The 144,179-nt window shown below is 34.2% G+C and overlaps 1 pseudogene; it reads left to right on the forward strand.

The window, feature by feature from the left end:
• Positions 1–40,451: 40,451 nt before the first annotated feature.
• On the forward strand, positions 40,452–101,401 carry LOC114094754 (elongation factor 1-alpha 1-like; annotated as a pseudogene).
• The last annotated feature ends 42,778 nt before the right edge of the window (positions 101,402–144,179 follow it).

Genomic DNA, 144,179 nt, shown 5'->3' on the forward strand with positions numbered 1-144,179 from the left:
CTGTGGCTACATGCCTGTTATATCAGCAGCTCAGGAGGCTGGAGATATGAGGACCTACAGCAAGTTCAAAATCAGCCTCAGCAACTTAGCAAGGTCCTAAGCAACTTAGTGAGGTTCTAAGCAACTTTGCGAGAACCTGTCTCAAAATAAAAAAGGCTGTATGTGTGGCTTTATGGTTAAGCACCCCTGGGTTCAATCCCTGGTATCAACAAAACAAAACAAAACAAAAATGTTAGGCAAATCAAAGGAACTAAACAGAAACCAGTTTAATTTCTAAATATCCTATCATCCTGGAACACTGAAAATGGTCAACCAAGAGACTGTCACCTACCATTATAAGTCAATATATCCAATAGTTAGCCCCAGTTTGAATGAGGTCCTTACAATTATATGCATTCTTCGTGTTTTCATGGAACCAGTGTTATGGCTTTGTAAAATAAAGTGTGAATTTAACAACCTACAATTTTTTTTTTCACATGGGTTCAAAACAATAATCCTATAAAAACCTTAATCTATTTAATTTTCTGATTGAAATCCTTAAACTTTCAATATTGTCATAGTTTTAAAGGTAGTTTTAATTACTGAGGATACACAGATTTTAACATCTGGCAGCTACACGCAAGTCTGGTTGTTTCTCTACAATGATTAGATCCTCCATCCTTTCTGGAAAATTTGAACATGTAGTTCTCTGCTCCTTTGCCTCATTCATTCCTAGTACGCCACTCCTTGAAATTCATCTCAAGTACCCAATGTTTTGGAGAGCCTTTTTTAAGAATCAGATTTCCTTTTGAGAAGTAAATTTATGACCAACTTCAAATGAAAGCTTTCCAGTTATTTACCCCCTTCTGGATCCACTGTGGTATTTGAGCTAAGGCTATGCTCTGGTCTCAGTCAGTGACTGAGCATGATAAAGGAGGATGATAAAGGTCTAGATTTTACTCTGAGGCAGGACTCTTCAAAAGGGCAATCCTTGCTCAGGAGCTCCCTGGTAGAAGAGACATTGTCATCTCTGCATCTTGATCTGAGGCTTCTGCATGTCATTCCTGCTTCTTCTATTACTTCCTTACTGTTAGTCCCCAGTAAAATTCATACCATTCTATATCTGCCTCTAATTAGACATGACTGGCACACCAAAACATTGATGCTTCTCGTCTGTTGCATGCCATGCAATCATCTTGGAAGCACTCATCACATCATTTAAGGGTGAAAAGTGTGTGCATGTGGCCTATTGTATTACAATGCCCTTGAGCTCAGTGGTAAAATGCTCCTGGGATCAATCCCTAGTATTATCCCTCAAAAAACAAACAAAACAAAAGAGTAGCAAACAAACAAACATACAAAAAACCTTATGATTCACTGTTTGCCCCTAGATCAAGTCAGCTCTTTTACTGAACTTAGAATTATAATGGCCTTTTAGACAAAAACAAGAATTATTTCCTGGGTTTACTTACTTGGAAACATATTGCTTCTTAAAAACAGCACCAAACATTAGCAGCTTAAAACAATAAAGTTTCTATAGGTCAGGGATCTGAGCATGATTTCCCCTACCCTCTGACTTCAAGCTGCTCACAGGCTGCCCTGAAGGTGTCGGCTGGATCCATCGTTATCCCAGGGCTCTGCTGGGGAAGGCAACATTTTTAAAGTCAGACAGGTGTTGGTTGCCAGGATTCTGTGGAGGTTGTTGGGCTGAGGCTCCCCTTCCTCACAGGTTGTTGCCAAAGGTCAACCTTAGTTCACTTCATAGGTTTCTCCTTAAATATGTTCCAAGCAAAGAAATAACAGTAAGAGGGAGCGTGAGCAAGGTGAAAGTCATGGTCTTTCACAACTTAATATCAGAACTGAGGCTTTCCATGCCATAACCTGTTCATTAGAATTGGATCATTATGTCCAGTCCTCACTCAAAAGGAGTGGGGCATATAATAATGTGAATACCAGAAAGTGGAACTCACTGGGAGTTGACCATGTGCAGTGACTGTTCTTTCCATGGGGTCTCTCTTCAACGTCTCCATGATGCATTGTGCTCAGACTACAGCATTTATTGAACACTTGCTTAGTATAGGAATACTACAAAACTATAGCAAAGGTCTTCCTTTCCCATTATTCTTGTCAGCTGGGATATTATACTATAATACTTCTAATAATTCCTTTATTGATTCAATATAGATTTATTAAGTTCCTACTATGTTACTAAAATTGTATTATGCATTGGAATTTCTAAAATACATAAAGTATCAATGAAAAACTTCAAGCTCTATCAATTTTCAAGTATGATTTGAATTAATCCCATTTTATACTGGAAGTACATTTAAAAGCTTAACCCTATAATACAATTTTATAGAGAAGAATTATCTTTGGTTTATTATATTCCTCAAGAGTTATGCTTTTAGGGTAATGCAAGTTTTTTAGAAAAGGCAAGAAAAACACCCTGGTTTGAAAAGCATAATATTGTATAATTTTTTTTTATTTCTATAAATGTTTTGTTTATATGATAAAGTTAACTTCAATGATTTAGATCCCAGTTTACAATAATGGGTGAAGCCAGACATTTATAGTAAGAATATTCAAATGAACTAGACTAATACATGTTCATAAATAGTGGCAGTTCTACTCTCTTTTTTAATATAACTGATTGATTATCCATTAGCTTGCATTAAACTTAAAATATGCATTCCCTTTGAAAATTTCTTTTCTTTCACTCCCAATTGTAAAGTTATTAAATATATAGCAATGTATGAAAAACAACTGCTTTAAGACAGACCAAATGATGCTTGTGGTTCCTAGACATCCATCTGCTGAATTGTGTATCACATTCAAACACATTCTTAGTCTCACCAAGAGTTATGTGGGCTCAGTTCTTAGAATCATTCTGCCTCTGTCACAGTGAGAGGGCAGAGATCAGAAAGTTAAGGAGATAAGATGTAACAGATCAGTAGCATGGAGCAATAATGGAAGTTCAGGGTTGTAGGTGTAAATTATTGATGGTCACTGAATCCCAGATGGGAAAATGAAATGGTAGGACTAGCTGATATGAGATTTATTTGGGATCATCATATAGCTGTTGTTTGGCTCTTCTTTTAAAATTGGTTTCATGTATTTACATGAACATAAAATAATAAGTAAGTAATTGTATTGTCCAGAATGTTAGAAATACTTTCATTACTAAACTCTGTGGCAGGGATCCCTTTTAAGATGTTTTATCAAACCATTATGGCAGATTACATATATAATATTAAATTGTTGCATGGAACTACCAACTAGTGAGAAATGTTTGCTTTGCTGGTCTCAGATTATCAGCCTGGGAAACTTGGGATTTCTGAGTTTGGAAATGTGTAAGAGTTTACCAGGATCCAGAAAATAAGTGATATTAACTTTTTAGACTTCCTTAGACTAGAGAGGGAAAAAATAACTTAGGTATCATTCATGAGAGTGAAATTATTTTAAAATGGATTTTATTTAGTAGAATTTATGTTCTGTGTTCTAGTGTGGACAAAATTGCTACCTTTATGTGGGAAAGGCATGTGGCAATTTTGCCTGCCACTGGACAGTCTGCAATGTATGGAGACATTTTGAATTGTTTCTGCTGGAGAGGTTCTATTAGTAGTTATTGGGTAGAACCCACAGATGTTGCTAAATTTCCCCTAGCACATAGGACAGATTCCACAATGAAGAAAGTTAATAGCGCTAAATCCCAAAATATCAATAGTGCCAAGTTTGAAAAGCTCTGAGTTAAATGCAAAGCAGACACTGAGAAAAGAAGTGAAGAAAGGCTGAATAGAGGACAAGTTGGGAGAAGTATGAGGAAGGAACAAACAAGTTATTTGTGCAGGAAAAGGGCAAATGTCAATGAAGGGAATACCTGTGTGCTATTTCCAGCTGTAACTCAATGGAGGAAGTCTCACAGATATCTCCTGGGTAAATAGAAGGGAAATGTAGAAAGGAGAGATGCATAGTGTCCTATTAGTCTAAGGGTGACATGAGGAGATGTAGGTTTCCCATATACTCAGAGTGAACTGTGGAAGCTGGCTGGGAGGTAGGCTAAGAAGTCACCCCAAGAAGCACCACCATGGGATAAGGAGTTTAGCTCAGAGGAATGTACATGCTCTTCCCATAGAGAATTGGAGGAGACACAATGTGTACCATGGTTAGCACCCAGTCTATCTAAGTACAGGGACTTCAGCACATGGGCCAGCCAGGACTAGCTTTATAATGATTAATCATGATGGCTCCACCATCCCGAATGGGGTAGGTACCTTTATAAGACTTGTAGATCTTTTATAAAGAAACTCTTGCCTGACCATCTCTTGCCACATGAGGACATACTGGTCCTCCCTAGAGATGTAAGGGCAAAGTTCCAACCTTTTTTTCCTTCTCTTTTCTTTTTTTTTTTTAAAAATTTTATTTATTATAATTTGTTATATATGACAGCAGAATGCAATTCAATTCATGTTACACATATAGAGCACAGTTTTTCATGTTTCTGGTTGTACATAGAGTCACACCATTTGTGTCTTCATACATGTACTTAGGTTAATAATGCCCATCTCATTCCACTGTCTTTCCTACTCCCATGTCCCCTCTTTCTTCCCCTCCCCTTTGCCCTACCTAAAGTGTGTCTCTTCTTCCCATGTCCCCCCCATCCCCATTATAAATCAGCCTCCTTATATCAGAGAAAACACTGGGCATTTTGTTTTTTGTTTTTTTGGTATTGGCTTACTTCACTTAGAATTATATTCTCCAACTCCATCCATTTACCTGCAAATGCCATGATTTTATTCTCTTCTGATGCTGATTAATATCCTATTGTGTATATATACCACATTTTCTTTATCCATTCATCCACTGAGGGGCAACTAGGTTGGTTCCACAGTTTAGCTATTGTGAATTGTGCTGCTATAAACATTGATGTGGCTATGTCCCTGTAGTATGCTGTTTTTAAGTCCTTTGGGTATAGACCAAGGAGTGGGATAGCTGGGTCAAATGGCAAAGTTCCATTTTGAAAGCAGAGAATAGCCCTCCTCGGGCATCAGTCATCCCTTCACCTTGATCTTGGACTTTATAGACTCATGAGAAATAAATATGTTGGTTTTAATTTACCAGTCTGCATTTTTTATAGGTGCATAGATTAATACAGAACCCACTGCTTCTCTGAACACACTCTCTATGTTAAATGCTACTATTGGTTGTTCACATACAGGGACAAAATCCTATGAGTTTAAATGTAGGAAGTGGAAGAGAAAAGCCTGAAGACTCTTTAAGAGGAAAACAAACAGTGACATGGAGGTAAATCTTTGAACATTTACAAGATGCTAGTACAGTAGGTAAACATGTGTAAAGTGGCCCGAAAAATTCTTCAACAGGATTGAATTTACCTGAAAGCTTACACAGTAAGTTATCTGACAGAGGCTCAAAATTAGGCATGGAAAATATTTTGGTTTTTATACCTCTGCTAAATGGACAGTTGTATCTATGAAATACCATACCTGTTAAAACACTTCTAGTGCTTTTTATTTCTTGACATTGAATAGAAAACTGTGAGAGACAGGATCTTTGAAATGCCTGATCATTACTTTCCCTTCAAGTTACTGTTTCATTCCTAGAAGTTATATCCTTTAATGATGTAGAGGCCAGCTGCCAATAATTTACATTTTGGCAGAACCATCCCATCTCATTAATTCCTACTTATTCTTTTTATGTCAACTTAAACTTCTCTTCCACATGGAAACTTTCCATGACCATTCCAGATTAGGTTTAAAGGCCCTGAAATACATGTTTTAGGCACTTACCAAACATTTTTTATAGTTCTTTATTGAATTATTCATTTTCTTTGAGGGCAAGGTCATTGTTTTTGGGTTGCCACTGCCTATCCAGTGCCTAGTACGGCACTTGACACATTGCAGGCATTAAAGAATGTGGATTTCTCTACATCATTAAAAATCTGTTGAAATCTGCAATGACAGTCAAATTTTAACAGCTAATACTGTCAAACCTCCCTCCCCCCATTTCTCTACATTCAAAAACCTTATTTCTGCCACACATCTGCATATCATTTATGAAAATTGTTTTTAAAGAATCAACTTGGAAACTATACTGCTTTCTATTTCCTGGGTAACAAAATAAGACCATGATGTGTAAGAGTGGCAATGATAAATTGGATATGTGGATATTGGATTGTTATACAAAGCCAAATGCACTGCACATATGCATTGGTTTCTTTTGCATAAGACAGAAGGTGTGGTCAAACAATAAAAGATCATGGGTTTTACAAGTTGGCAAGTCCAGACAGTATGTTAGCTCCAGTGCTTCACAACTTATTGATATTAAAAATAACTTACCTGGATGTCTACTTCTTAATAGGCAAAATGGGACAAAATACCACCTACTTGTCTCTTTGTTAAATAACAGTTTGTAGCTCATACTTCTAATTCTGCATATGGGAGACAACAGCTGAACTAATTTCTTAAAGACACATGTACTGCCTGAAAAAGGCCCTGTTACCTTTCATCTTCCTATGTTCAAGCTCATTGTTGATTATAGTAATCCAAGTTATAATTCTTTCTCTTCTTTTGTACTCATGGTGTGTTATATAACATTTACTAGGCTGCTGGTGATTAATTTATGACCTTGTTTCACCACCCAAACACAAAATCTAGGCCATATCTTAAAAGCAGGGAATTTCCCTTGACAGATCATGCTAGTAAGCATTTAAAAAATGCACCTCCTCTGAACCCAGGGAGGCAAGGTCTGTAGAATGCCAGTATCTCAATCTCTCATCCTGCTTAAAGACCTGGTGCAACATGGAGTTAACCAAATGGAAGTGCTGATACAGAGGTATTTCATGATGAAACTTTTGACTAAAACTATAATTTCCCTGACTTTTAATCCCACCACTCTAAATTGGGGGCAAGAAAATAATTATGTATGGTCTTGAAATCAATTATTATATTAAAAAAATCAACTGGATACAAATCGATTATCCATTTTTTGATTAAAATTTCTGAAATTGTATTTCCACAGCCTTCTAGATAAAGTGCCAGCTCTGTGGTTTCAGGTAGCTTTCTGGGATCTGGTCTTTCCCTTTCTCTCCTACCTGAAAGTCATCCCCATTTTATACTATGCTCCAGCCATGTTGAAATACTTGTGATTTTCAAATAAACTGTTCTCTCTGACCCAACTCTTCTCAGTAAAGTTCATCACTTTCTCCCACTAGACCTTGCACTTGAGTTAGCTCATTTAACAAATATTTATCAAGAGCCTTTCATGTTCCAGTGACAGTAGGAGGTTCTTGGAAAGGGCAGCATTGAATACATGACCTCTTTTCTCAGAGAGTTTGAGATCTGATAAAGGGAACATGTAGATACATAAAAGCTGAAAGATGATACAGTAGAGATGCAGATGGCACACAATGGTGGAAATGAAAGATTCTGAAGACATCAGCAGATTTGGAGATAGATACAGGAGTTGACAGTTGAACTGAGTCCTAAATGAGAGTAATAGACTGAGAGAGCTGTGGAGGAACTTAGAACTGTAACACAGCCTGGAGTGTCAGGAAAAATATTTGGAAGAACTACAAAATAGCAGAATAGCAGTTAGAAGTTAATAATGTGGGTAGGAATCACAGGTCTGAGTCTGGTTTCTGAGTCGGGCTTCATTTTCTCTGTGTGTACATCCTCTAAGTTCTCTCAGACTCAATGTCCTCATCTATAAAAGCCATCAAAAACACTTTTCCACAGTGTCAGGAAAACTAAGTGAGAACACATAAAGCACTAGCTTGAACATTCTAAGAGGTCAAAAATATTACTTCTTAGCCTACACCATTATTCTGGAGGCTCTGACATTGTGTGATGGGAAGGTATATAATAAACATATAAAAAGATAGAGAGGCACCAGCCTAAAAGGTAGGTGTGCCATAAATTCTAGACAACAAAGTAGCTCTTTAAGGTTTCCACATCCCAATCCCAGAAGCTGTGAATGTTTGATTATATTGCAAAAGGAATTTAGGAGATATAATTAAGGATCTTGAGTTGGGCAGGGCATACTGAATTATCTGGGTGAGCTTCATGTGAAAACAGAGATTTAGAAGGGGAATATGGAATCAAGAGAGTCAAAATTAGAGAAAAACTCATCAGAAGTCAGGTTGAAGAAGGAGAATTTGAAGAGGGAGGAAAGCCCCATGAATTAGGGAAAACTGGCAGCCTCTGGAAGCCGGAAAAGGCAGGGGATCACAGTCACCTAGAGCCACTGGAAGGAGTATAGCTGTGCTAACATCTTGATTTTAGAACTTCTGACCTCTAGTATTGAGGATAAATATTTATTTATCCATTATAGGATAAATATTTATTTTTTAAGTCACTTAGCTTTGATGATTTGTTAAAGCAGCAATAGAAAACTCTAATGCATAGAAACATATTATGGACTTATACTTCATCCTATGATCGATGGAAATCCATTACAATCTTCATAAAGAAATCATGCTGTCAGATATGCAATTTAGAAACGATATTATAATTGCAATCAAAAATTTGGATTGGATTCTTGACAAAGTTCCAAAACATAGTTAAGAAAAGATAGCTTTTTAACAAATGGGAAAACAAGGCAAACTTTTATCCACAAGTGGTAGAATAAGACTAGATACGTTTCTCTCACCCTGCACAAAAGTAATCTCAAAATGGATCAAAGACCTAGGAATTAGACCCAAAACTATGCAGCTCCTAGAAGACAATGTGTGGTTAACACTTCAACATACAGGCACAGGCTACAACTTTCTCAATAGGACACTTAAAGCTCAGAAAATAATGTAGTTAGTAAACAAGATGTTATCAGCAGAAATTGGGATCCAATCCATCTCCCGTGGTGATGAAGAATTAACACCAGGGATGTCAAGGTAAGCAAGAGCTACAAGTTTTATTTAAAGGAGACTGAGAGGCTCAGAACTCCCAGTGTGGTACATGGAAGGGCCAAGAATGAAAAGGGTCTCTGGGCATAGGAGGAGAAGTCAACTAACCTTTTGTAACTCATTCTTCAGATTTTAATTGGTACTTGGAGCTCAGGCTGACTTGCATAATTATCTTTTGGTGAGAATGGAATCTATGTCCCTTTAGGGAAATAAATGTTGTTGCTTGACATGCTGGAGCATATTCCAAAGGGTGGCCTTAACATCTGCCCTCCTTATTAACCCTCACCATGTCTTCTTAATCTGACTGCCTATTTCCCCTACCTTAGCAACAAATTAAAAAGCTTCTCCACAGCTTAGATGTTATGGTTTAGATATGTGATGTCTACCAAAAGCTCACATGTGAAACAGTGTAAGAAAGTTTAGAAGTGAAATGACTTGGTTATGAGAACCTTAACCCAATCAGTAAATTAATCCCCTAATAGGGATTAACTGGTAGTAACTGTAGGCAGGTAGGGTGTGGCTAGAGAAAGTGCGTCACTGTGGGCAAGACTTTCGGGTTTATATTTTTCAGAGTAGGGACACTCTCTGCTTCCTGGTGCCATGCTCCCAGTTGATTTCCTCTGCCAACTCTTCCACCATATGTCCTGCCTCACTCTGAGCCCTGAAGAGTGGAGTCCACTCTCTGTAAACTGAGATCTCTAAAATAGTAAGTTGCCAAATAAACTTTTCCTCCTCTAAAATTTTTCTTTTCAGATCTTTGGTCACAAAGCAAAAGAGCTGACTAAAAAGAAGGAAATAATTGAAAATGTGAAGAGAGAGCCTATAAAATGGAAGAAAACATTTGCTAGCCACTCTTCTTACAGAGAATTAATATCTAGAATACATGTAGAAGTCAAAAAAATTTAACATCAAAAATAAAAAACAGGTACCTCAATTAAAATATGGGCAAATGAACTAAACAGACACTTATCAAAAGAAGAAAAACAAATGGCAAAAAAATGTTCAACGTCATTAGCAATTAGAGAAATGCAAATCAAAACTATACTAAAATTTCATCTTATTCCAGTCAGAATGGCTGCAAACAAGAATACAAATAAAGTAAATGTTGGAGAGGATGTGGAGAAAAAGGAACACTTTACACTGTTAGTGGAATTGTAAATTAATAAAAACACCATGAAAATAAGTATGGAGGTTCCTGAAAAGAGAAGGCATGGAACCACCATATAACTCAGCTATCACACTCCTTTGTGTTTATCTTAAAAATTAAAGACCTCATACTAGGGCAGTACATGCATACATTTGTTCACAGCAGCACAGTTTACAATAGCCAAACCATGAAATCAACCTAGGTATCTCTGAATAGATGATAAAAAAATGTGGAAAATATACATAATGTAATTTTATTCAGCCATAAAAAGGATGAAGTTGTATTATTTGCAAGAAAGTGGATGGATCTTGAGAATATTTTATTAAGTGAAATTAGGCAAACTCAAAAATCAAGGAATGCAATGGTGTATTCCTGTAATTGGAGAGGCTCAGGAGGCTGAGGCAGGAAAATTGTAAGTTCAAAAGAAGCCTCAGAGGGCTAGGGTTGTGGCTCAGTTTTAAAGCACTTGCCCAGCATGTGTGAGGCACTGGGTTTGATTCTCAGCACCACATATAAATAAATGAATAAAATAAAGGTCCATCAATGTCTAAAAAAAAAACAAGTCTCAGTCTCAGCAATTGACTGAGGTCCAAAGCAACTTAGTACGACCCTGTCTTAAATAACAACAATTGGTGATATTACTCAGTGGTTAAGCACCTCTGGGTTCAATCCCTGGTACCAAAAAAAAGTCAAGAAATTATGTTTCTTTTTCTTTCTCATACGTTAAAGCCAGAGAAGAAAAAGGGAAAGGAAGTTATATGGGCTGTGGCTCTCATGAAAATCAAATGGAAATCAGAAAAAAAAAAAAAAAAAAGGAACAGGGTGAAGTAGGAGGGGAGGGAAAGGGAAATACTGGGAATGATATTGGCCAAATTATATTGTTGATGTGCATGCACGAATAAGTACAAACAAATCCTATCATTATGTGTAACTGAAATGCATCAGTAAAAAGTATGGAAAAATTGGGATCAGAGATGAGCAATTCTTTAAGGAAGGAAAATCAGATGGAAAAATTTTTCAGCCTAGACCTCAAAGTAAGCAAGGTTGAATAAAAGAGCTATTAAGCAATGGAATCAAGTTTTATGATCTGTGAAGCTGATAGAAATTATAAGTCTATGGGAACAAATATACAAAATTCCTAATGCAAAAGTAAGAATGAGAGCAAATATTCATTCAGAGTGAAAAAGAAACATAAAAGCTTTTTATTTAATAAAGTGATAGATGCCACACCATGAAATTTTAGAAAAAGATCATATTTTTATAAACTGTTTAACACAACAGTTAATAGTGTTATTTTCCCAATCTTTCCATGTGCCATTCTGAGGCCTTGGAAAAGATTAAGCACACTAGAAGCCCTAAAGCTTAACTGCATTAGTTTAATAGCAAATTTGCTTATGAATTGAATATACAGAACTGGAGATTCAATGAATGGAGGAACAGAAAATAGTTGGGGGAGATGGTATGAGCACCTTGAAGGATGTTGGTTCCTCTCACATAGCATTCAGAGCATGATCATGCTGTAAGTTATCATCTGTCTGCTTAACAAACTGAATTCCTATAGCATAGATACTTGCATCCTGACTGGCACTGTCCATCTGCTCCAGAGCAACTTTTGAGTGAATGATTAAATGTTATAATATATGCAATTTCAACTGAAACTTGAATGCATATTTTGCATTTTAAACATATATAGCTTAAGTTTATGTTGTATGATGATATTATATAAAGACATTAGAGCAACTTTTTGTAAGGTAAAAATGCCTTACCACCACTGTACACCATGAGCTGTAACAGAAAAATATTTTTTATCACAGAAGTTTTTAATTTAAGAAAAAAGCCTCTAAATGTTCCAAATGACTTTATCCACAAAAAGTTATGTTTAAACACCAACAAATAATTATGAGTATATAAAGTCAATATATATATAATTGTAACGTAAAATAACTGGTAACAAAATTCAACTTGTTTGCAGTATTATATATTAGACTATGAGCTAATTATATTTTCCATTAATTGTTTGTTAATACATAAAGTCTTAGTTTTACTTTGGACCAAGTTCTAAGATTTTAAGTACAAAAATTCAATATATTATAAACTTTATTACATCCAATCTAAATGTATTTATTCCATCAAAGGTGACAATATCCACTCACAAAATATTGTACCAAAAAAATTGTATTCAAATCAGGTATACCGTCTACAATAAGCAGAAATTATGGCATGGAAATAATTATCTTACAGCCTATAGTCAAGTAAATACTTATAAGTCTAGAAAGTATAATGGATGAGAGCTAGAGAATAAATCTTTTCAGTACCAGCTTTCTAAAGCAAACTCAGATAATTAGATAACAATTTTGGTCACATATTTTGTTCAAAATCATTAATGCCATCTAGGTTTTTTGATATAGCATTGATGAATTTTAGTATTGGTAAAAGAATGATCCTTGCAACATATGTCTATTTGCATACACAAATGAGAGAGAGCCAAGAGTCACAGTCTTAGATGACCATGAACAAATCAGTCTCCACATGTCATCATGTCAGTTTCAAAGCAATAAAATAGCACAGTATATATATCATATCAGTCTGTAGCAAGTATAAGTACTTGCTTTTTTCCAACCATATACTATGTATAGGATACTGCTTTATGGTGTTAAAGAGGATAACATAATGTCTGAAATTTCAACAAATTCATTAATTTGTAGATCCAATTTGTTATACTCAAGATCAAATTAGGCACTTAGGAAATCATATAGCAAAAGGTTGCAATAGCTGTTCTTAATTTTTGCACCAATTGCTATTAGAATTTGAGACTATATATATTCATTCTAGAGTTCTAGAGTTTGGCAAATATCATTCATTGAGAGATGCATTTCCATTTTGAAATAGCCAAAAGGAAAAAAAAATGAAAGGCATTCTGATGAACAATGTGCCTGATTAAACTGCCTAATACTATTTCTGGTCAGATACAAGATATCACTCTAAGGAGTGATAAGGAAATGAGTCCGATTTTCTTTTTGTGGCTAGGAAAGTAGGTAAGGTGATTCTAAAATGGTTTTGAATGATGCTAGGTTCAGGCAAAATGTGCAGTGACTTCCAAGTAAATGATTTGAATAGGGTGTCTAGCACTTGGATGTGTAAGCTAATCATTTAGAGGTACCTATTACAATCTGTCCATTTTATCTATGATCCAGACTCATATAGTTCTTATATAATATTCCCTTTATATTAAAAATATCAAAAGCATGACTTCACATTCTATGAAGTATTTACTATATATTATCTTGAGACCAGAATAACTTGATTTAATTCCAATTAGCAATTAAATAATTGAATTCTAATTATATCAAATGAGTTCCAGATACTGAGAAATTGCTTAACTAATGTATAATTTATCCACACCAATTAGGGTTACATGATTATATTATGAACCTCACACTAATCCTGTTCCAGAAAGAAGGTTAAAACAGAAAATACTAAATAATAACCCAGATGATGATTTATAGAGAAGTTATGGACCTAAATTAAAAATTAAAAAAGAAAAAATATAGCTTAGTATTCAAATAAAACCCTGCATAGTTTAAAACTGTTAATTACCCTGAGGCGGAGATTTAATTCAATAAATAGAAACAGCCATTTATCTTCAGATGCTATGCTAGTGTATTATATTTCCTAGTGTGGTGGATTAAAATTGAAGTGTGACTGGCATTCTACACTGGTAATTGGAAGATTTTCTTGTCTTTTGTTATATCTAGCCAAGAAATCACTAGAGTGCTTAGGGAAAAAAAAAAAAAAAAAAAAACATAGATCCAGTCTCTCATTAAATACATGGAACCAAATATCTCCGAGAATTTTCTTCTTTTTTATAATCTTATATTTTGGTCCATAATTATTGTCATTGAATAATTTTAAATGAATTGCATGTTGGCTTCTTAAATTTCTAGGATTGTATATTTTAATGATTTTGTTTCTCACAGGATCTCAGAACACACGAATACAATTACTGAGACATATCTAAAAGTTACATTTTTCTGAGGTACAGAAATCTTTATGCTTATATTCATCTCTCATTCATTATTGTTTTAATAACAAATTTACAATAATTTGGATCACTTTATGAATCTGTGTCAATGAATAAACAAGATTTGGCTAAGAAATAAAATATTGATTACTTTTATTCTACATGTGCACTGTTTAGACAAAAGGAGTGTTCATTTGCTCTTTAAATATCATCTGACTGTTAAATCCCTGTTCACCTGAAAATAGGTTCACAATGAAATTTATACCTTCAGGGCAAGGTTGGAGTATTTTAACAGAAGTTTGGCAACTCTGTAATTTATGTTTGCTGCTTATGTAAATCAATTGCTATAAAAATAACCAATACTTAGTTTAGGGCTCCATTTTTATTGAGAGCATGAGTCACCCATGCTAATTGGGAAACATGCAGAAAAACAGTTCTTAAACTTCATTTTTAAAAGTTCAACTGTTTTCATTCACTTCAAAAATAATGAAGAATGTTTTACCAAAGCCAAGTCTTCTCAAAGTATAAAATAAAAATGGATTAGAGAAGAGAGTTCTCTCAGGGTCTCATCACCTTCGTCTCTCTTTTTCCTTCCTCAGTGGGAGCTGTTTTTCAGCAACCTTGACCTAATGCATTGCTGCTGAGTTTTCTTTCTAGATTCTGTTTCATTTTGCCCCAGTTTTTATTTGCTTATCACTTATAGCTCTTATGTTAAATATATATTTCCTTTAATGGACCCTCCCTCTAAACTTTTCAAAAGTCTTATTTATTTTTTATTTTTAACTTTAAAGTAAGTAGTTCCAGACCAAAAGATTCCCAGAAGTTGCCCTTTTTTTTAACTGAAGAAAACTGAATGTGAATTGTTTGAATTGTTTGAACTTAAACCAAGAAGCTTCAGGGACAGATTGTTACCTTTCTTCGAAATGTTTTGCAGAATCTAGGGCACTCCGGGTGCTGAGTTATCCACTTAAAGAACTCCTTTCTTTGCTCATAAAAAGAGCGGGCAAGCATTTATGAAGCTAATGCTGAAAGGCAGAATAAATCCTTAAATCCTCCTCAACTTAAGACTGTTGAGAAAATAGCTTACTGAGGACTTACAATCTTGTTTCTGAAACACCGCTCAATTTTCCCCAATGGATTGCTTTATTCATAATGTGAAAATTTAGTATCAAAATGTCAAATAAAGGGGAGAATATTATTTCATATAATCATAAACGTTAGCACACAAGAGGGAATGCATGTTTAGGTACCTAGGGCAGAATTCTGCTTTGGAACAGACTGATTAAATATGACATGTATTAAAAATTTCAAGTATGTACACATATATTTTACCCTTCTAAAACAGGTCAAAATTACCATGGCCTATTCAGAATGGTTAGAGGTATATGTATGTAGGTGGATAAATAAATACATGCATACATTATTTGTACATACATACATAGATACATAGGTGTGTGTGTTAAGAAGACTGAAAGAGAAGCACAGAGACATCTTGATCTGACTTGAACTTCTGTCCTTGTACATTATTCCCTTTTAAATTTATCTCTTATTATGCAAAAGAAGGGTAAATGTTGCAAAGAATCTCTGTGTCCTCATTATAGAACTTCAACAATTATCAATGATTTACCATTCTTGTTTCATCTAGTCTACTGCCAATTTTTTCTGGGAGCATTTTAAAGCAAATTCCAGGTTTCATTTGGATTGGCCTATAAATATTTTGGTCTCTGTGTGTATCTGATGAATAGGTCTCTGTTGAAAATGAAAACTGGCAAGTTTAGACATATCTGATCTTAATGCAAGAATCATATAATCAATCATTCATAACCTTGTTCTTTATTAAGTTTATTGGCATACTGAAGGTCTAAGAAGTGAGGAAATGTTTAACCTGTAAAACGACTATTATTTCTGCTAAAAGAAGAATATGAAAGGTCAAGCTAAAGCCTAAAGGCCTGCTCTGACCTTCCCAGTCCTCCTAAGTTTTCCTGCACTAACCACACTATCTATCAGGTATTTCCCCATTTGATGGCACAATAGATAGAGAGTATTGTGAGAAAGGAGGCGATGTTAATATTGGCCAACATGAAACATAACTGGTATTTTGAAGATGATGCAAAATATTTATTTTTCCTATCAAGTTATCTTTGAGTTCATATAACTTACCTTAGATGAGCAACAGATCTTCAGGTCTTAGTTTCCCTTCTTTATTTTCCTAACCTCAGTCACTCTATCCCAATTCCTTTCAGTTGTTTCTACCTTCCCACCCTTCCCCAGAGTAAATTTCTATTCTGTAATCATGCAGTAATACCTGGAAAGATTCATTCTTTGTTCTTCCTTGGAAAGCCTCTCGGATTTTAGAACAACGTTTAGTTTTTTAAAGATTATATTTTTTGCAATATTGACAATAGGTTGCCAAACAGTGACAAAAACCAAACCAAACCAAAATTTTAAAAAAATCCCACAAATCCAGTTATAATTAATGAAATAAAATTAAACTTACCATTAGATAACTATGTACAACTACTAGCCTGGAAAACATTACATAAATATGCTTTAGTCAGCTTTTTCACTGCTATGACTAAAAGATCTGACCAGAACAACTTTAGGGGAGGAAAAATTTACTTAGGGACCCACAGTTTCAGAGCTTTCAATCCATAGACAGCAGACTCTACTCTTCAGGGCTGAAGATAAGGGTGAATATCATGGAGGAAGAACTTGGCAGAGGGAAGCACCTCACATTATAATCAGAAAGCAACCATACAAGTATATACCCCAAAGCCACACCCCCAATGCCCCATCTATTCCAGCCACACCCCACCTGCCTTCAATTATCACACATCAAGTGATTAAACCACTAATTGGGTTAAGGTGCTCACAATTCAATCATTTACCCTCTGAACCCTCTTACATTGTCTCATGTGTGAGGTTTTGGGGGACACCTTGCATTCAAACCGTAACAAAATATCTCGTAGATCTAAAGTTTTTCTGCTTTAAGTGTGAAAAACAATCACATTCTTTTTAGAAGATATATTTTGCAGATGTAGCAAAATTTCAAAATACTCATAACTTTTTTATTGGAAAATAATCTGAGCACAGAAATCAATTTCATATGTTTATTGTCAATACAAGACCTTTATAAAGAATGTTTGCAATAATGCTTTCCATAGTTGTCAAGATTAAAATACAATTGAATATTTAATACTAAAGAATTACTGAAAAAATGATATGATTAAAATGTTTTATGAATTAGTATATGCTAACTATATACGAATTGACTTAAAAGAACTTCTATGAGGTATGGTTAAGAGAAAAAGCAACATTGAGACTAGTAGACATAATTTCATTTTGTCAAACAGTGAGTATATTCACAAACACATAATCATTCATATAGAATCTAGAGATATACATGGAAAACATTATGAAGGTGGGAGACAGGGACAACAGTTTCAGTGATTATATAAGAGGATGAATGGGGTAAGAAAGGAAACTCACCATAAATAGTATGGTTCTATTATGAAAACATATATATTTGTGAATACATAAATATGTTCTAGTGTGGCTATCGGAAATAATGACTATTTCAGGGCACTTATTCATTATAGTGAAGATTTACTGGTCATTTAATTAATGAGGAAGGGAAAAACAAGAAAAGGAAGGGAGAGTGGGGAAGGCTTGCTTGGCCATGTTGGTTGCCCATTTGAGGCCAATGGTTGTGCCTCCAGAGAGACTAGATAATGTTTGTGTGACCTCCCCTAATAATTCTTAACCTAATGGTGTGAGTGCAAAGAAGTTAAATGGTTTTAACATGAGTTTAGGTTTTGCCCTACACAGATAATGGAAGGCAAGAAATGCAAAGAGGTTAAGATCATTTACAACAAAGTGATTATAATGACAAACCATGGAATCTACTCTAGGCAAAGAATAAAATGTAAATGGAGGATAACTGGTAGAATAAACCCAGCAAAATCAATGATGTAAAAATTTTGATAAAGTCAATGAAAATTCACATGAGGATCTTGATTGAATTGGAAGTAAAGAGTATGTCAGAAGCTTGAAAGCATCCATTAGTTAATATTTATCTAGTATTCAGAAAAGCTTTAAGACTAGAGATTTGTAAAATTGTCCACATTTGTGAAAGCTGAAAACATGTTCTAACCTTCTCTCGCACTCTTCAACCTTTAGTGCCTTTTGAGAACTCCAGCATGACTACTGCAGTAGTCACATCACCCAGGTGACAGTCGTCATGTCATCCAGTACTCATGGCACACAAGGTGACCATAGCTAACTTTCAAGTTCTGTAGGATACACAAAGTCATTAAGGTAGTCAGCCTAGAATTTTATAGTGGTTACTAATGCCCAAACTGTTTTATAAATGACACTTGACACATTAATATATATATATATATATATATATATATATATATATATATATATGTTTTTAAACATAACTCTGCATACAAAATTTTTTTTAATTGTAGATGGGCACAATACCTTTATTTTATTTATTTATTTTAATGTGGTGCTGAGGATTGACCCCAGTATCTCACACATGCTAGGCAAGTGCTCTACCACTGAGCCACAATCCCAGCCCCAAATTAATATTTTTTGAGAAACTCCAGGTATGTTTGAGTTGACCATGAACCACCTGTGTCTAACTTAGCATATAAACACCTTCTTCTTACAGGCAGGCACAGTGTCTTAATGCTGAACCTAAGTCTCTAGTAAACAGTGCTTTGTGGAATCATGGGTTTGCCCCCTCTCTCAGCATCTTCCATCTCTGGAAGCCACTTCTTTTACGCTGGGCTTCCCCTAACACCTGACATCTTAGGATAGATTTATACTACTATATGGTGTTTGACCTTGCATCTCTGTATTATGAAACTGAGTGAGTCAGCACATTGTCCAAGAGCATTATTTTTGGAAGATACCAGTGCAAAAAAAAAAAAAAAAAAAAAAAAAAGCTAATATTAAGTAAACTATCTAGAGTAGGAACTATGAACTACCTATATAAATGCAAACCCAACTCATCCAACACAACTCCCCTTAGCCAGATTCCCAAATGCATGTGACTCCTCTTGCCCTATTTAGAAAAATAGGCAAGTGTAATGGAGGGGATGGTGAAAAAATAAAACTGTTTTTTACTGAATACTATCAAATATTTTACTTTTACAACTTTTAATGAAATATTTGGATTCATGCGTATTGTTAAAACTCTTCCTAGGGTGTTGAAAGAACCTCTTGCCGCGTTAAATAAAGCACATTTGAAATTTCTTATATGTTTCCCTTTTGTTTCTCAGGACTCTTTATCAGGGGATGTACGTGAGAATTAAGAGAATGGAAGTGTTAAATTTTTTAAATATAAAAATATTCATTGCCAACACAGATCCACTTTACATATGCATGTACAATATGTATCTCAATGCTTTGTGCTTAAGAGACATGATAAGATGGTAAAACATAGGAAGCCCTAGCCATGGACAGGCATCTTGCTCAAAGGCTTCTCTGGCACCAGTACTTGTATTTTCCTTTCCTTTGGTGCCCCAGGGATTTCTACCCTGGATTCACAAGCTACAAAGGGCGAAAGATAAACCTTTGCTTTATAAGGATACCATTTAAAAAAAAAAAAAAGGACTTCACACTGTTTTGATAAATATAGTTTAATAAAAAGGAGACAGAGAATTTGATTATCAGATAATGACTTTCCTAACAATTGCCTATGACTACATATTCTAGGGGAGTCTTTATTATGCTGTTTCCCACTATATGTGTACCCCCTTTAATTCCCTGTTTGCAGTAAATCTAATTCCAATAGTTCACCATTTCTTATTCTAATGAAATTCTTTATATGTGGCTTTCTCTGTCTATGGAGTAGTTCTTCCAAACAATTCCTGAAAGAGGGACCGATGGGTCAGTGAATGTGTTCATTTACAAAGTTTGTGAGATGGCCCAGCTGTCCTCCATATGTGACTTTCATAGATAGTTCATGATTATGTATTTTTTGAACAGTTTGCCATCTGGGCTGTTAGGTCACATACAAAAGTTAAGGTAAATGGTTGTAAAAGGGCCTAAAACAGCCCAAGAGAATTTTGGGTTTGAATCTACAACATTCTATATATACACAACCACAATGTTCCAGCTAGCCAAGTTTACCAGTCTGTAGGATCTTTAATATAGATGCAGCTTCTTAGGAAACTCAGTTCACAACTTCATCAGATCCAAAATGCTATTTCCCTAAGAAAACAGCAAATAATTTGTATTTCATGTTCTCCCAGATGTCAATTTTTATCTTGTTTAACTCCCAGTTTTTGTAAATATAACATACACATTTTACATGATTTCTACCATGATACATAAACTTTCTGAACAGAGCATTTAAAAATGAGATAAATATAAGGTTAACAATAAGAGGTTACGTTATATTATATTATAAATGTATTAAAGTTTTGTTATTACTGATTCTTTTGTGGTCTTCCAATATTATTTTTCTTTACTAAGTGGCTAAGGGTTGAGAGGTAAGATTAAGAATACATTATATCAGTGCTTCCTCTCCATTATTCAACTACTTCACTTTCATCTTTTTAGTTTCACCATGTTTCAAAAGAGAAGAATATGCAATAGTTCTAGAAAAGTGAATGTTTTTGTTTTTCAACAACAACAACAACAAAAAAAATCAAAAACTTAAAACAATTGCCTTTAAAAACACTGTCAGTTCAGTTACTAGAACACTTACCACGATGAAATTTATGGTATTTTCGGGTTTATGACAATGTGGATAAAAGTCAGTTCTCAAATTTGCCTTTATAAAAACTTAATCAAGTGTTTAATTATTAAGCTATCTTAACTGAATAGGGTAGATATTTGAAGACTAGAAAGGAATTTGTGTATAATTATTTTCATGCTCAAATACTTCCTTGCTCAGAATTGTACAGTTTGGGAAACTGGTTAAATCTCATTTGTTTTGAAATTAACTGCTGCATCATACTTTCATTGATTAATATAACTTATCAAACTCTGGAGGTGATGAATTAGTATTTATTTGTATCTGTATTTTTTGAGACAATTATTTAGATGAATATGTTATTTATTTTTTAAATTTTTATTAAGGTTGGACAATTAAAAGTTGGCGAGAAAAATAATATGTAAAATCACAAAATATGTGGAAATACTGCCAGTATCTCACTCCCAGTTGGAGACATTCTCTGATATTTCCAGTGCACTGAAAAGAAAAGCTGCAATCACAGTTCTGTTTTGCCAAGAGCAATGGAACTGTTAGTTCTTTTAAATGAGTGAACCTAAAAAAACAAATTAAGTGAAATTATTACCTTCTTCGCTAGCTGTCAAGAGTTGCAAAGTATTCATTACCAATGACACTTGGTGGAATTCTAAACCCACCCTCTTCAGAATAAGGTCCAACTTCCATTGAAATGCTAATGAAACTAATCAGATTGTTTCTTTTTGAACTTCTTTTTGTGTTTGAGCTTAAACTCTTCTTATCTGAGATGATTTCATTTGTTGATTTATTGTTTGTCAACTTTATATAGTCCCTTGTCCCTAGGGGTGAAAGTAGGCATGAGGGATAACAACACAACAAAAAAAGTTTATTTCAAAGTCTCTAGTTTTTTTCAAAGTGATAAATCTCTTAGATTTTATTTCCACCTGGATGGCTGTGAATTTGGGTGCATCAGAATGTAAAGACTAAATAACTAACAGAAGGGTTGTCAAAGGATTATCATTTCAAAGTTAGACATGGCAGAAGGCAACTCCTGCATATTCTGGGAAAATGGCTTTGCTTAAGCTATATTTAGATGGTAGAACTAGCAAGTAAGCAGAAAAAAAAGCTTTGCATGAAGGTTAATTTTCCTATTTAGGAGAGATACTATCATTTGAAACAGGTGAGATATGTTTCATGTGGTCATACTCATTTCATTTCCTAATTTTTTTTCTTAAATACTTTTTATTTTTATACAGACATAAATCTGCAAAAGGCAGTAAAGAGTATTAAAAGAAAAGAGGGAAAAAATCTTCAGACAAGGTAAATTTAACAGAGTTTATTTAAGCATTAAAAGATTCATGAATCTCGCAGGACTGAGACCTGGAAGAAGTTCAGACAGCTCCAACTAGGCAGAAAGCAGAAGGCTTTTATAGCCTGAAAGCAGAAGCAAAGCACTGTAATGAAATCAGCTAAGGCCTGGATGCACCAGATATTAGTTCCTTATATAACAAAGTTCTTCAGTTATTCTTCAGGAAAAGCCTCCAGAATCTACTCAAGGACAGTGTGAAACCAGCTTTTCAAGAATGGACATGTACAGGAGCAGCAGCTTGTCTGGTCAATGACCTTTATATGTCACAAACTCTATATCCCCCCCCCCCCCCCACTATTTGCAGATGACATGATTCTATACCTAGAAGACCCAAAAGGGTCTACAAAAAAACTACTAGAACTAATAAATGAATTCAGCAAAGTGGCAGGATATAAAATCAACACGCATAAATCAAAGGCATTTCTGTATATCAGTGACAAAACTTCTGAAACGGAAATGAAGAAAAACACTCCATTCACAATATCCTCAAAAAAAAAAAAAAAAAAAACTTGGGAATCAACCTAACAAAAGAGGTGAAGGACTTATACAATGAAAACTACAAAACCCTAAAAAGAGAAGTAGAAGAAGATCTTAGAAGATGGAAAAATATACCCTGTTCATGGATAGGAAGAACTAACATCATCAAAATGGCGATATTACCAAAAGTTCTCTATAGGTTTAATGCAATGCCAATCAAAATCCCAATGGCATTTCTTGTAGAAATAGATAAAGCAATCATGAAATTCATATGGAAAAATAAAAGACCAAGAATAGCAAAAGCAATTCTAAGCAGGAAGTGTGAATCAGGTGGTATAGCGATACCGGATTTAAAACTATATTACAGAGCAATAGTAACAAAAACAGCATGGTACTGGTACCAAAACAGGCGGGTGGACCAATGGTACAGAATAGAGGACACAGAGACTAATCCACAAAGCTACAGCTATCTTATATTTGATAAAGGAGCTAAAAGCATGCAATGGAGGAAGGATAGCATCTTCAACAAATGGTGCTGGGAAAACTGGAAATCCATATGCAACAAAATGAAACTGAATCCCCTCCTCTCGCCATGCACAAAAGTTAACTCAAAGTGGATCAAGGAGCTAGATATCAAATCAGAGACTCTACGTCTGATAGAAGAAAAAGTTGGCTCCGATCTACATATTGTGGGGTCGGGCTCCAAATTCCTTAATAGGACACCCATAGCACAAAAGTTAATAACAAGAATCGACAAATGGGACCTACTTAAACTGAAAAGTTTTTTCTCAGCAAGAGAAACAATAAGAGAGGTAAATAGGGAGCCTACATCATGGGAACAATTTTTTACTCCTCACACTTCAGATAGAGCCCTAATATCCAGAGTATACAAAGAACTCAAAAAATTAAACAATAAGATAACAAATAACCCAATCAACATATGGGCCAAGGACCTGAACAGACACTTCTCAGAGGTTGGCATACAATTAATCAACAAGTACATGAAAAAATGCTCACCATCTCTAGCAGTCAGAGAAATGCAAATCAAAACCACCCTAAGATACCATCTCACTCCAGTAAGATTGGCAGCCATTATGAAGTCAAACAACAACAAGTGCTGGAGAGGATGTGGGGAAAAGGGTACTCTTGTACATTGCTGGTGGGACTGCAAACTGGTGCGGCCAATTTGGAAAGCAGTATGGAGATTCCTGGGAAAGCTGGGAATGGAACCACCATTTGACCCAGCTATTGCCCTTCTTGGACTATTCCCTGAAGACCTTAAAAGAGCGTACTACAGGGATACTGCTACATCGATGTTCATAGCAGCACAATTCACAATCGCTAGACTGTGGAACCAACCCAGATGCCCTTCAATAGATGAATGGATAAAAAAAATGTGGCATTTATACACAATGGAGTATTATACAGCACTAAAAAATGACAAAATCATGGAATTTGCTGGGAAATGGATGGCACTAGAGCAGATTATGCTTAGTGAAGCTAGCCAATCCCTAAAAAACAAATACCAAATGTCTTCTTTGATATAATGAGAGCAACTAAGAACAAAGCAGGGAGGAAGAGCAGGAAGAAAAGATTAACATTAAACAGATACATGAGGTGGGAGGGAAAGGGAGAGAAAAGGGAAATTGCATGGTAATGGAGGGAGATCCTCATTGTTATACAAAATTACATATAAGAGGTTGTGAGGGGAATGGGAAAATAAATAAGGAGAGAAATGAATTACAGTAGATGGGGTAGAGAGAGAAGATGGGAGGGGAGGGGAGGGGAGATAGTAGAGGATATGAAAGGTAGCAGAATACAACAGTTACTAATAGGGCATTATGTAAAAATGTAGATGTGTAACCGACGTGATTCTGCAATCTGTATTTGGGGTAAAATTGGGAGTTCAAAACCCACCTGAATCAAATGTATGAAATATGATATGTCAAGAGCTTTGTAATGTTTTGAACAACCAATAAAAAAAAGAAGCATGTAACCTGTGAAGAGGCAAAATGATCGCTTACACCTACTCAAAAGCCCCCCAAATCTCCCCTTTCTCGCCATCCAAGCAGCTTCTCTTTTGATATTAATTCCCCCAGTACCAACAAACTGGGGAGACACATTTGAGGTCTTTTTAAACTCCTGGATCCTTGCAGGCTGACCACAAAATAAAGCTTTTCTTTTTTTCTTTTTGCAAAAAATCCCAGTGCCATAGTTTTACTTCATTGGCTTCCATGAGAGTTGGGCAGCAGGCCCTTGCTCAGCAACACAAGTACTTGATGAGCTACAAGTGGGCAGTTATCTTATATCTGTACAATTCCATAGAAAGTCCTTAGTTAGAGCTTAATTGGTAGTTTCTGGTTGGTTATGCTTAAGCTTTGTTTTATTGTTTGCATTTGGCTTAATTTTGCAGGAACCCAAGGCACTAGAACCTTCTCAGCATAATGGACTTTCAAATGTGTGGGGTTTTTTTGTTTGTTTGTTTTTGATTCTGTGGGTTGAACCCAGGGGCACTCTACCACTGAGCTACATCCCCAATCTATTTTATTTTTCATTTTGTTAAAGGATCTTGTTAAGTTGCTGAGGCCCTTCCTAAAGTTCTGAGGCTAGCCTCAAACTTGTGATCCTCCTGTCTCAGTCTCCTGTGTCCATTACCATGCCTGGCTCAATTATTATTATTTTTTTAACAAGACAACTAACTCTGATATCAGATCACAGTGATCAGCAAGCACAGAATCTTATCTATCTATCTATCTATATACACATATATTTATTTATTTATAATCTATCTAAATGTAAATATATTTATATATAAGTATATATATTATATATTTATCTGTATGTATATAAATATACATATATATGTATATCTCACCTATAGCACCAAGTAGATGTGTGTGTATATTATACATATATATATATATATATATATATATATATATACACACTAAATAACTAAATATTATATAGATCTAAATAACAGAAGGGTTGTCAAAGGATTACCATTTCAAAGTTAGACATGACAGAAGGCAACTCCTCTGTATTCTGCAAAACAGCTTTGCTTAAGCTACAGCACCAAATAGAAGTGCTGTACTGAACATGGGTAGAAATGCACAAGTTCATCAATATTCCAGGACTTCTAAGTATTCTAATTGGATAGGCAAAAAATTAGAATGTTGAGAATAAACTGTTGGTTATGCTGTGGATATTTCATATATACTGATGGAGTTTGAGTATCTCAATGTTTTGAAAAGTAATTTGGTAGAAATTGTTGTAAAAGTTTATGATTGTGGATTCAGAAATTTTGAAGAAAACTAACATATAGAAATCAAAGCATTAGGTTGAAGAATAAATTTTAAAATAATTACTGAAACATTCTGGTCCTAACAACATGGGCCCATCACTAAGAGTAGGTTGGACTAGATGATATCTATCCTAATGAATGCTATGTAGTAAGAGGAGTGGTCTAACTGTTGTATCTGGGAAGAAATATATATGTGAACATGTGTATGTGAATGTTAATGTATTATGTGAAATTTTAGATAAAAAGTTATGAAACAAACAGGAACATCAGTAATTGTTACTAGGAATGGCCTTTTAGAGGTTGGCTGAAAAAGATTTAAAAGATATGTATGATGAAAGTTGTTGGGTAGGGAGAAATCTGGGCTTTGGTGGAAAATTACACATTATTCATAGTGCACTCGTCTTGGTTATCCAATAGAAGTATGAGACTGACTTTGAGCTATTTCAGAATTCTAAATTATAATTTATGTTGGTATAAAACCTTTTGCTAGATATGGTCATTTTGTCCTGAAAAGTATCAATTTACTTGCCTTTCCTTATGCAGAAGGGACCAGTTTTTCTTCTATTTGCATGTTCACTTTATTATCCTGATTTGTAAATATGTGTTTTCTTTGGATTCTTATTTGAAGAAGTTGTTAACATACTGTCGTGTCCTCATTAATAAATTAAGTAAAATCTTTAACATGTTATTATGTATGTATGAGAATCACCTTTACTTGAAAACTATCCTTTAATAGACTTTTCCCATATTTTTCAAGTGCAGATAATCTAACACAAATACTTAATAAAATATATGAATAATGTAAAGTACTGTAGAGGAAGATCAATAATGTTATTGCCAAATGTTATGATGAGGCAGGATAGACCAGGACCATGACATTTTTACTTTTACTTTCTATTCTATTTATATTGAAATTTTTGTATTATGTATCATTTGATAGTTTTATAAATAAAAAAAAATGAATAGTAGCTAATCACTCCAATCAGATTATAGCTTCTTGAGAAAAAAAAAATTAAAGATTTTTTTTTCTTGCTTTCAAAATCTGGTGAATAGAGTGCTGACCACTGTATTAAGTGAGTTAATACTAATGAAAATATGAGATGAAATGCAACAATATTTAACCTTGTTCACAGATATAACAAAAAGAGTTTTAACTATTACAGAAACTCACTCCCCACATCTCCCAGATTGTTCAAAGGAAGGTTGTACAATTGCCCATGCTTTGGTCTTATCTCTGCAGTGCAGCCTCAAGCAGGCAAAGGCAGACCATTCTTGTCAATTTCATAAATAATTTTATCTCTACCATATTCATATGATTCACAGACACCCTACAGCGATCAAAGGTAAAGCCATTCCACTTTTTTTATTTCTTATATTGTGGTTTCAATGTTTTTAAATATTATATTTAGTTGTTGATGGACCATTATTTTATGTATTCATTTATATGTGGTGTTGAGAATTGAACCCAGTGCCCCACAGGTGCAGGGCAAGTGCTCAGCCACTGAGCTGCAACCCCAGCCCTGTGGTCTCCATTTTAATAGTAAATTATTTCTTTGTTTGGTACTTGTAGGAGAAATTTGAGAATAATGGTTAATAATATATTCTGTCATTTGAAGTATTTTAAAAAACTATAAAATATAGTGGTATCTCTATTTGCATGAAGTATATCCTCATCCATTGAAATTTATACCCATTTTTTTCCTCAAAAAATTGCTCATCTATTCCACTAAGAATTATAGATTTTATTGGGGGGCTGCCTGAAAAGGAGAGGCAGAGAGCAGAGAGAGGAGAGGAGGAGGGCAGAGATCTCATTTCTTAACAACTAAATATTGAGAACTTTGTATGTCCCAGATATTAATATAAGCATTGGGACTCAGAAGTAGAAGTGACAATATCTCTATTTGCTTTTCTCACTGGGAAGTGTAACATCAGCATCTTACTTTCTAACCTGTGACTTCTCCAATCTCCATCTATTCTGTTTCTTCTGTTGGTATTTTCCAAATTATTAATAAGAGATTTCTTAGTTTCTTTTCTCTTCCTTCTTTTTCTTTTTTTTTTCTTTTCTTCTCTCTTCCCTGCTCTCATCTTAAATGTCATCCACTTCAAGAGTCACTCCTGACCAACATTTTTTGATACCCTAACACCTAGGTACTTTCTGTCATGCTACCATATATTTTCTTATTGAATATCCTTTTGATAATGCTAATCTGAAATACAAATAATTCATATTTCACTGGCATGTTTGCTTTGATATTTGTTATCTGCATTCTCTATTAGTATATATGCTCTCTGAAGTAAAAAAAAAAAAAATCTTTTATTTATTATTGTTTCCCCAGTTCTTCCAGAATAAAATGTCAATAAATACCTCTTGACTTGAAATTACATTTTGGTGGGGGAAGGCAGGTAAATTGTATCAATATCCCTATAATCCATATTTAATTCCATAGCTGTAACGTCTACAAAAGGAGGAAGCTGTGAGATAAGAATAGAGCAGTGGTTTGTAAGGTGCTATCCTGGACCCGCAACACCTGGAAACTCATATGAATTCCAAATCAGAAGTGTAAGGTGGGACTCAGAAGTCTGTGTGTAGTAGAGCCCTTCCGATGACTGTGAAGCAACTGAAGTCAGAGAACCAGGTAATAAAAATCCAGGGTATTTAGAGCTGCACATTATTTCTTGTGATGTGTGTAGTCCAGCCCTTTAGATTGGCGTTGGAGGGTGGGATGCTGTGACTTGTCCTCATGGTGGTTTGTTTTCTTCATGGTAGTCTCTTCAGACCACAATAGGCTATTTATTTCCACAAGTCAGCAGTATCTACAGAAAACAAGATAAGAGGTCTGAGAAGTCAAAAGACTTGCAGATGATCTCACTAAAACATCTGGTGTAGGACTTTGATGGAAGCCTAATGATTTTTCAATCTAGTGAGTTCTATTCAGATAAGCTGCATGGTTATTTTTACCAAGACCTTGAAGATATTGGATCAAACACAATCCTAGCTATTTCCACATTTGATTCGGAGTACTTTTGTTCTTTGAATATCTAATGATATTTTTCTTGTGGAAAATGGTTTAATTAAAGCTAGCATTCAAACACATTTCCCCAGACCACAAGTTTCAAGTTTATAATAAAAGTACAAGGAAAACATCAGTGTGTATTAAAAAAAAAAAAAAAAAAAAAATCAGCCATTAACTGTGCCACTAACTTTAACCAGAGTACTTGAACTTTTAACAGGAGATTCATTTTTTTTCTCTTTCTCTCTCTCTGTTTATTGTGAACACAGGTGTCATAGTTAGGGTAAGATGACTACATAAAATTTTAACCTTTCAATAGATAGAAATTTAGCTCACTGCACACAACTACCTAAACAATTTTGCACACACACACACACACACACTCATACATACATGCACACACACACATATATACAAATATATATGTGTATATCTCAAATGCCTAGCACTGTGCATGAAATATAAATTTACATCATAGGTTAATTTAATGAATTAAATGATTTCAAAATAGAATAAATTATTCATTTATAGTTAATAAATTATGTGACATTCAAGAAATTTAACAAGCTTTTTAATAAAAAAAGAATTTTGCACTTTTCAATTTTCTATTAGAAAAATAACTAGATATTGTCAAATTAATTAAGTTGTTAAATTTAAGGAATAAAAATTTTTTACATTGATTATCACATTTCTCTTCATAAATGTTGCATACCTCTCTACTGGCAATATATGAGGATATTTTTGTTAAAAATGTGGAATAGGATCATTGCTTTTATTTTACCAATATAATGGTGGGGAAAAAAATTGCACTTCACTGACCTAATGGTTACTACTCTGATAGAAAAGTACAGTATTTTATTAGCCATAATCCATTACATTTCTTCCTTTTCTATCTTTTATTAATACTTTTAATTGATTTTTAAAACTGGGATGTCTGTTTTTTTCTTTGAAACCTCTTTATTCTCATTTTGTACCATAATTGTTAAATTATAAGATACATAGTTTTAAACTTATTAGAAGTTTGCCTTTTTAAAAACATTTTGATCTTGCTTTTTAGTGTATAGAAATTGCATTATTTATTCAAATCATTTACTTTGGTGTCAGTTGTAAGATAGACATAAAGACAGATCCCCCCTTGAATATTTCGTGCATTTTTTAGAGACCCTTTTATCTCATGTTTACACAGGTGCCACAGCTGACTATCTTCCATTTTTGAGGCTCTGATCTAAACTTGGAAAAATAACACTGGAAAAGTTAGACCAGGTACCTGATTTAATGAGGACTAGATCCAAAAAGGGAATAACAAATAAATTAAATGATTACATTTTATTAAACAATTGGAGTAGGAAATATTTTAATTTAAGAATTAAGCTTGGTATGGTGATACCTTCGTATAATCCTAGGGATTTGGGGGACTTGAGGTTTTAGGATGACGAGTTCAAGGCCAGTCTCTGCAATTTCGTGTAATCCTTTCTCAAAATAAAAATAAAAAGGCTGGGGGATTAGCTCAGTAGTAGAGGGCCCCTTAATTTACTCCAAAAGACTGAAAATCATAAATGCATTTATTACAGACTTAAAAGATCAATTAGGATAAAAAACAAAATTCTAAGGTGGCCCCCTAAGGTTCCCACCCTCTTGTGCATATGCCTATATAATTGTGAAGTTTTGAGTGTGGATGGGACCTATGAATATGATGAGATAATTGCTCTATTGATTGCACTACATTGTAGAAGCCTCCATCTTAGCCAACAAGAGAAAGGGCGTCCTGTTGAAAAAGAAAACTACCCAGTGGTAAGACAGTCACATGACTAGGACCAGTGTCCATTCTTCAGTTGCTGAGACAGCCCTCTGGCCATAGGAGGAAACAGGAGTCTGGTCCTGTAACTGGAAGAATCTGACTTTTACCAATCACATTAATAATTTAGGAAGAGATTTAGTCCTGCAATGATGAAGAGCAGGGAATTCCTGGCAGTTTTGAACAGGGGAGTCATGTGATCTGACATATGTCTTTAAAGATCTCAGTGTCATATACAGGGAGAATGAAATTTAGAGAGACCAGACAGCAGGAAGATCATTGCTGTTGAAAAACTCCAGGTAAGAGAAGTGATGACTTGAATCATAGCGTTTGCAGAGAAGATGATAAGTACTTAACAGGTATGGGATGAGTTTTAAGGGTTGTCTAAACAATTTCTTGATGAACTGATGAGAAGGATGAGGGAAGTAGAGGAAATGGCACTTTGATTTTTGTCTTGAGAACAAAGTACTATGAATATTTACTCTATTTTCTGAAAGTACTGATTTAAGCTAATAAATTCTGCTTTAACAATCACTTTAGCTATATCACCTGAGACTTGATGTGCAATAATTCCATTACTCATTTCTAAATAAAATTAATATCTATCATGGGATTTCTTTTCTATCCTATGAGTTATTTAAAGTTGTGTTTCTAAAAACTATAAATATTTTGGATTTTTCTGGCTTTCTTTTTCCTTTTGATTTTTAACAGTCAAAGTGTGGTCAGAAAAGGAGATTTTCTACAAATAAATTGCAGAAAGATCACTAGAGTAGAGGGAAAGGAACAGAGATAGGGAGGAAGAGAGGAGGAGAGAGTACTGGGAACTAAATTAGAGCAAATTATATTCCATACTTCTATAATTATGTCAAAATGTATCCTAATATTATATGTAACTGAAAAGAATCTATTAAAAAAAAGAAAGAAAATGAGGTGTCCCTAAATGAAAGACTTGGACACTTGTTTGAGCTAACTTTGTCACTTAGTATCTGACTACTCTTTCATTGATGGCAATGTTATATACATGTCCATTAAATAAACTTGTAAATAATCTTACTGAAGTCTTACAATGCTACAAATTTTCATCTGTCATGTCTCCCAATTGCTAGGATAGATGTGTTAAAAGAATCTAACCATGATAATGAATTTAGTAATTTCTGCTTTAACTCTCTCAATATTTACTTTATGTATATTAAATCTGCTTCTAGGAGCATAAATTTAATCATTATTTTAATGATGGTCTAAATATTTTCCCTTCTTTCTAGTAAGACATTTTTTATTTAATATATTATATCTGATATAGCAATACCAGTTTTCCATTTAAATATAGGCCTTGTATAGATTGTTCTCCAGTTTCATTGCATACATTTATGTGTTGATTTTGTAGTTATGACTTGTGATTTTGGATAGCTAAAATTTCTTAAATTGATTCTGAAAATGACTGTTTCTTGAATTAGTTGTGAGTAGTGATTTATTTATTATTATAAAAATTTCAAGGTGTACAATTGTGGGGAGATTAGTAAAATGAACCCACCCATTGGGAACCAGTTGTCCATGGAATTCTTATGTTTCTGTCCATCAGATGGACAATGATACTAAACAAAGAGACATTTGATCTGGACTACCTATTAAAAGCTGCCTCTATAGAAAGCATCTTCAGAAGATAGAAATAGTATTTCCCTTTGTAGCAAACTATATCTGTATTTACTGGGTTGCATAATAAAGTTGTCTCCCTGTGGGGATAGAGGAAGGCAGTCTTACAGTCCATTATAAAATGTTAAGTTCCCTAAGATCATGATACTTCTACAACACAGCACGTTTCATGCACAAGTGTTATGTGGCCCTTTTTCTATTGCCTTATAGGAATTGGGGGTCAAAGAACCAGTACTGATACCCATTTGCTGTTATTCTGAATTGTAACGTGCTTTGTCTCTGATCATGAAATCTTATGTCTTTGCCAGTATTCATGAAACTTATCCATTTGTAAATTGGGAAAAAAATTCTCCAAATCTTCTCTATTCTTCATCTCCTCTACCCCCATCATAGGGCTTCAACTCATGGTTCAGTGTCAGATTGTTATGTATTCATACATGTACATACATATACACGTATATGTATCTTCTTCCTCCCAAAACCATACCAAATCATTTTATCCACATTGATTTCCTAACCTAACTTTGAAAGTACTTTCTAAAGAATAAAAAAGTAATGATCCTACCTAAAGTATTTTAAATAATTTATTTTTTATAATTAAATACCCAGTTAGCATCCACATTTCACAAATAGTGTTTTGTTGTTGTAGTTGCTGTTGTTGTTGTTGTTGTTATTGTTTTATGTTTGCTTACTTGATAAAGTATTTGAATAGGTCCATGGATTCCACATTTCTTGGTACTATTAAGCCTTCTTTAATTTACAGATTAAGGAAGTAACTTCCCCCCTACTTTGCTATACACTGAAATTACCTGGGAATCTGTAAAATATACAAAGGGCTGGTTTTTATTTCAAGAAATTTAAATTCAATTAGTATGAGCTGTGATCTGGGTGTCAATGTTTTTAAGAGAATCACTGCTATAGGTAACACCACCTTTCTCCTTTTACTTCCTCTTTCTCCCTACCTCTCTTTTTTCCCTCTCTTCCTTCATCTAGTTTTCCTCTTTCTCACCCTTACTAAAAATAAAGAAAAATATTTAGCTCAGCAGTAAGATAATACATAAATTCATGCCCCCAGAAGTGACATAAAACTCATAAAGCAATTATTGATAAGAGTTAAAGAAGAAATTAATAAATCCATTATTGTAGTCATTTTTGACACATCTATCTTGGTAATTGAGAGATTTGACGGACAAAAAAAATCCCACTTCATGTGATGTTAGTACTTCTAGCGATTATTAGAAATATTACCATCCTTCCTCCATTTATTTTTATAATATTTGCAGAAATATATTTGAATTTTTAAAGTATGCATGTTGTGTTATTGGGGATAGAACTCATGGGCTCATAAATGCTAAGCAAGTGCTCTACCCCAGCCCTTTTAATTTATTATTATTATTATTATTATTATTATTATTATTATTATTATTATTTTCAATTTGTTTTGAAGCAGAATCTAAGTTTCCCAGGCTGGTCTCAAACTCATAATCCTTCTTCCTTGGCCTTGCAAGTAGCTGGGATTACAGGCTGTGCTACCATGCCTGGCATCTAAATCTTCTTTCCAATCCAGTTTTAAAAGTAATGAGTTAGTTCTGGCTGCCTCCAAAGATGAAAAGATGATATATAAATGGATAGATTAGATGGACATAGATATGCATTCTCTCTCTCTCTCTCTCTCTCTCTCTCTCTCTCTCTCTCTCTCACACACACACACACACACACACACCACACACACACACACATTAATTTTAAAATAACTTCTGGCTATAACCAAGTTCAGTTCAATGTGTTTAATTTTATTACACCAAATATTTCTATTAACGTATGTTTCCTACACTTTGTCTTGTGGAATACTCTCTGAGTTAGTTCACTTGCCTATTTTATATGATCTTTATTTTCCTTGCTAGATTTTCTGCTAAGTATTATCAAACAGCCCATGCTCACCTTTTACACAGAAATGTACAAGGTGAAATGCCTCGAACTTGGAATCAACTGTTTTACTAGAAGTTGTGGTTTCTTTTTGAAAAAAAGAGGAATGGTATCAGAGAGCAAGCATCAGTGTCAGGGGTGTTTATTGATTCTGTGTTTCTTCAGTGGCTATAAGAGGCTATTTCTAATTTTTATTCAAGGCTATAGTTTCTACTCAATCTCATCAATTTTGCAAACCTATCTTATTTTTTCTATACCAAAAACATTGGTCTTCAAAGTTACCAACATAATTTTGGATTGCCTTATCTGAAAGTACACATAAAATAGTCATGTACAGTAATACCAGTACTCCTCCAAAAAATGTGATTACTGAAGGCAGTTTGTTTTATTTTTTATTTTTTGTTACTTTTATCCTTAGACTATATTCTACTAAAGACATACAGATTCTAGTGTTTTGATGTAACTCGAAGTTCCTCCTGTGCAGTTGAGCATAATAGCAGGATACATATTTATTTCTCCTTTTGTTCATTTTGATTTTAATGGTTCCAGAGAATACAAATGAAAATTAATTTTGTTTTATAATTATGCAAACTAATTTCATATTATTCCAAAGTATTTTGTGTTCGAAAGTATATTTATAGAAAATCTAGCTTCTATTTGTGTTCCTTCCAATTTGGTTTTTTTTTTCCCAATTTATATATAATGGTCTGAGTCTGTGTTCCATAAAGCTAGCATTTAAGGAAGAAATTCATGTCCTTCTTAACTGGGAGTATTCTGGGAGAAAAAGAGTGAGAGATACAGGATAAAGGAGCTCAGCAAATATATGGTTTTACCTAGTTTGTAATTTAATGTGATGGTACATGTTGTTCTCAAGAGTGAACTGCATCCCAGTTAGAGTAACACCTGGTTTGTATTCCAGTATCATTGGCTGTAGGGTGCTTTCTGAAGGGAAGGGCAGTCAGGAGGTTCGTGCTTCACCAAGGCCAATTCTTTGAAAGGGTATAACTATGACCTATTTGTAGCCAAAGTTACTACATCTGGGTACACCAGCCTTTTAAAGGGAATCTGGCACATCAACAACAACATCCAAAAGAGTAGTTTTTAAAATGCCAGTGCTTTCACTATACTTTAAATATAAATATTATCTAGTCACCCATGGATGGCAAGGATGGAAGGACTCCCTCCAAATGAAACAGTTCAGATGTTGAGATGGATGGCACCACATGGTCCAAAAGCATATGCAATGACCTATTGCTCACATAATGGGTCTTTCTAGAGAGACCATGACAAGGGTAAGCCAGTCCAGGTGGAAGGAGGGAAGTAAGCCTGGACAGAAACTTGTGTAGGAGGTGGGCAGCAGTACAGTTTCTAAACTAAGGGCTGAGATTTGCGTAATTTGAACTTTCTACTAAAGCTGAGAGAATGCGCATGCATTTTAAAAATAATCTTGCCCAAATGGGGGTAAGGAGAGACTGGGTTTTGTGGGGGTTGAAAGCTGTCATTTGTCAAATATCAAAACTGAAGTTTTATTTATTACAAGGATTTTTGGTCAGTAGAGGTGACTTGAATTTAGTCTGCAACCCTACTCAGCTTACAAATTCTTAAAGAGAGACATTATTGCTCTTCATTCAGTGCTAAAGTTGAAGCAGATGGATTTTCATGCTATTCTATTCTGCTTTGTATAGGTGATGGTGTGACTCAGGAATTTTAATTGTGCACAAATCTTTCATACCACTTCCTGCTTACATGGAACTCAAAGGTGAAGCCCATTTCTCCATACACACTCGGGATACCCAACTCGGAGCTCTATAGATATCTTCATTTAAGTCCCAAGATTGCTACTTTCAGCTTGTTTTGGGCAGTAAATATTCCATACTAATTTCTAGCTCAGTTATGTATACATAATGTATATCTATGTGAATTCAATACTTATACTTTTTTACAGCAAAAAGCATTATTCTGGGATCTGTAGGGTGATTCTTCCCAAACCAAAGTTTTTGTCATCTTTTTGTATACTCTGAAATAATTCCTATAAAATGAAAATGAATGAGTTATGGGTAAAGCTAGAAGTCACCAACTAAACTAGTAGAACAATACCCTTTTTGTGTTAAAATCTGATTTGTTCAATTTCTTGTTTCCATTTGGAAGATACTATTTTCTAGGAAATTTTTCACTTAATCAACTTTAAAAATAATATGTATAGCACTATGGTGTTGATATTCTGTATATTGCTATTTAATGCATTTTAATTGCTGGAATTATTTGTGCGCTTTCCCTCTCTATGTATTTATTTTTTCACAGTACTGGGGATTAAACTCAGGAACATTTTATCACTGAGCTATATCCCCAACAATTTTTACTCTTAATTTTGAGAGAAGGTCACCCTAAGTTGCCCAGGCTGGCCTCAAAATTGTTATCCTTCTTTTTCAGTCTCCTGAGTCCCTGGAATTATAGGCATGCACCACTGTGCTTGGCATGCCTCTGTGTTTATCCTGATTAGGTTCACAAATCATTCTTATATTATCTATCATTTTATTTCATTTCATCTGTTATATACAATCTCACATTTTCAACCTGAGTTGAAAATCTCTATAAGGTATTGTTTTTAATTTTTTAATGTTTAGCACTATACTTTTGTTGCCTACATATGGAAAATATATTTGGTTGGATATAGAAGATTTAGATACAATCTTTATTCCAACACTTAAAACTATATGCTCAAGTGTCTTTTTTAAAAGCAGTTGGTATGTTATAAGAAGTATACATTTTGAAGATATTCTGTTCGAAGAGGATAAAGTAGTAATTGACCTATTCTAGTTGGTTAATTTCTTTCTTTACTGGATAGATGCCTAGATGAAATGTATTATCATAATAATGAACATATAGGGTATAAAAGAAAGAAAGGGGTCAACAAGCTTCCTTGCAGGAATTGTGTGTACTGCCAAAACTAATTTAAAAATGTATATTGTCATCCACAACTATTGGAAAAAGCACTTCTTCAAGAATGATGCTATATTCTATTGAGATAAATATTAAGATGATATTTACCCTCAGTAAACTTGTATGATAGTTGGAAGGCCAATTTATGTGGATTTGAAAACATGAGTGAAAAAAAATGAAAAAAGAGATGATGTCAATTCATAGCTGACAAGTGATAGGAATTGTTTTAGTCTGCTTTTCCACTGCTGTGACAAGTTTGGTCAAGAAAAATTTTAAAGGAGAAAAAGCTTGTTTGATGTTCACCATTTCAGAGGTCTTAGTCCACAGATGTCTGGCTCCATTGCTTTGGGCCCCAGATGAGGCAGGAGGACATGATGAAAGAAAGCCACTCAGGATATGGTCACCAGGAAGCAGAGAGAGACTCCACTCACCAGGAACAAAATAAATGACCCAAATGTTCCCCTCCAGGGACCCACTTTCCAAGCCACCCTACATACCTGCAGATATCACCCAGTTAATCCCTATCAGTGGATTAACACACTGATTAGATTAAGGCTCTTATAACCCAATCATTTAATCTCTGAAAGATTTAGTACTATCTCACATGTAAACTTTTGGGAGACACTGTATGCAGTCTATTCCATAACAGGGATAAATCAGTGTTGCTCCTATAAATTTATGAAAAGTAAAATACAACATAGGAAGTTCATTGGAATGCCTTTCATGGTTACCTTATTTATTTATTATTTATTTTGATTTGGGGTCTGGATCTCTTCTTTGGTCTATATAAGTCTGAGAAATTGTACTAAAAAATATCACCAAGCTCATTTGAAAAGCAAAGAGTTATTTTCTTTGTCAATAAATTAATAATTAAATTAGCTTCATATAAATAAAAATAACAAACTTCAAATTTGCAATATTACTGGAGTTCCACAAATTCTTGCCATGGAATATACTTATTTGGCATAGATACCATCTCTCTATAAAAAACTAAGTGAGGATATATAGTTGTCTCTTCTACTATATTTTAAAATTCCTTTTCTACTATTCAATTTTTTCAAGTTGTTTTCATGCTATTATATGATCAGCAAATCATTAAGCATATTTGTGTAATTGTTATCAAGAAAAATTATTTGTTTTTTCTTCATTTTTCTTCCAAGAATTGTATAAAAGCCAAACCCAGGAAATAGGATAAAAACAATCAGAGAGTAAGAGAAATAGATTGAAAGGCCTTTTTGACTTAATTGAACATAAAATCTCTTTTCTGTAGTCTTTACCAAGGGATTTTTATGTTGTGCAATCTGAGATTGAGCTTGGATTTTGGTTTTCAGAGTGTATTGTATCACTGCCAAACTTTGGTGGTATTTAAAAAATTATTACACATTTCAGATTACTTTCCTAGTCAGAGGAAATTCATTGTGCTGAAAACTAATGGCCTAAGGAACCCAAATGATTAATTTGTACCACCTCCCTGTTCCCCTTGGTAAAAGAATCAAGAAATTCAAGTTTGTTCTCTTTACCTGATCTGATTAAATGCTCTGACATTTTATAAGACTCCTCTGATAAATCCAGCAAACTGCACATATGAACAACATCTTCAGTTTCCAATCTTCTTTTCTTTGCCAGTTATAGAATATGAACATTACTGTCCTTCCATTATAAAAGAAAGTTAATCTAAAGAAAATGTCATTTTTAAGTATCTGATGGTTTCTAGAGAGATTTGAACTGTATTCATATAAGTTTTTAAGGTGTTACTTGATGAAAACTAAAATAACAGATTTTACTGTACAAGTACAATTCAATTAAAAAAAAAAAGAATAGGAAAAGATCTCAGGGAATAGAGTTCTACTGTGTATTCTATTTTGTGCATGGTGGATTTTCCAGCTATCAGCATTGCTGAAACAGACTGACCTAGGGAAGTTTTCAGATTGTCAAATGATCTCTCTCTCTCTCTGAAAGTGTAGCAAGGTTAAACTAAAGATCTGCTTAACTGATTCCCTGGCTTCGTTCCAGCATGTGCAATGATGCAGTTCTGAAGTGTAAAGTATTTAATCATTAAGCTTGCTCTGAGAGAAAAACATTTCACAAGTTTCACCACATCAATACAATGTCTAATTAACCCTTGCAACACAGGCTTCTCAAGCTAGAGTTCCACCATGAATCACTCAGTGGATGCTGCCATTTATAATTGTGTTGTCTGCCTTATTGAACTTCCTTGAGAGAGGAAGTCAAGTGCAGTGCTGAGCACCTACTATATGTCCTGAGGAAAACACAGATGAGTAAAAGATTTCCAAACATTAAGAAATAGTAGAATGTGAGAATCACAGGAAGTTTGAACAGGGAAATTAAATCATTCAAGAAGCACTAGGAATTCCTTTGCAGAGATATAAAACTTAAGATAATGATAGAAAAAGTAAAAATAGGATATGTTCCTTGAAGAGAACTGACTGTACAAAAATCAGGCAAGCAGAAAGAGTTAGATCTGGGAGGAGTTGGGAGATTACATTTAAAAATGGTGTAGGTACGAGCTGAGATTGTGGCTCAGTGGTAGAGCGCTCACCTAGCACATGCAGGGCCCTGGGTTTGATCCTCAGCGCCACATAAAACTGAATGAATGGAATAAAGGTATTGTGTTCAACTACAACTAAAAAAATAAATATTTTTTTTAAATGGTGTAGGTCATTTATAGATGGCTTTGTATGTCAAATTATAGTTCATATGAGATAGCTTCTGAAGATTATCTGAGGTTATTGCAGTGTCTAACATAAGAAATCAGTTAGTTTTTGGCTTCACAAGACAATGTAGAGGCTGATTGGTGTACACTTATGGGAGACAGAAAAGCAGGGTGCTAGGGTTTGAGCATTTTTGTTCTCTACAAAACTCATCTGGAGATTTTACTGCCATCCTAACAGTAGTAAGATTTGGGACCTTTAAGAAGTGGTTAGACCAAGAGGATGCCACCTTTATGCGGGTATTTAGTATGTTAATAAAACGACTTTTGAGTGTGGGTTCCCTTTCTTTTCTGCCATGTTATGACTCAGAAAGAATATCCCTCGCCAGATGCTGAAACCTTGATACCGTGCATACCCGTTTCCAGAACTGTGAGCAAATACATTCCTGTTCTTTATAAATTACCTAGTATCAATTATTTTTTTTTAAAACAGCACAAATAGACTACGACAGAGGGGAAGGTGATAAGTGTTTTGAACATGTTGAATCTGAGACAAAAACAAGTAAAAAATATCCAGGATGTAAGAGAAAAAGAACTAGAGCATGAGGGAGAAATTGGAACAAGGAATGAAGATTTGGGAATCACTGACTGTGTAGTAGCAATCGAAGCCTCCAAGTAAGTAGGAATTCTGAGGAAAGAGTAGAAATAAATGAAATTTTGCATTGCAATATGCCATTATCCTCCCATGACCTAAAGTGAATCCCCTTGTTATGGCTTTTGAAGTTATTTTCTTTTCATCTGAAAATGTATGATTACATTTCTTTTTATGTCTGTTTCTAACACTGGTCTCCCACAATGAGACTATGTGACAGTCAAAAAAACATTAACCACTGTTTGTGTCTCAGATGGAAGGAATTTACTGCCAGAAATTGTATTTTGGCAATGGAGTAAACAAAAATGCATTGTTTGAGTCCTAGCGGAGTTCTTTTGTTCCCATTCATGTCACACAGGAGTTGGCTTCCTAGATTTCCTTTTCTGAGTGGCTCATGAAAGTGTCTCACAAAAGCCCACTTGCCTCATCATATTTGCCCCCACTCTCTTCATCTCTTCCTTCATGACGCTCTTCGACTAACCTTGACTTCCCAGCGTCTCCAACACATGCCTTTCCAATGAGTTAAAATGAGTTAATATCCTTCATTCCCTTCCAGTGCATTTCCCAAACAGGATAGACAAAAGGAAACTGTGCTGGCAGAGGGAAGATACTACTTTGCTAGAAGACAAAGGCTGGTAATGGAGATGACCTAACACATCTTTTGAGCATGAGGAATAAGCACCACTAACTAAGGGTCAGTTTCATGAAAGCAACAAAGTTCCAAGAGAAGAAGTGCACCCAGGCTGGAGCAAGCAAAGCAGTTTATTAAAAATTAAAAAAAAATGCAAACAGACAGCAAAATAATAATAATGTGCTCCATTTTTTTTCCCCAGCAGCTCAGGAGGCTGAGACAGGAGGATTGTGAGTTCAAAGCCAGAAATAGGGTTGTTTCCTTTGACTCCTGTTCTGCTGTCACCAATACAGGTAATTTCCCTTCCTGTCCATGGGGAGCAAGTGGGCAAGGTCTTCTTCTATGGGAGTCTTCTCTCTTACAGGGATCTTTCCCCTTCTCTTTCCTCCCCTTCTCCCCTTCTCCCCTCCCTTTCCTTTTCCTGTTTCTCCCCTTTTCTTTTCCACAAGAACTAGAATAATCTGCTGAAGTTCTGACACTTGGCCTCCCTGACCTTCATGCAACATGTCTGATTCGATATTTCTAAACAATCTATTTTAGACAAAACTCATATTTTTCACACACTTCTGAGGTCAATGTAATTTTTTAAAAAAGCTTAATTTTTATCATTTGATACAATTATATAAAACAACAACAAAAACCCTAGTTTAGGAAATGAAGTAGGGGTGGGGGTGGAAATAAGAATAAAGCATGAAGAAATACATAAGAAAGTAGAAATTTCAAAATAGAAATGAAGTGAGTCATCAAAGGGAAAAGGAACTAGAAAAGAACTCAGGAGAGCAAAGAAAAGACACAATAAATGAATAAAAGAAATTTCATTCAAAGCTTATTTGATCTCTGAATGGGTTTTCTAAACATTCTTACTGTAGCCAAAACTTGCCTGATTTTAATGCCCCTTACACTGACTGTTATTTCTCAATATCAATCTTGGAAACCAAATGGAGCACATATTAGAGGAAGATGCAAGTAAAATGTTTAGTGGGGGGAAGAGAGTGACCCTGACTGAAAGAATACTGTCAACACATAAAGACATAAGTAAACATTAGAATTGTCTCAATGTTTACAGAAATCCCTATGTAAGTTTTTGTCTCTGTCTCAATCTAAGCTTATATCACTATGTAATTTTTTGTCATAATTTAAATCATTCTATGCCTACTATTTATCACTCATTCTTATACATAAAATATATTATGCACATCTTTCCATATGTGGATTTGGAAGTACAATACTTTTAATTCATTAGCATAATGTCTGGTTTTCCCTCTTTTCCTTCCTTGTCTTAAAGACAGTAAAAATGAAGTTGCTAAACCAGAAGGTATACACATTTAGTTATATCGGCCTTAGAAAAGTTTGCAATGTTTTACATTCCATGTATAACTTATAAGAGGTTTCACTTCCTACCTCTGGGAAGTATTTTAAATATTTTTATTATTTTCTCATGTATAAAAACTATGTGGTTTTTTTTTGTTTGTTTGTTTGTTTGTTTGTTTCCAGGGATTGAACTCAAGGGGCACTCGACCACGGAGCCATCTCTCCAGCCCTATATTGTATTTCATTTAGAGAATGGGTCTCACTGAGTTGCTTAGTGCTTCACCATTGCTGAGGCTGGCTTTGAACTCACAATCCTCCTGTCTCAGCCTACTGAGTTGCTGGGAATAATTGGAGCACATTGTTATTATTTTGCTAGCTGTTTACATTTTTTTTAATAAAATGCTTTGCTTGCCCATATTCTTTTGTGGAAAATTTTTTACTTTTGGTTGCTTAGTATTAATTTGTATTTCTTTCTTTTTTTTTTTTTTTTTTGGTACAGTGATGGGTATTGAGGCCAGAGCTCTCTGCAGGTTAGGCAAGCTTCTCTACCTGAGCCATACCCACAGTCTTCTAATTTCCATTTCCCACAAGCATCCTGATCAACTTTATTTATCATCTCCTTCTCCTATCAGTGGTAGTTTCACCAGCCTTCAGGCCCACCCATCCCTATTCAAGGCCAGGCAAGTGACCTATGTTAGCCATTGATAAGCTTCTTGCCTAAAATATGAGTCTTTTACACATTGGAATAGAGAATAAAAGATTCCTGGAATTCACTTGCTCTTGTCATGCCCTGCCTAGACTCATTTTCTACCTCTTCTTCTTAATACTTTACATCTCCAGAGCTCTCAGGTGCTTCCCAAGTGCAAACCTTGGTATATAGCATTTCCTAAAACCACCCAAGCACCCACATTTTCTAGTAGTAGGCATCAAATATTCATAAGGCAAAATTCTTCTCTTTATTCTATTGAACTGTTGATCTTGTTATTGACTTATGAAACTTACTCTATATTTAGACTTTTAAATTGTCACGTACATGGCAAACATTAGTTTGCAAATTTTGTCACTTATTTTATAAAAGTTTTCTGTAAAAAGGAAGGCTATAATTTTATTGTTCAAGTATGTATATATATATATATATATATATATATATATATATATATACATATATTCTTTTGGTAGGGGGTGTACCAGGGATTGAACTCAGGGGCACTTGAGAACTGAGCCACATCCCCAGCCCTGTTTTGAGACAAGATCTCACTGAGTTGCATAGTGCCTTGCTTTTGCTGAGGCTGGCTTTGAACTTGGATCCTCCTGTCTCAGCCTCCTAAGCCATGGGGATTACAGCCGTGGGCCACTATGCCTGGTATATGTTGATTATTATAAGATTAGAAAGCATTTCTTACCGAAGACTACTAAAAATGTGTGAAAATGAATTGTAACAGTATTATGGGGGATTTATTCTAGAGTATTTATTTTTGGATGTCCCAACAAGAAAGACTGAATTCTTTGGAACCATATATGATCCTGTAAATGTTAGAATACAAATTTCTAGCTTCCTTGATCTGTGTTATGCCATTTGCTCTACTCTTTAGATATAGGTGTGAAGTTACTAATATTTTCTAGGAATTTTTCTGATTATCCCTTTGAGTTTTTCACACAGTTCAAATAGGCCTGGAAAGCCCTACAGAAAGGATCTTATCTTAATTATTTTAGATTTGAAAACCACTCTTGATATCTCATATAATATCTAATACATATGACTAAATATTTCAACAGAAGAGAAGTCATCGGGGTCAATGATTAGGAAGACTAGATTTCCTCTCTTCTGAAAATTATGTAAATCTGAATTGTTGTCTAGGAATTGGCGTATTAAAGAAAAAAGAAGAGATCAACTGTGCATGTGGTTGATTTTTACCTCTGCCCTCATCATCACAGTCCTTGTTGCAGATGTTGTGTGTACTGGTGGAGGAAAGTGGGTAGAGGAAAGCAACAATGTTTTCAAGGTATCTAAACTTTCCAGAGCAAGAGCTAGCCTTGTCTTTTTTCTGCAATATTCAGTTTGAAAGCTATGAATCACTCTCTCTAGTTATTATTGTTGTTTTCAAGTACCTTTGAGAAGGAGCATAAACACCAGCAGTCACAAGGGGTAACAGGGGAAAAGTTTGCTACTGGATGTTTCAGGAATTCTTTATGTGTGAAGCAATATTTTAAAGAATTACCCATTGGAATTTTTCTCTTCATTCTTCGATGACCCAGTTATTCTTCCCGACAATGGCAACACTGACAGATATAATACTTTGCCTCAGAAGAAGAAAGAGTTAGAACATATCAAGTCTGAGACCTTAGTATTTCTCAAGCTTAAGACACAGACTTACACATATGTAACATATGTGAGAACATATGTAATCTGTTCCATATGTGAGAGATTACACATACATCTCAACCAGTTGTGTAAGTCTGTGTCTTTTTTTTTTAAAGAGAGAGAGAGAGAGAGAGAGAGAGAGAGAGAATTTTAATATTTATTTTTTAGTATTTGGCGGACACAACATCATTGTTTGTATGTGGTGCTGAGGATCGAACCCAGGCCGCACACATGCCAGGTGAGCGCGCTACCGCTTGAGCCACATCCCTAGCCCAAGTCTGTGTCTTAAACTTGAGAAATACTAAATATTTTTTCCCATATGGATCATATGTGAGATTACACATACATCTCAACCAGTTGTGTAAGTCTGTGTCTTAAGCTTGAGAAATATTAAATATTTTTCACCTAACATTACATTTCACCTAACATAATGCTCTGCCTTTACCAGGACTGGTTAAAAGCCACATAATCTGAGGAGAAAAGAAAGAGTAATAAAAACACCCAGTATGTTCAATCCTGAGAAGAAATTTTATTCTCTCTTCCCTACTAACGTTCTGCTCAGAAGTGTTAAGAAATAAAAATTCTAGATATATTTAGGACATTTTAGAGGTACAGGGACAAGGACCTCGTCCTTTCAGTGAAGCTCTCGAATCCACTGGGTGAAGATGGCACTGTTGGAAGTGGGCTTGGTAGGGCTCTAAAAGCTGAGGACAATGATACGCCTCCTGTGGCCAAGGGGTAGCAAGGAGGAGTTAAGAGTGAAATCTGATGATATGTTTTGTCAGGACATATAACACGCTGCAATTGCCTACAGGGAACCACAGTAACAGAATTAATGGAACTGATGCTGTTTCAATGTTTATGTCTTAGATTGATATGACCATGCATGAAGCCAGGGATGTCCTCCCTCAAAACTCACATCAATGTCATAATCCTCTCTAAACCCCTTGGAATATAGTTACATTCTTGAATAGGAAAAGGAAAGCCTTTATCTGGATGAAGCTTCCCTGGATTGTTGGAACTGTATTTTTCCCAATGGGTGGAATGAAAGATTTACATAGAAAATTTGTTCAATTATAGATACATCAGGGAAAGTTATATTTCTCTGAACCGCTAACACTATAGTTAGTTATAATATTATGCTCTCGAGGGTGGAAAACAGATGTTCCAATATGCCAAAGGAACTTGAAAGGAGGGTGAAGGAGAGGATTGCAAATTAGAATAAAGATTTTATGTTTTGAATCTGGCTAAGATTTTCTATAGAACCTTCCACTCCATATTTTAAAACTTGGGAAAGGAAAAGTTTCAGTTGCATGTGAAATCAAGACTCCAGGGCTCTAACGAGATGGTACTTCCTCAAGTTGTCATGCTATTAATGCAAGGACTAAAGCAGCATTTAAAGTAGTGTCAAAGAATAAGCATGGGAGTGTTTTATGTGCATTATATTTTGCTGGATGCATATTAGATGTTTTATTTTCCTTATTTAAGAATGTACCTAACACAATGCAGTAAAGGTTTGTAGAATGGTACCTGTCCAAGTGAGTCTGAAGGCACAGTTAGCCTTCCCTACATGCCTCTGCCCTTGCTCTGATGAGGAAGTTAGATATGAAAGGGATCTATTTATATGCAAATGTAGTCTGAGAAGAGCAATACTATTGTACCTTTATCAGCTCAAACCAAACTAAGCAAAGTGGATAATTTTGCTTTAGAATGATTTATGTTGCATATTTGTTTACCTCAGAGAAAAGGAAATATTTCAGAGAACTCAGCATTTTCAGGTGGAACAAATAAGTCCTGCTCCAATGCCAAGGTGAAAGGCTTTGCCAACAGGGAGACAACCTTGGGTTTTCCAGGGAGTGAAGGTCTGTGGAGCATGGACAAGAGATCATGGATCATGGTGGTCCAGGTAGAAGAAGGGTATAACACAGCCAGAGGCAGAGAATTGAAACTAAGCCGGAAGGAGTTAATCTGGCTGATAGGAATACAGGTGCTTTGTAGGTCTATCAAAATCACAGCTGTGTGAGCACTCAGGATATTTTCCTGAGACTGTTTTTATTTTGATATGCTCCCTTCCTCTACCTAGCTGCCTAGCTGCAGTTCTATTATGTTTGCAATTGTCATTTTCCTATAGTTATTTTATTTTTTTAACTTATATCTTGAATGCTTTCTTCTATCACTAACTTAATGGGTACCTATGGTCAAATAAGGGTGTGTGTGTGTGTGTGTGTGTGTGTGTGTGTGAGTGAATGTAAAACCCTCCCTTTCCCAAAATGAACTTTTATGTTGTATGTCATTTCTAGCTATTCTAAAATCTACATCTTTGTATGCAAGTGAGAATATTTATGTATGCTAAATTCCTAGCAAGAAAAGGTTTCTAAGGAAAAGTTCAGTTTAAATTTTTTATGAATATAACAGATTGTTTTTATAAACAATTTATACTCCTACCAGAACTATATGCCCATGGAGGAAAACATTGGTGTGGGATTTCAGAACCCAATCAATACAGGGAGGGCTTTCTAGTAGTTTAGGGACCTTAAGCAGCATGTCGATTTTGAGCAGGGAGATAAAACTGTCTACAAAGGGAAAAGGGGAACAGCACAGGTATACCTGTTACTTGGGGACTTCATTAAATAAGTAAATATATTAAATACAATTGAATATATGCTTCTCACTGCTGAAGATCGTAGATACACATATGGAGAGGGAGAACATTAGAATAAACTCTGAAGTACTGGATTAGAATTAGAGGTATTTGTGTGAACACATGATCTCTTCTTCTTTTTCTTTTTTTTTTAAATAGAGATAGAGGTGCCTATCTATGGATATATCTGTCTATCTATTTACTTACCTACCTACCAATCTAAAAATCATATGTATTTCTAAGTTTTACTCACTGTGGTCCTGGGAGACCATTGTTTATTCAAAAGCAACAAACCTATCTAGTACAGAGATATTTGTTTTAAAGTACCATTTTGCATTAAAAGAAATAGAATTGCAGAAATGGGTGGTTTCATATCTTGGGAAGGGACAGTATAAAATGAACCTAAACAACTTTAACTTTAACAATGGGCAAGGGTGTTTAAAAGACAACTAAATACCAGTACCATGCTGTTTTTGTTACTATTGCTCTGTAGTATAGTTTGAAGTCTGGTATCGCTATACCGCCTGATTCACACTTCCTGCTTAGCATTGTTTTTGCTATTCTGGGTCTTTTATTTTTTCTTATGAATTTCATGATTGCTTTCTCTATTTCTACAAGAAATGCCGTTGGGATTTTGATTGGCATTGCATTAAACCTATAGAGAACTTTTGGTAATATCGCCATTTTGATGATGTTAGTTCTGCCTATCCATGAACAGGGTATATTTTTCCATCTTCTAAGATCTTCTTCTATTTCTCTCTTTAGGGTTCTGTAGTTTTCATTGTATAAGTCTTTCACCTCTTTTGTTAGGTTCATTCCCAAGTATTTTATTTTTTTTGAAGATATTTTGAATGGAGTGGTTGTCCTCATTTCCATTTCAGAGGATTTGTCGCTGATATACAGGTACAGAATAGAGGACACAGAAACCAATCCACAAAACTACAACTATCTTATATTTGATAAAGGGGCTAAAAGCATGCAATGGAGGAAGGATAGCATCTTCAACAAATGGTGCTGGGAAAACTGGAAATCCATATGCAACAAAATGAAACTGAATCCCTTTCTCTCGCCATGCACAAAAGTGAATTCAAAATGGATCAAGGAGCTTGATATCAAATCAGAGACGCGCCGTCTGATAGAAGAAAAAGTTGGCTACGATCTACAGTCGGTGGGGTCGGGCTCCAAATTCCTCAATAGGACACCCATAGCACAAAAGTTAATAACTAGAATCAACAAATGGGACTTACTCAAACTAAAAAGTTTTTTCTCAACAAAAGAAACAATAAGAGAGGTAAATAGGGAGCCTACACCCTGGGAACAAATCTTTACTCCTCACACTTCAGATAGAGCCCTAATATCCAGAGTATACAAAGAACTCAAAAAATTAGACAATAAGAAAACAAACAACCCAATCAACAAATGGGCCAAGGACCTGAACAGACACTTCTCAGAGGAGGACATACAGTCAATCAACAAGTACATGAAAAAATGCTCACCATCTCTAGCAGTCAGAGAAATGCAAATCAAAACCACCCTAAGATACCATCTCACTCCAGTAAGATTGGCAGCCATTATGAAGTCAAACAACAACAAGTGCTGGCGAGGATGTGGGGAAAAGGGTACACTTGTACATTGCTGGTGGGACTGCAGATTGGTGCAGCCAATTTGGAAAGCAGTATGAAGATTTCTTGGAAAGCTGGGAATGGAGCCACCATTTGACCCAGCTATTCCCCTTCTTGGTCTATTCCCTAAAGACCTAAAAAGAGCATGCTACAGGGACACTGCTACATCGATGTTCATAGCAGCACAGTTCACAATAGCAAGACTGTGGAACCAACCTAGATGCCCTTCAATAGATGAATGGATAAAAAAAATGTGGCATTTATACACAATGGAGTATTACTCTGCATTAAAAAATGACAAAATCATAGAATTTACAGGGAAATGGATGGCATTAGAGCAGATTATGCTAAGTGAAGCTAGCCAATCCCTAAAAAACAAATGCCAAATGTCTTCTTTGATATAAGGAGAGTAACTAAGAACAGTGTAGGGACGAAGAACAGGAGAAGAAGATTAACATTTAACAGGGATGAGAGGTGGGAGGGAAAGGGAGAGAGAAGGAAAATTGCATGGTAATGGAAGGAGACCCTCAGGGTTATACAGTGGAGGAGGTAGAGAGAGAGGAGGGGAGGGGAGGGGAGAGGTGGGGAGGGGGGAGGGTGGAGGATGGGAAAGGCAGTGGAGCACAACAGACACTAGTATGGCAATTTGTAAATCAATGGATGTGTAACTGATGTGATTCTGCAATCTGTGTATGGGGTGAAGGTGGGAGTTCATAACTCACTTGAATCAAAGTATGGAATATGATATGTCAAGAAATTTGTAATGTTTTGAACAACCCACAATAAAAAATTAAAAAAAAAAAAGACAACTAAATATCACGAAAGAGTACAAAATTTAATTTTAAAAAAGGTTCTACTGGCTAAAGTCACAATAATTTGAGATTCAAATAAATATAGATAGTAAGAGTATAGAATCCAATAAATAAAAAAGAAACAATGAGAATATAACGATCTAAAGATTAAATTCTATATTTTAATGAGGATTAGCTCATTCACATAGTTTCCAAGTTCCTTCACATAGAATATCAATAATTATAATGAGAAAATAATTTTCTTGTAGTAGAGGAAACTGGGAGATACTATCTTAAATTAATGATAAAATGTTATCAATCTGGGACAAGTGATGATCATATGCCATATGATAGGACAGAGTGAGAAGAACACAGCATCACTCACAGGATGTTCCCACTAGAGTTGCAATTCTAAATGCATTTCTAAATCAACAGTAGATAAAACCATGTCGAAAAATATACTAAGAACAAGTGGTCTGCAATCTGGAAAAGTGTCAATTAAAAAAAATTACCAACCAAAAGAGATAAGAGAGATATTGCAACATGTAATTTTGAATTATGTCAGGCATTATTGGCAGCAATTGACCAGGCCGAAATAGAGTTTTATAGTTAGATGTTAGTAACATATAAAGATATTGTTCTGATTTTCATAGCTATGTTATGGTTATGTAGAATATGTTTGCATATAAAAAACAAACAGGAATGAGAAACCAGTGAATGTAAAATACATTTTTATGCATTGTACTTACAAATCTTTAATAAGTTTATGATGAGGAAAAAAGGGAGAGGAAGAAGAAACTATTTAAAATCATATTTCTTAATAAAGGATACCAAAAAACTATATAATAACAGAAATAAACCAATAATAAATGATTTTAACAGTTTATATAATTTCTATATGGTTTTTGCTTTCTTCAATTTTAATTGCAAATTATTCTACCCAGTTTCCTATTTAATCTACAAAAGTTTCAATAATATTATATACATTTTTCAAAACTTCAGGATATCATGTCCTTTCTCATTTTCTTATTTCTTTGAATCATTTTTTCCCCAACAGAAAATAAGGAGAATTAGAATAGGAAGAAATTTCCTAATATGATTGGGAAAAGCCTTTAAGTTATCTCTTCTAAAAGTTTTATGTTTATTACCATCCTTTAGCTTTCCCCTACTGCTCATAAGCCAAGGATTTCATGTGTTATTTCTGTAATTTGGTAGTTTTCATTTGAATTATGCATTAAAAATGAATATCTATCCTAAAACAATTGGCATGATTAGTTATCTACTAAATTTTTCATTTCACAAAAGGCAATGCTTTATTCCAACATGGTTAAGGAACTTTTAAGACTCTTATTTTTAAAAATTTCTCATTTTTAAAGTTAAAAGAAACACTTATTTTAAGTCAGGAATCAAGCTAAAAATTCCTTTAATCCAATCTTTCTATTTTAGATTCACTGCTTCTTTATAGATAGTATTTAAAGATCTACATTTCATTCACAATTGTTTTCAAGATAATATAGAAAAATAATTGTATTTACAGTGAGAATGTGTGTATAAAAATTAATTTCATACAAAATTAAAAACTGCTAATTAAATCTGAATGCAGATTTAATACATAAATTGCTTTATCATTTTCATAAAATCTAAAAATAAGTGTTAAAATTTTATGAACCAATTTTTTTAATGCCTTTATTTTATTTATTTATTTTTATGTGTTGCTGAGAATTGAATCCAGTGCCTCATACGTTCGAGGCAAGTGCTCTATCAATGAGCTACAACCCCAGCTGGTGAACTAATGTTTTTGACAAATATATTTCTGCAGATTTTTATTATACAAGCTGATTAAAAATATTACATAGAAAAAATATATGAAATGCAATAGTTTAATAAAACATGTATTCTATTAGCAAATATTGTCATTTTCACAAAGTTTTCAAATTGGTACGTATTTATATGTAGTTTTATGTATGTATTTGCATATATCTATCAATCTTTTTATTTAGGTAACTTATCTTTAAGTGGTCTATTTCTTTTTCAGGGCTGTTGTAACAAAGTGTCATCAACAGTATGGTTTAAAACAAGAGAAATTTATTACAATATTTTTGAAGGCTAAAAGTGTGAAGTCAGTATACTGGAGGACCATGCTTCCTCTGAAAACACTAAGAAAATATTCTTTCTGTCTTTTTTAAGAAATCCTTGGTGTTGTCTGTCTTGAAGATTCATTATTCCAATAATCTAGCATACCTGTGGTAATGTGGCATTTCCTGCATCTGCCTTCCTCTGTGCATATATGTCCTCATCTTAGAAGGACACCAGTTATTGAATAAAGTCCCACCTTAATCCAGATCCCCGTCTTAATTTAATTCTCTCTCTTCAAATGAGGTTCAATTAAAACAACAACAACAAAAGAATTTATACTATGATATTATGATGTGGGGGGAGGTTGAGGAATTTTAGGAAATTCTATTTACCCCAATGAAGATTGAAAGATTATAAACTTTTCTTTCATATTTCAATCATAATAACTATGTAATAAAAGTTGCATGTGGGCAAAGTGATATACACATATTAAAAATGAAATAATGAACACATAATGAAAATCTTCCCTTGAACTTTAATAAAAATTTACATAAGATTATATTTCTATCTCATCAGTGTATCTCTCAAACCTTTCTAATGTAATTATTCCCAAAGTCATCAGATACTAGAGCTGTGATCTCAAGAAAATTACTAAATATCTCCCATCCTTTGGTTCAGTGGTTTATATGATCCCCAAAATTGGACAACATGATCTAGTAAACCTAGAAGACCATCTATTTTTTAAAGTGTTAGATTTGATTTTCTTTTTGTAACCAGCTCTTTTAATTAGATAACTATGTAGTAGTATGTTACAATTCTCCCCTACCTTTCTTTCCTTACAAAAATGAATATATTTTCATATATTAATTTAGGTTGTGATCATTAAAAGAACTAAATTTTCATAGACCCTATTAATCTGTGTTATTACAAATGACAGTTTAATTTAATTCAAGCCTATTTTAAAAAACAAAACACAAATTTAATAAACAGATATTTTAAAAATGAACAGAAGAATTTTAAAGCTGTATTAACTAGGATTTGCTCACTCTATAATCTTAGGCAAGTAACTTCCATTATCAGAGACCCAGTTTCTTCCTGTGTGCATGACAATGTCCTGCAGGATTCAGAAATGGCAGGGATTAGGGCCAGATGTACAGGGTGAATAGCATAGTTTGGAAAACATAGAAGATTGCTCCTCAGGATCACTGTGGCTTCTTCAAGTGTGTTTTTCTGCACTGGAAAGGTTAGAATAACTGTGTGTGTGTGTGTGTGTAAACATATCATCTCATACTCCTTTACAGCCAGAGTTTCACTTGTGAGTTAAATTCATTCAACCAGGAATATTTATCTATTTCTCTATAATTGTGAAAGATAATTTTAAATATATATATATATATATATATATATATATATATATATATATATATATGTGTGTGTGTGTGTGTGTGTGTGTGTGTGTGTGTGTGTGTGAATATATATATTGAATATATATATGTGTGTGTATTTGTATGTGTGTGTGTGTGCATTTGTAAGATCACTGGTTTTGTTGTTTGAGTTCATATTGGATAGCTATTTGACAGTTTCTGAGCTAGGTGCCAGAAGCTGGTTCATATCTCTAACTTGGTGACAAGACAATTAAAATGTACAGAGATAAATGATGAGACAGAGAAGCACACAGAGATCTTTAGAAGCATGGGGAATAAATACTAAATTTTTAAAATTTCAATAAAAATAGAAGAAAAATGGTATCCTTAAAAGAAAAAATGCTAAGTGTAGATTAATAATAGAATTAGAATAATGTTAGGTATTTTTGGAATTAATTATAAAATTGATTTTTATTGATTAAAAGGAATAAAATGTTTTGGAAATAGGTGATTATGAAGCTAAGAAAATTTTGTTGTTAAATTAGTGATTTTTTTAGTGCTATAATTAGGCTATCTTCTAGTTTTTGTTGATATTAGTTTATTTGGGGCAGCTTTTTCTGATTATGTATTCAAAATCTTAAATTTAATTTTTTCGTTTTGTCTTCATTTGTGGTAAGGTATTTAAATCATTTTTAGTATCTTAATTTTTTTTTAAAGAGAGAGAGAGAATTTTAATATTTATTTTTTAGTTTTCGGCAGATACAACATCTTTGTTTGTATGTGGTGCTAAGTATGGAACCTGGGCTGCATGCATGCCAGGCGGGGGCGCTACTGCTTGAGCCACATCCCCAGCCCTAGTATCTTAATTTTACTGTTGTGATTTCCTTTGATTCCCCAAGAATAAGTTACAAGAGTTATGCAAAGATTTAAGATTCAAAATTGATATCAAATTTATTTTCAAGCATGATATAATATCCATTGGCAGGCTCAAACTGCAAGGATTTTTCTCAAAAGCATAAGAAAAGCAAATCCCTTTTCTCATCTTTAAAGGGTAAGTGTCATACGATTTCCCAATTGAGTAAATATTAATTTCTAATAATGTACCAAATGAGGTTTAGGATGTCTAACATGTGATGTTGGTAAATTATTTTGTTGATTTTGTATAACCTGCAGGAAAGGCTGATTACCACACAGTACTTGGAAATCCTGTAAATATAGTAACTAATACACAGAATTAGTTTAACAAATTAGACTCACATGACTAAGAGATCTTAGCCATTATTGAAACTCACTAACAATTTCAAGGTTTAGGGTATTTGTGAGAAACCAGAGAAGCAATGAGATGTTGAGGACCTCCAACCAGGCCCATTAACTTTTATATGATATATTCTGACTCATTTAAGAGATAAGGTTTCAAATGAGGAGTCACATACACAGAGCAAGCTACTCATGTAATGAAACACCTCCATTTTATTCTATAATAGCTGTACAACATGAGGCGTTTTTCAGAGACCTGTGCCCCATATATCTATAGATTTCAGGTTTATGTTGCACAAGCAAACCCAGGCAGCCCAGCTTTGTTATGCTAAAAAATGTCCATAAATAATGATTACCTATGCTTACATTACTTGATTTCTTTTTAATCCAGAAGATCTGTCACTAGATTAGACTAAGCTTCTGATCTTCTTTTTCCTAAGAGCAACATTTATCTACATTAGGTGAAGTTTTCAGCATTCAAAGATGTATTTTGTTTAAAGTTTTGGACTCTAATTACTCAACAAATGGATTTTAAGGTATATGGCACCCTTTAAATATCAATGATCCAAATCATTCTTGCTAAAGCAGATGTAAACTCAATTTAAAGTTACTTCAATTGCTACTTTCTTATGAGGCCTATAAATAAAATCATTTCAACCTTACTACATGTTCTACCAAAATAGGTCAAATTAAAATATCCACTATATATCATACTTATGTGAATAGTCATGTAATCTTATGAAAACGAAAGGTAAATGTTTCATGTCCGTTCCTTTCCAATTCTGGGTTATTGCTTCTTATTTCTCCCACTGGGTAGTAGGAAAAGGTAGATGGGTGAATGTCATTAAGAAGATTTAGGAGTCATTGGCCTGTAGTTTTTCTTGCATTGCAACTTTACATTAACTGAAGCTATTTCTCAACAGTGGCATCTTTTGATATATTACAAGAAAGCAATAAATTAGAAATAACAAAGCGTTATAGTTCAGTTTTCTTGAAGAGAAGGATGAGCTTTCTATGAATATGTGCTAAAGGACATTCTTTTAGGAAGAAAGCAGTGCCCAATTTCTACATTTGAAAATAGAAATCTAGGATTTATTAAGGCTACTCTCTCAAACAATAGTTAACTGCTGGCACAGATATCCTGAGACTCTTATTGGGTTTAATTGGCTTCATTTATTTATTTATTATAAATAGTGCATGTTTTTTAGTGAGAGCAGTGTGAGCTACAATCAAAGGAAGAAGCTTAACTCTCATCTTTAGAAACATTTTTACTAGTGAATAAAAAGTTAACTGAACTGATTTGTACGGGTACCCACTTTTAATCTCCTCTTTTTAAGTCTGAAACAAATACTTATGCACACACAACTAAGTGATGGATGGAACTTTAATGGGCTTTTCTTGTTTTCAGTTGTAAATGCTGGATGCACAGCATTGCATCAGAAAGGTACGGTGCTTTTCTTAGAGTTTTCTGTTATGCTGCTTCCAAAAATGGGTAAGAGCTTCATCTGTATGACAATATTCATTTTTAAACAATATAGAAGAAATATCATTCACAGTGGAAAGTTATTCTGTCCTTTGTGGTCACTTCAGTGTCTTGCAACGGTCACCTTTCGATGACTGTGTACTTTCTTTGGTCATTAAAGCATTGTCACTAACTAGCCTCTAACCAAGGCTTTAATTAGGTGTCTTAGAAACCTTGGCTTATAAGCAGTTCCACTCTGTTAATTTAAGTGAGCTTTTAAATATTCACAAGTGTCCATAATTTTCTTAATTGTGTTAAATTGTTTAATAAAACATTTAAATTGACATTAACAAACTGCTTGTCATCCTGGCTCTAGGAATACCAAATCAGTGGCCTTGTGTTCTCCATAGTTCTAAATACAATCCATTGTTTTCTTTTCTTTTTTCTTTCTTTCTTCTTCTTTTTTTCTGATACTTAAGCTTGCAAAATTGTACTAATTTGTACCCTAATATTTAATAAGCATTTTATTTTTAAAAACTGATTTTCTCATGCTTATTGCATTATTAACACATTACTCAATTTCAGTTGCCTGTTTTTGTTGTTGTTGCTGAGAATGAACTATACCTTTTTTCAAAAATATCTCAGACATGCTACAGTGTTATTGTTATGCTAATTTTACAAAAGTAATTGCAAAGATTTCATTAGGCTTCATATTTTAGATTCTGTCATACAATTTATGCTATAAGCAAATAGGCCTCCCAGGTATAATGCTTATCTAGTGGACCAAAGATATCTGAATATTTACTACATTTTCGACAAAAGTCCTCTAAGAAAACTAATTGCTTATGGAAAAAAATATTCTCAATTGTATCATATTTTCAATGATGCAAGAGATAAGATGAAGCCTGTGGTTATATTTTTATAAAAAATCAGAATATAGTTCATATCTAATATATAATAAATAACTCCTGAATGACATTTTACCAAAAAAAAAAAAAGAGTAATCCTGAGGAATTTTGCTGGTATGATAGCCATTTTAACTTGAAAAAAACTTTTATCAGATGCCTTTCCGTATAAGTAAAAATGTCAGATAAGTGTCATTTTAGGCAGATGCCTATGCAGTAAAGATGTCTTATTATTTTGAACCCTAGCTAAATTGAAAAAAAATCTTTATTTTTAATTATTAGGCAAGTTATAAAAACCATACCAGAAATTTAAGCATCATATTCATTATATTCATTGTTTTTAGTGAGAATATTGAAATTTCCTTTCCAGCAATGCTTTAAACAATTATATAATCATTCCTTAATTGTATTCCTGACTCAACACCTAACATATGTGCTTGGAAAAGAAGTATTTTGGGTGCATAGCAACTATTCATATCAGCCAACCTACCAACACCCTCTCTACTTTATAACATGTTTTTTTGAATTTGACTGAAAGTTACTATGCATATTATTTGAATCTTAACTCTATGATCATGTTGATTATAAATGGCTACAGGTACAAGGGAAAATTACTGCTCTTACTTAATCTTGATGTACAAAGTCAGATGCCAATAATGAGAAATTAATCAAATTCTTTAAAAAGTCAATAGGCTATATATTAATAATTTTTGAAAATTTGTCACCTGGAGGATGAAGAGTCTTTTTCAAAGTGCTCTAGGTATCTTTGCTTGAGGACTAAACTTTTGGGGAATATATTTTGTTTTGAAAATGAGGTAAAATTTGAAGTGTGTATATGATTACAAGTATATATTATTTTTAACAAATTATTTGTAATCCTAGTAAAAATATTTTTTACTAATAAAAATTCACTAGTAAAAATATTTTTAAAGCTAAGTGAAAGAAATCAAAGCATAAGAATTTGGTACCAGTTAATGAAGGAACCTATACACGGGTGTGTTATAGAAAAGCACATTGTTTTAAGGTGCCAACACTGGAAAGTTTAAAAGGTTGTCACAGAAAGCTGCATAAGAAGGAAATAAAAAATATAAAACTGAAAAAAAAAATGTTTATCCCCCAAAAGGCAAAAAGTTTTTTTGTACAGAGCAATACTTCAAATATATAGACTATGACTACAAAAAAAAGAGCAGATTCATTTATTAAATGCCATATTTTCAGCATTCGTGTGAAATGTTTTCTTGTACATTTTTTCAATACTATAAGAAGTTTTATTAATCTTATTTTCATATAAAGGAAAAGAGATGCATAGAAGTAAATAACTTCAAGGACATACTGCAGGAAGTAGTCAACTTGGGCTTTGACTCTAGGGTTTCCTGATCCTAGCCACTGTATTTTGCTTCATGGAGAATTCTGAGTAGCTGAGCTTTTTCCTGCATGAAAAAAATCTCTGATTATGTATGCTTCCCATTTGCTAGCCTTTGATTTTAGTTTGTTATTCTACTTATTATTATGCTACATCTACTTTTCACCAAATGAGGGCTTACATTCAATGAAAAAAGAAAGCTGAAGAGTTAATGACCTTATAAGGAGCACCCTAAAGCTTTCTCTAGAGATCAGAATGTCAAGACCTTAGCAAATCTGCTGCAGTTTTGGGTCACATAGTTTATGGACACTTAGGGCTGAGGGTGCTGAACAAATTTTACCACTTTCATGTTAGATTTTCTTCAGTGGCTAAAAGCCAATGCCTGAAACATTGTTAACTTTATTTTTTGTTAATTGTTTTATTTATAAGCTAAATAATTGGATTTTAGTTATTTGTGTGTGAGTGGGCATGTTTCCATCCCTGGTAATGCTGAATAAGAAAATGTTCTTCCTAACCTTGCCCCTGTTAATATTCACTTTGCCCTTTTTATTTTCTAAATCCTTTTATACATCAGTCACTCTTAACCATATTGTGAGCTCAATTATAACCCTGCTCTTATTCCCAGTCAACCTTAGACTACTTACTGACTTTAAAATCGTCCCTGTCTATATTGAATTGCTTGCCATTTCCAGTTACCCTTAAAACAATTTTACTTCTTTCAAATCTCAAATTTTCTTTAATAATGAATTTTTTTGGGGGGAATGCCTTTGACCTAGAATATCTTCCTACTTCATTTCTAAATTACCCAATTGGACTTCCTAGCAGCTCACTTATAAGAAGGGAGAAAACATTTCTGTACTTACATGCTAATTATTTCCAGTCCTAAATCCATTTAGTTCATATCATTGCCTCTAGGAAACTTCCCTTGCAAGTCTGGAATCACATGAAATTACCTATTTTGTTGGATTCTAATTGAATTACTAGACTCTCTTTCATGTCATTCAATACATAAAAATTTAGTTTCCCAGGAAATCAACTTTTTGAGGTTCAATTTATGCTTAATAAATTTGCTCAATATTTTATTGTTTATGCTTAATATTTTATAGTTCATGTTATTTCATATTTGTTTCATAGCAATTAAAGAATTATGAATGAGTCAGACAAGTTTACTCATATTAATAATTATAATAGATTTTAACTGTGTCTTTTATTCCTGTGTGTAGTAACTTCAACTGCATGCAAAGTAAGGGGTCCTCTTCTCTTACTGTTCAAGTTCTCTCCCCTGCTCTATGGGTCTGTGAAAGTCCTGTCAGTGTGTTAGAAAACATACCTTTTACCTCTTTGTATCTCTAACAAGCACTTTTGATCTTGGCACAAAGACAACATCCAGTGATGTTTGTAGGATGAATCTGAATAAACGTTCCTTTATTTATTTGAAATAGAGTATCATTGAAGTAAATATCTCTAAAAATGTACAAAATTGAATAATGACTGCAAAAGTCAATGTGTTGTACTAAAAATGGAAAATATCAGGCACTGCAGTTTCTGCAATTAAAAGCATATTATCTTGTAGTCTATTGAGCAGAATGAAGAAAGTTTTAAATTGCTTTTCTGAAACTAATTTCCAGAAAAAAGGCATTCAAGGATTGATAATTATTAGTTTTCTGTGTTATGGTAAAATATAGCAGTCTAAAACAACTAGAAAGATAGCAAATCTTTTTCTTTAAACCTAATATGTAAAGTAAAATTATACAAAGTGAGGAGTAGTCCATTGAGAAAAAGGTTATTATTTTATTACCCTGTGAAGTCCATAATTAAAATAATAATGATGTAACCAAATGCTTTGTAAATAGCTATTATGTTTCTGAATTAGAAAAAAAATATATTAATCAATATATTGTTAACCCTTATAGCAATTTTCTATTTTCAGAGAATTCAATATTGTTTTTCTAGTATAAAATTACATCTGGTAGACTTAGATTTTTTAAAAAAGGAAAGGCTACTTCAAACGATTTCATTGTCTGGCAAGGTTGTATTTGTTACTCTTTTCCTCTGAGGTAACTGAATGATGAAATTATGTGTGAAAAGAGAATTTTCAGCGACTACCTTGAATAAAGGTTGAGGAAAGGTTATGTTTAGCATAACTCCATTTCCAACACATTGTTGCCCTACAGGCAGAATAATCTAATTTCACTTCTGTCCTGATTCAAGCAGAATACTGAATCCCAGTCTATGAATTATTATTATTATTTTTTGCATATTTGCATTCCTTTCCCTGATTGTGTGGGAAAATAAGATAATGTGATTACAGTGATTTGGGACTCACTCATTGCCATAGATTGGATAAGTGTCCCAACAAGGCCCATGTGTTTAAGATTTACTCCCCAGCCCTTGGCACTATCAGGAGGTGTTGGAATCTTTCATGAATGGGACATAGTGGGAGATCTTTATGTCACTGCGGGATTGCTCTTGAAGGGGATTGTGGAATCCTGGATCCTCCCTCACTGTCTTTTGATTCCCTAGCCATGCAGTGAGTGGCTTGCTGTCACACAATCACACCACTTTGTGCTATTGTGTCTCAGGCCCAAATCCATGGGCCAATCAATGATTCAGTAAAACCTGCAAAACTGAACCAAAATAAGCCTTTTCTCCTATTAAGTTTATAGTCTTAGATATTGTGTTATATTCACAGAAACTTGACTAATCATATTTTTAAAAATATCTTTTATTTCCCCATGCTTTAATTTCTACCACAATAACATAACATTCAAATATTTTGTTTTCTCATTAAAATTCTAATTAATCAGTTTCTAATATTTTGATCAATTTCACTTACAAAGAAATAATTTAACCAAATAGGCTTTTTGTTTTGTTTGTTTGGGGCAAGATTGGTATACAATAGTGCCATGTGGTATTAAATTTCAGACCAAAGGATTATTTCTTAGTATTAATACGTTGTTTCCTACACATGAATGATACATTCAGCCTATCATTTATTTATTCCAAATGCTTAGCATTATTTTACAAAGATTGGTAGTAAATAATTATTTTTAAAAGTTGTTAGGTATTCAAGTTGAAGATTTTTCTAAATAATAATAATAATAATAATAATAGCCACTACTACTAGAAAATTTAAGGTCATCAAAAACAAAGAACAACTGAGAAATTGTCTCAGCCAATAAGAGTCTAAGGAGATGTGATGACCTAATGTAATATGGTATCTTGGATAGGATATCAACTCAAAAAGATATAAAGAATCTTAGCTGAATGTGCCTGTACATGCTTATAATTTCAGTGCTTCAGGAGGCTGAAACAGAAGGAAGGATCTCAAGTTCAAGACCAGCCTCAGCAATTCAGCCAGGTCCTAAGCAACTTAGCAAAATCTGTCTCAAAAAAAAAATTAAAAAGGCAGAAATGTAACTCAGTGGTAAAACACACCAGACTACAATCCCCAATACTTCTATCTATCTACCTATCTATCTATCTATCTATCTACCTACCTACCTACTTACCTATGAATGAATGAAATGCAGATTTTAGTTAATAAATCAGAATTTATTCATCAATTGTGAAGAATGTACCATGCCAATGTAAGATGTTAATAATAAGGGAAACTAGGTGTGGGGTATATGGGATTTCTCTGTAATTGCAGTTTTTCTGTACATGATATCTTTTAATGGCTGAAAATGTTATATCCCCCTGAAGCTTCTCAGTACTTTGTGGCTATCCTTTCTTGTCTTGACCCCTGTTAATAATACATCCATATATTTTCATTACCTCTGCAGAATTGATATCTATTGAACTTCATCTTCTCTGTGTCCATTTACTTTGGAAATTTTTAATTTTTTTTTAATGAACATATTTAGGGTAGAAAATTTCTTTCCAAATTATGAAGAAGTTTTTGTAGCATACTGACTAATGTTAGGATTCTGTTGAAATGAACTCAACCCAAAGAGTGATTACTACAACTAAATGTGAAACTTGATTTATGTATTTATACATATTTTAAAAACATTTTATCTGTGTACTGAGCTTTGAAGAAAGCATTAAAAACATGAAGGTATAATCCCTTCATATATCTATTGTCTTTCTAGTTTGTTATCTAAATAAATAAAAACTGGCACCTGTCAGACATGTGGACAAATATTGTAGGTGTAAAGAGTCTGACATTCATGGAAGATTATGATATTTGTGGGAGCTCCTTGGCTTCCAATATTCTATCACTTATTTAAAAAATGCAATCAAAAGCTTAACGTGCTTGAATAAATGCAAGCAAAGCTAGAGATGAGAATGAATAAAAGGAAGAGATAACCACTGGCTAGTGAAGTAATATCCTTAAGTACTTAAGAGGAATTAGAGTAAATGGGAAAAAAAATAATGTCTAGTTGCAGAATTTACTGTTTTGGCACAGATAATGAAGTTTGTCAGGTTTGTCAGTTCAGGATGTACCATGGATTGTAGAAATTATCCTTGCTTATAATCAAATCTTATTTTAAGGAACAGAACAAGATTTCAACATCAATAAAAAACAAGGTAGAAGTGAATTAAATACCTTAAAGCAGAAGAAGGAGAGGAATACAGAAAGAAGTCACAGAATAGTGTTGAGTAGAAACTGTTACTCATGTATCTATGGAGACAAATAGCATATTAAATCTATACCTATCTCCAGTGGCTCCCTTATGCTAGAAAATAGTATGGGTAAGTTGCATTCCTTATAATTGTCATATTAAGATGAACTTTTTAATATTTTTCAGGTAGTATAATTAGAAAAATATTACCATATGTTATTAGGACCACAGATAATGAGAACTGTGAAATATTCTGTGCCAATGTCTCAGTAATGTGATTAAATTATCAAATGGAGACAGAGTACAATCCAAAATGGGCAGAAGGGAAAAGCTACATTTCCTCCCCACAGCTGTTTTTACCAGACTTAAGAAAATGATTGAGAGTAAGTTGGTGGCTGGCAAACCAAGGTCTTACGGAGGAGGCAGGGGAGAGAAATAGCAACTGCAAAAAAGTTAGGATAAAGGACTTCTTTATACACTTACCTTTCCACCCACCCTGGATTTTTAGTCTTTTTTCCTCAATGATGAGAAAAGCAATAAAGATGTGTGGAAAGCTTTTTATTCCATAGAAAATCATTGGGCAAACTCTTTAGAGACATCTTGTTTCCCTGATATAGTACAGTAACAGAGATGTTGTACAATTGTGGGTTCCTTGAAAAATGGGACAAGTGACAATTTATATCCTTTCTCTTTTCTTCCTGTGTAGGTAGGTTTGAATTTGCTAATTAGGTGCAGATAACCTCAACATGTTTAAGATTACAGACTGTCAGGTTACAAGCTTGTCTGTAAAATTTCCTTGAAAATGAGGGGAAAAAATGAAAAAAGGAAATTTGTGGCAATTAAATATCTTAGTAGATTACCCAATTTCACAAACCAGATTTTGGGGCTTTTATAAAGAGTTTAGCATTTACTTCTTAACACTTGAAACTTTGCGGTAATTTTTTTTTCTTTTGAAAGTAGAAAGACGCAATTCTTTTAGAAATATCCATATTGTATCCATGAAAGGAGAACCCCAAAGGGAATGCCTTTTCCATGCTGAGCTTTTGTTCCATATTTGGAACCAATGAGCTAATTTATGTGTCCTCCATGCTTATAAGTTTTTAAGTCACTTGGGTATTTAAAACATTATTTTTAGATTACAGAACAGAAAGAGTTAATAAATTTAATAAATTTGACATTTCAGAAACTATTTTTTCAAGCTTTGTCTGTAAATATATCCTGGCTAATGCAGATCTAAATAAAAATCTAAAGCACCTTTGCAGAAGTATCCCTGAGCATCTCTTGAGTATAGGTAGAAGGAGACATTTGCAATATAATTTTCATTAAATACCTCATTCCAATCCACAGGAAGGGAAAATGTATGGGGAATAGAAACTCTTCTGACATTCAAATTGTGAAATAGGGCAGTCAAGACTAGCAAGACTTTCTCCTTACCCAGCCTAACTTATTCCTTCACGCTCAATAACAAGAGGCAGACCTAGCCTAGCCCATATCTTGGAAGAACTCATATTTCTTCTCTCATATTTTCTCAGATAGGGGTTCTCAAAGAAATTCTGTGGATTAATTTTAAAAATCTACTGCTGCTAAGACTAGGCACACAATGCCAGGAAACAGGAGGGAGGGAAAAGACCAAAGCAGAGAAGAATAGAAAACATGTACCAGAATGTAATACTCAAGGGCTGTCATTTGGCATTGAGCATGACTGATTGGTAAAACTCATATAATCATCTTCTAAGAAACTTATTTTAAAAAATCTACACTTGAATGCTGTCAGAGGTTATACTGAATCTTTGGATTAGGTAGGAAGCACTACCAGCTTTGAAAAACAGAAGCCCAGATTGTAAAAATCTGTTCCCCTATATTGCAAACACAATTCCAGCAATTTTACAACTATCTGTCTTCATGGAATTGAATTTTTCCTAGTCCCCATTTTAGTAATTTTATAGTTTTTCTCTCAAGCCCCTATTATGATTCCCTACATGAATAACCACTGTTAATTGGTCCATTAATTTTTTTTTCTATTTTAATTAATGTTACCTGAGTTTTTAATACATTTCCCATGTTTCTCTTTCATCCCAGGTTTATATATGGCTCCATATAACCAATATACATAAGTTCTGATGTCCTTTATTTTTATTTGCTGATCACAGGCAGTAAGTATCCTCCCATGTTCCAGATATGATCCAAGATAGAGTCATGAAGCTCTCCCTAGATGGGTGCCTTACTCATATAGTACTTTAAACTACTTCATTGCATGTATATGTCAGTTAGAATTTTATAAATTATATTTATATATTTTTAGTTTTCACAATGAATTTATAAGGTAGTTACTGTTATTCTACCCTCCAGGTGTGAAGGTCTATGTTCAAAGAAGAAGTAGCTTGTCCAAAGACACATGATTGATGACTAATAAAGTGCATGACCTGGGTCGAGTTTGGTTTCACAACTTTGCTTACCATTCTCTGGGAAATAAGGGAAAAAATGTGCAGTTTTAGAAAATCTTAATTTAAACTACCATGTCTAAGATTAAAACATGGTGTTGGAGGAGAGAAAACTTCATCCATCACAAGGTGAAATGGATTATAGAGTGAAAAAAAAATATTTTTCTGTTAAAACTCAGTGCTCAGGATTGGTACATGTGTCTAACTGTGTTGATAAGATAAAGCACATGATCTCTGAAGTCCAGTATCATAACATGAAATGTGTCTGTACATTCTGCTACTGCTATTTAATGTAGAAATGTGAGAAAGCTGTTCTCTGTTGGAAGGAATCTCACCAAATAAACAAAAAACATTGTATCTATTAACACTAGCAAATGAGAACAGAAAATAGATGACTTTGTAAACCACACTTTTTAACATACCATATGAATGATGCAGATCCCTTGAGGGTGAAAAAATTAGCAATCTGTTCATATTGGTTGCCAGAAAGTTCTTGAATTTTAAATATGGATACTTCTATTGTGACTGTGAAGGCTGACAGAGCTGCATGTCTGAAATTTTAACCAAAACAACAAGTGAGACTAGGGTAAGGTTGCAGATATTCTGGACTCAAAATGTACACTTATCAATGCAAATATCTTTCTGGGGCATAATCAATATTTTCTTGCCAACTTTTTCCTACAATGTTACTATGAGCTTTAGGAAAAAGTGTTTATTAATCCAAATTTAGAAAAATCTTAAAGAATAAATGATAGAAAAAGTAAAAGATTTGCAGTGGTCAAATCATCACTGGTATGGTTTATATAAGTTCCCCAAAAAGCGCAAGGTAGAAACAATCCTCAGTGCAATCCTGTTGGGAGGCAGAGCCAACAGGAGCCTTTAGGTCACCCCACCCTTGTGAATGGATTCATGCCTATTTTTAAAAAAAGTTTGAGGCTGCAAGTTCCAGCTTTTTTTCCTCTGGCCTGCTCTTTTGCCATATGATGCCTTCTGCCCTCATCAGATGCCACCCCTCCATCCTGGACTTCACACCCTCCAGAACCGTAAGCCAAATAAATGTTTATTGTTTGTCCATTACCCAGTCATGAAACTCTATGACAGCAGCACAAAACAGAGGAAGACAACCACCATTTTATCAATTATATGTAGAGATGGCAAAATGATATCCTTAATGCCATTCCATATGTGCAATGAACATTCAAAATATCCCCAAAGTAACAGAAATTCTGAATGATGTAACTGTTAAGTCTCCTTCCTTTACTATCCTCATCCTCTGTGACATACACACATACACACACAAATATGTCCAGATTATTAATTTTTAATTATTTCAAAATATGCTTTATGATATTCTGAATGATATTTGTATATACAGTTGAATAAATGCTGTTATTATAAAAGGGAGATAAGGGAATGAAGTTCATTTATCCATAGAAACATTTTATAGGAGCAAAACCAGTGAATAAGAGTTCCAGATGGGGTGAGCAGTGCAAAAATGTCAAGAATACATTTCTAGCCTCAGAAGGTGAAGGAGAAAAGAATCACGAAAACAAAAAGTCTGACACTTTTCTCTGTCCAAAGTTGTCTGAAATTCTTCTGAGCAGCAAGTAAATGACAGACTCTGTTAGGAAGTTCCCAAGTCTGAATAGCAGAAAAGCAATCAAATTAGACTTCAAAATTTGGGTTTATATATTTTTTTTTCAAATTTGGGACATCTGTCTGTGTTGTGTGTGTTTCTGTTTGTGCATTTTGCTGTGGGCTGCTAATAATAAAGAAAAGCACATTTCTGCTTGAGTTGATTAATAAATAGTGGAAAGAGACATGGCCACAACAAGTAAAACACAATAGATAACATGATGAGAAAGTATGAACCAGGTGGGAAGGATTAGACAGATGTCTCTGAAAAGGAATGGCATACTTATATTAAGAAAAAATGCATTTATTAAGGAAAGCAATATCTTTGCTATCTTTAGTTTCTGATATGGGATCACTCTTTTAATATTTTCTCTGTCTGTAATTTTAGTGAGATCACAACACTAAGCTTTTCCCTTAGCAGATAATTACAGGAAATCACTGATCTTTCCTGGTGAATCTATAGTCTTTACTTGTTGATTGTAGCAAATGGGATTTATAATTAGACTCTAAAGTACATACAGAATCCTTTGGATGTGGGTGACCATGCAGACAGTTAAGTCTGCAATCCCTGTGTAAAACAAAGTTACAGGCAGGAGCTGCATAGGCAGTGGCTGCTTAGGGGGAAATGTAGGTGTGGTGGGGAAGGCTCAGTGTGAACTACAAGAGGGAAAATGCTTGCTTTGTTTCTTATACCCCTGGCCAACCAGAGAAGGCTTTTTTTCCGTATTGATTTGACTTGCTTTTTCTTGTTTTTTAACTAGAAATACTCTAAGGGTTTGCCTAATCATCCTAATCATAATCATGAAAGAGTGCAATCTTGTCAACCTGTGATATACACTGTTTGACAGAATTTCCAGAAATTTAAGACACCACTCAAGATCTTACTAGATATAACATATTTCATGAAAATACTGAACTTGTTTATTATTAACAGTTTCTTAGCCATGTTACTGAAAACCATAATTATGGCCCAGAGTCAGCTAAAATCAATATTTGATTCTCAAGCATGTCACCTTTTATTTTTTCCTCCCCCCCCCCGTTTTTACATAACTTCCCTCTTTAAATTGTCATTAGCCAGGTACAGTGGCACAAGCCCTGAAATCCAGTTGGCTTGGGAAGCCGAGGCAAAATGATCTCAAATTCAAAGCCAGCCTCAGCAAAAACAAGGTGCTAAGCAATTCAGTGAGATCCTGTCTCTAAATATAATACATTAACCTGGCTCTTATTTCTCAGTTTCAGATAATCTGAGCATTTAACATATTTGAATGCAAACAAAAGAGATTTTTCTTTATCACAGAATGAGTATTTCGAATTCCTGAGAATCCACAATAGAGATCTATTTGAGTTGTCTAATTAGGGGGAAATTGTAGGGAAAACAAAAGAATCTATAGGTGGCAGCAATGTGGGCTGATGTGGCAATGTGGTCAGGAATCAGATGTCCAGTCATGTAGTTTCAACCAGAGACTGAAGAAAGTCCATTTGAGTGTCATAGATAGCATTCATCTCGAGACTATAAAACATAAAACGTAAATGGCATAATGAAATAGTCACATGAACAATGCCTTTTAAAGGGTGAGGATCTTGTTGAAGGATGTTTAGAATAAAGACAATGGAGGCTGCTGGCAGGTCCCTGGTGGGATCTTTGGGGACATTACCCTCCAGGTCCTCCAGCTGTGTCAATACTATCTCATCTAGCCCTTAGATCTGCAGCACCCACTTGCTAGGTCTTTGCTTATGTCATTCCTTTTTGATAATTGAAAAAAAAAATCAAGTATTCTTACTGCCTTCTATTTGCACATAGATGGAAGAAAGAGTAGGTATCTTCAGCCAACAATAAGATCAATTTCTTTTTTGGAAAGCAAATTTTTGAAAGGAAGATTTTATCAGAGTGAGAGATGGAGATGGACTGCCCCTGATCCAAAAATAAGTGACTGGCATCTCCTGTTGGCAATGCACAACTTCCTGAATATTCTTTCTTTTCTGTGTAAATTTCTATACCTCCTTTACTAGCAAATGAGGATGAGGATGCCTTCTAGTTGTTTAAATCTTTCCCACTGATGAGGGGAGTATTTCTCCAATCCTGCCTCAAGGCTCCCTCTTAATCTTCAGAGAACCTGTCACCTTGTTGCACATGGATTTATCCTCTCAACAGGTAATTACAAGGAAACGTACAGTAGGATCTTGTAAGTCATTTGCAGTGAATGAGTGGGTCAAAAACAAAGGTGAAAGACACCATCTTTGAATGCTAAATCTTGTTGAGGTTTAAGGCTATCTTCTTGTATTGCATGGATTTCTGTTAAGCAGAGATGGCCTTAGAGCAAGAGATTAATGTTCCAAACATAGAGGTTGCTGAACCTAAATGATCTTAGGAAGAAGCCATTTTTCACCTGCAGTTATCTAGGTTGCTGCTTTAGAATGCATTTTCATCTACATGTAGGCTAACTGGACCTAGTTCCTGAAACTTCTGCACCCAAAAGGATAAATATTTTTTCTTTGGTATTTCTGTGGTCAACTGAGTTTCTCTGACCCTACATTATCAAGGAACAAGATTTACCACTCAGTCTGTGACCTATTTTCTTGCCGGGATTGTCACCTATAGGTTTGACCCTGCTCTCAACTAGCAGGAAACGTGCTGCTAGACTAGAGACCGGAGACCAAAGGTCATAGGTCAGTTTGGCACTGTTGTTGTTTATTCCCATAGTTTTGTCCATAGTTCTGTATGGCTGGGCAGATACAGGATAGACCTGGAAAGCCAACGAGGGCAAATAAGTTCCTGGCAATCACTGTCATGCAGGACGGCCCATTTATCTGATTCAACCTATATCTTATTTGGTAAACTACTAAACCAAAAGATTACAAACACTTCTCTTTTTCTATAATCAAAATATAATCTACATGTGCCAAACTGCAAACATTAATAAATATATTTTGCCAAACCAAAATAGAACAAAAAAATTGAATATTCCTAATATCACTAATATTTCTTTTTTTTTTTTTCTTTTTTGAGGTACCTGAGATAGAACTCAGGGGCACTCAACCACTGAGCCACATCCCCAGCCCTATTTTTAAATTTTTATTTAGAGACAGGGTCTCACTGAGTTACTTAGTGCCTTCTTTTGCTGAGGCTGGCTTTCAACTCGTGATCCTCCTGACTCAGCCTTTAGAGCTTCTGGGATTATAGGTACGTGCCACCACGCTGAGCTTCTAATATTTATTTTTAGTCATGTTTTTACCAGTAAAAAAAATGGTAATTTCCATATATATACATTCATTTATAAATTACAAATAAGTCAGTAATATTGATTATAAAGCATTCCTAAAATTAGAAATCCAAATGTAATAAGATATGAAAGGAAAGAGATGCTATAATATTTTTTTGGTGTCCCCAAGGATTATGGCCTAAGATCATTGTGCAAAACTTCTTATTCATGTGTGAAAAACATGCTCACCTGTCTAAACCCAAAGAATGGAATGAGAGAAAAAAGGTATAGAGAAAGCAATGATGGTCTTACAAGATCCGGAGTCTGGGTGAACAGGCATATCCAGAGCAATTGCAATCAGCTTTTTACTTCCTTGGACCGAAAGGTCCTTCCCTTGGTTGCTAATTAGCTGAGGACTATGGCAAGTACAGTCTTCCTCAGCATTGCTTAGATCTTACTCTCTCCTATTGGGTTATTTAAAGAAATGTACCTTTAATTTTCCCCACCTCATTTTTTGTTTGTTTGTTTGTTTGTTTCTTGTGGCAGGAAGGTCTTTTTGGGTTGAGTGTATCTTGCAGTTTATCTCTGTTGGTTAGGCTGACCCCTTCCCTCTCACCTCCTGTTTGTCTAAGGTCTGTGAATTTTTCATATTATGAGGTCAACTGCTTAGAACTTTTAATTTTGTTCTACCCTCCAGCTGCTTTTCTTACATCCCAATTTTATATTTAAGCCAACATACTCTATTATGAAAATGAACCAACAGACTTTCTATTTCTCATAATGTGATGCTAATCCCCAGTTGGGCACACTAATTGCTTTCCTGACTTCTTTGTAGTATCTTGCTTTCTTTTCTTTTTTTCTTTCTTTCTTTTTTTTTTTTTTTTCTGATTTCTGGTCTGCTATGTAGATCTTCAGAATTCTTGTGCACTCTTGACTTTTCTTAATTCTCCTATAGCTTAGAAGACATTGCTTAGATCTGAAATATTTGCTTCCAACTCTCAGACTTTGTTTCAGTTCTGGGTGGCTGATTTCTCTCTCTCTTTTTTTTTTTTTTTTGCTTTTGTACAACAGTTGTCAGCGAACCAACATGGATATGTGTACTAAATAATCACAATTATTATGTAACAAGTAAAAAAATCTCAGGTCCTCTGTGTCAGTGTAAACCATTGCATTAGGTAGTGTGTATTGCTTTGGCCTTAAGATAGCATTCGCCTTTGCTTCAAGGTAAATTCACGTTTTGTAAGTAACTGTGGAGAGCAACAAATAGGATGGATATTTGTATTCAATCTTGACATGAAAAGATGGTCTTTTAAAATATACCTTCAATGTTTGTGATTTGAAACCTTTTCTTACATTGGAAGGCAGTGTGCTTTGAATTTTCTCTTTCGTGATGACTCAGCCCCATGTTGGCCATTCTGCTCTTGGGGTATCTTACTATCACTCAATGATGCTTTAGAATTTAGAAAGTTGAAACTGACTGTTGATTGGTTTTGGTGACTTACAGTTAGTTACTAATTGTGTTTTTTAAAAAAATTTTAAATAGATTTAGTTGCAAAGAGAGTACTAAGTATTTCCTTGTAAACTTCACCAAGACATCCAAAATTTTAACATCTTATGTAATCAGAGTCAATTATTGATACAATAATACTAAGTAAATTTCAGACTTTATTTAAATTCAATCAACTGTCTGGATAATTTCCCTATTTTCTGGGCCATATTCTTGTCCAGAAACATATAGTTGCTATATCATATTAATTTCTCTTAATCTAAAACAATTCCTTTCCAATAGAAGAAAGTTACTACTTATGCTTATATTTATCTTTGTTGGGCTTTCTCTTTTCCACATTTATTTATTTCTTTGTTTGTTTAGACTAGTGGATGTTTGTCTTACTAGAGGTTCTAATCAATCACCTAATTACAGTATGGGTTAAAACATTCCTATGATCATCTATTTTATTATTTAAATTGTCTTGGAATTAAGCATAAATAGCCTCCTCAAAATAACCTTTATCTCCTTTGACATTGCCATCATTTTTGAGACTTCTTCACTTTCTTAGGCCACAAAGAATTCCATATTACTTTGATTTTTTTTTTTTTTCTCACACTGCTCTTAAAATCTAACTTTTCTCCAAAGGAAGGACATTATTTCCTTTTTGTTGTTGTTGTTGTTGTTTATTATTACTGATTCTTTTGATCTCATTCTCACTATTGCTGATAACTAAACTGATTCCTTCCAGTTTGACTTTCCTATGGTATTATATTTTTTGAAATTTTATTTTTCACAAAAGAGCAGATCAACATATACATTTTTGCATCTTTTTGCTCTTACATGACAGAGAATATACTATAAGGTCTTTTTTTTTTTTGGCACTTTTCATTTTTTTCACTTAATTAAACTCTGAAAATTCCTCCAAATCAATTTATATATCTTTCTTATTCAAGTTACAACTGCTTTTACATTGATTTTATTGTTTATTCATCTACTGTCCAACGTATGGATATTTAGATATTTTTGAGATTTCAAAATTAGAATTTTCAATAAAAACTTGTTCATATATGCTTTTTTATTGCTAGAAGAATATCTTCAAAATTTTCCATTTCCAGTGTGTAATGTCCCAGCTCCTCCGTATATCCCTAGAATGTGTGCTTTCTCTTTGAAAGTTGTGGCATGTTTTCAGACTTGACATCAGTTGATTGTTAGTGGTTTTCAAAAATAACATTCACCTAACATGAGCATTTTTTCTCACTCTCAGAGACGGCCATAAGACTGTCCCCCTGAACTAAAACATAATCTCAATGTGAAGTTCTCAATTGGTTTGGTCAATGAGAGCAAACATAAAATGTGTGTAGAAATTTTTCCAAGAAGCCTTTTATTTATCAAGTACTAACTTTCTCATTTATACAGGTTTTAAGTAATTGTAACTGATTTTTTTGTGTGTGTGATATTTCAGTTGTTTTGGAAATTATTTTATAAATGTGATATCCCCCAACATTCACGAAGTGATGTTGTGTGATTTCGTAGTGTAATATGATTCAGAAATGGAGGTAGGGCAAGAGATACACTGCTCATTTTTTTCATCTATCACTTTAGTTCACATACACAAAAAAGTGACACAAAAGCATATGGGTCTCCTTTTATAATTCACTGACTAAATTTACAGTCCTGTCCATGTTTTGGCAGAGGGAGCCAGGTTGTCTCAGCTTTATTCTCAATTCATGTTCATTGAACAACAGCAGAGCTCTACATCAAAATAGACTATAAACATGTTTCTTCAAATGTAAAACAGAAGTAATTATATTCTGCACAGTAAGGAGAAAAAGATTAATGAGCTGGTGCCCATAAAGTACTCATATAAAATGCTCTGGAAAAAAAAAATAAAGGAAACTTAAATACACATTTTCATGATCCCCTAAAACAAAATCAGGGAGAATTCCAAGGAGGATTTTTTGTTGTTGTTGTTCTAATCATCTATATATTTGTGTGATGATGTGCTATTATCTTTCCATATTTTATTTAGTACCTTTCTTCAGACTCTTTTGTGTATCTTGTTTTATCTTATGATCTCTCCATGCTCCAAGGAACAATTCAAAATATTTTTCTATTGCCATTAGTAAACAATTTATTTACTTCTAATTTACATTTGATGTCTTATAGATCAAAAGACCTTGCTTTGTACTTTAAGCTTTGAAATGTTCCATCTCTGATTATAGTGTATAATAAATAGTAATAATTTTCAAGACACATGGACTTTTGACATCCATCTATTTAAAATTAACCAAGCAAATAACAGCACTAAAAATATGCACATTTTTGGTATCTATTTCCTATTGGATATATGTAATCTACTTATCTTTCTTTAAAAAAATCTTTGACTATGTCAGAAAGACAGTATTTTTGATATGATAATCAAAAACCACTCCCATAACATTGTGTCAGAAAGCACATTATTTTATTCTGGAAACATCCACTACATTCTGTGAATGATTCTTCAGAATATCTTAAAAACATATTAAAAAATACTTTTGGAAATATTTTATAAGCAACACAAGTTAGTTGTGTGTCTATGTGTGTGTGCTTTCGAATGCTGAACAATGACAATTTGTATGGTACTTTGAAAATCTTCCTTCTCTGCAGGTTATCAGTTCTAAAGAACTGAATACTATTTTTGCTGCCAATTTATTAAAACAGCCATACCTGTTGCCTAGGGCACCATTATTCCTTCAGACAGCCACAGTAGGGGAAGAAATTTCTTTTCTTTTCTTACCTAATTAAAAGAAAACAAATGAGCTATAATAGAAATCAAAAAGTCACTGTAGGATATTTCCTTGGGCTATCAGCTTTCCCAGATGGTCATTAATACCAAGATTATAGCACATAGCAATTTTCATTACTCCTTGTTATGTACTACATCTTGAAAACAAGCTTATTAAATATTTGGAAACTGACTAATATCATTGGAAAAAAAGAATCACATTCAGTAATGACTTTTCACTGGTTTAAAGATTGATTAGTTAGAATTGAAGAATACCTGGGACAAAAAGCAAACAAACAAACAAAAATATGCAAGAAAAGAAGGATCATCATATAACAACAGCACAGGCAAAATTTTGAGGGTTTGGGGAGAAATATCAGTAGGGTCACTCAGTTGAATATGAACTGATCACATGCAGTGAAACTTCAATTGCTTTGTAGTTTGGGGGATACAAGGGAAGGAAGATCACAGTCCTTGTCCTTAAAATCTGTGGACAGGTGGATAATTTGGACCTGTGTACAATCCAATTAAGTGAGGAGTTTAGGAGACAATTGTGTAGTTAGAGTTGTCTGCAGAAACTTTTATTTAATCATCTCAATGCCAAATAATTGAAATGCCAAATAATGTAGACATTTTATTAAAAATGTAATAATTTTGCAAAATCACTCTCATGGATAGTACTATTGATGATTAAGAAACTGATCATTATAATGTTTTGAAAATACTACTTCCTTTAAAAGTTAATAAAAATGTACATGCAGAGATTGGTAAAATTAAAAAAATAGAGAAGGAAAATATTTTTCAAACCTATGATTATTTATTTTTATTTATGTAGTGGTATATGTGTCTGTCAGAAAAATTTGGTGGCATTCATCAGACCCAAATTGCTCAGCCATTACCTATTAGCACTTGGACACCATTCTCCACTATTGTGATTCTTAAATGCCCTCAATATTTCACAGGCTGAATTCAGAAATGCAATTAGCAAGCTGAATAGCATATCAACATTTGATAATTGCACGTAAAATATACAGCAGATTATGCAGTGCTATTTCTTTATTCACTCCCCCCCCCTGAATTTCCATTCTTTTTGGCATGTTTTCTTTTCTTTCTTTATGCAAAAGTGATGGTGCTGAATGCTAATGAAGTAATGCTTGGTCAAATCCCAAGCAGTTATTTTCAAGTAATTAGTTCAGGCTTTTGTGTTTCTGACATTCTGCAAACATTTTGTTTGGATTCCTGATTTATCTTTCCTTAATAAATAAACTACTGACCTTTAATAGGTACTTGTTCTAGGGAATACAGGGAACAGAACAGATTTGTTTTCTCTGAATGGGTGAGTAGCAAGTTCTGGCAGTATTTTAGGCTTGAACATTTGCTGTGGGTAGCCTTGAAAATTAGCCATTTGGCCAGAGAGCATGAATGCTGGCTCTGGTAGGCATGATTCACATCTCCCCTTTTACCCAACCAACACTGATATTTCTGGTGGGTACAGTAGATGGGAAATTTACCAGCAATCCAGGTGTCTTGGACCATGGAACTCTTTGTTTCTCTCTTTTATGTTCTAATTGTGGCCCAGAGCTGTGGCTGCTTCACTATTTCAGGTCTCACTGGCTGCTTCCTGTACAAGTCTTTCCACATCTATTGCTTGAAAAAGGACACATTGGAATCCTTACAGTAACCTGTAGTAGTCTTTCCCCTGTTGGGATTCTAAAGATAAACCCCAAAATCACACAAATAACCCTGCAAGCAGCAGTAGATGTTCCTTTATTGGTCTTTCAGTGCATTCACCATCCATGAATGACTTGATATCTTTGGGGAAACATACCAAAACATTTTTGATGTTTATTTAAAGCAGAGTGAAGAAGACATATATCTAAGATTATGAGATTTATTAGCCTTAGGAGAACTGGTCTTTTAACCTAAGTATCTCAGATACCTAAAAAACCTAGATTTTTGGTTATTATTAAATAGGCACATTATGTCCCTGTTATGATTCTGATTTTTATAGTTTTTATCATTTCTAGATCAGTGCTCTTCAGCCTTCAACCTTTCTATTTATAATAAATTCATTCAATGCATTGTTCCAAACACTTCAAATACTTCTTATATGCCAGGCACTAGACTAGGCTTTGGAATACAGATATGAAGAACACATGGTTCTTGCTTTCAATAAGTTCTGTAAAATGAGAGTCTAGTGTGCTCACCAGTAGTTAAAGCACCTACAGTGGTACATTCATACTTTAAATATCAGAGGGAATCAGCGGCCTGGGAAGATCAGGTGAAAGGAGCATGTACAACAGACTCTAACTGAAGGAGATAGGAGATAAAGAGGAAAACTTCTTTTCAGAAAAGGTAATGTGGCGAGCTGAATTTTTATGGTAAGAAGAAGAGGAAACATAAAGAATATTCCATTTGGAGGTTGGACTCTGTCATCCCAATATGGATATGATGTAAAACATGGAGATGATTTGCAACATGTCAAAATAAACAACAGCAAGGATATGAGATTAAGAATCTCTCTGGGAAGCAATTTGAAAATGGTTAAAGGAGCTGAGTAGACATTTATTTAAGAAGACATAAAATAGTGAAGACATACATGAAGAAAAATTGCTAATATTGCTAATCATCAGGGAAATGAAAATCAAAAACCCTGTGCACCTCATAGATAGTTGTAATAGAAAAGATAGGAGATAAATATTGGTAAAACTGTAGAGCAAAAGGAACACTAGTACACTGTTGGTGGAACAACAGATGAATACAGACAATACAAAAAACAATATAGAGGTTCTTAAGGTAGTAAAAATTGAAGTACTATATGAGTCAGCAATCCCTCTCCTAGAAATATACCTCATGTATTCTGATGTGTGTTCCACCTCATAATGATGTCTGTTGCAACATGCTTATTGTAAAACTATTCATAATCATCAAGATATTGGAAGCAGCCTAAGTGTCCACTTTTAGACAAATGGATACTATGTATATGGTGAAATTTTATTAAACCTTAAAACAGAAGGAGATCTTGTCATTTGCCTCATCAATGATGTGTCTGAAGGACATTATGATCAATGATGTAGACAGACACAGAAAAAAAAAATACTGGAAGGTCTCACTCATTTGTAGAATCTAAAAAGGAAAAGGAAAAAAAAAAGAAAGAAAGATGAAGGCAGGAAGGAAGGGAAATTAAAATTTAAAGAGATGAGAATAAAACAGTGATTGCCAAGGGCAGGAGTAGGGGAAGTAGAAAATGGAGAGATGCTGATAAAAGGATATGAAATATCACATAAGTAGGTGAACAAGAATATACTTCTATGTACAATATAAAGATGGTAATTAATAAATTTCTAATTAGTAAAATTTTATTATGGATTTTTATTAAATAAGTAGATTCTATCACCTCTTGTCACAAAAATAAGGTATGTGAGATAATATATTTTTTAATAGGCTGCACTATAGCGACCAATTTTACTACCTATATGTATCCCATAATATCATATTGTAAACTTCAAACATAGTTTACTAAAAAGGAGGAAAGAACACAGAAAAACAACAACAACAAAAAAACCTATCTGAATTAAAAAAAAAAACAGCAAAAAATGTCCCTCTGTTGCAATTTTTTCCTTATCAAATTTTATCCAACCTTACACAGATTACATCTTTTTCACACTTTTGTTTTCCTCATCAGTAAAATAAAGTAATTTTGCCATCCTCAAAAGTTTTTTGAGAATGAAATGAAATGATAAAGTTCTTAGAATAGTGCCTGATAAAATAAATTCTACCACCCCCAGATCCAGTCACCCACTTGCTTACAGAGGTCTTTGGATTACCATTAATCCCAGAAGGAAGTGTTTAAATTGGGGGAATAAAATAAACAGAGATAAATCTGTGGTTTATAAATCCCATAGTCACCATCCAATGTTGGAATGAAGGATATATGTGAGCACGTCTCAAATTTTCCTTTCACTCAAGACGTTAAAATGGCTATCAGCTTTGAAGTTAAATCATAATCTAAAGGGTTTAAACATGTGCAGAGAAATACAAGGAACACTTACAGAATAGTTTCCCTTCTTTGAGGTCTTAAATTTAGGAAATTTGAAAGGTTAAAGCAGCATGTCATCAAAACTGTGCATGGTCCTGACAGTCAAATGCCCCATGAAAGTTTTAGGAAGAGGGTGATCATTCCTTAGTAATAAGTCCTGTCTCCTGAAAGTCTGGGCATATAGCCATTCCCAGAAAGAGGCATCACATTTAAGGGAATACATAGAGACAGAGAGTAGAGGGAAGGAATGAGGGAGAGGGAAGGAAGGAGGAGAGGGAAAGAAAGGGAATAGAAGGATGCAGAGTAAAAATACCAAGAAGACTGGCTTGTAATATTAGTTGGTGACTCAGGGGTCATTCACCAGAAGGCTATGAAGTAGACAATTGCCAGCAAATGGCCAGAAGAATGTGTAACTCCTCTTCATGGACCATCATCAATGAAAAGTTATAAACATCTATAGACTGTTCAAATCACCTTTTATGGGTGTGTTTACCTCTAGCTGAGAATCTGAGGTCATATCCATGTGACCAATGTGGATCTAAAGTAGGTGAACAACAAGAAATAGAAGCACCTGCTCCCTGCCCACCAAAGCAAGGTGGTAGAAATTTTGCAAGTCATCCTTCTCATCCTCACGTAATCTCACACATATTAGACAAAACTTCTAGAAGAAGTATACACACACACACACTGACACATACACTGACACATTGTAAGGATTAAAATACTTTATGTGACTGAAATGTAAATCTGAATTGACTGAGCCATCAGTGGGTTGGACTGAGTTTATGTTATAAAGTGAGCAATTGATTCTGATTCAGAAAAGGGTAGTTAGGAATCAAAAAATTAAATTGAGTTAAATGAAAATAAAGTTAACATTTGGCATGATGGCATTTATGACTGTGAATGTCTGTACCCCCTACATAATAAGGGGTTTGAACTTCTTCCTGAGGACAATTAGATGCTGTTGAAGATACTAAGCTGAAAGGTGGCATGATCAGATTTTTATTTTAGTAAAAAAATCACTTAGGGAGAAAATTAATTGGATTGGAGTGGGAGGAAAAGCAGCAGGGCGTAGATAAGGAGACCAGCTAAGAGAATATTGTTGAAATTCAGGCAAGAATTAAGTTCCCTAAATGATGCAGTCAAGTAGGTGAACCTGAGAGGTATTAAGTAGGAAGAATTTATTGAACCTAAAACTAGGTATACATGAGGTGATGCTAGAGAAAATGGAAGAATTTTTTTTTTCTTTCTTTCTTCCCTTCTTTCTTTATACCCTATCTATTGTGTGTCAGGAAACATGTTAGGTTCAGGGAATACAGAAATGAGCAAACAGGACTGGTCCAGGCTATCAGTGAATATATAGTCTAAAAAGAAAACTATTGGTCTAACAATCACATGAGCATATATGCAATTATAGTTCTCTTAGGTAGACTTTAAGGATTCATTATGTGATAAAAGTTTGAACCCACATAGAAAGTTGAATGACTGTTGCCTGAAAGAGAGAGACACTGAGCTTAAAGTTGAAGGTGGGAGAAGGTTTAATTTACTTATTCGGAAGGAAACATCAGCCTGACATTTCAAATGTTTTTGATCATGTTCATCCTAAAGACATTCATTTTACCTAATGAGTTGATACCCATACCATATGCACGCAACACACACACACACACACACACACACACACACACACAGACTCCCACACTTATATAAGGAAAGAGAGAGAGAAAGAGCAAAGCTTGGAATAACAAATTTACTTACGTGTACCTGTCATGCTACGTTTGTCTATTTTATTATTTTAATGTTGCAGATAGAACATTAAATTGATTTCAGGATCCACTTAGGAATTTTGATCTACAGTTTGCAGAAAATTGGCTTCCTTGCTGACAATATTTGTTAAATGCATAACATACTAACTATAGTATGTTTATAACTGTCACAACCACTCCATCAGGCATAAACATTAGTCCCCTTTTCAAAATGAGTCAACTAAGGTCACTGGGCTAATGCTACACAGTAAAGAAATGGCAGGATTTGTTTCATGAATAAAGCAGAGCCTACATGTTTAATTGTTTTTCTGCTTTCCTGACTGTCCAGATGTACCAAAATGCACCTTAATAAAGACAATAAACCTGGAAATAAATAGAAAGAATGTGGTTCCTTTCATATATGCATCATCTTTCCATATGTCTATAAGCAGACCACACACAGCATAGCAAATAAGACCAATATGAAATTCCACTGACTATATCAATACTAGTGAAACATTTTCAAATTTAAAAAAAGAAGAAACTAAAGTAATTTACTTTGCAAAAGTTGCTGTACAAATTCTTAGTTTCTAATATGCTATCATTATATAAAATGGTGAGAAAAATAGCTTCCTGTTCATTGAGAATTGCAACATCATATATATCACAACTCAATATAAAAGAACACATGCACACACACACACACACACACACAGAGATCATAAAATGATTTGTATTCTCATCCTTTTTGATGAATAAGGGTATTTTCCATCATTTTCTAATTTTTCAAAATGCTGGCCAGAACCCATTAAGTTGATACTAACCTGCTTACATTTGTCTTCTAAAGCAAGAATCCGCCACCTTTTCTGTCATGTCCTTGGGACTTGGCTATGTCTTCAGAAATTCTCTATTAAAAATTCAATTATCTTCTGTGAGTAGTGACACTTTAATCCATTATCAGTTTTTGACAACTTAATGGGAACTAGATTATCAGATTCTACTCAATGAAACAAACATTTATTTAAAATCAGTTCTAAGATTCTGTGCAAGGGTCAAATAACTAATTATTTAAGGAAGCTGATTTCAAGAGCAGTGGAGGAATAGTACCCGGCTAGATAACTTGATGGTTCTGCCCAGCTCTCTTAAGACTAGCTGGTGGAGCATCTCACTAGGATGAGATCCTGGGTATTCTGAGGACTGTGGGATCCTAGAGAATTTAAAGGAAGGACAGTGGTTAATAAATAGGAAAACTCAGTATCAGAAGCAATAGCACTCCAGAAGCAGTGAGCTCACACAACTGCTGAACTGGTTTCTAAAACCGTTTTCAATAAAGGAATCAGTGCTTCTTGGGGAAATGAATGGTTCTGCAGCTGAGCAAGATGGATCCAGAATACTTTGTGGTTTTAGACAGTAAAGAGGTACAAAAAAAAAAAAAAAAGCAACAACAACAACAACAAAAACTAACCAAACAGAAAACTCAAACAAAATCATCCACAATGCTAACAGTATGTAAAAGGCAGACAGGAGTCAAAAAAAAAAAAAAAAAAAAAAAAAGTTCCAATGGTCAAACAATTTAAGTAATGAAATAAACAATATACATTAGAGTATAACCCAATGTATAAAATAAATACCACTAAATCTATATGGATATAAATACTCAAATAAATAAATGTATGGTGGTGAGGAGAGAGTAGACAAAATCTAAGTGCAGAAGAATTCCAAATAATGTACATAGATACTATGCACTGAATGACATGGAACATATATCCCCACCCTTTAAATAACTTCCTTTCAAGAAGCACGGTTTGGAAAAGGGAGAGAAAAGAGTAACTTTACAATAGAGAAATTTGACAAACAGCATTTCTATCAGAGGGGAAAGTAAGCCTTAATCATGGCATGAGTCCTTGATGGGATGTGATAGTGAGAACAGAGCTTTACATGTATGGTCTTCCTCCCCCAAACCCGTAATCTCAGTCTAATTAAGAGAAAAAAAAACATTTTAAAGATTAATAATATTCTACAAAATATCTAGCCTGTATAAACTGCCAAGGTTATTAAAAACAAGACAGAGGAGTTGCCACAACCAAGAGGAAATGAAGGAAACACAATGACTAAGTGTAATATATTCCCTAGATGATGGCCTAGAACAGAAAAAGGACATCAGGTAAGAACTAAGGAAATAACAATGAAGACTTCAGTTCACAATAAAACATTAATATCTGTTCATAAGTTGCAGCAAGTAAATGATATATAAGATGTCAAAATAAGAAAAACAGTGTTAGATATAAGGAAACTTTCTGAACTATCTGCACAATTTTTTTCTGTAAATCTAAAACTACTTTAAAATTTTAAAATATACTTTTTAAAAACCTGGTTTCACAAATGGTAAAAATCTGGTATTACAACCTCTAACAAAGCAAGTTCTCTTACCTTACATTTCGGCTTCCAGCTGGCTTGATCTATGTTCAAAAGTAGATTTCCTACTTCTACTTGAGAGCTAAGTTGCCAAATTAATTCAAGTTTAAAGAGCTGGCAGCAAAACCATTAGCAGTGGAGGTGAGTGACTGAAATGGTGCATTTTCAACATCATCAAAGCCCTCTGGCACACAACTCCTTATATAAAACAAATAAAGTGTTATGAGACAGTAAATTGAATATGATGTAATGCCAAATGATCAATTCAATGTGCCTTGTCAACAGAAAAATAGCAACTCCCTGCAGAAAATCATCCAAGTAATTGCTATGTAAGACACAGATACTGTTCTCCTCAGAGCAGCTGCTGATAGCTCAGGAGAAGGGGTGACGGCAGGTGGTGAGAATGTCACTGCCTCTTTTTAACCACTGTTTCTTGCTCCCTGTAGTCCCCCCCTGTTTGGTTATTGTCACTAGTTGGTCTCTGTGGAGAATGTTAAACAGATTTGTGAGGCTACTCAGCCCAGCCAAAGTTGAATAGCTTCCAGATTGTTAATATTCCACACCAACATTCCTACTGTGATAGATACGCTTATTTCATTCAGTCCTTCTGCCCAACTTATTTTTACCCTTTTTAAGAAAACAAAACAAAACACTAAAAGCTAAGAGTTTTCCATTATGTCCATTAATATGTGAAGGCTTTATGTACATTAATTAAAGCCCTCCAAGTAGATCTATGACTTGGCTACTTGGTTACCAGTAAGAACATTGAGGTTTAGAAAGTCTAAAAAAAACTTGCTGAAGATAAGAGATTAGCAAATAGCTGAGCTAAGATTTGAATACAGGAAATCTGATTATAGAGTTTGTGCATTTTCCAATGTGCCACCTAGCCTGCCCTGTATATCCTGCACATGGAAGATGGTCATTGCTTCCCCCACTAAATTGAAAGTTGTTTAAGGAAATGCATTACATTGTTTTTGGCTTTGTCTCTCCTACAGTCCCTAGAAACAACAAACACACTTCAGAATTGTTTGTTAAATAAAACATACATTGTGTGTGTGTGTGTGTGTGTGTGTGTGTGTGTGTGTGTGTGTCTGTAAGAGAGAGAGACAGAGAGAGACAGAGACAGAGAGACAGAGAGACTGATTTTAAAGATTATACATTTAAAACTTAAAACTGTATTGGCTTTAAAAAGAGAATGGAGTCTCTTTAATGTTTCCATGCCTTTTCCTTGTTCTTTATTGTTCTTGACATAAAAGGGCAAATTTACCAAGACAACTTTGCTACTTGAGTTGTTTATAGAAGGAAATAGTCAAGGACAGGTACTCCTTTTAGTTGCAAAAAAAATCAGGTCTTGAAAAAAACATTTCCTGGAGAAAAGGTTTTCAGGAAGAATGCTCTATACTGTATAATTTGCATAGCCAGCAGGGTAGTGTGATTATCTGGAGTAGAAAATCTTTTCTTAAAGTGGCCCAGTGCTTCTATGAGAGGCAAAACTTGATTAGTTGTGACACTGAGCACTGAGGAAAAATGCCCTGTCTACCTGGGACTGGTAAACATCCACATGTTCACATGCTCTGGGACTTGCTAATCGTTTGCAGTGTGTTTTAATAACTCTCTTAAGGAGGGAGATTACATGTCTTCGGAGACATAAAGATGCCAAAGGACCAATGAAGCAGATGTTTAGCATCTTCAAATAGGAGCAGAAACCTTGCTCCAAGACATTTCTATGGGTTGATGCATTTTGTAAGATCATGAACCGAGAGAAGCATTTCTGCAACTTTCAGGCGTTCTTTAGCATTACGAAGAGGGATCTTTATTAAATGACTCAGGCAGTAGTTCCTGTGAGATAATAACTAAGAAGAAGTCAGACCTGGGGAATCAAACAAGTAGGAAAGAGGAAGAAGGAGAGAAGGAGAAAGAAGAAAGAGTATCCGTGAAAAAACACAAAAGAATGTAGTTCTAAGATCTATGTAGCAAATTACTAAAAACTGGAGGTTTTAAAACAAAATACATGTGTTAGTTCACAATTTTGGAAGTGGAAGTCTGAAGTCAACATACCAGCAGAAGAAGAGTCAACCTCCCTCTGAAATCTTTAAAATAAAATCCCTTCTGGTCATTGGTATAGTGCTTGATATAGTTTCTGGTGTTTAAAATACTTTGAATTCCTTGAGTTGTATTTCTCCAGTCTCTGCCTCCATTGTCACAGGGTGTCCTCTCTGTCTCCTCAAAGTATTTCCCTCGGCATGAATTTGGGTCCACATTTTCCTCTTCCAATAAGGACACATATATTGGTACAGTGTCCTACTCTGCTATAGTATAAGCTCATACAAATGAAGCCAGAATTAGACAGGCAGTCAGTATAGATAAGTAAATCGAGTCAGGTTGGATCAAAGAGGCCAATTTGAGTCCAGGAGTTGGAGACTGTCCCCTGAAGGACTGAAATGCCTTCAGAGCCCTTCCTCCACCCTTATCAAGATAACTTGCTCCTGTTTCAAACTGTTGCTAAGGTAACCTGTCCCAGGAATTGTCCCTCCCTACAGGGAGTTATAAATGTCCTTAATTAATGTGTCCTAGGCTGCTCCATTTGGTTCTTCCCCCATCCATCTGCTTTTCAGATTTTGGCCATCTCCTGGGCCTAGTCAGGAAGGAAAGAGAAGAGGGGGAAGAGAGCAGGGAACAAAGAAAATCTAGGATGAACAAGATGACCCTAGTTGGTATCCTGGTATCCCTAGTAGTGATACCAGGATACCAACTAGGGTCCCCTTCTCCCTCCCTGGAAAAATCTATGCTACCCCCTTTTAAATAAATCCTACTTGCCACAGTGTGCTTCTTTAATATTCTACTTCAACATGTGAAGAAACAGGACTCATCACTGATAAACAGTGGTATCACTAACTACTAACTGCCAGAATATGACAAGAATAATATGCCATATTATTTCCAAATAAGATTACATTTTGAGTCACAGGGGTAAGAATTTCAATACAGCAGTTTGAGAGACATAACTCAACCCATGACAGAAGGTTTGCCAATTAAAATCAATTTTAAATGTGGTCTGGAAAGATAAAATTTCTCATTGAAAACCATAAAATCTTCTGAATTTGTTTTTTAGTATATCTGAAACTTTTGGATATAATATGTACCTTCACTGACTTCAAGGAGAAAGCCAATCATCAACCCTGGAAAGTTCTATGGTTGGGGACAGTGTGAGTAAGTTGCAGCTGTATGAAGAAAGCTGGTAGGACTTGATATTTAATTTTGCTCATGCAAAATGCTAACCTTGGAATTTGAACTTCATAAATGCAAGATAAGGGTGAAGAAATGAATGGAGATCAGTGATATATGGAAGGTTTGTGAGCTATAAAGTCTGAGAACTCAGTACATGCTACATAATGGCAGGGAGTCTTGTCTTTTGTTGTTCGACATTTTACCCCCAGTTCCCGGAGAAGAACCTGGCACAAAGTCAACTCTTAATTTCTGTTCAATGAATGAATGGATGAATTGATAAGAGCCGTGGCTGGGAGTCAAAGTATCAGTGGCTACTAAACTAGAGATGCTGGTTTCAAATTCTGTTTCCACCCCATAAAACTCATGATGTCAGTCATGTGTTGTCATTGTGAGACCTCCTGCTTTCATGTATAATAGCATAATTAGTAAGATTTTTTATGAATATTTAATATTGTGAGTTCGGGGCAGCTTACAGTCTAGGCACTGTAGGGGAATACACAGGGAAAATGATACAAAATCATGACTTCAAAAATTTTCCATATTTAATAGTCTAGATTACCAAAATAGAGCATCTTAAATGATTAAAATAAAGATTACAACTCATAGCACTGATCATAAAAAAATTTTCCCTAGATTTCAAAGAAATATGACATATATAGAAAAACATGGCTGCTCATTTCCCCATCTCAGATACATTCATTTCTTTTATAATATTGTAAACATCAAAATACCCTCCATTTTAATTCCTTGATATAGCTAAAAGTCATTCTTTTAGTATTGTTTTAAACTATTATTCCCAATAATTTCCCCTCCAACACTTGAGCCTTAACTTTTTATTGGCTGCTATTATCAGTACTATGTGATGCCATTTATTGAAGTCTCTTGGTAGCGAAAAGACAAATAATATTCAAGAAACTCCAAATATTGAGATTGGCAAGATATACACATTCAAGGAGCCAGAATATGACAAGAAGCAGCTTCAGAAAGAGCACAAGGCAAGGGGCTGCAGTGGGGCCTGTTTTTCCAAAGAATGAGAATCATCAGAAATCTGTCCCTGAAGAGTCTTCTTGGGAGGATATTCAAAATCAAAGACTATCAGGGGCCTCAGAAGCAACAGGCCTCTCATCTGTTAGTGTTCTGTATAATTGACTTTACTGCAAATACATTTACCCAATTTCTTTTCCCTTTGTCTTTTTTGTTTCCTCATGATATTTAACTATCACGGGCCTTGTTCACTCCCTAATCGGTGATCTTTTCTTCTTTATTGTATATTTTATTCTGAATATTTATCATTTCTGCCTACTCTTGACTATAGGCTGTGATAGCTCCTCAGCTTTCTAACAGAACCGATTGCTGTATTGTTTTTTTATATTTGTAGCCTAAGTTCCTAAGAAGATTTTCCAGAAGATTCTGAGGCCATCACAAGCAATGTGAGTGGCTTTTCTAGTGAGGCCCAATGACACCTACAGAGGCAACTTTGTGCTCTGCAGCACCACGCTATGGAACGCACTGGGAGCCTCAGGGAAAGGCCTTTGGAGAGGACAAGAGTCAGATATGAGTGTAATTCAAGATCTTCTGCCACACCTGGTCAAGTCACTGAACTTCCTTAGGCCATTCTTTCCTTCTCTGCAAAATGAGGGGAAAACCACATATAATCCATGAAAAGAGGTAATGTAGGTGAAAATTATTAAAAAGTTTATTAAACTCCTGCATATTTATAAACTAATTCTACTATTATTCTTGACCTTTTTAGGAGTCAAAATGATTGAAATGAAGTGCTTTTTGAAAAAGTGAAATCAAGGCTTTTTGTTATAAAAATCTTTTACCTCCTTGGTTAGATTACCACTATATGTATGTATATACAGATAATATATATGCTATTGTGAGTCAGGTAGTTTTCATGATTTCTTTTTTAGCAGATTTATTACTAGAGTATAGAAAAGCTATTGTTTTCTGTCTATTAATCTTATATTCTGGTACTTCACTGAATTTGTTTATCAGCTCTAGAAGTCTCTGGTTGAAGATTTTTGGGGTCTTCTATGTATAGGATCATGTAATCAACAAATTGACACCTACAATTCTTTTCCTATTTGTAGGATTTTGATGATTGTTCTGGCTAGAGTTTTAAGTACTATTTTGAATAGAAGTAGTGAGAGTAAACATCCTGTCTTTTTCCTGATTGCAGAGGAAATACTTCCCGTTTTCCACATTCAGTATGATGTTGGCTTTGGGTTTGTTGTATATAGCTTTTCTGGTGTTGAGGTAAGTTTCTTCTTCCCATAGTTTCTTCAGTGTGTTTAACATGAATGGAAGCTAGATTTTGTCAGTCTTTTTCTGCACCTATTGAGCTGATGATATTTGTCCTTCCTTCTATTTTTGTGCATTAATTTGAGTTTGTTGTAACAACCTTGCATCTCTAGGATGAAACCAACTTGATTATAGTTTATTATCTACTTCATGTGTTTTGAATGTGGTTTTCCAATACTTTATTAAAGATTTTTGCTTGAATCGGGGATGTAAAGTGTTCTTTCCTTGATATGTCTTCATCTGGTTTTGCTGTCAGGGTGACATTGGCTTCATGGAATGATTTTTTGCAGTGTTCCCTAGCTTTCTATTTTATGGAATAATGTGAAGAGGGTTGGAGTTTTAAAGGTTCTTCTTTAAAGGTCTGGTAGAATTTGAATGAGAAACTCTCTGGTCTGAGATTTTCTTTGTTTGAAGCCATTTTATTACTGCTTAAATCTGTTTATTAATGATCTGTTTATGTTTCTATATCTTTGTGGTTCAATTTGAGTAGATCATATGTGACTACAAATTTGTTGATATCTTCTATATTTTCTAATTTTAATGGAAAATACTTTTTCAAAATAGTTCCTAATGACCCACTGGATTTCAGAAATGGCTGTGGTGCTACCTCATTTTCATCAATAATTTTGTTGTTTGAGTCATCTCTCTTCCTTTTGGTTAGTTTGACTAGGGGTTTATCAACCTTATTTATCTTTTTAAGAAACCAACTCTTTATTACATTAATTATTTTAATTTTTATTTCTTTTTTCTTTATTTTAAAAATGTTTATTTTATTAATTTTGACATTCATCTTAATTATTTCCTGTCTTCCATTGGTTTTGCTGGGATTGTGGCTCAGCGGTAGAGCGCTCGCCTAGCACAGACGGGACCCGGGTTCGATCCCAGCACCACATAAAAATAAAGGCATTGTGTTAAAAAAAATAGATTGTTCCTGCTTTTATATAGCCTTTATATATAACATTAGACTGCTTACTTGGGATATCTATATCTTTTTTTTAAAAGGTAGGCACTTAATGCTATATACTCCCTTACCTTCATAGTGTCCCATTAATTTTGTTATGTTATCACTATTTTCATCTGAAACTTGATTTTTGAAATTTCTTATTCTTTTCTTCTAAGATCCATTTCTTATTAAATAAGAGCAATACTAGAGGCATTGCACATAATACCTGATCTCAGATTAAACCACAGAGCTATAGTAATGAAAATAACATAGTATTGACATAAACAAAGATATGAAGATTGGTGCAATAGAATAGAAGACAGAGAGACAAATCCACATAGATAACAGGCATCTGGTTCTTGACAAAGGTGCCAAACTATATGTTATAGAGAAGATAGACTATTTAAAAAATGGCGTGGGAAAAACTGGATAATCATTTGTAGAACAATGAAAGTAGATCCCTATCACCCATTCTGCACAAAAATCAACTCAAAATGAATCACATGCCCAGGAATTAGACCAGAAAGACTGCAACTTGTAGAATAAAACATAAGATCAACCCTCCAACCTGGCACAAGAAAAAAACATCCTTAATAAGACTCATTGAGCTCAAGAAATAAAACCAGGAATCAATAAGTGGAAAGGCATCAAAGAAAAAAAAAAAAAAAAAAAAACTTCTGAACAGCAAAGAAAACAAAAGCATGAAGAAACAGCCTACATAAAGAAGAAAATCTTTGCCAGCTACTCTTCTGATAAGAGATTCATATCCAGGATATATAAAGAATCCACATTTAACCTGGAAGAAGAAAATAATTCAACCAACAAATTGTCAAATGATCTAAATAGATATTTATTTCCTTATTTATTTATTTATTCATTGGTATTAGGGATTGAACTCAGGGGCACTCGACCACTGAGCAACATCTACAGCCCCATTTTGTATTTTATTTAGAGACAGGGTCTCACTGAATTGCTTAGTGCCTCACATTTTCTAAGGCTGACTTTGAACTCTGGATTTTCCTGCCTCAGCTTCCCGTGATGCTGGTATTACAGGCATGAGTAACCATGCCCAGCTTAGATAGACATTTCTGGAAAGAAGAAATACAAATGGCCAACAAATATATGAAATAATGTTTATCATCCTTAACAATCAGGGAAGTGCAAGTCAAAAACTACACTCAAAATTTATCTCACTCACTTCAGTTAGAATGGCAATCATCAAAAATATTAATTTTAGCAAGGATTTGGAGATAAATGTACATTTATAATAGTTGTTGCACTGAAAATAGGTACAACCACTTTGAGAAGCAGTATGGAGATTCCTCAAAGACTAGGAACAGGACCACTATATGACCCAAGTTTCCCAATCTTTGGTATTTGCCCAAAAGAACAAAAATCAACATACTACAGGGAAATATGCTTACAAATGTATATAGCAGCACAATTCACAATAACCAGGTTATGGAACAAGCTTAGGTGTCTATCAACAGATGAAGAGAATATGATATGTGCAAATATTGGAGTTTTATTCAGCCACAAACAAGATTTAAATCTGGTCATTTGCTGATAAATGGATGGAACTGAAGAACATCACGTTAAGTAAAAATAAGCCAGTCTAAAACAGTATCAAATGTTTTTAATCATTTGATTAAAATTTAATGATTTAAGCTAGAAAGAAAAAAAATCAATTGAAAATGAAAGCGCTCACAAAAATAGAAAGGAGACCAGTAGAGAGAAGGAGGGAATTTAGGAGGGAGGTGGTGAGGGCATGGGGAAGTATTGAGGAATGATACCTACCAAATTATGTTATGTCTATATACAAATATACAAATCCTGCCTATATATAAATATAATGCACTAATTAAAATAATAATAATGGAAAGGAGATCAGTAAAGTAGAACAAGAGGATTCAGGAGGAGGTGAGGGAAAGGGAAGATACTGGAGAATTGTATTGATCAAATTATGTTATGAATATTTGAATTATATTCAAATATAGTATAATGAATCCCACTATTATGTATAATTTTAATGCACCAATAAAAACACCAAATGAGGGACAAAGGGAGAAATTTATGTTTCTTGGAATATCATTCTAAATTTTGTAATATCTATAAAATTCTCTCAGTATACTTCATGCAAAAATTCTGTTGTATGTTAAGTTGAACACAGTGACCTGAAAGTTTAATATTAACGGGTCTGCATTCCAAATGGTGTTGGAGAAACCATAAATCAAGAGTGAAATCAGTATTCCTTGATACTCTCCTGCAATCAGTTGTCACTTTCCTCGGGTAAGTAGGCAAAGGGCCATTTGTAGAACTGCCAAACCCAAGTCCCCCATGCTGCAATTTGAGCCCATTTCCTATTATTTTATCCACTATGGAAAAGAACAACAGCTGGACACATCAATTTGCATAATAACCTCTCTTTCTCAGAGATTGCTGGAAGGTCAGGTCTGTATTCTTGCTAACCCATCTCTGCAGAACTCTCTCAAATTTCTTTTGCTCCTTTCTGAGCAATAAAGCTGTTTTGTTGTTATTGTTTTTTTAGAAAGCTGTACTGCCTTTAAATTTTTTGAGTGCTTGACTATATAAGACTCCTTTTCCAAATCTTTCACATTTTCTTAGTTGGAGAAGATGTTTTAAAAAGAAACAAAAACGACAACAACAAAATACCCTTCTTTTATGAATAAATCATCTGGCTAGTATTCTGGAGTTATTTAGCTTTTTCTTTTTCTTTTCTTTCTTTTTTTTTCTCATGCACTGCTGAGACTTTTGTAGCATATCAAATTTAACTGAGATTAAATCCTTGGCTGGAAGGTAAATTTGGGGATTAATTTAGTCCCGATTATACTATAAGAAATTTCATAATATCAGTGACAAATAATGTACATAAATTTTCAGCTTTTTACAATGTTTTCTTATATGGATAAGCTTAAGGGAACCAGTGAAGGAATTTTATTTTAATGTAATACAAATGAGATCCAACTCAGGGTAGAATCCTTTCTCACTTCTTATGGTTCTTTAAGATTCTCAATTTGAGGATTACGTATAGAGAGCTACACTAGACAAATGCACAGATTTTACTTTCCATAACTTTATTATAGTGATAAACTTAAAATTCATGAAAAAAGCTTATGATTTATTTCAAGTTATAAAAATATATACATTTTTAATTCTGAAATATTTCTATACAAGTATTATTTAAGGAGATGAGACTACATTGAAATAACATGTATTTTTATAGATTTTGAAGATAATCAGATCTGATGGAGGGTGGTGATCCCATAATTTAAAACAAACAAATCCAATGGAAAAGACTTCACTGCTGGTTTTTATGAAGTATTAAAGTAATTGGCCCTGGACTACCCTTCTCGTTAAAAAAAAAAAGTCTGCTAACATTGGGGAAATATACAAAATAGCAGATTTTATGCAATAGGCAGAGCAAGACTGTGATCAAATTAGAAAAGAGAAATTCATTTTTGGCCTGCCTCTGTGCATGGAGATAATTGGGTCACTATAAGACATAGCTAGAGTAGAAGAGGAGCATGGTGGAGAACCATTAAGCTGAGTATGTCAGAGTTTAGATTGCAAAGTGGCTGGCATCTAATTAGTAGGGCACACAACAGTAAACTGCATTGGGAAGTGTATGTAGAACTTTAGAAGAAGGACTTCACGGATCCTTCCCCAAGGCTATATCTACAGATGCAAAGGGTGAGATTAGGTACTGTTTACAAGAAATCATCTGCTACAGAACCAAAAGTGAAATAGACCAGAATTTGAGCTATGCTGGAAGATCATGGAATTCTGGATTTGTCTGTGTGAAGAGACAATTCTAACACTCTGGACATGCAACAAAGACAACCGCAGCAACAAACCTACCTTAAGGACTAAGATCGTGACCTAAAAGGTTTTTTTAATACCTGCCCTAAGAAAATATAAAACAAGATCTCAACACCTTCACACATAAAACAGAGGTTAGTATTGAAGTCTTCCAAAGTACACAGCCTTGGGAAATAACTCTAGCTTTTTGTAGATCTTGAAGAAAACCAAGTTGGAAATCATGCATGAGATGGGAGCAGTTATGCCCAGAGAAGAGAGTATCCGTATTCAAGAATCCATCAATTCCATTCACCATATTAACAGAAGAAAGGAGACAAATAATTCTATTGACTCAATAAAAGCAGGGAAAGATTTAACAAAACCTCAAACTCATCCAAGAAAAAAACTCAGCAACCTGATAAAGGACATATATTAAAATCCTCTGCTGACACTGCAGTGCATGGTTCATATTGAATGGTTTTTCTCCAAAATGTACAACTCAAGGGTGTCCACTCTCCATGCTTCTATTCAAAGTTGTGCTTTCGGTATTAAATAGTACAATAAAGTAATAATAGGAAAAAACTAGGGGAGAAGAAATAAATCCATTGTTATTTATTGATGGGATGGTCATTTACATAGGAAAATCTAAGCAATCCACAAAGAAGTTGCAAGAACTATCAGAACTTTAGCAATTTTCATTTACAAGAGCATATAAATACTTAGGAATAAAGGTAAGTAAAATTCACGTGGAAAACTATACAACACTGCTGAGAAAAATTAAAGGAGGTTTAATAAATGGTGAAATATACCATGTCCTTGACTTGTAATGTGGTTTAGATGTCCTAGAGTTGATCTGTAAATTCAATGCAAAATCCACAAATATTTTTTTTATCAAAACGGGAGTTGCTTTTAAAGTTTATCTGAAAATGTAAACCAAGGGGAATAGCAAAATTAATTTTGGGGAAACACACACACACACACACACACACACAGGATAGGGCTTATATAAATCCTAAAGTTTGATTTCAAGTGTTTGGGGAAGTTTCCCTGATTAAGACCATAGGGTATTTGTGAAAGGATAAATACATGAATGGAATACAATACAGTGCACGAAGATACTCTCACACACGTTCATTGTTTTCTAAAAAGACAACAAAGTAATCTAATGATTATAGTTATTTATTTCTATTAATGCTGTAAAAACGGAAGGATTTCCAAAAGAAAAACATAACAAATATTGACCTGTCAATCATACTTTTTAGAAAATAATTCATAAAGAAAAATAAATCTAAAGTAAAAGCAAAATTATAAAACTTTTTTGTAAAAAAAGTAGAACTAAAACTTTATGACCTTGCAATTAAAAACTTCATTCCCTCCTCCCATCTTTTCTTCTTCCTTTCTTTCATATGCTCATCAATGAGAAAATAAGGGTTTATTTTTGTTTTTGTTTGGGTACTGGGAGTTGAAATCAGGGGCACTTGACCACTGATCCACATCCCCAGCCATATTTTGTATTTTATTTTGAGGCAGGATATCACTGAATGTCTTAGTGCCTTGCTTTTTCTAAGGAGGGCTTTGAACTTGTGATCTTCCTACCTCAGCTCCTGAGCTGCTAGGATTACAGGCTAGGATTAGGATTTTAGCACCCATTTTGCTAAAGTAATTTGCCCCAAACAAGCCCCCAAAACCCTATGCTGGACAGAAGTTCAGCTAGATAATTTTTCTGGCCTTTTCTAGTTTCTTTGAGTCATTCAATTTCAGTATGCTTATTTAGTTTTCTTGACACAATTGGCTGGTCATGGAAAGGCACTTTGGAAAACAGTTATACAGGCAATTCTTTCCCTCATCAAGTTCATTTATTGATGCTTTAATGCCCCCCATTGATGTATAAGCTGTGCTTATTGTACCAGCTCTGACAGAAACTTTCAGGTGATGTTTTGTTTTTTTCAGAATTGGCTACATTTTTTTAAATAATTGACATAGCTGAATTTGCACAGGAGATATTTCTTTTTTCCATCTAAAAAGACTTTCCCATCATAAATTAATTGTTGGTCAGGGGTCCATGTTGTATTTGACATCGGCAAACATTCATTAACATAAAATGACAAATACTCAGGTGGCAAACAATTTATGCAACTTGGAACAGGAAAACAGACTAAGGCAGAGAACAGGGTGAATCATTCATCTTTCTTAAACTTTACTGTAGCTGCTCAAATTTTACTTGCTTCTATCTCTTTAAGTGGAAATTGTGAGAAATATTGAGCTATCTGTATAAGTCACTCAACGATGAATTCAGCAAGGAGAAGGGAATCACATTAAAAACATGAACATATAAATTTTAAAAAAAGAACTGAACTGAATGTTTCAGGTTTGACCTTGGAGAAGTGTGTACTGCCTAGTGTTCAATTAAAGAGATTTTGAAACCTTTGGGATGGTGAACATTTACAATAGGTTATTTGTAAAAAAAAAAAAAAAAAAAAAAAAATGTGTATGTAATATAATTGCAATAATGTATTCGTTAAAATTTATAATTTTAAGGACTTGTATTTTTAGGTCTTAAGACAAACTATGAATTTCTTCTGTTTTCTGGGGGTACCAGGGATTGAACTGAGGGGCACTCGACCATTGAGCCACATCCCCAGCCCTATTTTTTATTTTATTTAGATACAAGGTAACACTTAATAGCTTAGTGCCTTGCTTTTTCTGATGTTGGCTTTGAGCTTGAGATCCTCCTGCCTCAGCCTCCCCAGCCACAGGGATTATAAGCATGTGCCACTGCACCCAGCTAAACTTATGTGTTTCTAATAATGTATTCATTTGTTATTTCAGGAAGCACTCATTAAGAACTTGTGAAGTGGATATTGTGTTAAATACTAAAGGGAAAGAGTAACCCAAAATGTCAATAGGGAGTTCCTAGAGAAAGGTTAGAAAGACACAAGTTAAAAAGACAATTGCATCAGGCAGACAAAACCTTGATGAATGCAATACTTACCTTATGGGAGCCTTACCAGGGATGTTAACACACTAAAAGTCAAGTCGAAAGGCAAACATGAATTGTAATTTGAAAGAGCACACTTTGTTAAAGTGGAGGGGGAATATCAGTCAAAGATGACCAAATATATTGAGAAAAGAAAGCAGGACACGTAAGAAAAAAATAAAGTAGAATGTGAGGGAAGCAATCTTCGAAAATAATAGTGGGGGTTGGATGCAGGTAGCATTTCTGAGTATAAAGGCCTCAAAAATGGTGTGGGATTGTATCCTAAGGGAAATAGGGAGCCAAAGAAGGACTTAACTAGAAACTTCATCAAATTTACATCTTAGAACACTCACTTTCTGAGTCAATGTGATAATGGATTAGATGGAAATCCTCCTTTCTTTAATTTGTTGCCTCAGGTTCCCAGTTGCACTTCTGCCACTAGGTGGATGGTAAAATTACACTACTAATTGCTGGCATCCAAATAAATGTCCTGCAATCATTACAAATGCTGCTTAAAGCCATACCCAATGGACAACCTTCTGGAGACTTTATCGAAGTAAATTTATGTGTAAACCTAATAGTGTGAATGAAACATAGGCAGTTTGAAAAATGTAAATATTCAAATTCAGGTATTTATTTTTAGGCAGTACTAATTTATTTTTTTTAACATTTAATAGTCTAAGTCTATTTACTCTTATCTTAAACCAATGAGTGTTTTACAATTTAGGAATTCACTTTAAATAATGAAGTGCCTCAATCCTTCTATTAGCTTACTTTTGAGTGGGGCACACTCTTAAGTTGGGGTCCAAATTTTCCATATTTTATTAGTTATTTATATAAACATTACATCTTATCTGTCACATTTAAGGCATCTGAAATATGTAAGCTTGAAACTTGTATTTATGTATTTACTCTTTTAAATCTCTTTAGTAATATTTGTGAATAATCATAATTGATTGATATATTTTGCTTACATTTATGAGGGATATACTTTAAGGCACAGAGTACATAAAACAAAACTAGGCAATTCTGTATCAAAGTTCTTATTTATTTAATTATTTTGCAAAACTTGGGATTGAATTAGGGGTGCTCTACTAGTGAGCTATATCCTCAGTACTTTTTATTTTTCATTTTGAGGCAGGGACTCCTTAAATTGCCCAGGATAGACTCAAATTTTATGATCTTCCTGCCTCAGCTTCCTGAGTCACTGAGATTGCAGGTGTTCATCAAGCCAGGTTAATACCAAAGATCTGTATCAACTTTTATAGTGGAAGTGAATTGTCAGTAAATTGTAACTATAGTTCAAAAACAAAGTATCAGGTAAACTATGACTATCCTACTACAAAAATATTTGCCAGAGGGATTTGCCTTTTTTTAAATAAATAATATTAACATTTTAAAAGAGAAGAGTTTATTGGGTGTTTGCTTTGTGAGAAAAATGAAATCTGAATAGATATTTATTTAAAAAATTCGTTTCCACAAAATAAGTTAAATTTTCCGAATAATCTTAAGAAAATTAAATACTGTATAAATTTGAATGTATTTTCATAGCTTGAAACTAGCTAATCACATTTTTAAATAAAATATGCTCCTGGTAACCTGGAGGGAAATGGCCCATGCTTGTGATGAAAGAAAGTGTTTGTGTGGGAGTTAGGTGGGGCTTGCAGACCAGAGACAAACATGCTTATTTTGCTTAAGGATGTGATTTGGATTTCTGTTCCTAAGACAAAGAATGTAGAGCCAGAATAAAGGAACACCAGATGTTACCTTTTTTGTAATTAAAGAGCATAAACCAAAATTTCCTAATTTGGAATAAGAGCCTTATTATACCTCATTACTACAATGTAAATACTCCTATTATGTGACCTTCCAAGTTCAATCATTATTTCCAATGCAAATCTTTTTTAAGTTCCTACTATATTGTGCATATTGGTCAAGGCACTTGGGATGTATCAGTGAATAGTGTACTCAAATGTATTGACAGTTCTGGATGTTGTTTTATGGTGGCATTAGATCCCAGACATATCTGCAGGTGAGAAGGAGTTTTTTGTTTATTGGTTTTATTTTTATTTTTTTATTGAATTTTTAAATTTGTAACTTACTATGAATTTTTCAAATTTATGAAGAAGGAGGGAGAATAGAACAAACTCTTTTGTACCCATTACATTTTATAAATTTATACCCAATATCGTTTGCCCTTAACTCTTTTTTTTTTTTGCTAAATATTTTTTAGTTGTACATGGACACAATACCTTTATGTTATTTATTTTTATGTGGTGCTGAGGATTGAACCCTGTGCCTCACATGTCTTAGGCAAGCACTCTACCACTGAGGTATAATCCCAGCCCCTTTGCCCTTTACTCTTTTGTCACATCTACTCTTTTTTAAAAAAATTATTGAGCTATCATAAATGCATATAATATTAATAAACTTTTACAAATTGAATGTATTTGTGGATCCAGTACTAAGAGCAATATATACTATAGTACTAATCCTCAGAAGAGTTCTCATTTATTAATTCTGCCTATTACTATATATTCTTTAGTTCATGTAGACTATAGGGTCATAGGATCACACAGAATATAGTTATTTGTGCCTGGTTGTTTTTTCTTCTTCTCCTTCTCCTTCTCCTTTTCCTTCTTCTCCTTCTCCTTCTCCTTCTTCTTCCATTGTTATGCTTGTCAGTTTCACCCATATTTTTGCATGTAGTTTTAGGCTGCTCGTTCTCATTTCTGTATAATAATGTATCATATGTCTATGCCATACTTTCTTTTTAATACATTGTATACATGAGTATTTGCAGTCTGAGGTTGGGGCTAACAATAGTGCTTGTATAAACATTCACATTTGTTCCATTTAATGAAAAATATTACGTCAGGGATATGCATATTTAGCTTTGATAGATAATGCTAAATCTTTTCCAAACTGGGGATAACTTATTCTCCCAATAGCAAATTGTGCATTTCCTTTTGCTCCATGTTCTCATCTAGACTTATTTCTTTGTTTCTAATGTTTGAACACTATATCCCATTATGGTTTTAATTTGCATTCCATAGAGATTCATGAAGTTAATCACTTTCTTCCTCTTCCTCTTCTGCCTTCCGTATTTCTCCTTTTTGTTCAACTATTTGTATATCTTCTTGTATAAAGAGTTTCTTCATTCTGACTGGAGTGAGATGAAATCTTAGAGTAGTTTTGATTTGCATTTCTCTAATTGCTAGCAATGATGAACTTTTTATTCATATATTTGTTGATTGATTATCATTTTCTGAGAAGTGTCTGTTCAGATCCTTGGCCCATTTATTGATTGGGTTATTTGGTTATTTTATTATTATTATTATTATTATTATTATTGTTATTATTATTATTATTATTATTTGGTGTTTAGCTTGTTTAGTTCTTTATATACCCTAGAAATTAGTGCTCTATCTGATGTGTGAAGGAATGCAATGGACATCATTATCCAAAGTACATGCATGAAGACACGAATTGGTGTGAATATACTTTTTATACAACACGAGATATGAAAAATCTGTGCTCTATATGTGAATATGAACTGTAGTTCATTTCTCTGTCATATAAATTAAAAAATTAATTTAAAAAAGAATACTTAAAAAAGAGTTTCCCAAACCTTTTGATTATTTTCCCGTTTCTTAATTTTTTGAAGTTTCTTATTCTGTATGCACTCTATTTCTTCCATGATTTATGTTACCTTTCAACTTTCTTAATAATGTCTTGATTAATAATATTTCTAGATTTAATATAGATTATCTTGTTCTTTTATGATTGGCACTTTTTAGTTTTAAGTTTAAGAAATATTTAACTATTACTCATTCACAAGGATGTTTCCTTATACTTTTCCCATTAAAAATGTCCTGTTTTGTCTCATAAATTTAGATTACAGTCCATTTTGGTCTGGAATCCACAGTACCTGGCACTTTTAGAAACCTGAAAATGCTCATTTATTTTTTATGCAGCTGGGCTTTTATAAGAAAAATATATATACTCAAATAGAAGTAAATTTCTGCCTAGTAACTTCAAAATATACTTGACTATTAGATATATCAGAAAATAACAAATTCCTTTTTCACAATGAGTCTGCTGCCAGAACTGGCATAGTGAAAACCTCCACTAAATCAAAGCCCAAAAGGGAAAGGAAAAGACTCACAAAAACATTGTTGTCATTGGACACATTGATTCCGGCAAGTCTACCATTACTGGCCATCTGATCTACAAATATGGTAGAATCGACAAAAGAACTATTGAAAAATTTAAGGAGAAAGCTGCTGAGATGGCCAAGGACTCCTTCAAGTAAGCCTGGGTCTTAGATAAACTGAAAGCTGAGCATGTGTGTGGTACCACCATTAACATCTCCATGTGGAAATTTGAGACCAGCAAGTATTATGTGACTATCATTGATGTCCCAGGACACAGAAACTCTATCAAAAACATGATTACAGGCATGTCTCAGGCTGACTGTGCTGTCCTGATTGTTGTTGAGCATGCCCTTCTGGCCTACACACTGGGTCTGAAACAACTAATTGTTGATATTAACAAAATGGATTCTACTGAGCCACCCTACACTCAGAAGAGATAGGAGGAAATCATTAAGGAAGTCAGCACCTATATTAAGAACATTGGCTACAACCCTGACACAGTAGCATTTGTGCCAATTTCTGGTTGGAGATGTAACAACATGTTGGAGCCTAGTGCTAATATGCCTTGTTTCAAGGGATGGAAAGTCACCCATAAAGATGGCAGTGCCAGTGGAACCACATTGCTTGAAGCTTTAGAATGCACCCTGCCACCAACTCACCCAACTGACAAGCCTTTGCATCTGCCCTTCCCGGATGTCTACAGAATTGGTGGCATTGGTACTCTCCCTGTGAGCCAAGTGTAGTCTGATATTCTCAAGCCTAGTTTGGTGGTCGCCTTTGCTCCAGTCAATGTCACAACAGAAGTAAAGTCAATTGAAATGTACCATGAAGCTCTGAGTGAAGCTCTTCCCAGAAACAACATGTGGGATTCAATGTCAAGAACATGTCTGTCAAAGATGTTCATTATGGCAATGTTGCTGGTAATAGCAAAAAAATGACCCACCAATGGGCGTAGCTGGTTTCACTGCATAGGTGAATATCCGGAACCATCCAGGCCAAATCAGTGCTGGCTATGACCCCGTACTGGATTGTCACACAGCTCACATTGCTTGCAAGTTTGCTGAAGTGAAAGAAAAGGTCGATGGCCATTCAGATAAAAAGCTGGAAAATTGTCCTAAATTCTTGATATGGTTCTAGGAAGGCCCATGTGTGTTGACAGCTTCTCTGACTATCCTCCTTTGAGTCATTTTGCTGTGTGATATGAGGTAGATGGTTGCTGTGGGTGTCATCAAAGCAGTGGACAAGAAGGCTGCTGGAGCTGGCAAGGTCACCAAGTCTGCCCAGAAAGCTCAGAAGGTTAAATGAATATTACCCTTAACACCTGCCACCCAAGTCTTACCCCAGTGGAGGAACAATGGTCTCAGAAATGTTTGTCTCAATTGGCCATTTAAGTTTAATAGTAAATTAATGATAACAATGCATCGGAAAACCTTCAGAAGGAAAGGAAAACATTTTGTGGACCATTTGTGTGTGTGTGTGTGTGTGTGTGTGTGTATGCAGCAGTTTAAAATTATTAGTTTTTAAAATCAGTACTTTTTAATCGAAACAATCTGACCAAAAATCTGTCACAGAATTTTGAGACCCACAAAAAAAAAAAAAAAAAAAAAAAGCTTAATGAGAAACCTGTGTCTTCTTTTGGTCAACATGAACTTCTATACAAATGTTAGGCAAGAGTTCCTCAACCTATTTCTGGTGTTGAGATTCTGTTAACTTCATGAGTATAATTAAGTTTTCTAGTTGGGAATTTAGTTTGGAAGGAAAACTAAGGGGGATCTTGTCTCAAGTACCTAGTGAGTATCTGGGAGGACTGTACTGATTACAACATCTGGTTAGGGTAAAAAATAACTTTGTGATTTACTTTAGAGTGTCACAACTGTAATATTAAAGGCTGTTACTTATAGGGGGGAGAGAGAGAAAGAAGAGAAGAAATTAACAAATTTATGATGACAAATAGGAAACATACTTGTTTTCCTCTCTTCTTAGTGTCTCACTAATAAAAATATTTAGAGGCAAAACATTATACTTTTATGGAACCAAATAAAAATTTATAAAATATTCAGTACATTTCTGTAAATGTATACCATGCAGTCTTGAATGGCAAATAAGACAGACTGAAATATGGAGTAGGGTTAGTGTGGGTGGAGGGAAGGTGGACATTCTTTGCCACACCATGGAACACAAAACTCAGAGCCATAAAGCATGGTGAGAACTTGTTCTAAAAAGGAAAAAAAAAAAAATTGAGAAAGACAACTGCAATAGTGCACTCATATAGCTCTGGTCTCACCTTATTTACTAAGGCAATCCCCCCATCTTTTTTTTTTTCCTTTTCTCTTTTTTAGTAAAGAGAGAATGTACTTGAGAGGTTAAAATAAAAAAAAAATGCACTGGCCTCTTTCAACAACTTCATAGGTACTGAAGTGTTTACCAAATATCTAAAGTATTAAGAATTCTCTGAGCTGCAGCAAAGCATGTGTTTGAGAGCCATTTCATAGAAGTATTCGTTTAGATCTGCACATCAATGTTTAGTTTCCTTTGTGTCAAAATCCTTACAAATAAATTGTTCAGACTTAAAATAAGTAAAAAAAAATCCCTTTGTGCAATTAGAGAAATTCTCAAATTTCCAATTATGATGTGCCCCAAAATATACTTCTCATCATCCTTTAACAAAACTCTTTTTTTCCCCAATAAATGCATCAGTTTACACATTCTCTTATGTAATTTGGGCCTTTTGGCAAATGACATACAACTTAAGTGTGATTATAATATAGCATATATACTATTACCATTCTCTTGTAAATATTTACTTCTAGCACTTAACTTTTCTATAAGTACATAATAAACATTTAAACATTAAAATCATTTGTTCCCTGCCAAATTAGCCTTTTTTGGGCGGGGGCGAGAGGGAGTTTGACTTTGGAATCAAGCAGCATTCCACGGCACATATTCCCCTTATAACATTCTTGAAAATTCTAAGAGAATTTAAAAAAACACAGAAATATTGAAAGTTATGGCAAAAAGAATTCCATTTCAGATATTTAGAGGGTTTTTTTTTTTCAAACTATAATCCCCATAGTGTTAAAATAGAAGTCATACTCAGCCGTGTTTTAGTCAGCTTTTTCGCTGTTGTGACTAAAACGACTGGAACGACTGTAAAGGAGGAAATGTTTATTTAGAGGCTTACAGTTTTATGAGGCTTAGTCCTTAGAAAGCAGGCTCCATTCCTTGGGGGCTCATGGTGAAGCAGAACATCATGGAGGAAGCAACTCACATGATGATCTGGAAGCAAAGAGAAAAGTCTCCATTTCCCGGGATAGAAATACATACCCCAAAGCCGTGCCCCAATTCCCACTTCCTCCAGTCACACCCTACCACTTCAGTTAACGCTCAGTTTATCCTTATCAGGGAATTAATTTACTGACCATGTTAAGATGTCACAATCCAATCATTTCTCCTCTGAACCTTCTTGCATCTAAACCACAATAAGTTGTATACATATTCCACTGATGGTGGTCAGAAAGACAGAAGATCTTTATGGTTAAGAAAGTTTGGAGAACTTGAATACAATCTTGACTTTCTATTTATGACACCTTGCCCTTAAGAAAACCCAAATTAAACTCCATCATCCTCATTTCATTTAACAACTCATTATCCACATTTATCCTGTAGCTATAATTTCTAAGCATGTAACTCATATGTAAAATAAAGCTCACCGAATCTATCACTAGGAGAAATAGTTAATGTGATAAAGAAAATTTCAAATTGTTATTATAAATGTTCCCACAAAGAAAGCCCTAGGACAAATGTTTTGTACATAAATTCCATAAATCTGTTAAGGAAGGAGTAACATCCATCTTATACAAGTCTTTCAAAGAATAGAAAGGAAATGTATTATACTTTGTGTTATTCATCTATGGCTATATAATACATCCCAGAGCTTAAGGGCTTAGAACAACACACATTAATCATCTCACAGTTCACATAGTTCAGAAATCTAGGCAAGGCTTCACTGAGACCTCTGGCTCAAGGTCTCTCCCAAGACTGCAATCAAGGAGGAGTTGCTGTTAACCAAGGGAGAAGACTACAAGAAGAATAATTAGGTAGGTGAAACCAGGGCAGGAGTTTGGACATTTTAGCTTTGAGATGCTGAAGATGACAAGCAGTCAGGTGTATATATGGGTAGGCGAAGAAGTCTCAAATGGAGATATAAAGTAGGAGGCCAGATGAAACCACCTATTAATAAGTACAGATTGAAAAGACACAAGATTGATTACTGGGGCTGATTCCTGGATGAGGAGGACTAGAACGAAGGTGGTAAAGAGATAGGAAGGACAACAGGCAGTGAGTGGGTTCAGGAATCTGGTGAAGGGACTGATCAACTGTATCAAATGCTCTTGAAAAATCAAGAATGATGAGGGCATTATGTAACCGATGTCTACATATCCAAATGAAGTTTGTATCAATTCAAAATTTAATAGGCACAGTATTTATCATTTTACCTTTAATTAACATAAACTAATAGTGCATATTTATGAGGTAGCATATCATGTTTTGATCTAGATACATTATAGAAAAATTCAATCAAGAATCAATCTCATCACCATATCTATCACCTTTTAAAAGGTGACTGGAAGAGTCTAAAATTGTCAAAAGGTTGAGTAAGTGGGGGCCTGGTGGCATACTCCTTAATCCCAGTGATTCAGAGGGTGAGGATGGAAAGTTTGAGGCCAGCCTCAGCAACTTAACAAGACCCTGAATCAAAATTTTAAAAAATTGAAAGAACTGGGGATGTAGTTCAGTGGTAAGACACCCTTCAGTTCAATCCCCAGTCCTCCAGTCTCCCCCCAAAAGGTTAAGTAGTAGTTCACAATTTCCCTACTGCTCTACCCTCAAACACTTACCCAGGGGACTGCAAATTAGGAAAACCCCTATAAACTCAGCATGGAGGATGGGCATGGACCTACCATATGACCCAGCTATACCACGCCTCAATGTTTGCCCTGAAGAAATAGAGTCATCTAACAACAGTAATCATGCATACCAATATTTATAGCAGCACCATTCATAGTAGCCATACTATGGAAACAGACTAGTGTCCATCAACAGATGAATGGATAAAAAAACAATATGTGATATACATGCACAATGGGGTTTTATTCAGACATAAAGAAAAAATAAAATTATGACATTTGCAGGAAAATGTATGAAACTAGAAACCATCCTGTTAAGTAAAACATGTCAACCTCAGAAGGGTCCCGTGTTTTCTCTCATATGTAGAAGCTAGAAAGGAAAAATGGAAAACAAAGGTGAGATATAGATCTCCCAAAAATGAATGGTAACTCAATAGAGGAAAGGGACCAAGGAAAGTAAGGTTGGGATGGAGGAGAGAAAAAGAGCTAGGGAGTGTTATTGATCAAATTATATTGTTATCTTTTGTGCATGTATGAATATGTAACAACAAATCTCATTGATATGTACAATTAGAATGCACCAATTAAAAAATGTGGAAAAGAATTTGAGAAAAAAAACATTCACCAGGCTCCAATAACAGCTGCTCTATATAGCTTCCAGATCATGTGATAATGCCAATATACTTCCAATTTCAAAAACAGACAAAAAGTCCAAGCAAAATTATGTGCCAACTTCACATATAAGCCTAGATGCAATACTAATAAAATAATAGAAAATTCAATTTAGGAATTTATTAAATCCAAGAAGTATTTATCTCAACAGAGATGATTTGATCTTGAAAATCTATTAAAGCAATTCATCATGTTATCAAATTAAAGGAGAAAAACAAACACACGAGAGAAAAAAAAAAACTTTGGATAGAATTCAACACCCATTTATGACATAAACTATTAAATAAATAGAATATCCTTGAATATATAACAGATATCTAATCAAACTGGCAAAAGACATTGCACTTGATGGAATATTTGCTGGATTCCTTTAATATCAGAGACAACAAACACATCTCCATTTCTTCATTCCTAACTTGAATTTTATTGGAATGTTGAAAAAAAGAAAAGAGTAAAGAAAGGAAACATTTGTGGATTAAGGAAGAAGAGACAAAATTGTCATTATTCACAAGTAATTAGATTGCATACAAAAATGGAAGAGATTCTGGAAACTGCTGTAATCAGTTGAAGAGTAAAGAATTGTAAGTGGATATTAATGTTCATAGATGATCAAAGGATAAGAATATTAAAGGAAATGAAAAAAAAATATGAGCAAGGAATTTTCTTACAGGATATCAAGATTTAATTAAAGCGAAAGTAAATGAGCTAGATAAACAGACCAAAGGATCACAACAGAAAATTGAGATACTAGCTTACATATTTTTTGGACCCAGGTTATACAGAAGAAGGTATATCACGTTAAGAACAATGTAGGCCTCTTACAAATGCTGCTGTACTGATCTCAGGGAGACAATAGATCTCTATCTTACTCTACACACAATAATTAAAATTTTACACTCCTAAGCAAATGTTGCAAAATATCAATATGACTGGACTAGAAAATTTTTTTACATATTAAAACTAAGTAGACGTAAATTCTAAATGTACACATACTACCAAACTTTAAAACTATAGAAAAAAAATTAGAGAGAGTAGAAATAGAAAGCAAAACTTGCAAAGATATTAACACACATGAGTGACAAAAGATGCATGCAAAGAACTCTAAACCTTACTTAGTAAGGGCATATCAACACATTAAAAAATGGGAGGAAGATTTGAATGACCAAATTAGATAACAAGTTATGTGCCAAATATGTATATAAAATATAATAAACTTCAACATTTACTTGTAAAATGTAAATTAAAACAATAATATAAATCATTTCTCATGTTTCTAATTGGAAAAAAGTTTGTTTTACAGTTAATAATGTGTGTTACTTGAAAGAATTCATGAAAATAAATTTATTTATGTGTGGCTCATGAGATAGTACCTTGTAACTACTACAAAACACAATTTGACAAAATAGCAACATTGAAGATACTTGTTTCTCATATTCTAATGTCTCTTACTTTTGCTTCTACTTATAACATCCTAAACAAACTTTTCCAAAAGTGCTCCTAGGAACACCATTAGAGAAAAAAAAATAGTGAATTTCCCATCATGTGGGTATAGATAAATCAAGCGAATTACTGCTATAAAAGTCTCCATGGTATCTAAAATTAATGAGGCATCTCAACCTGGAATAAACATCAAAAACATAAGTTATACTTTGAAAAACAAATTGCAAATATATATTTAATATTATATAGATTTTGTAGATTAGCAAAGCAACAAAATATTTTCTTTTCTAGTAAAATTACAAAAGTCAAAATATAGCAGAATAATTCTGTTACACTAATAGCTGAGGTGACATCTTATTGTGGTTTTGATTTATATCTTTTCTAATATTCATGGTATTGAGTGTCTTTTCATCTGCTTTTACTAAGAAAAACTGGAAATGGAGAAATGGAGGAAGATAATTAAGTCCCTGTTCCTAGTCTGATACCATTGATTATGTAAAGTGTCCCATGAAGGTGGAGTTCATTCTTTTCATTTCTGTAGATATAGTTCATTAAGTCCATGAGAAAAAGCAGAATATTGGTCAGGATTTGGAAGACAGCTGGCAAGGAAGAATTAGCTGTGTATGTACGTGAGCTAATGTCATACTCAGTGGGCCTGGAGCTACACAAGACATGCTGGCGGAAGAGCCCGTGGTGGGCAAATACTGGCTTGTTTGTGAAAATCTTGGGAACAAACAGAAGTAATAGTAAAGATGTAAATGAGCAAGTGCAGGAGGAGGCTCAGAGAACACTCTAAATCTTCCATTTAATTCATGCTTTCTTCCCTAGGGGTGATTTTGCATGTATGCATAATCAGTAATACATTAAATACTATTTAAAATATAGGACTGAAGGACGAGACATACAGGTTGTTTCCTAACATACATTTGCCTCATTGTTTGTCATGGAAATCATTTTACCATTTTGTGTCTTCAATCCTTTTCATATAACATTTGGGGAATATGATGTGTGATTTATTTTTATTTTTTATTTTTTTACAAGACCATTATACAACTACATTGCTATGGTTTGGATGTGAGGTGTCCCCCAAAAGTTCACTTGTTAGACAATCCAAGACAATTTGGAGGAGCAATGACTGAGTTATAGCCTTAGCCTAATCAGTGAGTTAAACCCTGAAACGATTAACTGAAGTGGTAAGGGTGGCTGGAGGGGGTGGGAACTGGGGCATGACTTTGGGTATATATTTGTGTCTGGAGAGTGGAGCCTCTCTCTCTCTTGCCTCCTGGTCACCATGATGGGAACTGCTTTCTTCCACCACCCTGTCCCACCATGTTGTTCAGCCTCACCTCAAACCCTGAGGAATGGAGCTGGCCTTCTATGGGCTAAGATCTCTGAAACTGTGATCCCTCAAATAAACCTTTCCTCCTCTATAATTGTTCTGATCAGATCCTTCAGTTACAACAGCTTAAAATGGTGACTAAATCATGTATAAAAATAAAAAGTGGAAAACCCCCTTGGAACAACAGAGAACATGGAAGGTATGATATGCTTAACTTGGTAACTAAAAGGGGACATAACAAACTCTAGTTCACGCTCCATAATGCCTTATTATTTCCTCAAGAAGTTTTGAGGAGTGAAATGTCATGTAGAAACTCTAGTGCCAAAGAGACAAAGAATGTCTTCCTGCTTTGTAAAGAGTATTAATAGTAGTTTTGTTTTTGTTTTTTTTTTTGGTCAGGGAGCCAAATCTAGAACTTATATATTTTAGAGAAACTAAGATTTATATTTGTTAATGTGAAATACTCTCTCAACCATATGTAACAAGGACCGTGGATTGATCAAATGACACCTTATCTGGATATTTAAAAATGATTTTAGGAAATCAAACTATTATTTATTTCAATGTTTTTAGGTCCCCAAATAAAATAACAATTATATTTTTATATTCTGCACATCACATCAATTGCACATCTTATACACACACACACACACACACACACACACACACACACACATAGAAATAAGCAATCAGAGATATATGGACATAAATCTGACATATCCAGAGGAAGCAAAAGAACACAGTCCTCCAGTGTTCCAAAACTGACAGGTCTCTGACAATTGATGACAGTGAAGAAATCCTGTTGCCTCCTTCAGGACAAGATGTCTCAATGATACAATTTCTTCAGAATCAAAGAAATGTCAGATGTTATTAACATTAACAGAAATCTTAAATATATGGCATGGCAAATTGTGCTAATATCATTCTATTTGATTCATGCTTTTCAAAGACCTAGTTTCTTGGCCTCAATTGATGCTAAAATCTACTATTTAAAAGGATTGTTGGTCTCTGGGTCTTGTCAGAATAAATGAAGTAAGTGGAAATATAAATGGTGATTATTTTACATTGATTTATTGTTCTGCTGCTCATTTGGAAAAAAATACGTTGCTTGCATCATTTGTTATTACAGCCATCAACCTAAATGTTACAATTTCCTAGAAATATAGTATGCAATAAGAATGAAAAGAAGTACTTTCATCATATGTGAGACTGAGTATGTGGCAAAAGATTTCACATAAAGGAGGAGGGTGCTATGGAGTACATTACTGGGTGTTTTAGTTAGCTTTTTTATTGCTATGACTAAAAGACCTGACAACAATGATTTTAGTGAGGAAAAGTTTATTTGAAGGTGTATAGTTTCAGAGATCTTAGTCCATAGACAGCCAACTCTATTCCTTGCAGCTCAAAGAAAGACAGAACATAATGGCAAAAAGTGTGGCAGAGGGAAGCAATGCACATGATGATCAGAGAGCAGACAGACACTCCACTCACCAGACTCAAAATATATACCCCCAAGGCATGCCTGCAATGTCCCACCTTCTCCAGCCACACCCTATCAGCCATGTGCTATCAGTGGTACCTGAAAGTTAATTTAATTTAAAGTTAATTCCACAGGGAATCAACTCACTGATTGGGTTAATGCTCTCATAACCTGACAATTTCTCCTCTAAACCTCTTTGCATTGTCTCACACTTGAGCTTTTGAGGGATACCTTACATCCCAACCAAGGTGTTAAGGAATTCTTCAATTATATTCAACAAATACTTTGTGTTCCTAATGTGTTCCAGGTATTATTCTAGTTACTGAGGATGTCAGCTAATAAAGTTCAGTTTCCTGTCCTAGCAAGTCTTACAATGTATCTGGGAAGACAGAGAATATACATTGAATAAATTAAAGAAATAAGTAAAAATTAGAACAACATATAGGACCAAAAGTGCAAGAGGGGATTGAATAGTTACTTGGAATCAAGCACTCAAGATAGGCATTCAATGAGGGTGACATTTGTGCCAGTATCTAATGGTAGTAAAGAAATTAGCAACATGGGGTGGGTACAGAGCTTCCCTAGCTGAAGGAATGAGCAGTGAAAAGTCCCTGAGATAAGTGTATGGTCAGTGTGTTTAAGAGAGGCAGCAATTCAATTGCTCAAGTGGTAGGAGCAGCGTGAAAAGCAACATGAGCTGAGGGAGAGGAATGTGTGAGGAAGAACCTTGTAGAAGGTGGAGGCCCCTGGCCTCTGAAAGATCTGAGGAGGTTTGCGAAGGATTGAGGAGCTTGTTGAAAAGTTGGGGATCTGGGAAAGACTCTCAACAAGGGCCTCATGAGGTGATTTAAACGTCAGTAAGAAATATTCTGCATTAGGCACAGATTATGGGACAGGAAGAGGCACAGAGACCAGGGAGGAAGTCCTTGCAGAAGAAGTAATACTTTACACCAGAGGTGCAAAAGATAGGTAATCATGCACTTCATGGGGTTCATGGGGTGGGCCAGGACAACTCTGATTGAAATAAAATCTCAAATACAAGGTAAAATAAATGATGATATAGGTTGGAACAGAAGACCTAGAAAAACATTTTTATATTATTCCCTCTTGCACAATATTTACTCTTTTTACATTAGGATAATTTTTATTTTTCTTCTCAGTTTGAAAAATCATGACTAATTGGGAGGAAAGATGCGGATTCTCCATCATCCATAAACTTTCAATGATGCCCTTGCATTTGTGGAGCACTGCCTCATTCCCCTGAAGCTAGCAGTGGGGTGCAAAATGCATTGAAGCACACTGCATGTCTTCCATAAATGCACATAAAACTTCAGCAGTCAAGAGGATGGAGCTATTAAAGAAAACAATGTGGGTATAAAACAGTTTTGCAGAGATTAAAATTTTTTTAAGCCAGGAGCTTTTTTCTAAAGGGACAGCTTGGATTTCTGATTAGAGATTAGAAGAAATGATGATTGAAATACTCATTTCAATACCAATAACCTAACGTGTGAATTAGTCCAATTCATATTTGGTTTGGTGAGGAAAGAAAGAAATCATGATCACACATTTTCTTCAAGTATATAACCGTGTTATAGCCACATTGTTCTGAAATTGGTGGATTTGGCGTGGTTATTTTAACCAATTTGCAGTTTCAATTTTGCATTTTAGTTTTTAATCATTTGCTTTGAAGCTCGTGGAGATAGGAATGAAAGGATGAAAGAATAACCATAAAAAGGGCCAGGAATTATTTTGTGTTAAGAATATATTGATTTCCTCATCTGCCCAACTACTCATTCCTTTAAACTCACTGTTTATCTGGAAGTTATTGAAAATGGCAGGCAGGCATAGACTTTTGATGAATCAATATCCTTCCTTTGAGATCAGCAACTGCTAAGCTGCATTTTCATATATTGCAAGAGAATGCTTTTAGTAGAAGACTTTTGAATGCTCTTTTGACAAATGAATCCAAACATCTTATTCTATCAAGCATGCACTTTTAATAAGAGTATTTCACTCTTATTAAGCAGAAGTAAAGAGCATATTATATCTTCAATTTTTCAGAATTCAGGTTTCTTTCCATTCTTTTGAAGTTATTGAAAATTATAGTATATTTCTTTCCTACTAATAAGCCATAACGAAACCTGTGAGATCTCAGCATAGGCACAGAAAAGTGAGCTGGACAAAGTTAGTGGAGGAAGGAGGAGGAAGATTGTCTCACACACCTGTGACTTTTAATTTTCTCAGTGGTTGCCTAGAGTTTCAATGTGTTTACAACAAATCTATGGATGCCACTATATCAGATAACACTACACTGCTCTCCTGGCAGTGCAAGTAGCTGGTGATGGAGTATTCTCAGTTCCTCTTTTCTGTCCCTTATTATATTGCTATAGTTCATGTCACATGTCCATAAAACATAATCAACTAATATATTGTTGCTATTAATAAATAAAACAAACTGTCTTCAAGTATAGTAATCTATAAACCTAACATTTTATTGAAAAAAACAAAAGATTTTATTTTATCTTCATTTATTCCTTTTCCAATGCTCTTATTTTACTAGAGTTTAGTGCATGACCTCTAAAATTGTCCTTCTCTATGAATAGCTCCTTTTAATAATTTTTGTAAGGCAGCTCTATGGTGGTGATAGATTTTGTCAATTTTCATTTGTATGACAAATATTTCTTGTTAATTTTGAAGGACAATTTCTCTGGATACAGAATTATATGTTGGTATCTTTTTTTTTTTTTCTTCTGCAGTTTAATTTTTCACTCTATACTCTTCTTACTTAAGAAAAATTGTGATGTAACTCCTACCCTTGACCTCTAATAGGTAAGGGCTCCTCACTCTTACTTCTCAGCCTAACTTATTTCCAAGATTTTTCTCTTTGTCTAGGATCTTCTTCAGTTTTAATACAATATACCAAAGTATAAATTTTCTTTTTCCTTTTTCCCTTTTGTCTCCTTCTGGTCTATACATTGCAGATAGGTTACATTTTTTTGTAATGACCGAACATTTCTTGTATATTCTGTTCCACTATTTGTAAGAAAAAAATTTAAAAAAAAAACTCTGCAGTTGGGAGAAATTTCTACTAGGCTTTCTTGAAAATTAGTGATTTCTTTAATTTTGTTAAATTCAATAAACCCATCAATGCATTCTTTATTTCTATTAGATTATTTCTGTTTGTGGGATTTCCTTTTAATTCTTCTTGAAGCTTCTGTCTCTCTGGTGACATTTCCATCTGCTGTTGCATATTGTTCATTTTTTCCATTTGAGTTCTCATCATTTGATTAGAAATTTCTTAAAAATTCCCAGTTTGATAATTTCAAATTCTCTGCCACATCTGATACATTCATTGTCTCATTGGATTGTGGTTTTCCTCTTAGCATGCCTTGAGATTTTTTTCCTTGAAAGCCATTCATGATGTACTGGGTAAAAGAAACTGAAGAAAAATAGGCCTTTCCTGTGAGGTTTTAATTTATGTGCCTAAAAGTCACCTGAATCTTACCATTTGCTATTGTTTTGGTGTCATAGGCTAAACTTATTTTGTCTTCCTTTGTCTTGTTTGTGTGTGTGTGTGTGTGGAGGGGTCTCACTTTTTGTTTTGCATTTCTGTAGTGTCTGAGGATTGCCATAATTTCACCTGTCATCTGTTATGATCTCGGAGTCCTATGGAGGTGGTAATAATCACTATGGAGTAAGTATTTTTAATGAATCCTATGATTGGATCTGTCTTTTAGCAAGTGGTGTTCCTAGGTTGACCTTCACAAATGCTTTTCAGTTCTGGTCTCTCCCCAGGTGAGGCATGAAGGCTTAAGGGATCTAGAGAAGAGTACTTTGTTCTCCAGGTCTGTTGGCTTTTGATAAACCCTGAAGATATTTTGCTAAGTGAAATAAGCCACACACAGGAGACAAACCTATATGTGATCTAAAAGAGTCAGACTATGGAAGAAAGTAGAATGATGTCTAACATGACTGGCCAAAGGAATGTAGCTCATGATTGAAAGGAACACAGCTTCAACTACACAAGCTGCAAGTCTCTGCAATACTCTATTGTATGCTTAAAAACGTAGGTTGCTAGCGCATAGGTTAAATTGTCTTGCTTTTTTCTTTTACAGTGTTGAAGATCTAACCCAGGGTCTCATGCCTGCTAGGCAAGGGCATTGCAACTGACCTATATTCTCAGCCCTTTGCATAATGATTATACCATAAAAAGAGAGATAGTGAACTTTTAAAGGTGATGGTGATTTTAAGACATTGTATATGGTGACAGGTTCATAGGTGTGCATACTTTAAGTCCATCAAAAATTACACATTAAATATTGTTTGCATGTCCTTCACTCATATCTTAACAAAAATTAAAATAAAATAAAGGAGTGGGAGAAAAATCAAACATGAAAAATGTAAGCATATGTTACTTAGAATTCAGAAGGTGTTTAAACAAATGTAAGCTTCTTGCCTTCCTTGTGATTTCTCATGAAGTGAATTAGAGACTGTCTGCAGCAGAAAGGAAGATACATGAAGAAATGCTGGATCCTGAGCTTTACTCAGGTTCTCAGTTGCTTTTCTTCTCAGAAATAATGCCTGGAATTCCACAGCTTGTCATTGTGCAGGAATCCTTTAAATATTATTTTTCCTGGGGAAGGGTGTGTGTGTGTGTGTGTGTGTGTGTGTGTGTGTGTGTGTGTGTATTTCCTGGAGTACAATACATACATACATATTTTTTCCCCAGTTTATATCTTGAGTTCACTATGTAAGAGTAGAAGTCCATATGTCCCAAAACTTTGCTTCCCACGCCCCCCAACATGTTGGGGGCCTTTCCTTACTTACTTAATAAATAAGTGAACTCTCTAACACCAAAAGAAATTGTTAGATTGGGGTTGTTCTGGGGGAATATTTGCAAATAAAATAAATAAATAAAACCTGAGGTGCTAATGACTGTGCTCTGACAAACTTCAGTAATTGTTAGAAGAAAATAAAATTTCAAAATGAGAACAACTGGAGAATCCCATATCAGTAGGTATGGAGTGACAATTACAATCATTATCACAACATGGGATTGTTTTTAGGTAATGCAAAAATTGTCTCTGAAAGCAACAAGCTTTGTGAATCTCAGTATACATTCAAGTACAGCATGGACATATGTGGTTGAAATAATCTATTAGATGAAGAATTTTAACCCATAAAGTAAGAAATGAAAGCAATCTATAATTAAAGTAGAAACAAAACAGCTCTGTAAAAATAAGGACAGTTTCGTCTAGAATCAGCTTTTGTACAAAGGCATGATAAAAATTTTAATAAAAAAATAGAAACACTTCCCATGGTCCTTTAGCTTTTCTCAATTGTGATATTGCAATTGCCGTGGATTGTGGGGTAGTCCTGCAAACATGATTGTGAGTGAAGCCAAATATTCCGCAGAACCATGGGATAAAGTGAATCCTTTTCAACATGCTCCTTTTCTCAACCTCACTGCCATGGGTTTTTCTTTTATCATCATGGTTTTATTTTGTTCCTTCTTTTTCAATTTCATTTCTTAACAGTATTTTTCAAAGTAACAGAAAACCTTAACACTCTTTCACTGACTCTTTAACTTCAGGAGCTGTGGGGTTTAGCTTTGGTTTTACTTTCTGATAAAATCAAATGGGGCAACACTCCAGGATGGAGCTCCCACAAGCTGATCCACTGAAGAAGATACAGTCTTTTATTTATTATATTTTATTTTATTTTTTGAGGGAGAGAGAGAGACTGAGAGAATTTTTTTAATATTTATTTTTCAGTTTTCGATGGACACAACATCTTTATTTTATTTTTATGTGGTGCTGAGGATCCAACCCTTCATCCTGCGCATGCCAGGCAAGCACATTTCTGCTTGAGCCACATCCCTAGCCTCAGATACAGTCTTTTAGACATGCACTGTCCCTGGGGATGGTGTAAGTGGATTTCAAAATTAGTTCTTTATTAACTGACCACGTTAGAACTTGGGATCTATCTTCCTAGTATCTTAAAAGTTTGTTTTGTTTTGTTTATTTCATATTTTTGGCCCAAGCAATATAATTATCTCCAATAGGCAACTCACAGAAGAGGCTACTATCTTGAATAAATATTCATAAGATTGTTTTCTTATATAACACTGGAATATTTTAAAATCTTTTTAGGATATAAGCAAGTTAAAAATCTTCAATTGAAAAAATAACAATAGTATGAGTTTCTAATAGAGAAAAAAATAAACAGTTCTTTTTATTTAGTTTATACCCAAAGACTGTTATGTGTGTCTCAACCACTGTTTAAATATGTAAATTAAGTATACCAGAAATTCTGCCCATCTCTCTATTTATATATTATCTATTTCCTAAGATAATTTTATTTCATTATAAGGTGATCATATAGAGAACATATAAATAAAATGAAATATTCATTATAAATGCCAATCAAGAAAGAAGTAGTATTAAACATCTCAAAAGCTAAGGAATAAAAATGTTACTTTTATATGATGCTGTTTTTTTTTTTTTTTTTTTTTTAAATTTTTACTTGATATGTGTGTGGGTGACTAGAATCCTGGCTAGTCACTTTAAATTAAACCATTGTGATGAATAGGCAGGGATAACTAGGTCAGGTTTCATCTGTTCTTAATTTCCATGAAGAGTATAGGCATACTTACAATTGAAAGAAAGGAAGGAAGGAAGGAAGGAAGGAAGGAAGGAAGGAAGGAAGGAAGGAAGGAAGGAAGGAGAAAATGTGAAACAAAACAAAAATAACCTAAGCTAAAAAGTGAAAGAAAGGGAGAGATGGAAATACAGAAGGAAGAAGAAGGGAAGGAAGAAAGAGAGGGAGAAAGGATATGAGGGAGAGGGAAGGAGATCAAATAAAACCCTGTCCCTAAAATTATAGCAATGTTTTTTATACATTTAATGAGCTAGACAGAAGGAAAGATAGTTCTTAAGTATTTGGGATTCTAAGATCCACTTCAAGTCAGAAAGCTTGAGATAGGGAAAAATACCAATCTAAATAAGAATCAGAAGAATCAAAGGACAACATAATAAAACAAAAACAAAACCTATATGAAAATTATATTCATTCTGTATTACCAAGGATTGATTTTGCATTTGTATTTTTAAAAGAAAAACATTTGCAGATTGAATATGCTGTGTAAAAGCACCAAGCCAGGTGTTAACCATAATTTTATGTCTTTCCTATTTCTTTCAATAGTTTTCACAAGTCTGAGGCAAAACAGCAGGGTGAACTTGAAAAGACTTCCTGTGTCCTTTTGTGCTATTAAAATAAATTACATTTGCAACTGTCAAACCAGTTTCCATCCTCCTGGTGAAGAGATAACCACCCTCTTGCATGTTATCCTTAGAGCAGTCATGCTCCACCTCCCTCTCACCTTAAAACAAAAGAGAAGAGAAATAGTTAGAAACAAAGGTTTCCATCTATTTTTTCTTTAAGTATAAAAGCAATGAAAATCTACTCAACAGAGGAGGAAAACAGCAGGCTACCAGACATCCTTTAATATACTTCTACAATTTTTCTCTCCTATTTTTCGTTTCATTCAGAAAAAAAATATTTTTTATAAAGCCTGTTTTAAGGAAAATTGAAACAATGATCATCACCAATTTCATTGGTATTCTGTATAAATCGTGAACATAGTTTATATATAGAGTTACGAAAATTTGTGCTGTGAATGGATAATAATGATTGTAATGTATTCCACTATTGTCATGTATGTAAGAAATAAAAATAAATTAATTAATTAAAAAAAAGAATATGGAGTAGATCCACTGAATGATATCTAATGTAAATTCAAAGGTGAAACTACACACTAGGCTAACGAAGTCTCTAGAATAGTATACCTACGTTCTTTACGGAATTCATAACCATATTCACATGATTAATAAGTGCAAAAATTTTACATTTGCTGAATGAAAATGAGATAATAATATTTTGTTAGTAATTTAGGTATTATGACAAAAAACATTAAAAAGTTTTGTAATTTGAAGTCCTGTTTAGGAACATAAACTTATTTTTTAGAAGTTTATGTAATTTTTATTGTTCTGAAGAGAAGTCTTCTTTTTTTTTTAATAAAAAGTCCTCTAAAACTAAAGTTTCATTATGCAACTGAGTTCTTAAAGGTCAAAGAGAGTTAGAAATGCAAATATCTTTAAAAGTCAAGGCACCTACAGAAATAGTTTTAAAACTACTCTTGCTCTTATTGTATGAGGAGACTGCAAAACAAATCATGAAGTAACAAACCTGCTAATTGTAATTAACTAATTAATTATTTGGAATTAACTGATTACCTAATTGTAATTAACTAATTGTAATTAACTGATACTGTAAACCAACAGAAACAAGTCCTGGTTCAGTAATCAAGAGGTTTTGCATTTGGGGTCTCTTTGCCTAAGTGTACAGGGACAAAGTTTCCTTACTGGTGTGTGTTGCTTACTGGGCCACTGCAACCTCAAGTTGGCCTTGGATCCTTTTTTATTCTTTCTCTGTGCTCCTTTCCCACTCTCTAGTCTTTTATTTCTAGTTTCCTGCACTTCTGTCTCTCTTCATAAGACAGGAAACACCTTGCAGGAAGTACAAACAACCAAAATTACATTGGAATTTATGTGTCCTGGAGGGGACCCTCAGCCAAACATTATTCCAGGCAGAAATTTAAAGGTTCAGCCTACTTGTTTTCTCAGTGGAATAGACCCAGGGGTTATTTACACCCCAGAACCCCCAGTCAGCATCAGGCTGAGGTATGCACTTTGCTGGATATCATTCTGTTTCTAGGTTTTTCCCCACCCACTCCCCTAAATTCTTACCAGCCCTCCCTGAGAGCATTTCTTTCACACAGTACTTGCTAAATGAAAATCTTCATCTAAGTTTCTTCTTCTGGGGAGCCCATTCCAAAGTATCCGCAAGTAAGATGTGGACTGAGGTCCCTTTTCCCTCTACTATTTCTTGATTCAAGTTATGCATCTCCACAATATGTGAGTACATATGTATTGTATATGTAGATAAATAGATAGATAGATACTATATTTATCTCTATATGCACATCAGGCCATATTGGTGTGCTTGACTCATTTCTAGTGAACAAAACACAGAACAGTGACAGCAACATTTTATAATCAATCTGATTTCTATGCCATAGAGATGAAACTGCAATTGCACTTTTACCTATTATACTATTCATACAAATTAAAAGGGCATGCTATTTTGGTAGGGTGTCTATTGATATAACACCCTTATTTGGATTCTTTGAAATTAGAGGAGAGAGAAAATTGAGTATGTAATTACCTGAGGTTTATACTAAATTATCTGAGGTTGAATGAAGGTAAAGAGATTATTTCTGTAGTTTTCACATGCTGGTTCTCGGGAAGAAATATAATAATGATGGTAAATATATATGGGTGGCCTTTTTTGTGTTATGTTTTGATGCCTTTTTTTTTCTTTAAAGAAAGAAACAATTGCAAACAATTTAGTATTAAAAAAAAATGTCAACTGAAAAGCATGCAAAGACACATGCAGTCACCATCCAATTCAAACACAGAAACACGAAGTTGGACCCTTAGTTGAACTGCAAACATAATGGCAAATTATGAGGGGGGAAAGATAGTGATATTTGGCAATCTATGAAAATGCACTTATAATTCTATAGTCCTTATGCTGGAAAATATATCAATAAATTAGAGACCACAAGTTTACATAGTGTACGTCAGCTACAGAGTATTCTCAGTGTCTTTTTCAAAGAATCATTTTCTCAAATTTGTCTGATAATCCCAAATGCAGCAATAATTATGTTGAGCTGCTTAATTATGATGCAGATAGTTTCTTTGTATTAATTAATTCTTTTTTATTGGTGCATAAAAGTTATACATAGTAGTAGGTTTCATCGTGGCATATTTCTACATACACATAAAATATTTTGATGGATTTCACCCACTAGCACCTCAACTTTACTTTTCCTCTTCCCTCTGATCTCTTTCCTCTGCTGAGAGCCATAGCCAAGTAGGAATGAGGCATGGCATTTTTGGTTGAAAGGTGACCCCAGCAAGCCATTGAGATTATATGATTATGTTAAGATCTGCATTCAAATGGATATTAGACCCCTGCTGTCCTCCTTGGCCTGCTACTTTGGAGCTCTAGCGGGACTCCAGGAGAGTTCCCATTGGTTGGAGAAGTGCGGTAGGAGGGATTTCCGGAGGAGGGATTTGTCTGTTGGTAGTGTGGCCCGGGAGAACGCCGCGTGTATGTAGTTCGGCATAATTCCTGGGACAGTGCGTGGCATTGGCGGGAGTTTCAGAAATAAAGTTTGTTCCTGCTTGAGTGGCTCGTGATTTTGTGCCCAGCCAGACTGCAGCATTCCTCCTTGCTATTAACCTTCCCCTATTTTCATGAGATTCCTCTAGGTTCTACATATAAAAGAAAACCCATATTGCTTAAGTTTTTGAGTGTGGCTTATTTTATTTAACATGATGGTCTTCCATCTCTTTTCTTGCAAATGATATAATTTCATTCTTCTTGTGTTTAAATAAAACACCAATGTGTACATTTACCCACATTTTCTTTATGAATTAATCTGTTGACAGACTCCTAGGCTGGTTCCATAGCTTGGCTATTGTGAATTGTGCTGCTATAAACATGTGTGTGCATGTATGTACACAGTATGCCATCCTTATTTCTTTGGGGTAAATATTGATGAGTTCTATATCTGAGTCACATGGTGGTTTCATACCCAATGTTTGGGGGCACCTCCACAATGACTTTTTCAGTGGCTGTACTAATTTTCATTTTCAATTGTAAGGGTAAAAGAAATTGAAGTTAAAGCGTAAAAGTTAAAGGGTAAAAGACCGGGTGTTGTAAAAGTTTCTAAGCTGCAAGGTCTGAGTTAAAATGTAAAGGATTAGGTATTGTTAGGTTTCTATGCTACCTGCAAAACCTGAAATTTCTGTAGCTGTTAAGACAATGCTTGGAACTGCCCAGTAAATATTTCCCCTGACTATTTGGTTGTTTAATAAGGGCTCTGTGTGGTCGCACGTAGGCATTGCAGGGCCTGGACCAATCAGTTTAAATGTAACCCCCTCCTTAGGAATGACCTATCACTCCAGCCTGACCTGTTCCCGCCAATGAATGAACTAATCATGTTTAGGAGTTGTTGTTCAATTTTCCCGTGCCTCATGATGATTTGTTCTGATGTATACAAAGCCCTCTGCCCTCCCCAAAAAGTGTACTTAAGCAGTGCTCAGCCCCTGCTCGGGGCTCTGGGCTGCTTTCCCTTCTTGAGTGGGCACGGAGCCCCAGCATGCTGGTTCAATAAATCCCCCTTCTGCCAATTGCATGAGTGGTCACTTGGTGGTCTCTTTCTCCGACGTTTCGCGGGACCCTTACACAATCAACAGTGTGTTAAGAGTTTTTTTCCCCTTACATCCTTGCCAGCATTTATTATTATTTGTATTCTTTTTTTTTTTTTTAAAAAAAAAAGCTCTTTATAAATGTACACGACAGTATATTTTGACATATAGATACATGGAACAAAACTAATTCTAATTAGGATTCCATTGTTGGGGTTGTACATGATGTGGAGTTTCAGTGGTGGTGTATTCATATATGAACATAGGAAAGTTATGTCCGATTCATTTCTGTCTTTCCTATTCCCATCTCCTCTCCCTACCTTTCATTCCCCTTTGTCTAATCCTCTGAACTTCTATTCTTTACTCCCTCCACCTTTATTGTGGGTTAGCTCCATATATCAGAGAGAACATTCAACTTTTGTTTTTTGGGGGACCACTCTGGAAAGCAATGGAAAGAACATGGAAAATTTGGAATGGAAGCACCATTTTACCCAGTTATCCCACTCCTTAGTATATACTCAAAGGACTTAAAATCAGCAAAATACAGTGATATAGCCACATCAATGTTTATGGCAGCTCAATTTATATTAGTTAAGCTGTGGAATCAACCTAGATGACCTTCATCAGATGAATGGATAAAGAAAATGTGGTAAAAAGTTTAAAAGTAACTTTCTTAAATTTTGCTTTTAAGTTTTAGATATTTTAAAGACCTAACTGTACTGCCTATGACATATCCAATGAATAATACAAACTAGTGTTCATTAATATTAAGCAAAATGATAAACTTTATTTTTGACATCATATTTTTCAAAAAATAAACCCATCCTTTAGCGTTAAAAAAAAGAAAATGTGGTATATAGACACAATGGAATATTATTCAGCCATGAAAAGAGTAATTTTATGAATTTTGCTAATAAATGGATGAATCTGGAGACTATCATGTTATTTGTATTCTTGATGATTGCCATTCTAACTGAAGTGAGATAAAATCTCAGTGAGTTTTGACTTGCATTTCCCTGATGGTTAGATATATTGAACATTTTTTCATATCTTTTATTACAAGAAGTGTCTGTTTAATTCACTTGTCCATTTACTAAATGGGTTATTTGGTTTTTGGCATTGGGTTTTTCTGAGTTCTTTATATATTCTTAATATTTGTCAGATACTTTATGAATCCTTTTACATGTATCATCTAATCCTATTGTTTCAACAATCATATAATGCAGGTATTATTGGTGCTATATTAGTTTAAAGAGTTAAATTCGTGCATTTGATATTTTTTTCTTTTGTTGAGAACCGACTTATAAATATTATGTTCATCCCTGGAAATTTTGAAAAGAATATAGATGTGGTCTTTGCTTTAATGTGGCTTACTTACTCTCCTTGCTGCTGACCTTTATGTATTTGTGTTATCAACCTTGAGGAAGTCACTTAATGCCTCTAGAATTATCTTTCCACATTAAAAAAATGAAGATAAATAATTTTATCTAGCAGTTACATGAAAAGTTGACATTAAGTAATATATGCAAAGTTAATAACTAAAGGAAGAATTTTAGTTAATTTCTCCAGTATCAGATTACTAGAACACAATTAACAATCATGAGAGAGAGTGATAATTTACAAATGAAATTGTGAAAAATAACCATCTGTGGTTTTCTGAGTCATTCACCTTAGGTATAAGGAAAAACTACAGTCTGACCAGGAAAATGAGAAATTTCAGTGTTCATCGTTTTCCTTAACATAGACTCAAATAATACTGATAATAACTCACATATATTTTTAGTAGCTTAAGATTTTAACAAAAAATTAGTTGTACTCAACAACAGTCTCCAATTTTAACTTCCTTAAGTATTTTGTCTTTATTGGTAACTTGAGTGTTAAAGTAATAAAAAGAACTTTTGACTATAACCACATTTAAAAAAAACTATTTAAAATTTGTAAATAGTAGTGGATATGGAAAAGAAACCAAAAACCTGGAAGTGTTTATTGAAGAGTGGAAACATAAATTCTAAGCTAGACATAGGTTTTTTTATGGTACATATTTGTAACTGAAGTGGGGGGCTACATACCTTCTTTAGTAATTTATATTTGTTATTCAGCATATATTCTGAACATTCTTCCAAGTCATAGTTATGCACCTATATTATGTTCTTCAGGCTTTTGTTATTCATTCAAAAGGTGTTCCAAAATTTACAGAAACCTGTTTTCAAACTGACCTCATCCAAAAGTTGACCGGTTACTCCCATGAAGAAATATTGGTATTAGCAATCTTTTAAATATTTGCCAATATAAATGATAGGAAACTCATATTCTTGGCAGTTCAATGGTGGAGAGATGGATGACTTTCATGTTCATTGCTCGTTTTTAATTCTTATTTCTCAAATTACTTATTTGTGTTTTTACATTAATTTTCCTACATAGTTCATGATTTTCTTGCTTTATAAGACTATTCATATCATTTCAATATTGTTATTTTGCATAATTTGATTTTTTAAATTGTGCTCTCTTTTACCACCTGTAGTTTTTTCTTTAATTAGATAATTTGTAATTTCTGCCATGGCACCCTTGCATTAAGCATGATAAACAATCACTTATGTTTCTTCCTAGCAATTATGAACTTTTATTATCTATGATAAAATCAGTGTAGCAGAGTACTGTGGTGCATGCCAGTGGTCTCCTTGACTGTGGAGGCTGGTAGGAAGATCACAAGTTCAAGGTTGCCTTAAAAAATTATCAGGGCCTTAAGCAACTTAGTGAGATCCTGTCTAAAAACAAAAAGATAAAAAAGGGCTGGGTATGTGACTTGGTAGTAAAGCTCCCTTGGATTCAATCCCCAGTACCCCCCACCAAATAAATTGGTATTATATCTGGAATTTATTTTGGTTAAATATTTGTTATTTTTTAAAATGGTGTCCTAATTATTAATAAATAATCATTTGTTTTCCCTAATTATAGAAAATATATGTATATATACTACATGGTGTTATATACTATTTGAGTATTATTCGAAGCTCTTTATTTTCATTTAAAGATAGTGTTATTCATTCTTTTACTTTTATATCTTTATGACTATTTATTATCAAAATATTCTATGTGTTTATAAATTTATTTGGAGGGGTTACTGTTGAAATAAATTAATTTGATTATTAATTAATAAATTAATTTATGGGAGAATGCATATTGTAACTTCATTTCTATTGTACATTTGCCAGTTTGTCATAGTAATCTGTATACAATAGAATGTGGATGGAATCATTGCTTATAACATAATCATTTTAAAATGTGGTAATTGCTGTGATTCAAATCATGTTCCAAAGTTCCCTGAAGATTTCATGGAGGAGGTAATTTGGATAATGATACTGACCTAGAGAAGTCAGGGAATTAGAGAGAGAGAAAATTCATATGGACAGATCTTCAAACAGATCAGTTCTGTCTTTACCTCCCTGAATTGCCTTTCTACAAAAAAAAAAAAAAAAAAAACTTGCATTTTCTGTTTGTTTTTTGGTACTGAGGAGTGAACCCAGCAGCACTTAACCACTGGGCCACATCTCCAGCCCTTTTTATATTTTACATTGAAACAGGACCTCAGTAAGTTGTTTAGAGCCTTGATAAGGTGCTGAAGCTCTTCTTGAACTTGTGATCCTCCTGCCTTAGCCCCCAAGCTTCTGGGACTACAGGTGTGCAGCACCACACCCAATCTTCTACACCATTTTAGTTGAAGAAGGGTTCATAAGGTTGATGAATAGAATTGTAGACTCAAGAGAAGTTTCTAGGTGTGTATTTTAGACTTTACACTTAACTGACCCTGCCCTGTTTTTCTTTTTATTCTTTTTTAGTCAGTGACTTAATAAATCAATAAATCCAAGATATGTTGATGATATAGTCTGATAAAGGAAATGGAAGGAATAATAAAAGTGTTGATGACCAAATCAAGATTTCTCCCACAAAATAATATGGCCAGCATAACTCATGAAAATAAAATTAAAGGTGAATTCAAAGATGTTTATTTGGTTTTAAAATTCTAATGGCAGTGATTCAGAATGGAGGAGTGTCAGCTTATCTAAAAATGACATAAGAAATGTCAATTAGTAAGTTTCATATGAATCATTAGAAGGACATAGCTATCAAAATGTGACTTTAGCTTCTATTGCAATACATATATCAAGTAGGATATTAGGCATTACTGATAAATCTGTAGGAACATATTTCATTCTTTATTCAGTACTTGAAATGAGTTATGAGCAAATTGAGTTCGTTACCGAGAACAAAAATTAGGTAATCAAGAAAGTTAAGGTATACTCTAAACCTCATTATGTAAGTATAGTAGAGGAGAATAAAAACATTTTGCTTGGAGGAGAAATGATTCAGTGTGAACAAAAAAGCTGCTTATAAACATCTGAAGTGTTGTCATGTGGCTATATAGCCCCAAGGATGCAGACTAGGACCAATATTTTGTTACTACAGGGAGAAAGATTTAGCATGAAATAAGGAAGAGATAAGAAGCAGAGCTATTTGAACATGAAGCAAGCTTTCTCAGGAGGTAATATGTAGCCTGTCACCAGAACTATTTAAATGTAGGCAGCCACTGCAAGGGAGAAATTGCAGGGGAGACTCCAGCATAGGAGAGTTGAATGAGATGATAGTTAACATTCTCATCCCAACTCAAAAGATTCTGTCTTTTTATTAACTAGGGGCTATGTTTGACTGCAAAGTCAGTGTGAATTAAAATTGAATTTTTAAAAATGTGAACTAAAAACCCAATTGTATGGGGGGAAAGAGAGAAAACAAGTAGCAGTTTTACTGTGCTTTGTTTAAGTCAGATCAACACAGGTGAAGGAATCTGAAATTTGTATGATAGATTGGGGACAAAAGAGAAGGGGGGGTATTTAAAAAATAATGGGTAGATACAAAAGTGTCTTCATATATCTAAGATTTATTGTGTGAAGAAGCGTGTTTAGGTTACTTTCATACACAACTATGAACGGTTTGAGAAAGAAGATTATACTCACCATAATCACCAAATGAACTTGTGATTTATTTTATACTGGATTGCCTCACAAAGAAGCACATGCATTTTTATATATAGTTATAGTAATTAAAATCAGAGTAGGGGACTAGTAATGTAATGGCAGAGTGTGTGTGCATAGCACGTAAAGGCCCTAAGTCTGGTCCCCAGCACCAAAAAGAAAGGAGAGAGAGAGAGAGAGAGAGAGAAGAAAGGGGGAACAACAACAATAAAAATAAAGGTGGAGGGAAAGAAAAGATAAGAAAAATCATGCTATACCATCAGAATAAGTAGATTTTAGTTCTTGCTTCCTTTCTCCCTAGCTGTATGTTAAGCAGTATGTCCCTTGCCCTCTCTTGGCCTCAATTTCTTCACATGTAGTGGGAAGTAATTTAAAGTAAGTGACAGCTAATTTTCCTTCCAGTTCTGAAATGCTAAAACTTCACGCACAGATGCAAGTCTGTTTTTGCTAAGTCCTTCCCTAAGACTCTTCCATCTTTCCTTTATTATGTCTACCTCCAATGATGATTATCATCTTGTTTCAAATCCTTATTGCAACTGCCTTCTCAGAAGTCCACTGAATTTTGTATCATCTTGATTTGGGGACCTTTCAACCCCATTAGTCAGTCTAAGCAGAACTGTTTTGAAACTTGAAAGTGACTGTTGCTCATTTGTAGTGTCCTTGGGGAACCTATGTGAAAGACATTCAGGTAAGGTAAGATGCTTTAAAAACATGACTCAATGCAATTAGTGAGTGTTGAAACACCCACACAAAGTCCTTTTAGAAACTGAAATAAAATTCATGGTTTTGACATAATATGACCTTTAAACATATTTTCTATATTATCTTTTATCACAGTTGGAGAGAAAGAATGAAGGGAAAGAAGCTGACTAAATGTTACTGAGTTGAGAGGATCACGACAAACAATCTATTCCACAAGACAGTTAGTTGGCAACTTCCTAATAAATATGACAGAGTTAGATACAGTCCATACTCAGCCAATGTTTGCAGATTGATTACCAATTGATTTTTTTTCTGAATAACAGTTTTTATCCTCCCATTCCCGATCTCCATTCTTTAGCTAAATTTAGCATAAAGTGTGTCTTGATATCAGATGCAAGAGAAAGGATTAATGTGGGTTTTTTTTGGTTATATATTGCATGGATTGTGACAAAGATTTAAGTAAATGATAGTATTTCTTTCTGTCATATGGGAAATGGAAAGCTGTGTTAAATTAGGCAAAAGATAATTTCTGTATCTGAACTTCCATTACATATTATTATATTTTGAGGCCCCATTCAGGAGGACATGCAGGCTGTTACCCATCACTGCTATTTTCAGAAAATCAGTGCCACATAAGGTTTTGAAAGTTAGTAATATAATCATGGAGATAGAAACAGCACCTTGAGAATCGCATATATGTTTTCATTCATTTCAGAAACAAGGATACAAGGTTTTTCTTTCTTTCTTTTCTTTTCCTTATTTCTTTCTTTTATTTTCTTTTTTTTTTTTTTTGGTCAGAATGAAGGGATACAAAATTTGTAAATAGTCAGTTTATATTCCAAAACTTTACAATTTTCCCAGAAAAGAAATAAATTATTTGGTTAAATAAAAACTAGCAATTGTATCTTTCAATTCCCTGTGGAAAAATATGAGCTTGAAGAGATTTGTTTTTCATAACCTTTTAGAAGAAATAGCCATTTTGCACCAGGCAAAATTAGACAAAATGCAGTATCAATGAAATTCAGAAGCGATATGGTTTTACTCTAACCACTAAGTGTTAGCTCAGTTTCTGTGGAAAAGCTAGTAGAGTCAAATAAATGTCCCTGGTTAGAATTTTTAAGACTCTCACATTGTTCCTTTGAATACCACATAGACAATCAAAAGTATGTGGAGGGAAAAAATCCATGAGAGACTTAATTATGCAAAGAGAATGAATATTTTTGAACAATAACAGTACTTCATAGCATTATTAAACTGATTACCATTATGAAAATCATCAGATCTGTGACTACTTTGATCTTTGCATATTCTCATTTATGAAGATAAAACAGCCTGTATGTCGAAAATTTACTATAACATTTAAAATAAATAATCATAAATTGTATATTATTTCCATACTCAAAAAGGCAAATGATTATTGAATGAAAAAAGTTCATTTATTGTATAGAGCATTGTGTATATAACATTAATGTATACGATCCTTAAATTTTATTGGCTTAGGGTAGGAGGTAGAATATCAATCTATGTTAAAATTTTTACATTCCTAAGCATGCAGTCTCTGGAGGTGATGTGTAAAGTTGAAGTCCAATCAGTCTGATAGAGAAAGCAGCACAGAAAGTGGAAGAATCAAGGAAACAAGAGGAATGTTTTGCTAGAATGAAGGAGAAGTTAAGATGTTTTTACCTCCAGTTGAGTATGAAAGGAGTAACTCATCAGAACCAGGGTGAGGCCAAGACTGATGCAATTGTAATTGTTAAATAGCGTAAAAGAAGACAAAACTAATTGAAATTTAAAAAGAAACTGGTACACTTTTGTTTATAAATTTTAATCCTATTTCAACCTCGCTTAGATAAAATGGAAACATGGAGGTTTCCAGATTTTTTTCCAGTGGTAAAAATTTGTGAAATGATACTATTAGGGAAACTAAAATTACAAAACTTGTTAAAATTAATTTATAATGTTAAGAATAATCAAGATAATATTTGAGAGAGGATGAAAACATACCACTGTCAATATACAGGAATAGAAATTAAGAAGCCTTCTTTTATAACCATTTCCAGAATTAACTCATCCTCTGTCCCTCTAATTTTTTTGACAGAACATCATATATAGATTCTGAAGATTTAATTATTCCCCAATCCTAATCTTTGTGTGTTTTGTATCTCTGTGGAAGACCCCTTCATTCAATGGGTCTAATGGAACTAATTTAGTTCCTTGGGAATTAAACTTGATTTTTCACTCTTCCTCACATCCAATAAAATGCCAAGTATTTCAAATACTACCTCTGAAATAGTTTTTGTTTTTGATACTAGGGATTGAACCCAGGGGTGCTTAGGCACTCAGCTACATCTATAGCCCTTTTTTATTTTGAGATGGGATCTCATTAATTTGCTTAGGGCCTTGCTAAATTGCTAAGGCTGGCTTTGAACTTGTGATTCTTTTACCTCAGCCTCCCAAGCTGTTGAGATTATAGGCATGCACTACCATGCCTAGCTCTGAAATATTTCTTAATGAATTCTTTCCATTATCCTACCAGCTACAGCTCTAACATAAGTCATAATCATCATTTACCTTGATCATTATGACATTTTCTAAATAACTTGATGTCCTGTATGTCTCAAATTAATAAGCTACTATACAATCACATCAATCTTTCTAAATATGTGACCATTACCTCATTATTTGCACACTTGAAACTCTTAATTGTGTATAAAGCATCTTCAGAATAAAACAGACATTTCTTAATACAGACACTTAATACAGACACTCCTAGAGAACTAAGGTTCTCTGTGATCTTTTCTCTGCCTCCCAATATTCTCCACTTTGTGAACTGCTTTATATCACCACTGAATATCTTGTGATTTCTAGCATATGACACAGTTTAATAAGTTTATTCATTCAGCACAGAATTTTAAAGACCAAAAATGATTTTTATTTTTTATTTTCAATAATTGAATGAGATTTTCAGATGGATTAACCAAGTACTGTGTAAAATAATTAGACAAAGTATTTCTGATTCTGTTTTCTTTTCTTAGTTCACACAAGTCTTGTTCCAAAGCAAGTGGATTTTGGCTTTATTTGGTAGTTCTCAGGTTCTGGTGAAGCAATAGATAAGAAAAAAGGTCAGAGAATTCAAGCTTCTTTATTATTTGTAAACTAAGAATTGCATTTCTAACACTCTGAAAGTCATATCAGACTGGTTGAAAAAAGAAGTAATTTTTAAAAATAAAAGAAAAAATTAAAAGTTATGGGATAGATACGTGGTATTGCATAACAAAGCATATGTCCTATAAGAGCAGAAAGCCTTCAGTTCTATTTACTTTGCCATTTATTAATTTATTAGATGTTACCTGAGAAGATATTTAATTATGTTCCAGTTCCTTTAACGTAAAATATGGAAAGCAATAGTATCTACTTCATATAATTACACTGAGCATTCAGTATCTATGTGTGGGGGAGAAGGAAAGAAATAGCATTTATGAATTTGTCTGACATATAGTAAACATGTATTAATTATCATTGTTACAGAAGAAAGTGGTAAAATAAAATACTTTTTCATCTATGAATGCGACTGAGGTGATGTATAAATTTAATCTTGACTATTTTGTAAAAGAAAAACTGAATTCTCAGTGTTCAGAACAATTGCCTCTTAATGTAACTAAGAGATAATTACTTTCTGCTTTCTGTATTTGGAACTTTTGTTTCCTTATATATCTACATTATGTTTAATTCTAAAAGGAATGGAAAGTTGTTTATCATTACATCATACTGTAGAAAATATCGAAATGAATTGTAAAAAAATTCCTCTTGCTTTAAAATAGATGCAATTATGGTCTGTAATTGTCTGTGCACCTTCATATATTATTTAGCAGTAACACTGAAAATTCAAATATGCAGGTTGCCTAGGTACAAAATCAAAATATATTAATAGGAGTAGAAGAAAGGCATATGTCATGTTTTTCTCAGAATACATTTTGATTAGAATAAGAACACTGTAATGTGTGTGACTGTTTTTTTCTCTCCTTTCTTTTCTTTTGAGTGATCAGAGATTGGTACATATATATACTGTTTGACTCTTGTAAACCATGGCAGGGTGTTGGTGACTCAAGTCAGCACAACACAGTCTGGTGCATTCTAATTAAGTACCTGAGAAGCACAGGCTAAAAGCCACAATGGCATCTACTGCACACAGTATTATCAGGGGCATCTCCCATATCCTGCATCTTTGGCCAAAAAAAAACAATTGTACATAAGAAACTATAGAACAGTGTGGCTAGATGATGGTGCTACATTTGGAGTCAGGATTTTGTGTTTTAGCCTTGGTATTTTGTGTGAGCATTGCTGATGTTTTAAAAGAGTAAGAACTCGAATTATGAAAAGTGGAATCATCTGGAGGTACTAATAACTGGCAGAACCACCAAAGCCCCAACCATTTTATAATCCATTCTTGCCAGAAGAAGACACACCAGCCTCTCCCACAATGATTTCAGCCAATCACAACATCTAGACCACTGTATTATCTAATTATCTTTTGAATCTATCTGTCCATCCATCCATCTATAAAATTTTTAATTTCTACAATGCTTTGAAGTATAACATACATATCATTAAATTTGCCCATTTTAACTTTACAATTCAATGATTTTTTTAGTGAAGAATTGCTAAGTTTTACAATGATTACCATTCCATTTTCTGATTTTCATGACTCCTATAGGATGCTTCATGTTCATTTACAATAAACCCATCCCCATACCTGCTTCTCGGAAAACCATCAATCTTTTTTCTTGTTTATTACATATTTGCCTTTTCTGGATAACTTATATGAATTAAGTTATATAATGTGTAGATTGTTTTACCTTGCTCCTTTTCACCTAGCACATTTCACTCTTGTTCTCCTATCTCTAACTCTGTTGGCCTTTTAACTGCTAAACAAGTTAGAGTATCCTGTGCTGCAAGGGCCTGCAAGCATACAGTTCCTTACATTTAGCACTCTGCAGAGTTGTTACCTCTATCCTCAAGTGACTAATTCATCATGTAGACTCAGGTTTCTCATGGAAATTATCCAGATTTTTTTTTTCTTGGATACTGTCTATATGCATAGTCAGCTTTCTAATTTCACTTCATTTCTTACTATTGACATTATGTGAGTGAATGTTGTTTGAATATGTCTTTTCCAGTAAACCACAAAGTCTGTGAAGCCAGAGATCATGTCTATCATGGCCATCACGACATATTCAGTTCTTACAGGGTGACAGATACATTGTAACTCTACTGAATAAATATGGTTTAAACAAGTGAGTAGACTCCAATAACAATTGATGATTGATTGGGTCATAACTGTCAAGATATTGTGGACTCAGACATTATGAATGTTGGTGGCTAACAGGGTATTATTATTCACTGGAAAAAAATAGATGTTTGGGCCTTTTGTAAAGAGCAAAGGAAAGGGTTCAAGAGATAGAAAAGTGTTATTATTTAATTGCATGAATGCCAAAGGGTCTTCTTTTTCTTCTCCTTTTGCTCTTTCTCACTTTTCAATTGAGAATAAATATAGCTTCATGCTCTCTTGCCTCCCTGAATAAATTACTGTACTAAGAAATATGGTAGTATGTGGATTTAATGTGAAATTCTGAATTGCCCTATGCAAGAGTTAGGCACAGGAGTAAATGAAAGCACATTATGGAATTTTCTATTTATTAGCACATAATGAGAATAAGAAATCATGTTATGAGATAGAAAGAAAATCAGTGTGGGACAGTGTCTAGGATTCTTGATAATGAGAAAGCAATGACTAAATGCTATCCAGGGAATATCTAGTGTTTTCTGGGTATGCAACAGTCACTTAACAGTATGGGAAGGCAGCTTGCAAGAAACTTTAAAAAAAAAAAAAACTTCTGAATGCTTTCAAAGTGAAGTAATTATAAACTTAAAATTTTGTATAAGTTTTCTCTTTGAAAACCATGTAATATCACGCCATTTATCTCACAGTAAATTTCAAGGATGATTATGGCTTTAAAAACATCTTAACACTGAGCTAAAAGCCTTGCATTCTTGAAATTGAGTAGAAATTTCAATACCGACATGTCACTGGTTTAGAAGAGGGCTCTAATATGATGTAGGACTGGTGCAGTTTTTAACTATAATGAGCAGACAAAAGCAAATCAAGAGTGTGAAGAATGCAAGCAAGGTGTAGAGCGTCAAGTGTCACTTTAAATAAGGAATACACTCTCTGGAGCTAGCTCCGCCAGTAGAAACTGAAATTAGGGCAACACATTGAGAAGGTAAGAGAAGGTCTGTGAGGCTGTGACAAGGAAGTATTGATTTTAGAGAAAGAAGATGAAAAAAAAAAAATCTCCTAAGTATAAAGGCACTGAACAAAAGATTATCCCATGAAGATAACTTCTCCAAGGACTTGGACAGTAAAGCCCTGAGTATAGAAAGCCTTTGGCTAAGGATTCCCAGATCCAGGGTGCGCTCCAAGGCCAAGCAAGACACCATGAGGGGAACATTTGTCCTCTCTTATTTAACTGGAAACATTTGGTCCCTGAAACTAAAGGACTCGCTGAATTAATGCTTGACTTTTGCTGCCATAGCGCCTGATATTTACCTTTACCTTTGTTCCTATTATAATGCTACTGTCAATGTTATTTATTTTTTAGCCCCAGAAGAGCAAAAATTGCAGCTTTCATGTCTGACCCTCAGCTGCTAGCACAGTTGTCTACCTCAGAGTAGACATTCAATGTGTCAGATGCATGAATGGATGGATAAGTAGATGCATAAATCTATTTCATTGACTGTTGCAGTTGACCAATTAGGGTTGACCTTCCTTTACTAAGCATACAGGCTTATACCATGCATTGATAGGTAAAAAGTGAAAGTGAAAGCTGCGTTCCGCAATATTTTACTATCTAGTGCCACACTTTTAAAAATGATGCTCTAGCAGACTGCACTCGGTGAGGATATAGGTAATTTTTAAATGATTTGTAGTGTTTACAATAGGCTAATTTTCAAATATTTGGGGTAGATATTTTCTTACATAAAAACCATTTGCTGGCAAATATAATTCTCAAACTAATGTGTTGTTCTTGTCTAGTCTACTGTGCCTAATTTAAAAAATGGAGGATGATGTGGAACTTTCTGGCAGGAAGTTGAATTATAATGCACATTAATGAAGGCAAAGTGTATGACATATCAATTTAGGTCTCATTGGATCAACATGTCACTTCCATAAACATGCAGTGTCCTCATTCTTCTGTTTCTTGTCCTTATTTTCTCAGTACTGAAATGGGGCATTCTTTCTGTGCTAATGTAGGAAAATGATGTTCCCTGCTATCAATATTCCATCTATTTAGAGGGAGCAGAGATGATAATTCACCATTTTTCCTTAAAGAGTCATAAAACTGCAAACTGTCTCCGGATGTCTCTGCTTCAGACATCGATGCCATGAGAAAAGTCATTGCCTTCAACCCCTAAGAGGCCCTTTTCCTTTGAAAATATGGGAATCATCCATGAGGAGAAAAGAAAAGAATAAAATAAAATTCAAAAGTATCTTGAAGTGTTTTAAGTCCTTTTTGGCAGATTAAGCACTCCCTTTGATTGTGTGGTGTGGATTAATAGCCATAGGAGCCATGTTAAAAAAAAAAAAAATCACAGTACAGTTTGATTTGATGCTCAAATTAACATAATGCATTGATTTTTTTTTTATCATTCTTTATTTCAAGGAACAGCAGAACTTAAAGGATTTTGTCTCTATGTGTTACTTTGCTTCTACCAGCATCAGCCTGCAAGTACACACTATGGAGGCTGGCCTGTCAAGGAGTTGAAAGTACTACAGTACGGGATATTGCCTCTGGCACAAAATGTACAGTACTAATAATACCTCATTCATCCTGCTATGGCCCATAGAAAACCTGTAAGTGCTAAGCATAATTCATTTTGTCTGCAATAGCTCACTAATCCTTTTGCATTAGTGCTTTCCAAGGCATTCCTTGTTGGCAATTCTCTTCTAGGCAGGAGGCCCTTGAAGTTCTAGGTGCCAAGGAGTTAGAGTGGTACGGAAGGATTCAATCATTCACTTTCCTATATGTAGAAATGCCTGGGTAAATAAATCCTTTTGTTTATGTAGATTGGGTCCATCGGATATTCTTGGGAAGTCTGTCATCATTAAAGATGTAGAAGCAACTTTGCCAAGCGTGTAATGCTTTGTTTGTCTTCTTGGCAAATTCAGTATTGTAGCTCAAGAAGTTTTAAGTTCATGAAAATTTATTAAAGTACAATAGAGACAAGCTAAGCAGATTTAAGTGGTATGGAAAGTTAGCCTTTGCCACTTGCTAGTATAGATTTGGATGAGTAGTTTCGTGTTTTTTTTTTTTTTTTTTTTTTTTTTAACACTCGTAAGTCTTGGAAACATTTATTCAACTAAAATATTTGGAAGAAGTCCAATATATAAAGTGCACACGAGGGGATTTTCTCTGCTTGAAATTCATGTGAGCTGCCTGTAGCCCTGCCTACTAGGACATCCTTGTTTTTCATTTCCTGAATCTGCACACCAATATCACTCTCTGAGCACTCCAGAGGGTACAATTTATAAAACACTGTCCTAAACCATTGCTATCTGAGGAAATTTTGAGTTGAAAAACAGTGTCAAAATCATCTTGCAATAGACAAGTTAGCAAAAACAAATTAATTGCTGGGCATTGTGGTGCATGTCTATAATCCCTGTGAGTTCGGAGGCTGAGGCAGGAGGTCTGTGAGTTGAAAGCCAGCCTCAGCAAGTTAGCAAAATCCTATCTCAAAATAAAATAAAATAAAATAAAGGACTGAGGATATGGCTCAGTAGTTAAGTGCCTCTGGGTTCAATCCCTGTAACCAAAACAAAATCAATTTAGTTGTTCATTTATTTGATTAGTTTACAAATATTCATATCTTTGTGTGAAATAAATAGAATCCCTCCTTTCAAGATGAATCAAACAACTGTTGTTAGTACCACAGGTCACTGTCACTTGTATTGACACCTTTAGTATTTTTCCTAGGCTAGGATGCAGTCTGGATATGTTATTCAGTGAATTTCCATTCAAAGAGGGAAATTCAAAAGACAGAATTCAAAGGAGTAAATCAATCAGAAATTCTGAATGATCTCCATAGAGAAGAGGATTTCAATACAATGTTGTGGGCCAAGGAGTGGAGACAAGCATTGGAGCATCTGGGTTCCAAACAGAGTTGAAAGTTGAAAGGGAATTTTTTTTATTAGTCTCTGTGACAAACTGGCCCTACATGGAGTCTGAAATCTTGCTAGATGTGGACACCTGGTATATTATGGAGCTCCCAGAACTTATTTATGCTGTGAATAATTTGCTAGGATATTTTCTATTATAGACATATAGTACAAAGTACCAAGTAAATATAACAGGAAACAAAGTGAAGAACAATGAACAGTTTAGGGAAGAATCTACAAACACCTAAAGGATGACAGAGGTGTGTCATGTTGGCAGCATTTACCAAAACATGGAGAAAAAAACAAGTAGTTAAGTACTGTTGGAATTCAAAGTAAAAACAGAGTAGCAGTGTGAGTATATAAAGGTAGATATTTGGGCAGCAGCCAGATCATGAAATGCATTGCCTGCTGGGTGATCAATCAGTTTGTCTTAGAACCAATGGAGAGATATTGAAAATTACTATGCAAAAGTTTAGCAAAATCAGATTTATTTGCTAGGAAAATATAATAAACAAGAAAAGACTAAAGACACATGGATTGATGGAGTGGTTCTTACAAATTTTGAAGAGGGACTTTCTTAAATTTTTTTTTTTTTTTTTTTTTTTTTGTATCAGGGATTGAACCCCAGGGCACTCAACCACTGAGCCACATCCCCAGCCATTTTTTTTTTTATATTTTATTTAGGAACAGGGTCTCCCTGAGTTGCTTAAGGCCTCACTGAGGCTGGCATTGAACTCATGATCCTTCTGCCTCAGCCTTGGGGACCCCTGGGATTACACCATCCTGTGTATGCCACTGTACCCAGCCTCTTAAATTCTTTCAATCAAGAAAAGTCCAACTCAAAATATTACAAATTATTTATAGAATAATAGAATTCTGCATGGACTTCTTGGTAAGGTAGTAGTCAGTAATATGTTTAATTCACATTTTAATTTACATGCTCCTAAAAGCTGAGGAAACAACACAACTGTTATCTTAACAAAGAGTTGAGAATACACAAGTCAATCTTCCAGCCCCAGAATGACATCTGAGGATAAAATTCAAGGGAAATGCAGTTTAATACTAAAGACACAGCATAGCAGTTAGACAGGGAGAGATAATTTCCACCCATCCTACCACAGAGAGGGCAACAACTCTGCCCAAAGATCATAGATGTGATGTCTTCCCATGGAGGAAGCTGTGTTTGATAAGGCCTTTGAGAATGTAGTAGTGACTTTAGTTGTAAAGCAGCTTTGGTAAAGAGGATGCCTGGGCTTCTTTCTAGTAACTCAGAGATTTGAGGGCACTATAAAAGGGCAAGAATATATACTGCAGGATAGATGTTGCTTTCCAAGATAGAAAGTAATCCCTATCTCCAAAACCTCCAAATAAAGGCAATGTTTGCATCCTCACTCCCATATGTGATAGTGGGCAAGCTGCTTAGCCTTACTTTCTTTGCTTTGAAACATAGTTAATCTACTTCTTCAAGTTGGTGTAAAGATTAAACAAATTAACATGTGTAAAGCCTTCAACTGTCATTGAATCACAGTAAGCATTTGCAGTCATTACCTATTATTTTCATTACTTTGTACATATTTATGGGCTACCATTTGCAGAAATGTTCTTATTCACCTGTAAATAAGGGAAGAATGATACCTACTTCACAGTTGTTCTAAGTGTTTAATTAAAACATGTATGTGACTTTCTTTTGTTATCCAGAATGCAATAAGTTGTGGATAAATTGTGGGATTACTAGTAGCAGTAGCAATTGCAGCAGAAGCTACAGTAGCAGAATTATAGTTAAGTTATAGGACTGAAAGGAACCAACAGATATGAATATTAAACTCTGAAATAAAGTTGATAATATAAAATGAAAGCAGAATGGAGATTTCTTGGAAAGCTGGGAATGGAGCTGCCATTTGACCCAGCTATTCCCCTTCTTGGTCTATTCCCTAAAGACCTAAAAAGAGCATGCTACAGGGACACTGCTACATCGATGTTCATAGCAGCTCAATTCACAATTGCAAGACTGTGGAACCAACCCAGATGCCCTTCAATAGACGAATGGATTTAAAAAATGTGGCATTTATACACAATGGAGTATTACTCTGCATTAAAAAATGACAAAATCATAGAATTTGCAGGGAAATGGATGGCACTAGAGCAGATTATGCTAAGTGAAGCTAGCCAATCCCTAAAAAACAAATGCCAAATGTCTTCTTTGATATAAGGAGAGTAACTAAGAACAGAGTAGGGACGAAGAGCATGAGAAGAATATTAACATTAAACAGAGATGAGAGGTGGGAGGGAAAGGGAGAGAAAAGGGAAATTGCATGGAAATGGAAGGAGACCCTCAGGGTTATACAAAAGAACATACAAGAGGAAGTGAGGGGAAAGGGAAAAATAATACAAGGGGGAGAAATGAAGGTCAGTAGAGGGGGTAGAGAGAGAAGAGGGGAGGGGAGGGGAGGGGAGGGGGGATAGTAGAGGATAGGAAAGGTAGCAGAACACGACAGTCACTAGTATGGCAATATGTAAATCAATGGATGTGTAATTGATGTGATTCTGCAATCTGTATATGGGCTAAAAATGGGAGTTCATAACCCACTTGAAGCAAAGTGTGAAAGATGATATATCAAGAACTATGTAATGTTTTGAACAACCAACAATAAAAAAATAAATAAATAAATAAAAGTAAATTTTTTCCCAGAAAAAAAAAATATATATCAATTTTTATGTACTATACCATAGATAATATATGTATATATATTTATATATATGTATAAAGAAAAAGATACCACTCAGTAGACCAAATTATTTCATTTGCTCTTTCTAGTTGAGGATATTACAATTTTCAAAAAATCTTCTATTGTTTGAATATAAGGTGTCCCCCAAAAGCTTATATGTGAGACAATGTAAGAAGGTTCTGAGAAGAAATGATTGGGCTGTGAAAGTCTTAACCCAATCAGTGATTTAATCCCCTGATAGGGATTAACTGAGTGCTAACTGAAGTGGTAGGGTGTAGCTGGAGGAAGAGGGAATTAGGGTGTGGCTTTGGTGTATATATTTGTATCTGGAGAGTAGAGCCTCTCTTCTTTCTGATTACCTGATGTGAGCTGCTTCCTGTGTTCCATTCTCTCCCACCATGATGTTCTGCCTGACCTCCACCCTTGAGGAATGGAGCCTGCCTTCTATGGACTAAGACCTCTGAAACTTCGATCCCTCAAAAAAAACTCTTCCTATTCTATAATTGTGCCGGTTAGGTCCTTTAGTCACAGCAGCGAAAAAGATGACTAAAACTTAATCCATAATATTTTTTTTTAATTGTCAACAGAGTCACATGATAACAGAATAGGAATGCCTCATTCCTATTTTTGGTAGACTTATGCTAAAAAAAATAATAATGCAGAGTCTAAGAGGAGTCTTCTTTTTTTTTTTTTCATATAGACAAGTGAAACTGGCCAAAGAAGATTATTTTAAACATGAATCTAAAGATATTAGTGTCCCTTACAAAGATACGAGGGACATAAATTTGGATAAGGAGAAATTCAAAGGTAGAACAGAAATGGGTATTTAAGTGAATATTTAATAATCCCCGTCACACCTGAAAAGTATGGCAGACCCCTGAGGAGCAGAAAGAGCAGCAAAGCTTTTCCCCCCGGCATGACAGATTTGATGGCTTCCTCTGGAGGGTACTATGTTTGACATGGCCTGTGAGAGTATATTCACTTTGGCTTTATGGTGACTTTGGTAAGGAAATGCCTGAGCTATTTTCTAGTTTTGAGTTTGTTTCTTGACTGTTTCTAATCCATTCACTTTCATCTGTTCTTCAGCCTACTCAAGCAATGATGGGTCTCAGTGCCATTTTTTAAGCTTTCATATCTGTCATTATTCCACTATTTTATCTTTGTGCCCATCTCTACTATATATTTTAAGGAATATTTGGACTGTATATAGCACTTCTTCAATTTTCTATCATCTCATTCTGCTCTTTTTGTGTATGTCAGATTTTTATGTCTGCTTATCTGATTTCTTTGAAATGTTTCACCATTTATTCTAGCTCTTCAGCCTTTTGTGCATGACTAGGTACATCTCAACTACTTTCACCTTCATATCAACATATCCTAATATTTTTTTTTTCTTTATCTTCTTAGAGTCCATATTTTCATGACTTTTCTTTTTTTTTTTTTTAGATAGGGCCACTCTCTTACTCCAGCTGGTCTTGAATTCCTGGGCTCAAGTGATTCTCTCTCTTAAGTCTACCAAATAGCTGAGATTACAGGTGCCCAAATTTTATATTTCCTTGAAATATTATTAATACAAGGTTGTGATTTTAAAAATTTATATATATATATATATATATATATAAAAATTTAAATTTTTAAATATATATATATATATTTCTTGTAAAAAAATAACTTCTATAAATATTAAGCACTCTTTGTATTTGGAACATATTTTCTTTAAATTATTTAACAAAACTCAAAAGACCTTGTTTTCAACTTTTTCCGTTTTAATGAAGAAAGGTCAATTTTACTCTCTTGTTTTATAAGCATGAGATTCCTCGATTTCTCCATATTTCTCATTACTCTACTCTTAAATGTAAGCTATAAATACAATTAATATGCAAAAATCTGTTTCAACATTAATACTCAAAGTATAATACCTCTAGAGATGATGTAAATGCTGATCATTATTGAGTTGCACCTATAGCATAGAGATTGGATACTTGGTATTTTTAATAAGAACAACTCCTTTTACAGATACTTGCTGTTACATAACTCCTTTCATCTAACCATCCTCCAGACATCACTTTGGCATTAATACCTGATACAGTTGATACAGTACTATAATGTGCATGTAAATCACCTGGCAGATCTTATCTTCATGTAGATTTTGATGAAGAGAGTTTGAGGTACAGCCTGAGAGTCTGCCATTTGATGGCTTGCCTCTGATATGATGGAAGTGTTGCCAGGCCAAGACCCCTTTTACCATGGCAAGGTGCTGATTTAACTATACCTATCACTCTGAACTAGGGTGCAAATTAGACTTACCTGGGCGACTTTTAAAACTGTCTCTGTATAAGCCCTATCAGATACTAATTAAATTAGAATTTCTTTGGGTAGAACCCTGGTGTTGGTATTGCATAGGTTATTTTTTTTTTCATTGAACAGGAGAAAAGGTATTCATTAAGGCAATTTTGAAATTCTTTCAGGACCTATTCCTTGTCAGGAGTTTTACGGATACAGAGAATCACAGATAACTTGGAATAAAGTGAATTAAGCACTTACTTGTCTTTTCACCTCATATTCTAACTAAGATTTTGGAGTTATTCATTATGCAGTTTCCAGCAGCATAAGCATAATTTTAAAACAATAAAATCGACAACTAACAGAGATGATATCCTTAAAGTAAGGGCCATCAAATGAGCCAACTGTCAAATTATGTAAATTTGAGAGTCTAACAACCTTGGTAAAGGTCCTTTAATTGAATGACTGGTGTAAGAAATAAATGAACTGTCATTTAAAAGTCTCTTTTCATGGTAAGATTTAAAGGAACAGAAACAGTAGATTAAAAGGCAAAAAATTAGAATAAAATCAACAAATTGAAACATGGTTTTACATACCTAAAGTATATATATGTTTTTAATATACCACACACAAGTATGATTTCCTCTGCTGAAAGTTTATTTTGTTTTCTACATGAATAATATCATAGAAAAAATTGATAGTTCTTTGAACAATATTTTGTGATATTTTTGATAACATGCAATATTAGCAAACTATCCCCAGCACTGAATAAACACACACACACACACACACACACACACACACACACACATACCAGTTCCCATTTTTAAATTTTTTTTAAAAAATATTACTCAAATTTTCTATGGGTTCTGTTTATTACTATACATTATTAAAGTAATATACTTAATAGCATCTTTATTTTATTAAAACTATATAAGAGCTGAAAGAGGATTATTTTCCCCAACTATTTGCACCTTCCTTCTCAGAGGATTCTAACTTTTCTACCTATGGTTTCTGACTTACCTGTTTCATTGACTTTGAATTTAGAAGAGCAACACATTTTGGCTGAGTGATGTTGTTTTGTCATTTGGTTGAAGTTTTAAATGTAATTCCAGGGTTTAGAGAATGCTCTCATTCTTATCCTCTGAATGTCTGAATGTAATGATGGCATATTCCAGAGAGGTGCTACCATTTATGTCTGGACAATGGAATGAGAAGTTGTGAAGAGGGGAAGCCCAGGCTATTTGAAACAGAGCTGAGCTGGGCAGATGAGCTGACCACAATGACCCTGTGCCCTACTTGATGTGGGTAGGAAGTAAATTTTTGTGATTTATACCACTGAGATATTGCCATTGTGTGTTCCCAAGGAAAAAACTAATATGAAGAAAAGTGTGAATCAACATAAGGACAAATTATGTAACTAAAACATATTATCCAATTAACTTAATATTGCTACTATTAAAGATAAAGGAATCTTTGGATATCAGAATTTGATAGGAAAAAGTACCAGTGATTTAAGAGGGAAGTGTTATTTGTTACGCAGCTTTATTTAGGATGGAACACCTTAAATCAATAGCCTAAGGAATAAGCAAATGTAAAAATAAAGGAACAATCCAAATGCTAGAAGGAAATAAGTGAGTCCTTATAATTTTGTTGTGGAGGAAAATTTTTCTATAACTTCAAAGCGAAAATTAATGAAATAATACTTTGCAGACAAGTCAAAGGCAAAAACATAATAGAGAGCAGAGCTACAGGGCTAATATCCCAAATAAAAGAAAGCATTTAATATATGAAGAAATATAGCCAAAACATTTTAATAAATGGACAAGATATGGATAGATCACAGATAATGATCTGATTTTCTTAAAACATGGAATACAATGTCCAAATGATTTCATAATCATTTCCATAAAAATTATTATGAAATCTTCTCACTATAAAATTGGCAACAAGTTAAAAATTACTAATATCTGGAAAAGCTGTGGGGAAAGAACAATTTCATCCATTGCTGTGGACTGAGATATGGTACCACTTATTGAAAGAGAATTTGGAAATATTACATATAACTACTTACATATTCACCTATTGGCTTAGTGATCTCACTTCCAGGAGTTATATCTGAAGATACACCTCCAATAATATGAAAACATGTAAGCACAAAATATTCACTGCAGCATTATTATATCAGTGAAATATCAGAACACAAGCATAACCACACAGAAGAGAACTATGAGAACATATGATTAACAGGTGGTATATTATTTTTCTGGCCATATTTTTTATTTTTTAAATTTTGGATGCCTGGTAGTCAAATTCATGGACTAAATCAAAGTGATGACTAAATAGTTAAATAAGAAATGGTATATTCATAGTTCTCAGAGAGAACTATGCAATCATACAAACAGAATGTTTAAGAGTTGTGTGAGCAGATATGAATTATTACCACGATAATCTGGGAAAAATAGAATAACTTAATGTCACATAGTCTAATTAAAAGAATTATTATTAATACTATTATGCTTAATTTTTGAAAAAAATATTCAGGTACAGTAAACTAGAAAATAATGAAAATGAATATTTACATTGTGTGAATTTTTATGTGTATATCTTGTTTTACAGAGATTTTTACTTTTAAACCATGTTTACATTTAAAATATAATTAAACCAGCTGGTTTCTATGGTGAATGCCTTTAAGCCAACCTCCAGCCTGGAGGCTGAGGCAGGAGAATCTCAACTTCCAGGCAGGTCTTATGGAGACCATCTCAGAATAAATTAAAAATAAAAAGGGCTGGGAATGTAGTCAGTAGTAAAGTGCCCTGGGTTCAATCGCCAGCACCACAAAAATAATAATAATAATAAATAAATAGAAATAGAAGCATATGAATCTAAATGTATTTTTTAATCTTAGTTTTTTTTTTTTTTTTTTTTTTCTTTTTTTCTTAACTCAGTGTTTTAGAATCCTGGTTTAGGAAG

This window comes from Marmota flaviventris, chromosome 11 (genome assembly GCF_047511675.1).
Source record: "Marmota flaviventris isolate mMarFla1 chromosome 11, mMarFla1.hap1, whole genome shotgun sequence".
Lineage (NCBI taxonomy): Eukaryota > Metazoa > Chordata > Mammalia > Rodentia > Sciuridae > Marmota > Marmota flaviventris.